Raw genomic sequence first — 126,983 nt, 5'->3', positions numbered from 1 at the left:
CTGCAAGCCTTCCAGGCCCTTCCCAAGCAGCTAGCGGTCTCATCAACAGCACAAATCAAAATGGCTCTCCCAGGAAATAGAACGCCTCGCTCCTGCTGTGAGCCCAATGTCCCTTTCTTTCCAGCACATCCTTCCCAGTAGGGTGCCTTTCTTTGCGGGAAAACGTATCTAGGCTATTTTCAAGCACCTGACAAATGAAGATCATAATGAGAGCCAGTCGACCACAGAGCTATTTAAGTGGTTAAAGATAGAAAGCGGTATTGGTGAAAACTCAGTCTTTCCAGAGCTTAGTGACTATTCTGTCATGACCTATTCTGAACGGAGTGCAATCATTGTATAATACTGGTGTTGAGGGAAGGAGGCTGAGGATCCCATGTACAATCATTTGTTCTATCTCATAGACTATGACTTAACCCCTGATGTATGAATGTGACGGAAACCCACTTCATCGTGGATTCTCAGAGCTTGGCTAGGAGATGAGCTGGCAACACGAGATCAGTCAGGGACTTAAACTTTTGTAATTCCCCACCGGACTTGTGGAAAGGTGGTTGTTTGATTGAGTACCTCTGAGAGACTCTTTACCCGGTGGAATAAGGGCATTAGAACATTTGAGAATAAAATAAGTTAATAGAATATTAATAATTATGTGCAAAATAGATCCTCTCACTTCCCAGAAGAGAAAAGCACAAGAGAAAAGAGTGGGAGTTCTAAAATTACTTTTTAAAAATATTTCAGCTTTGTTGCTGTTCAATTGACATATAAAATCTTAAGATATTGAAAGTATTCATCAGAATGATTTGATAGATGTCTACATTGTGAAGGGATTCCCCTGGTCTAGTTAACTAACACATCCATCACCTCACAAAAAAGTCAGCATGAGCTACATAGTTACCGCTTATCTTCAGCAGGAGTGGATCTAGCTCTGTGAGGGCAGTTTTCAATGGCAGCAGGAGTTTGAGCTCCAGATAGCCCCCAGACAATGCCTAAAACCCACCCATTTCCACTACAAACCCTCCTTAACTTCTAACTTGAGAAAGAAGGTGAAAAAAGGAGAGAAAGATGGTGACCACATGTAAAAGAGACCATGAAGCTCTACTTTCGCCGGCTCTTCCGCCCAACTTCTGTCCCAACCTAGTCTTTACTCCAGGATAAAGCTCTAAAGGGTTGATGTATCTGAGCTGATCACATGGCTAAAGTTGTACTGGAACTTTGTGATATTCATCCCTAGCTAAGCTTATGATTCTTGGAGATCTCTTGTAATGCAGTGGGTTAAGGATCTGGAGTTGTCCCCACACCAGCTTGGGTCACTGCTGTGCTGTAGCATGGGTTTGATTCCTATCCCGGGAACTTCTACATGCCACACAGGCACAGCCCAAAAAAAAAAAAAAAAAAAAAAAAAAGCCCATCATTCTCATGAATTCGGATTCCTTCCAAATACCAGTAACACCTAGGTCTACATACACATGGCATAGACCTTTCCTCTGGGCTTCAGACACATAAATGGAGCTTCACAGCAGACACATCCAAACACATGGTTTATAGGTATGGCAAATTCAGCAAGTCCAGTTGAGCTTGGGATGTTTCCCTGACAAACCTATGCTTTTCCAGTATTTTATCACTCAGTGAACGGCACCACCATGTGCCTGGTTGCCCAAGTCTGACACCTGGGAGTCATCCAGGACACCTCCATATCAGTACTCCAACTTCCAATCAATCACCAAATCCTTTTGATTCTAGCTCCTGCAAATCTTAAGTCCATCCACGTCAGCTCAAGGTGAAGGGCACAGTCTTCCAGGTGGCCAAGTCTGCCCAAAACTTCTGACACCAGCCAGAAGCTTGGGGGATCCCTGAGCTACCCTCACTTCAGATTAGCTGGCTTCAAACACAGAGGTCCCCACAGCTCCCTGAAATATGATAATTTGGTAGAATGACTCTCAGAACTCAAGAAAGTACTGTATGTACAATTACAATTTTATTACAACAAAGAGTAAAAAATTGGAACCAGCTAAAGGAAGAGATGCATGGGGCAGAATCTGGGACTGAGAGGGCTCCAAACTCAAGCTTCCATGTCCGCATGGAAGAGAGAGGTGTTCACTCCTCTCCTGGTCTATGTACGGTAGTATTGCCAATTTAAGAAGTTCAGCTGAGTGTTTAATGAGGCTGCTTTGAGTGGGCATGCTGATTGAGTCATGGACCACACAGTGAAACTCAGTCTCCAGCCCTTTCCCCTTCCTGGAGGTCAGGTTGGTACCACGTGGCTCAAAGCCTCAACCCTCTAATCATATGATTGGTCTCTCTGGTGTGGCCAATCTTCACTTTAAGACTTTTGGTGTAGGAAGAACCCCCACACTGAGTCATCTCTTAGCATAACCTATCAGAATGCCCATCATGATTCATTTATTTGCATTAATTGTTAGAAGTGGTTTGAGGGGTCACCTTGGATAACAGCATATTCCTATTACTTGGGACATTCCAAGGGTGTAAAGGTTAACTCCCAGGAGCATGGACAAAGGCCAGACCTCTCTGTGAGTAAAGTTAATTCATCACCATACCGTATCTTAGAACTGGCAGGTTGGTGCCCAGGACAGATAGGCTACATTCTTTCCCTGTGTATGAGAAGTCAAAAGAAAAAAAGCAAATCAGGGTTTAGGAAGATTTTAGTAAATGCCATCAGCACACTTCATTTTGTCTGTAGTTGCTAAAACTTCATAGTATAGACAAAGAAGATAGTACTACCAGATATACCCCCAAACAATGACCACTATAGTAAGGCTTAGTTAAACCAAAGGTTTATATATATATATATAATATTGGTAAAATATATATACTTTTTTTTTTTACAGCTGCATATGGAAGTTCTGAAGGTAGATTTAGGGGTCAAATCAAAGCTGCTACAGCTGGACTATACCAGAGCCAGAGTGAGGCCAGATCCAAGCCACCTCTGCAACCTACACTACAGCTTGTGACAACACCTAATCCTTAACCCACTAAGCAAGGCCAAGGATCGAACACACATCTTCACAGATACTAGTTGGGTTCTTAACCTGCTGAGCCGCAACAGGAACTTCAAGGTTACAATAATTTTACCTTACCTCTTTCTGGTGATTTAAAGTTTACAAACGCCTCATATACTCTAAACTTGGGTTGTTAGTCACAGTGTAAAAATAGTTAAACATTAATGTAAAAATTGAGTGACAATTAGCAGAGCAAAAAGATTATTCAACTTAATTCATTTAAGAATTAAACTGTTCTAGAATTCATTTTTCTAACACAGTGGAAGTATCATTTACATACCAATTGATATGGTAATTTAGATTCCTCTAGGAACTTGGTTACGTGGCAATCTTTTGTTAATACGGTTCAAGATATTTTGTTAATTTGAAAGTTCAGAATTTGGAGTTCCTCTTGTAGCGCAGTGGAAACGAATCCAACTAAGAACCATGAGGTTGCGGGTTCAATCCCTGGCCTCGCTCAGTGGGTTAAAGATCTGGCATTGCTGTAAGCTGTGGTGTAGGTTGCAGACACAGCTCAGATCCCGAGTTGCCATGGCTGTTCGGTAGCTCCAACTGGACCCCTAACCTGGGAACCTCCATATGCCATGGGTGCGGTCCTAAAAAAAAAAAAGAAAAGTTCAGAATTTGACAGGCAGTGGTTTTTTGAGTTTTTTCCCCCCTCTAAAATCAAACTTATGTTAGTGTGACATGAAAGAATTAAGGTAAAGGAGATGATAAAAAATTTTTGTGGAAAGAGGCTATTTGCCATTTAAGCAGAATATTTTTCCCTTTTCGCCCAAAAACAGAGAAATTCTTTCATGTTTCTTTTTGAGAATGTGTGAAAGTTCTTTACTTCTGATACTATATCACCTTACCTATTAGTAATTTTCAGATGCAGAAGGTTATGACCTCACCCTTTTTCTTTGAATTTTCTACATTTAGACTTTTCACAAATTCATACTGATCATATGAAGGAGGCTTATTTATAACGACAATATTTTTATAAGCTTTTTAAAAAATGGTTCCAGATACCTTATTTAGAAAAAACAAGTCACTAAAGGAGCTGGTCATGATAACAGAGCTCATGCAGAAGCCTAATTCTATGCCTCCCAAGCCCTAGAAATAAGACAAAACAAATACAATAAACTGGTAAAGATATAAGTGCTTTAGAAAATAAAGGTGGCACAGTGGAAGACCGAAAACTATGAGGTTCTTCTAAAGTATGGAGAGCAGGCAGGCCCCAAACTTTAAAACCACAGCTGGAAATGCTATAAAAGTCCATTTATGAGTTGATATATTCCAGCAAATCATTTAAGGAAGTAGAGAGGCAGGATCAGTGGTAGAGATATTTACATCCCTATGTACAAATTGTTTGCCATTATTTCTTTGAAGATCCTTCTGCTTTCCCTATCCTTTTAGGACCCCAATTACACACACGTGATAGTATTTTTATAAACAATCAAGGATCTTTCATTATTTTTCCAGCCAGTTTTCTCTTCATGTTTCATTTTAGAGTTTTGTTTGCCATGTCTTCAAGTTCACTGATGTTCACTGATGTTTTCTTCTGCAGCCGTTAAGTCCATCTGGTAAACTTTTATTTCAGATTTAATATTTTTCGACACTAGACATTACTTTTATAAAGTTTCATTTCTCTCATTATAGTTATGTATTTCTTTGATTCCTTCTCATATTTTAATAGCAATTTTATTTAAAATTTTTTTCATATACAGAACAATATTGTCCAATATTGTTAGTCAAGAACTAGGTGGTTTGATAGAAATGCTATGCTTGGCCCTCAAGTCCACTGATGTGGGTTTATTATGACTCTTTTATATCCAGACACGCAGGGATGCAAGTTTCCCTGATCTTCAGATGCCTCCACACTATCTCAATGTGGGACATCCAACTTTGCCAAGAGAGGAGAATCAGTTTTATTAACTTTGTTCAATTGGGAGAGAAATGAATGCCTACGTTCTTTTTTTTTTTTTCATTTTTCAAAGTTTTGTTGAAGGATGCTTGATTTACAACGTTGTGATCATTTCTGCTGTACAACAAAGTGATTCAGTTCTACATACATACACATCCATTCTTTCTCAGATTCTCTTCTTATGTAGGTTGTTCCAGAATATCGGGTAGAGTTCCCCATGTAATAGCAATTTTATGGTCCTTTTCGACTAACATTATCACTGTCATTCTTGTTCTGTTTTTATTAACTCATTTTTTTTCCTCCTTATATGTGTCACATATTCTGCTTTTCTGCACATGTGGTAATTTTTTATTGGATGATGGATGTTGTCAATATTATGTTACTGAGTGTCTGCATTTTTTTTTTTCTTTTTGCTTTTTGCTTTTTGGGCTGCATCCTCGGTATATGGAAGTTCCCAGGCTAAGGGTCAAATCAGAGCTACAGCTGCCGGCCTACACCACAGCCATAGCAATGCAGAATCCAAGCCTCATCTGTGACCTACACCACAAGTCACAGCAATGCCAGATCCCCAATCCACTGTGCAAGGGCAGGGATCAAACCTGCACCCTCATGGATACTAGTCAGATTTGTTTCCACTGCTCCACAATGGGAACTCCTGATTTTTTTTTTTTTTTTTAACTTTAAAGAGTGTTGAATTTTGCTATGACTGGTCAGTAAATTATTGTGGATCAGTTTGATCCTTTGGATGTTTATTTATAAGCTTTGTTAGGGTAGGCCAACAGTGGCCTTTACTCTACATTACGTTAGCACTATTACTAAGGTGCAACCCTTCTGTGGTCTCGACTGAATACTCCAGCTTTTCTATATGGTTTCCCTATTGTAGTTAGTTAGAAAATAAAACATCTCCTAGCCCCATGTGAGTTCTGGGAATTTTCCAGCTTATAGCTCCTTTGCAAAGCCTTATGGAGTCTTACACTGAATACATGTAGCTTAGTATTCAGCTAAAATCTCAATAGACCCTTGTGCAGATCTGCAGGGTTTTCGAGCTCTAACTGCACAGTTCCCTTTCTTCCAATATTTTGCCTTGTAAACTCCATTCACTGTGGCATTCCCAAACTCCATTCCCTATCTCTTCAGCTCAGTTCATCTGCCTGCTGCCCTCTTACTGTGCTAGAATATGAGAAGCACCTCTGGGCAGAAACCAACAGTGATCATCACTTTCACCTTATTTGTTCCATTTTTTCAAATGTCACAGTCCTGACTGGTTTCCAATTTCTAAACACTGTTGTTTCAGATGTTTTGTCCATTTTTCTAGTTGTTAATGGCTAGTTCAGTTCCAGGTGTTCTGTCAAGGCTGAAAGAAAAAACTTCTACATTTTCTCTTGGTTGTATTGCTGAGCCAATGAATCACATGAAAAATGACCTACGTTTGTACTTTTTAGATATGTGAACCCATAAATTTCCTTTTTTATTTTAGGAGAGTAATGGTTGGATTTTTCTGTGGCATACAACCAAAATTTGTATCCTGAGTGATATGCTGTATGAAGACTTGGATTCACAGCTAAGAATTAAAATACTGAATTAGTATTTTATTCTTTCTCCCACATTTTCCCCAGAATGATCTCTAGCAATGCAAGCATTGTTCTAATTCAGTTCAGTTGCCTTCTATACACATTTATGGAAATATATCTACATACATTAACCTAAATAAAATTTGATAATATGCTAGACACCAAGAGTATAAAGACAGTTACTAAACTCACAAAGCTAAGAGTCTACTAAGGGAAGTTTACACATGAGAAAATAAGGGCAGTACGGTGTTGTGGATTGAACTGTGTCCCCTAAAGTGATCTGTAGAAGTCCTAACCTCTGATACCTGTGAATGTGAATTGAAGAATTTGGAAAAAGAGTCTTTGCAGAGGTAATCAAGTTAAGATGAGGTCATACTGAATTAGAGGACACCTTAATCCAATGAGTGCTTATCCTTATAAACAGGAGGAAATTTGGACACAGACACAGAAAGGAGAGAACCACAAGAAGACAGAGATGCAGAGACACCAGGGCAGAAGCCCACATAAGGACAGGGGCAGCTGGAGCAATATGGCTACAAGCCGAGGAATGCTAGGGATTGCCTGCAACCACCAGAAACTAGAATGTGGCAAAGGAATGAGTGTCTTCCAGAGCCTTCTGGGAGAACACGGCCCTGTCTACATCTTGATTTTGGATTTCTAGCTTTCAGAATTGTTACAGAATAAATTTCTCTTGTTTTAAGCCCACTCAGTTTGTGATACTTTGTTATGGTAGCTCAAGGAGACTGATAGGGTTTTACGCATACACTGATGGAAGCACAGGGCAAAGAAGTAGCACAGAGGAAGGAATGAAGCTTCTCTAGAACTCACATGTGCTGTGATGCATCTACTAGTAGTGAGTAAAAGGACCAGTTACTAGGCACCAATCCAAGTACTTTCCATCAGTCAGGAGAAGCCAGAAGGGAAGGGGAGGCAGAAAAATATTTCAAGAAATTATGGCCCGAATTTTTCCAACATTGAGGAAAATCTGGAACCCACACATCCAAGAGTCTTAAACCTTGGGGGCTAAAAACAACAAAGATTTATGATGCACACCGAGCTCGTCATGGGAGAGCGGGGAGACTCTGTACCTGTCATCTAGGTGATGACCCTCGAGGTTCTGCCCCAGCTTTCCAGCCAACATCACACCGCCCTCAGATGGTAATGCTCCTCCTTGTTGGTAATGAGCACAGCAGTATATCAAGGGTCTAGTCATTTTTATGCCATGCAGGAGTCCTCTGAAGGGCAATCTTTGCTCCAGAGTCCTGTCTTTCCCTGTCCGCCCTGTGGTCTGACGGCTCCCCCTGCCCAATCCTGCTTCCTCCTGCTTTCCCCTGAAACTTCTACTTCACAATAAAACATTTATACTTCTGACTCCATCATCACAACTGCTTTCAAGAGAAACCAACCCGTGATCCTCTTCTCAACCTTCCACCCCACCATCAAGGGAGGAGTTAGGAAATCAAAGCAAAACAAACTGAGAAAGGTGGAGTTCCCGTGGCTCAGCAGTAATGAACTTGGCTAGCATCCATGGGGACACAGGTTCAATCTCTGGCCTCACTCAGTGGGTTAAGTGTCTGGTGTTGCCATGAGCTGTAGTGTAAGTCACAGACATGGCTTGGATTCTGCATTGCTGTGGCTGTGGCACAGGCCAGCAGCTGCAGTTCTGATTCAACCCCTAGCCTGGGAACTTCCATGTACCACACATGTGGCCCCGAAAAAAGAAAAAAACAAAACAAAACAAAAAACAACCAACCCCGAACTCAAACCCAAAAAACAAATTGAGAAAGGTAATTTTCCTAGTTTGATTCACAAAGGATACTTCCTGATAAACTGAAAGCACATTTTAATGAACACAGATTGAGGTAGAAGTAATTTTTTTAAAGCATAATAAGAGGTATTATTGTGTAAGATACATGGCCTACATCACAGTAAGAGGAAGAATAGGCTCTCTGTGGTCTCAGAAGAATACTAATTCCTGGTTGAGTCAGTGGAAGTGAGCTGCCATCTATCACTGGGAGGAGAGGCCAAATTGTTTCACCCTGTACCCAGGAGCCAGAGCCCCTTTTCCTCTTTCAGAGCCAGGCCACAACTGCGCCAAGGAAAACCCATCCACACCCAAGTGAGGTCTCGGATGGCAGATTCTGCAAGCTCTCCAACACAGCTGGAGATGACGCTCCTTCTCTCGTGGGAGTACCAACCTTCTCAAACTAGTGATATAAAGGGACCCTAGGCAGCAAAACCCCGGCCAGCGGGGCAGTGGTGCTCTGCTGCTCAAGAATGCTTACAGGACCACTTAGTGATAATCTTTTTAAGTTTTTGCACAGGTTGCTTTCATCTCCATCCCAGGTTAGTGTGGTTTAACCAGGGAAGTGAGGAATGGCAAAGTTTAGGCAGAGGTGGTTTCTGTTTCCAGTCATTTGGTAGGTCACTGTCTGAGCCAACCTTGATTTCTTTTAACGGTCCCTCCCTCTTAGAGAGTTTTGAGGGACATCCCGATGGAAGGAGAAACTGTCCCCATTGTGCTGGTGAAATGATGATCTGTGTGGCATTTCCTGGGTGCAAACTGGTTTACTTGAATTTTATGAACCTCTGTAGTTAGCTTATTTTATAAAGTGGTTTCCTAAAATGTACAAGGTAAAATCCAAAATGCTTTGCATAAACTTCTTGGGCATATGGTCCCTTCCTGTTTCCCAACACTGCTTCCTGTCCCTTCTCACAGGCTCTGTCAGTGCATGTCACCGGGAACTTTCCTGTCCTCTGCAAAACATATTTAGTTCATATCATTTCCTCTATCGGCATGAGATCCACTCATTGTCTCTCTTGCTAAAACATAACCATTTCTAACAATTCAGCTTGTATCACCCACTCCTTGGAGCCTGCTTGTGCCCAACTTCTTTCTCTCCTGAACCTGGCAGTGTCCTGTCCTATTGCTCTTCTCGGATCTTTTTATATCTAATCATTGACACAGAACTGTGAGTTACTGATGGAGTTTATATAAAAGACTAAGATTTTGTGGCCGCTACCTCTTCTTGGTACATTTATTTCTAAACCTGTTCATATCATTCAGATGAACTGAAGTAGAAAACATGTGTGAAACAACTACAATTTTTAAATATAATACGTAACTAAAATAAAGCACTAGTATAAATATCCTAATTGCTCTATTCGTCAGTATATGTTCCTGGAAAGGGGGGCTTATGTGAAATATATGGTGGGCCAAAATCTCAGCAGAGGAGTGAGGTAGAAATTTAAGTAATCAAAAGAGTTTTCCAATAGACATTTCTTGGCAAAATTGCTTCTGAGACTATTGGTCGAATTAAGGACTAAACTTCTACCTCCAGGGATGGGGTATGGTTAAGACACCAGTCAATTTTATTGTCTCCTCCCATCTCCTGAGACACAGAAGGGTAAAAACAAGAATGGTCTTCACTAATGTAGGGAGTTCAGCGTCAGAGGTTTTTTTTTTTTAATCGTTTCTGATGGTAAGAGGGTAAGTGCCCACTGTTACGTGACATGGAGGGACAGATTTATGTCTTCTTTTTTTGTCCACCTCACAGTATATGGAGTTCCTGGGCCAGGGATCAGATCCAAGCCAGAGCTGTGACCCACCCTGCAGCTGCAGCAACGTCGGATACTTTAACCCACTGTGCGGGGCTGGGGATCAAACCTGTGTCCTGGAGCTGTAGAGACGCCCCCTACCCCCTTGTGCCACAGCTGGAACATCAGATTCGTTTTGAAATGCCTACGTTTCTAAGAAGCCAGATTCTTCTGCCACTGGTTAGAGCAGGAGAACATTGGCATTGGGGGTCTCCGCAGTAGTGGAATGGGCTGGCTTTGTGTCCTGTCACCTCAGACTGTCCTCTAGGTGAGGATCATTAATAACTCAGGATACACTCATGGTTTTGCAAAGCCTGACAGGTCATTCCAGGTATGAGCTGCCCAGACATATAACCTGTTATTCTTTTCTTTCTTTCTTTTTGCTTTAATTTTCCATTTATACATTCTTATCTTTAAATGGGTAATATCATCACATGTTACACAGAATGTATTAAATGTTACACCACGAAGACTAAGTCACCTTCCTACCTTTGCTCTCTAGCCATCCAGGTCTCCCCCAGATGCAACAACTGTTATCGCCTGCTGGTGTGTCTTCCAGAGTGTTTTCTCCACAAATGATGGCATAATATTCACACTGATATTCATGCCCTGCTTTTCTTACTTTAATATTTTTTTACTTTAGCATAATATTCACACCTCCTTTTTTACTTTTAATGTCTTTTTGATTTGATTATTTCAAATCAATACATATATGCCATTCTCTTTTTTAAAGACTAGGCATTGGATCATTTACTGACGGATCAGTACATGAATTTCATACCCTTGCAATTGACAAATGCTAGAATGAATATTCTCTCTTTCAGCTTTATTGTGATATGATTGACAAAAAAAACCTAAAACGTTAAAACTGTACAATGTGGAGTTCCCGTCGTGGTGCAGCAGAAATGTATCTGACTAGGAACCATGAGGTTGCAGGTTCGATTCCTGGCCTTGCTCAGTGGGTTAAGGATCTGGTGTTACCATGAGCTGTGGTGTAGGTTGCAGATGTGGCTCAGATCTGGCATGGCTGTGGCTGGCAGCTACAGCTCTGATTAGACCCCTAGGCTGGTAACCTCTATATGCCATGGGTGTGGCCCTAAAAAGACAAAAAACAAACAAAAAAGTGTACAATGTGATGCTTTGATATGTGCATACCTTAAAAGTTAATTAAACATTCATAACTTCTCACATTTACCTTTCCTTTTCTTTTGATAAGAATGCTTAAGTTCTACTCTCTTAGCAAATTTGAATTATACAGGATGGTGTTATCAACTATAGTTGCCATGTCACGCATTACCTCATTAGTCTGAGGACTTCTTCATCTTATAGCTGAAAATTTGTAATTTTTATCAACTTCCCCCTATTGCCCCCATCCCCAGGCCCTTGGAAACCAGTTTTCTACTCTCTTTATAGGCATCTGACTTAAAAAAAAAAAGTTATTCCACATATAAGTGATGTCATGCAGTGTTTGTCTTTCTCTGCGTAGCTTATGTCACTTGCCATAATGTCCTTAGGATTCATTTATGATGCGGTAAATGGAAAGATCTCCTTCGTTTTTAAGGTTGCATAATATTTTATCATATAGATACCACATCTTCTTTATCCTTTTATCTGTCAAAGGATGCTTAGGGTGTTTCCATACCTTGGCTATTGTGAATAATGCTGCAATGAATGTGGGAGTACAGGTCACTCTTTGAGATAATGATTTTGTTTCCTTTGGATATATACCCAGGAATGAGGTTGCTAGATTATATATTAGATCTATTTTAAATTTCTTGAGGAATCTCCATACTGTTTTTTCTACAGTAGCTGTACCAGTTTACATGCCCACCAACAGTATATAAGTGTTCCCATTTCTTCATATTCTTACCAGCATTTACCTCTTATTTTATTGATAACAGACATCCAAACAGATGTGATGTGATATCTCAGTGTGGTTTAGATTTGCAGTTCCCTAATTTTTAGAGATTTTGAGCACCTTTTCATATACTTGCTAACCATATGTATGTCTTCTTTGGAAAATGTCTACTCAGATTTTTTTTTGCTATTAGGTTGTATGAACTCATATATTTTGGATATTAACTCCTCAATGGGTATGTGGTTTAGCAATATTTTCTCCCATTCCATAGGTTGCTTTTTCATTTGTTGATGGTTTCCTTTGATGTACAGAAGCTTTTTGGTTTGATATAGTTTCACTTATTTATTTTTGCTTCTGGAGTTCCGTCATGGCTCAGTGGTTAACGAATCCAACCAGGAACCATGAGGTTGTGGGTTCGATGCCTGGCCTTGCTCAGTGGGTTAAGGATCTGGCATTGCTGGGAGCTGTGGTGTAGGTTGCAGATGCGGCTCGGATCCCACATTGCTGTGGCTCTGGCATAGGCCGGCGGCTGCAGCTCTGATTAGACCCCTAGCCTGGGAACCTCCATATGCTGTAGGCACAGCCCTAGAAGAGACAAAAAAAAAAAAAATTTTTTTTGCTTCTGTTGCCTTTGCTTTTGCTGCCAAATCCAAACAATTGTTTTCCACGACCAATGTCAAGGAGCTTACCACCTATGTTTTCTTCTGGGGGTTACAGGTCACACATTCAAGTCATTAGTCCATTTGGAGTTAATTTTTGTGTATGGTGTATGGTATATACAGTTTTCCCAATACGATTTATTGAAGAGACTATTCATTCCTCATCGTATGTTTTTGGCACTTTTGTTAGAAATTAATTGACTGAATATGCAGTATTTATTTTGGGGCTCTCTATTCTGTTTCGTTGATCTATTTGTCTTTTTTAATGCCAATACCACATATTGTTTTGATTATTCTAATTTAGTAATATAGTTTGATGTGGGGAAATATTTTGCCTCTAGCTTTGTTCTTTTTTCTCAAGGTTGCTTTGGCTATTTGGATCTTTTGTGGTTCCACAATAATTTCAGAATTATATTTTTCTATTTATGTGAAAAACACAATTGGAATTTTGATTGGGTTTGCATTGAATCTGTAGATCGATTTGGGTAGTATGGGCATTTTAATAATGCTAATTTTTCCAATTCATGAAATGTCTTTCCATTTATTTGCATCTTCTTCAATTTCTTTCATCAGTGTTTTATAGTTTTCAGTGTACAGAGCTTTCATATCCTTGGTTAAATTTATTCCTTAGTATTTATTCTTTTGGATGCTATCATAAATGGATTTTTTTCTTAATTTCTCTTTCCAAGTCTTTACTGCTAGTGTAGAGAAACACAACTGATTTTTGTATATTTATTTTGTAATGTGCAACTTTACTGAATTTATTTGTTCTAACAGTTTTTTTAGTGGAATCTTTAGAGTTTTCTGCATATAACATCATGCCATTTGCAAAAGAGAGTTTTACTTCTTCCTTTCTGATTTGGATACTTTAGATTTCTTTTTTTCTTCTTTTTCTTTTCTTTCTTTTTCAAAAAATTCCTAATTTCTCTATCTACTAATATAAAACGGTGCTCTATAAAGTACTCTGGCCATCAAACAACTTTCTCAATAGTCATAATACTGGCAAATCCACATTCCTACTTAAATATATATATAAATATCTGCATCAGTTACATACCCCTAACCTCCAAACACTAGAAGCTCTACTTGAGTCATGGGTCAAAATGGTCATGGAAATAGAATCCAGTGGCCTTGCTTTTAAGGCCAGAGTTATTCATGGCAGCTGATTATTTTGGCAGATATAGATCATTTCCTTGATTTTGGCCCTTAAGATGAGTTTTATCTTGATTGAAGCCACTTGGAGAACCATCTTAGAACCTTCAAATCATAAACTGGAGTACTCAGAACTAAGGGATAATAGAATTTCCTGTATGATCTGTTACTGTCCACTCTGGTGAATCAGCTAAAAAAATTTTTTCTATAGTTAGAGAATAGAAACTGCAGATATTTCTAATGAACAAAACTGTAATATCCTTTAGGAACATTATTTTGAATAAGAATATCTACTATTTGAATTAATTAGTCTTCAGTGCTCAGTTAGTAATGCCAAGCTTAGGATGATAGTTTTGACTTGGATAATGTCCTCTGAGATGCCCCAAAATGTGATGAACATAATCCGAAATTGCAAGGACCACATGTAATAGATATGTATGGCCAACATTAATGGATTCAAAGAAAACAAGTCACTAGTGTATAATTACTGTCACAATTTGAATGCTAAATAGCAAGACCAGTAGAGTAACTTTGGTTAATGCTAACTTTATCAAGTAGTTTGCTATGACTACAATGAAAACAAACTACTTAATAAGTGGAGGATAAACAGAACTACACTTTGTTTTCTGCAGAGGTAGGAATATGTTTACAAGAAATAGAGACTAAATTTGAAGTGAAGAACTCATCCTATTTTGAGTACAGGAAAGCTAAATCTCTCCGTTTAGGTACTGTTTTCTTTTTGGACTTTTCTTTCATTTGAATATATCAGGTCGATGGTGAAAAATTAGAGAAAATTATTTGCATTTAAGAATTTCTGCTGTTACGTAGTCTTGGTGTGAACTTGGTCTCAGTCTGCCATCAAATAAAGATTTCAGAATATTTCATCTCTCTTTAATTTTTTGATTATTACAGAGGAGTCAGAGTTAAATTAAACTCTATACCTCCTGCAGTCGACTGTTCAAAAATTATTAACTCCTTCAAGGTGCACTGAAGTTTGAGGTCTAGTCAAAATTAAAGATAGACTTTGGTGACTGACTTCATCTGATTTAAAATTTTCATCAATTCATGTAATTGCATTTATTAATATCATATATCATACTCTACTTGAAATTTAAAATTGTTTCTTTAAATATTTAATAATTAAGATTTTCACTAGTAGACATAGCCATCCATTATAATTAAAAAATTACATGGGGATCTTTCTATATAGTTATTCAAAAACTAACTACAGTTGACTATTATGTACTTTCTTTTGCTTATTTTTTCCTTCTTTTAAAAAAATTTTATTGGAATATAGTTGACTTACAATGTTGTGTTAGTTTCAGGTGTACAGCAACGTGCATGAGCTATACATATAAATATATCCATTCTTTTTTTCCTATGTAGGTTATTAGAGACAATTGAGTAGATTTTCCTGTGCTATACAGCAGATTCTTGTTAATCATCTATTTAAACAGTAGTGTGTATGTGTTATTCCCACCCTCCAATTCCTCCCTCCTCCCTTGCTTATCTCTATTGTACAAGTACCTGGGTTGGATTTTAAGTATTTCCATTCGGGTTTGTTTGTTTGTTTTTTCTTTTTAGGGCTGCACCTATGGCATATGGAAGTTCCCAGGCTAGGGGTTGAATCCAAGCTGCAGCTGATGGATGGCCTACACCACAGCGACAGCAACACTGGATCCAAGCCGCATCAGCAAACTACACCACAGTTCACAGCAACGCCGGATCCTTTCACCCACTGAGCAAGGCCAGGGATCAAAGCTGTATCCTCATGGATACTAGCTGGATTCTTAACCCACTGAGGCACAACAGCAACTCCCCCCATTTGTTTTTTAAACTTGTTTTATTTGGCATTTCTTGAAATAAGGGTTGGAAAATGTAGTAACTTTGAAATAGAAGTCTGATGATTCTGCCCAAAATTAAACACAAAACCCCACCAACCTGTGGAAACTAAACCTACTGCACATGAAATGATGCTGCCTTGGAACCTGATCCATGCAGGGTGACCCAGCTCCGCAGAGAAAGAGGGCCTTCCAAATTCAGACCAAAGAACCCTCCTTGGGTCAGGATTATAGCCACCATCTGCCAGTGGAAAAGCTTAGCTCAGATCTCCTTTTCTGAAATCATGCATCAGTCAGAAGCCAGCTAAAATCTCTGGCCCAATTTGGTTAAGAAAACCAGGGAGAGATCAGACCCAGCCCCTGGCCTCAACAGTTCACCCCGTGCTATTGAACCACCTTACAACTCACCATAACAGGCCAAGATGGAGCTCAGAGAACCACTTCCTCGCCTGCTAATGCACTGGCTTTCTTGGGGTTGCCCAAACCACGGTATATTCAATAGCATTGATTTTAGTGAGTCTGACCTGGATTGTATTTTAGATCAGTCCACTTATTCCCAGTTCAAAGGATCCTTCCTTAAACAGACACAACTATTCAGCCTCTTAAAAAAAAAAAGTTGAATGCCAGAAGCTGACATGGGGAAACGTCGCCATGTCCAGGGGTTGCGCTGACAGCAGTTCCTGCTGTTTATCTACCAGCGTAGGTGACACATTCCGCGCACGGGGCTGGTCGGTGGTGGAAGCCGTCATCCTGGGGCATTCCTCACAGAAGGAGACATTACCTCTAAGGGATAAGCGGTGTCAGATTTTAAGTGGGCTGCACCCTATTTTTTCTCTTAAACCTCTAACCTCTGGCAAACAAGCAGATAGCTCCATAGCGCTAATTACTGAAACTGAGTTCAGAGAGCAAAGAATGTCAAAGCAGACTAAGCACTAAATGACCACTATATATGGACCCCGTCCACTACGTTAAGCTGATTTTAAAGGCCTGGAGTCAAGTACACAATGAGCAATGTTTACTTTGAAACTCTATCTTTTGGGCTTTTCAATGATCTTTTTTATAGTGTGGCTGCCTTCCGTGCGAGGGGATCTTATTTTTCACAGTGGGTGCTTAGTAGCATTACCCTTTTGAATGGCCAACACGGCCCCCCACTGTTTCACGACCATTGGCAGAACAGTGCTGGTCTCTGCGGCCCTTCATTTTTTTCTCCCCTGGTACAACAAGACAAATGCGCTGAAATTGTGCCAAGATTTCGCTTCAACCCTAGCATGAGATAAAGAGGATTTACAGGCAAAGAACTCCCTTGAACAGCAGCCAAAAAAGCAGATAACTTTTAAATAACACAATGTGGTGGGAGAAACTGCCTTGTGGCAGAGTCTGCTGTGGAGAAAAACAGCAACTATTTACTGTACATGTTGGCAAACTATCTTATGTTTAAGCTCTAGGAAAGGTGAAGGGTTAACATGCTGTTTATGGGTTTCCTTACACTGCTACCGCCCGAGCTGAATGTCACATGCCGAAGTCTTACATTTTATTGTTTATCTTTAACCAAGTTCAACTGATTTACAACAATCAACTACCCGACTAATTCAATTTGAATGGAAATGAATCCAAAGAATACAGTAAAAGGAACACATCATGATGAATTACCTAATATTATTCAGATGTACCCCTCACTTTAAGCAAATTTAGATTTATAAAGTAGATAAATAGTAAGTAATTACTTTCTCTTACTGAAGGGCTCTTTTCTTTTTCTATACTAAGTGATTCACCCTTAGATTTCTCTAAAGAGTGAATTCTCAGTGTTCCTCAAGTATAATTAGATTTCAAAACTTCTTGTCAAAAACATAGTTTCTGGAACACGTCTATTGAATCAAATGAACTTTGTTGTGCTAAGACTCTCAAGTTGTTAACATGGGAGAATCAATGGTGTTATGAGGTCTAATTAGTTTCCAAAACCACAGTGCTTGAGGGCGGAGCATGACGGTGATAATACCTAACGATACTGACTGATTGTTATTTACTTATTTATTTATTGGCCACACTCACAACATGTGGAAATTCCTAGGCCAAGGATTGAACCTGCACCACAGCAGAGACCCAAGCTGTTACAGTGACAACGCCGTGGATCCTTCACCCACTATGCCACAAGGGAATTCCAAGGCATTGATTTTTAAACCTATATAACGTGAGGAGACAAAATGATTTGTAGTCCTAGAAATAGCTGTGTAGACTGTAACAGAGCTCAGGGGAGAAAGATCCTGAGACTTAAGATCAGTAGTAACCCAGTTGCAAAAGAATTCTTGTCTGTGATAGGGTAGGAAAATCCATCAAGACTTCTCACCTCCCCAATCCAAGTTTCTATTCACCCACAATGTTCTGATAGTTAATTTGAGGCTCAGGTACCTTCATACCAGGAAAGAACAGTGCACTGACATAGGGGAGGTGGGACTAGCTCTCCTAGATCATCATTTGATGCTCTCTCCATGTACGGATAAGGTCAAGTTACTGGACCAGGACTGTTGGGGACAAAGTCCTGTAGATCCAACATTGGGCTGGTCAGTACAACTTTAGATCGGTGGTTCTCAAATTTTTCCACAACACAGCACATTCAGAAAAGTGGCAATATTTGTAAGTCACACTGAGATGAACTGGAATGGACTTTGAAGAGTCAATATGTGGCTTGGTGGAAAAAATTATTAAATTTCCTTTATACTGCGTATTTATGATAAGGAAAATAAAAATTAGCAGAAAAGTTGAGTGTGTTTCTGTGAATATTTTACACACACACACACACACACACAATCATACATATTGGAGCTTGAAACTGCTGTGTATAATTTCTGACCAAAACCTTTCATATCCTTCAGTTACCATGGTCAGAAATTATGTTTACACAAGTACAGGCAGCAAATAACAGATTGTAACTTTTTCCTTAATCCATGAAAACTGCTTTCTCACAGATAATTTGATATTTATCAGATAATTTGATCTTTAATGCTGTAAAAGTTTACTTCAGACGTTTATAATTTTTTAAACATAAAAACTCTTACCTTTCTTTGACAAATGCAACATTGAAACATTTTGTGATAATGAATACTAAATCCTTCAAAATGTTTTCAAATGAAGTATTTTAAAATTTTAATGAAGTTTTTTCTTCCAGCATAAAGTTATTGCTCTACAAGTCTTACTAATTTTTTAGGATTCTATTTTTTTTTTTTTTTTTCTGTACCCACATGTGGTAGTTCCCAGGACCAGAGACTGAATCTGCAGTATGGCAGTGACCCAAGCCATGGCACTGACAACACCAGACAGAATTCTAATTCTAACACTCAGTAAACATCGGTGGTCATTTTTCCTTTGAATTCATTAATGTTGGCAGAGCACGTTATTGTACTTCCGGCGGTCCTTCCAATCTTGGACCATGTTCACTAAGATGCTCAAAATATCAGTACATTTTTTAAGCTGACAAACCAACCTTTGTATCTGCAAAGTAAGAATTATTTACATCCACACTTACATCTCAAATTTCAATTCCTTTAGCTCAGAAACTCTTGAGAAATTTTTCCGTGGTCATCCTCTTTAGCATGAACTGGCTGTTTTTTTTAATCTTAATTTTTGTATAAAGTTGTAAACAGGTATGACTTTCATGGCTTAGATTCACCATTTTGAGGCCACCATTTAATGTATAATACCAATCCATGGAAAATCTTTACATTAACATTTTTCTGTTAGAACATGAAGTTCTCTCACTGATAGGGTTTTGAGAATAAACTATTGATGTAAATAATTTAACACAATTAAAGCATCAATACACACATTTAAGCAGTGTTCATAATACATCTTATTTATTTCAACATGTTCATTTAGCACTTAAGGTGTTTGCTTTGGTCTCTCTCTGCAGTAAAATAATGTTTCTTGGATGAATTTCTCCTTAGGTAGTGTGATTAGATCTATTAACTGGGCACATTTATTGTCTGTGGATTCAACAGTCATTTTTTGACTGAACTATTTTCTAGGTTAGTGTTATCTCTACAGCACCTCACATGCCACAACTGCATTTACTTACAGTGCTATTCAAAAAACGACATATTGGAGTTCCCGTCGGGGTGCAGGGGAAACGAATCTGACTAGGAATCACAAGGTTGTCGGTTTAATCCCTGGCCTTGCTCAGTGGCTTAAGGATCCGACATTGTTGTGAGCTGTGGTGTAGGTCGCATATGCGGCTTGGATCCTGCATTGCTGTAGCTGTGTCATAGCTGCTATAGCTCTGATTCGACATGTAGCCTGGGAACCTCCATATGCTGGGAGTTTGGGCCCAAAAAATCAAAATAAATAAATAAATAAATAAATGAAATGACATCTTTTCCTTGCCTTTGCTTTGCTGGCCCCAGACACAGACAATTTTCACAGAGGCTATTAACCTGAATGATTCCACAATTTGTGTGTGTGTGTGTGTGTGTGTGTGTGTGTGTGTGTGTGTGTGTTTGTAAGAGAGAGAGAGAGAGAGACACTTGGCTTTAGGTATGAAATTGAGCTTAATTTCATACAGGTATAACTATTTTCATAAAAGAATTTCATTTTTAGTGTTGAGCTTATAGATGCTTTAAGAAGTTCAAATCTTCCTCTCTTTAAGATCTAAGTTGTGTAGAGTGGAGCTAGCCTGATTGGTTAAGCACTATCACTTCATTCGATAACTTTTACATCACACACACACACACGGAACAGGAAAAGAATTGATGGAGAACATAAATACTAATTTGAGATAATTCTCATTGTTCCGTTTTTTTTTTTTTTTAAGGGCCACACTGGCAGCATATGGAAGTTCCCAGGCTATGGGCTGAATCAGAGCTACCACAGCCATAGCAACGCAGGATCCAAGCTGCGTCTTCGAACTACACCACAGTTCATGGCAATGCCAGATCCTTATCACACTGACTGAGGCCAGGGATCGAACCCTCAACCTCATAGTTCCTAGTCGGATTCAATTCTGCTGTGCCACAATGGGAACTCTTCATTGTTCTGTTTGAAAGTGATTTAAGCTTCCTAATTCCTTGTCTTTCCTGTTTGCCCACTTCTGCAGTATTTCCCCCCAGTTTTATTGAGATATAGTTGAGATATAACACTGTATAAGTTTAAGGTGTACACTGTGATGATTTGATACATGTAGTTGCTATAAAATGATTACCACAATAAAGTTAGTTGATATATCCTTCACATCACATAATTAGCATTTTGTTGTTGTTGCTGTTATGGTTAAGAATATTAAAGCTCGAGTTCCTGTTGTGGCTCAGCAGAAATGAATCTGACTAGCATCCATGAGGACGCAGGTTCAATCCCTGGCCTCGTTCAGTGGTTAAGGATCTGGCGTTTCTGTGAGCTGTGGTGTAGTTTGAAAACGTGGCCTGGATCTGGCATTGCTATGTCTATGGCACAGGCCAGCAGTTACAGCTCTGATTCAGCCCCTAGCCTGAGAACCTCCATATGCTGCAGGTGTGGCCCTAAAAAGACAACAACAAAAGAATATTAAAGCTCTACTCTTACAACAACTTTGAAGTCTATAATACCATATTATTATAGAATCACTGTGGTGTACATTACATCCCTGGTATTTACTCATCTTATAGCTGAAAGTTTATACCTTTTGACAAATATCGTCCCATTCTCCCAGGCCCCTCAGCCCCTGGCAAGATCATTCTATTCTGTTTCTATGAGTTTGATGCTTTGGGTTCCACATATGAGATCATACTGTATTTGTCTTTCTCTGTCAGGCTTATTTCACTTAGGATAATGGCTTCAAAGTCTATTTATGTTGTCATAAATGGCAAGAGTCCCTTCATTTTTTATGGCTGAATAATCTTCCATTGTACCTAGATACGCATTTTCTGAATCCATTTATCTCTCAGTGAATACTTAGCTTGTCCTCATGCCATGCTCTTGTAAATTATGCTCTGTAGCATTGTTTTGAAAGTCATCTCCCAAAGCTCAGCCTAGAACTTGTTTCCCTAGACTTTGCATCAATGCTATAAATTTCAAATTCCCTGCTAACCAGAATAGATTTTGTTGTCTGCAATGGAATGTCAAATGACACAGTAATTGAAACCAGAAGTGGTTATTGATCTTAGAAGCTCAAAGGTGTAAATATGGGACTGGCTGTTTGACCTGATTGAGTCTGCTTACTTTGACAGGATGTCTTATCGGGAGTCACTTGTGGTCTCCCAGAAAGAAGCTTCTATTGGAGACACTTTTGACAGACCAAATGGTTACTGCCATAGCACAGTGCGGTGGATGAAAGGACTGCAAGGGATGTAGGGTGGCTGAATTCCTTCTAATTAGTTAGTTCTGAGACAGAAAATGACAGCTTTAAGATCCCAGTAGTCATGGCTGGAGAACCAGAGGGTACCTATCACTGCTACTCAATGATATCTTATCTCTTATGAGCATAGTTTGGACCTGAAGATTTCTTTTTTTCTTTTCTTTTCTTTTTTTTTTTTTTTAAGGGCCGTACCCATGGCACATGGAAGTTTCCAGGCTAATTGGAACTGTAGCTGCACCACATACACCACAGCCACAGCAATGCCAGATCTGAGCTGCATCTGCAACCTACACCACTGCTCACAGCAATGCCCAATCCCCAACCCTCTGAGTGAGGCCAGGGATTGAACCCAAGTGCTCATGGATATTAGTCATATTTGTTACTGCTGAGCCATGCCAGAAACTCCTTGGATCTGTAGATTTCTAATATGTGCTGAATTCAGAGCTTCTCTAGGCTTTTGAGAAGGCCTAGTAGGAATGAAAAATCCAGTAGCAATGAGCGCCCCTGGTGTTTAGATTATGGTCTCTAAATTTCATTTTCCACTGTAATGAACCAGGGCAGAAAATATTTCCAAATGATGTATATGATAAATGAGCTGTATCCAAAATATATAGCAAATGCATACAACTCAATAATAAGACAAACAGCCCAGTTAAAAGTAGGAAAAATTTCTGAACAGATACTTCACAAAAGAAGATATAGAAGTGGTTAACAAATACCGAGAATCAGTTCATCATCATTAGTCATTAACGAAACGCAGATTCAAACCAGAAGAAGATACCACTACACACTCAGGGAAACGACTAAAATTAAAAGGCCTGACAATACCAAGTGTTGTAGGGCATATAAAGCAAGTGGATCTCTGGCTCATTGCTGTTGGGAATGCAAATATAGTATAGTTCCTTTGGAAAACCATTTGGCAAGTTCTTATAATATCAAATGTACACATGGCATAAGACCCAGAAATTACACTCTTGGGTATTTTCCCAAGGAAGGAGAAACATATGTTCACACAAAAACCCATGTATAACTGTTTAAAACAGATTTATTTATAACAGTCCAAAACTGGAAAGAATCCAAATGTCCTTCAACCAGCAAACGGATGCTGCACATCTACACAGTGCCACACGACTCAGCGACAGAGAGAAACAAGCAATTGATACATGTAACATCACGGACAAATCTCAAAAGCAGTATGACAAGCAAAAGAAACCCGTCAGAAAAGGCAGCATATTGCACGATTCCATGTATAAGATATTCATAAAAATGCAAAATTTAAGAGAGAGAAAACATACCAGTTGTTCCCAGGGAAGGAGGATGAAGGGAGAGGTTTGACTTGAAAGGGGCATGAAGGAAATCTGGGATGATGGAAAAGTCCAATATCCTAATTGCAGCAGTGGTCACACAACTGCAAACATTTGTCGAAACTCATCCAACTGTACAAACAAGACCTCAAAAAATAGACATGTGCAGTAAAGACTGTGTGGGGGGGAAAGACTTCATAATTCATAATTGCATGGTTCATAATAAGCTTTGAACAAATGTTAGCTATTTGAAGACTATTTAGAAACAGCTGAGATGGGGAGACACACACATAAGCAAATAAATCACAATCATCATATGAAAATAGCAGAAATAGTGCAGGTATAAGATTCAACGATGGAACAAAATGAGAAATGTTCAATTCATTTGGAGTAGCCAATTAAGGCTTTCTGGAGGAAATCACACCAAAAATTTTTTGAAAGACAGATAGTTTTCAGGCTGATTAGGAGAGTGAAGGGCATAAAATGCCTTGGTGTCTTTGAAGAACTAAGGGCAGTTTGCTAACTTTTTTTTTTTTTTTTTTTTGAGTGATTGGAGAAGGTATTGCAATAGGGAGGAGTCAGCTGGAACAAGGTCTTGAATGCCAATTTAAGAATCTTGTTGCATCTCATTGTGTATATGGTGGACTGATTGACAAACTGCAAGGTGAGAGACTAAGGGCAAAGATTACCTGGATTACCTGGGAGAAGATGAACTGAAGCCAGGAGAAAGCTAGAGGATGAGAAACCTGTCAGAAGGCTTGTTCAGTGAAATCAAGCAAAGTCTGGTGACACTCTGCACCAGGCCATGGGAATGGAAAAGTGAGAATAAATTAAAGAGACTTTTAAGGGAATCCAAATAACTTCATACAAAGGCACCTAAGTCTAGGATGACTGTCAGACTTAATGCTTGAATAACTCGGTGGGAGTTAAAAACAGAAAAACACGTTTATGTTGGATAATTGATGAATTTAAGTGGGTGGACACCTGTGGACAACCAGGGAGCTTTCTATAAAAAGGAGGCTATATGAGCCTACAACTAAGTATTGGAATCTGGTGGGGTGCGACATATATGGCATTTGAAGTCACGAAAATAAGCAAGATCACTCTGGAAAAACATAATATAAAAAGGGAGCCAGGGACAGATCCCTAGGAAATATCAACATTTAAAGCTGTACAGAAAAGACCTTAAGGGGAGTTCCTGCTGTGGTGCAGTGGGTTAAGAATCCAACTGCAGTGGCTCAGGTTGCTGTGGAGGTGCAGGTTGGATCCTGGGCCCGGTGCAGTGGGTTAAAGGTACAGCATTGCTGCAGCTGCACCATAAGTCTCATATGCGGCTTGGATTCAGTCCCTGGCCTGGGAACTTCCATATGTTACAGGTGCAGTGAATGAAAAGAAATAAAGGAAAGGAAGGGAGAGAGGAAGGAAGGAAGGAAAGGAGGAAGGGAGGGAGGGAGGAAGGGAGGGAGGCAGGAAGGCAGGCAATCAAGCTAAATAATGGCCATGAAAGCAGGAGGAAGATCAAAGGTAAGTGGTATCAAGAAGACCACAGAAGATGTTTCCAGAATGAGATGTCATCAGGAGTATTATTTGCAGCAGTGATGTCAAAAAAGATGAAGACTAAGAAACAGACAACAAGTTTGGGTACTTTTAGTGGCAGGACCAAACCGAATCACTGTGGTTTGAAAAGTGAAGGTATGTTAAAAATGCGAAAGTATCAAATGCAGGCTGCTTTTGCAGAAACTCATGGTCCAGAAGAGAAAGAGAAAAATAGAATGATACTAGAAGGAGATACAGGTTCAAAGAGATTTTGTTTTTGCTTTTTGTATGAGGCAAATGATAGAGTTCACAGTATTCATAAACTGACAGGAAGAGAGAGGCTGAAGATACAGGCATGTATTATTCAAGTTCCAATAGGAAGACAGAAATCATCTGTTATTTGACTATACAAAATCTAATACAAAGAACGTTACATTTGTATAAAGCTGTTTATCAGGTCATTCAAAAGGTATGAAGAGGACATAAAAGGATAGGAAAGAAGAAATGGTAAGAAACATCTAACACTCTTAGGACTGGGTGGGGAAGAGGGACAGGTAGGTAGGGAGTTCAAAAACCGTTAGGGGAATTCAGGAGAGGGAGAGATTTTTTTTTTTTTAGCAAAAAATCGAAGAGTATTTTTTGAAGATGGCATTTGAGCTGGACTTCATTAAGCAGAAATAATAGAATATTCCAGGAGCTGTACAAGCCACACATGACTTGGCAAATGATAGATTCTTAATATTTGAATAGCTGAAATGACAAGGAAAAGAGTGAGCAAAAATTTAGAAGAGAAAAGCATGGACAATTTGGGGAAAACAGTAAGTTTGGGGCTTGTGCTGTGGGAAAGCAGTGAGCTGCACAGGTAGAAAAGCAGTGGGGCAGATGGCTTTGAAAACCAGGCTAATGAGTTTAGACCTTATTTTAGGAAGCCACTGAAGTGGAGTAAGGGCGTGGCATGAGGAGGGCAGTAATCTCTGGAAGGTTTACCTGTGGTACCAAGACAGAACGGGAAAGAGAGAAACCGACGTCATCACTTAGAAGATCAAAAATGATGACCTGCACTGGGGTGACAGTAAAGATTTAAGAGAGGGAATAGAGAGGGGACAAAAAGTGGCTGGCCAATTAACTTCAATGCTGATTGGCGTTGGGGGTGGAGGAGGCAGCAGGAAACCTGAGGTTCTGGGCTACTGGGAGGGATGGCAGAAAGAGGAAGCAAAGATGTAAGCGGAAGGTTTTGAAGGGACATGGTACGTTCTGCGGTGACAGCAAAGTCGGCAATGCAGCTCGGCGCAAACCAGGCATAAAGTGGCGACGTGGAAGTCAACCGCACAGACTCTCGCTGAGACATGTGGCTGGGAAGACGCAGGGGCAGCGGAGAATACGTGAATCCAGAGCCAGCTCCCTGGCCAGAGCTGAGACGGTGCTGCCTCCTTCCTGATTTACCGTTGTCACTAGGGCTGGCCCTCAACAACTAGGAAGGGTAGGATTCTCACTGTCTATCCTGCCCCAAAGCCCAGGCCTCAAGAACCGAGGATGCACACGGCTCTTCAGCTACCAGCCTCTACCGGCAGCAGGACAATAGGCACCGCGGAAAGCTGGGCGCCAGCTAGGAGGAAGGAGGCGCAAGCAGGCGCGGATTGCGCAGGCGCGGCCCCCTGTTGCCTAGCAACGAGGCACAACGGTGAACTAGGACTGGGACACTGGCGGCGACAGGTGCAGTTGGCCAGGTCTCAGGAGCCAGGGCTCGGCGGGATCTCCCTGCAGGTAAAGGCAGATGGACGGCTGCACAGCTACCCCGCGTTTTGGAGAGGCCCAGGGCAGAGGTCTCAGCAAATACTTGGGGAACAAGAAGGTGCCCCGCGGGTGGGGGCGTCTGGGGCAACTGAAGGAAAAGGGTGTGAAGACCTGCGGGTTCCTGTCTTACACCTGCAGTTTTAGGCTGGGGTCCCGATGGATTTCATAAGAGTGCCCGCTGCCTCCTACTTAACAAGTGATAAAAAAGCCCAGGAATAGGATTTGAGGGTCTAAGATTCCGTCATTTGACTGATCAACTCAAAAAGTGGGTCACCAGTTGTTCTAGCCCTTCTCCTCCAAATAAATCTCTCATTAGAAAACATTTAAGATCAAATAAGCTGACAGGTCACAAAGTAGATCAATGAATTCACGAAAAAATGTGACTCCTCTCCAATAATCAAGAAGATACACAAAGCAGATTGTTTTCATGTCCAATGCCATGACTTTCATACCTTTTCACCCAGTTACTTTACTGCTAGGGATTTATCTTAAACAGCTGCAGATGTGGATGAAGATTTTATGTCTAAGGATGTTCATTTGCAGCCTTGTCCTTAATTCCAGAAAGTTGGAGACAAATGCTCAACATAGGGGACTGGCTAGATGGTAGATTTTCAAATATTATCACCAATGACATGCTAATTCGTTGCTGATGGTTGAAGCAAAAAATAGAGTCAAATTTCATGAATTTGTCCATTAGTTTAAGAATTTAGTAAGAAAGTGGTCCCAGGAAGGAAAGTCAAGAATAGGTGATAGAAATACAAGTAGGATGGTAAAATCACTACAGAAAATACACACAAAAAAAGGAACTATATCAAAATAGTGCTGATCTCCCTGAGCTTATTTCTGAGTGATTTTTTAAAAATTCCACATGCCCTTCCTTGTTTTCCAAATTCTTTGTAATGAAATGTAACACCTTTATAAGTGAATAGTAGACACAGAACTGTACATATAAAAGTGGTTAAAATGGTAAATTTTATGTGCCGTGTATTTTAACACAATAAAAAAAAAATCAGTGGAAAACAGGTTTAATTTGCTTCGAAAAGTCAGAGAGGAGTTCTCCTGTGGCTCAGTGAGTTACAGATCTGGCATTTGTCACTACTGTGGCTATTCTTACAGCTGTGGCTTGATCCCTAGCCCAGGAAGTTCTGCATATCTTAGGTGTGGCCAAAAAAAAAAGTCAAAGGGATTTATTTTCTTAATTTGACGTCTCTGTAGTTTGAAAGGAAAAGAAATCTTTAAAGAATAAAGTAAGGTAATTTAACTCTATCATGTTGATTTTAAATGAAATGTTTAATTTATAAAACTAAAAAAAAAACACTTAGGGTCATATCTGGGGGTCCTTGCCGTTGGCCTATGTCAGCTTTGTATTTTCTCCCTCATTAATGGTTATGCCCATGGTAATAAAGATGGAGATGTAATACTTCCCACCTCATAGTATTGCCAAGGACCACTTGCATCTCTATAATCCTGTATGTGTAGGTTATCCCAGCCTCTCTATTTTTCAATATGCAATTACTCAAAACCACTATCCTGAAATGGGAAAAGTAAGTTCCTGAGAGAAAATCAGTTGACTCAAGATAACTTTTCACAAGTGTAATTTAATTGCTCTTGAATGTTATTCACAAAAGGATTCTTTTGTAAATCAAAGGCTGCTATACCTTGGAGTTGGTTATAAAGAGCTATGAAATCTTTTTCCTAGAGAAATCATAGGTCAGATTTTTATCTGTCCAGAATAGTCTGTGTCTGCCCGAAACATTACAGACATGAAGTCTGACTTGTTAGATAATGGATACTTGAATCCAAGAAAATAATTACTCCCAGGGTAAACAGAGTTCATGGTTTTTATAAATGTCAAATGCCCACTATGTTCCCAACACTGTTGTAGGTGCTTGGGACAGATTAGTGCAAGAAAGGAGACCAAAAAACTCCTCCCTTTGGAGCAGAATATTCCTGCAGATCTCAAAAGTAATTTGGATTTAGCCTCCCAAGCCTTACATAAGTGAGCTCTAAGCAAGGTAAATCATTATCTGTTATGTAAGCGAAACTTACGTCATTAATGTATTCTTACCAAACTGGAAGCCAGGACTAATGCCCAACAATCTTATCAATTAATTCCTTTAAAATTGTGAATTTTGGGATGAAGGTAACATTTTTGTATATGTGCAATAATTTCTACGTATATTGCCTAGTCTCTTTTTAGATAAAAGTTAGAGAAGGAAATACATCTCATCCTAGGGACAGGGGTAACTGGGAGATTTATGCATATACAATATACAGATGATATTTTAACCATTTGTGGCATCTTTTTCCAGAATGGGTAAAAAAATAAAGAAGGAAGCAGAGCCCCCTCCCAAGGATGTGGTAAGTTTCTGATTTGAATCCTAGCAGCACGTTAATAACCAGTTTTAAAAATAAATTGTTCAAACAGTTTGGCATGCCCCAGTATATACATGAGTGCACGGTGGCAGAAGTCCAAAGTCTGACTAATGATAAGATTAGTCAGAGGAATCTAACATTATATAAACAAACATTTACAACATTGTCATTACATAATTAGCGTAATTAGAGAGTAATTATTAGCTTTTCCAGTATGTGGATGGCATGTCTATAAGCCGAGTTAATGAACAAATAGTTTTGGTTTGTTCTTTCAAATACTTTAAGTTTACATTTGCCAGCTCTCATTATTGGTCATTATCTAAGTGAATTTTTTAAAATGATGAAGTTATGCTGTAGCTATTAGATATGCATGTAAGGTTGTCTGAAGATGACCATTTGGTATTTTCCAGTTCTCTGGAGAGAAAAGTCTGTGTTCATCTTTCAAATGCTTAAATAATGCATTCCCCCCAACACAAAACCTCATCTCTCCCTTTTAAAAACAAGATTCAAAAAACTTAATGTTCAATAGGTTGACTATTTGGGACAAAGTGATTTTCGAAGATGTAAGATAATTTAAACTGATGATAGTAAATAAGCATGGGACACACAAAAAATTACTTCCATAGCAGTAGTGATTATAGGAGTAAACAATTAGAAATAACAAAAATGTTTTATAATACAAATTTAAATAAATTATTTCATTTTAATAAAATACAATGATGTCACTGAATGTTTGATAGCATGGGTACATAATACTGAATTAAAGATTACTAGAATTAAGAATTAATAGTGGGGGGAGGGATAAATTGTGAGGATGGATTAACACAGACACATGACTGTATATAAAATACATAACTCACAAGGACCTATGGTATAGCACAGGAAGGCACACTCAACGTTCCGTAATAATTTATATGGGGAAAAGGAATGGATATAGGTATATGTATTACTGATTCACTTTGCTGGAAACCTGAAGCTAATACAACATTGTAAATCAACTATACCCCCCAAATTTTTAAAGAGCTATAATAAAAATAAATAAAAGCAGGATTTAATCTTCTTTCTTTAAAGTTCATGAACTACTGAAAGTTTGTGTTAAAAACAGAAAATACCCTTGGACGATTTTCAATTTAGAAACGTATTTTGAAACAGACATTTGGTGTGGTTTTCTTCAAATAAAATGTGAGTGGGGAAAAAAATGTGTATAGTCAACAAATTCACAAGATCTTACAGTTTCAAGGAACCTGAGCTTCGTGCAGGAATCTTCCTGACAGCACTGGAACATTGCGGTTACAAATGCGAGGTCTGTCCCAGCTCTGCCTCTCATAAACTCTGTTATTTTGGTGAAGTTGCCAAATTTGGCCAAGTTATTTCAGCTCTTTTTTTTTTTTTTTTTAAATCTCTTAAGTGAGAATTGTAATGTCCAACTTATTTTGGTTGTTCTATTAATTAGAAGCACATGAAGTTCACAGAGCCTGGTACATAGTAAACACTCAGTAAATAAGATCTGTTCTCTTGGGAATTCTTCAGATTCAGCTACACACACACACACACCACTATGCAACCTCTTATGCATGATCCCTCAGTACAGCTGGAAGCAAAGGTTGCAGAAGACCTGTCTGCCCAGGTCGAGGGAGGCTTTGTAGAGATGGTCACTGTGGTTTCCTGATATATTTCATCAGTCTGGCTGCTCTCCTTTGGACATACTTCTAAACTCTCTTTATTTTTTCATTGCATCTGGTTTGCATTACCCCTCTTTTTGCTGCAAAATAGCATTACTGATGCCCAATTACCAGAAACTAGAATCATGAACACTGTACTTGACAATAAACACTTTCTGATTAAAATTAGAATTAAGGGACTATTAAACAATAGCTCTATTTGTCTGATACATTTTCCATAATATTATGATGTCTTCCTGGCATGGTCCTCTCTACTCCAGTCCTTGAGGGGCACAATCAAGGACTGGGAAACAATTCCAATCCTTGAGGTAACAAAAATTTAGCTCTTGCTTCTTTGGGTCACAGGAGCCCTGGGGGCAGCCAAAGGCATGTATAAGTTACCAATGGTCCCTGACTGTCACCATTCCCGAGGGTCTTTCCATCCTTACCCTACTCTGACTTTATGTTAATAAAGCTAAGAGACTAGTATTAAAATACCTAACCACTTTTCAGTCTTACAAATTCCAACACTTCAAAACAGAATAGCAGTTGAAAGTATCAGAACTTGGAATTTGTTCCAAGGCATACGTCTTCAAAGTCTGTGAAAGGTTTGTTGTACAAATTATAAATGGAAACCAGATTTAAAAGAGGGATATATAACTGCTTGAGAAAATAAACATTTCTGTGTCAACTCCTGGCAATTTGCTTCTTATGTATTTCCTAAAACATTGTTTTTGAAGATTTTTATTTTTATTAGTCTTTCATCTACTGGTTAAAATGGGTAATGGGGATGGGAAAAAAGGTGTTTGGCAATAAGCTTAAAACAAAAACTCCCTTTGCTTTTCTTAGTATTCTCATTGTCAAAACATGCATTAATATGTGTATTTAGGGTTTATTGTTCTCCATTCCTTCTCATAAAAGAACACTAGCTAAGAAGATGCCTCAATGTGGGAAAGATATGGCTTGAACAACCCATACAACTGTATTCTGCTTTCCCAAATCATTTCCAAGTCTGGCTGATGCTTTAATAAAAGGCAGACTTACTATGGACTGATTGCACAAAAGAATTATTAACAGAAACTACCTTAGTAGGCAACATTTGATTAAAGGCATGAAATTCAGTGACTAAGAGTGTGGGCTCCAGAGTTACATTGTCAGAGTCTGAATCCTCAGATAGTCACCAGCCATCAGTGAGCTGGGGCAAATCTAACCTCTGTGTTCCCCAGGGAAGATGTAATATTGTCCGTTTCATAGGATATCCACTTCACATCCTCCCAGCCCTGGGACAATAAAAGATGCTTAGAACAGTGCCTGGCATTACATAAGAACTTGGTAAATGTTATCATTAATGATGTCTCGAGGGCACTGTCCATCATTCTACAAAACCGTTGACACCTGCTAGAACCTCAAAGGAGGCAGGTGTATCAGTTGTGAAAGACCATCTATCCACCAAAATTCCTGGAAGCCTAGAGCATGGCCATCGTGATTCATGGTCATGTCTTCAAGCGTAAAAGCATGAACACTTTATTCTTTTTAATATTTCAGAGACAATTGAACTTTAATGGATAAACCCACAGTATCTAAACTCACAAGAGACTATGATTTGGCTCAGAATCTTAGTGATTAAGTATTAAGTTAACAGAACATTTAGGTTAGTGGGTCAATGCCTTCTCTTCTAGTTAAGTGCATATGAGGAACCAAGCATGGTGAGTGTTGAATCAGAGAAACTGGCAATAGTAGAACCTCACCCAGGAACTTAACCCAGTTCCTTGGAAGAGTGGGATGTCTCTGGGGGCTTATTTTTCCTGGACCCTCTTCCTCAGCCTCACAGCTCAACCTGTTACTCTGTCATACACTGCCAAAACTGCCATAGATTTTTTTTCTAGAAATGAAGCATCCTAGTGACTTATTTTCCCATCTTACTCCCTTATCACAAGTAAATGAAACATCATAAATTAATAAAATATCTTATAAATTCATAAATAACATGCCTATACAAAATTGGTATAAATATCAGCTTGCTCATCTTGCTCTAAAAATTTGCTCTTTTGATTCAGGTTGTCAAGCAAACTAAAAGGCCATTTTAGCTATTTTCATTTTAACCTTTACCCTTTTGTAGATTTTTAACTGCTGTCTAGAGAGCCTGTACTAAAGAGTCATGCTACAGTGGTGCAGTCTGCTTCCTTCCGTTTATCTGTCTCCCTTTTCCTGTCTCTTGGCTCCCCAGGATCCGAGACCACTGACTTGATAAATGCATTCCAATAGAAATTTAAAAAGCTTTTGGACTTCCCACATGGCATTGTCACTGCTGTGACTTGGCTGGATCTCTGGCCCAGGAACTTCTGAATTCTGTGGACATGGAAAAAAAAAAAAAGCCTTTGACTTGCATTTACCATCACCATAAAAATCGCTCATCTATCATGATTTCTCGATTTTCACTGAGTTCTGCTAGATAATTTTTATGTTCTTTTACACCTGTGCTATCTAATAGAGTAGCCACTAGCCACATGTGGTTATTTAACATAATAAAAATTAGGAGTTCACTTGTGGCATAGCGGGTTAAGAATCCACCATTGTCACTGCTGTGGCCGGGCACGTCCTCGGGCCTTGAGGATGCCCCAAAATAATAATAATTAAAATTATATTAATTAAAATCAACAATAAAAAAAACCCCTCAGTTCCTTCAGTTATACTTCAAGAACCCAAGAGCCACAGAGAGCTCATGCCCACTGTACTAGACAACAGAGACTCGGAACGCTTGCACCGCTGCGGTTCTGTTGAGCATCCTTATTCTAAACAGTCTTATTTCCTTAACAGAGGTAGGAAAGTATCTCAGCAAGACCATGGCTACTCTAATTGACTGAGCTTAAAATTCAGAGCTCAGCCAGAATGCTTCCCCTTTCTTTCATTCTGTTTCTAAATAATTTTGATTCATTTATTCTGCACAGAGCGCGAAATTATGATTTCACAACCAGCTTGTTGGTGACTGTGAGTTCCTCACGGGAAAGCAGATGGGATCTGTAATTACAGCACAGTATTATTTATTTAGTCATGTGGCATTCTGTTACAGCTCTCGTTTTATTCTCAGTGCCTTCATCTTAAAGTAAAAAATTACTATAATGCTGCAGGCTCTGTAGAAAAAACTAATGTCACGTCAAGTTCCTCCACTTGAGCCAAACATTGGGATTTCTGCACCTCTGACAGTTCTTGTGATGGAAACTCTCACCGTCTTAAACCACCCCTTAGGCTTCCCCCATCAACCTCTTCTTAAGGGTGACCAGAAGATAATGCAAAATAGTGAAGTGTGTTCTAAGCCAGTGAAGGAGGTTTAAAAGACATTTACCAGACTTTCTGTTTAAATGTATTTTCAGGTACCCTGCCCCTTGGGGAAGTGTAGCCATTCTGTGGAGATCATGACACATCTATGCTTCAACACAGTATATTCATTCACATGCTCGTAGAAACAGCTTTAAAAATATTGAAATATCAGAAGTCTCTAAAGGGGAAGTTCTAAAATGGAAGGGAAGGGAACCAGCCAGAATGCCAGGGGGCCTGTCCTAAGTGGCAGAGGTGATCTAAGGCTCCAGTTCTCAAGGGCTGGGCAGGGGGTTGGGGGTCAGGGGGCCTCATGGGGGTCGGATGGGGACTGTGGACTCGCTCCACACAGAATGCACACCCAAGGTTCTGCATACAATTTCAGGGAGACAGGCTATCCCTGGAGCCCACTGATGGCTCCGTGAGCCTCAGATTTAGAATCCTCTTTTCTGGCATTAACAGACAGTACAACGGTAAAGGCACTTCAGGACCACAAGCGTGAAAAGGAATTTTCAGAGGCACTTTTAATGCATTCCTTTATAGACATTTATTCAGTGTTTGCATATCCCAGGTGTTGTTCTAGGTCATGGAGATAGAGAAATAACGTAACCTTTGCTCAGTGGAAGTTATTCATTTATTGGACAGACACTGAGTGCACCCTATGCGATTTTTCCTCTTCCTCTTGGGCATATAGATCAGGACGCCAGGCAAGTTACATAACAGTGGGGGAACAGTCGACGAACAAATAATGTAATTCAGGTAGTGATATTATCAGTGAAATTTGACCTGAGTTTTGTTGAAAAAAAATCTAGAATTTTAAAGCCAAGTCATCATTAACTTTTTTTCTTATCATGTGTCATCATTACTTCAGAAATCCTTTCTGAAGATTTACACTGTAATTCAGACCATCATTATCATTCAGTTTAACTATCAATTTTACCATATTTATTGATCCACCACTATTGTTTTTCTATCTTGTCCTCCCCAATCTTGGCTGGAGTATTTGCCCAGTAACTTGTTTGAATGTACAGTTGATACCCTGTTGAGTTTGTGAATGCCTGAACATGTCTTCTTCGCATATGACTGATAACTGGTTATCCTCAATAGAGGTCACTGGCTGAGACCTCATCTTTTCTTATTTTTCAATAGTATTTCTGCTTCCTATTATGTGTATTCTGTTTAGTCAAGCTCCTATCTTATGCACAATAAATGCAACATTCACCCCCATTTTAAATCTTCCTGGTGTTATTTTTCTCCATTTGAATATCTTTCCTCCCTATCTCAACCTACCAGCATTGTATCCATTCTTCAGATCACATCTAAAATTTGAACACCTCCACGGACCCATCTCTATTTACCCCAATTCAAATGAAGTACCCTTTTCCCATCACAACATTTATTGTTTCTGCCATGTTTTTGTACTTCATAGAGTCCTAGACTTTTATATCTGGAAGAGATCTAAGAGATAAACTCCAACTCCCTAATTTTTCAGATTTAGAAATGCGCTGACTCCAAGTCCTCTGGCATTCTGGGGATACCCTTTTTTTTTTTTAATCACATCCACATATGCACAAGTTCCCAGGGCAGGGATGGAACCCACACCACAGCAGCAACCAGAGCCGCTGCAGTGACAATGCCAGGTCCTTAACCCACTGTTCCACAAGGGAACTCCTGGGGCTACCTTTTAATACCTAACTTTAAGGTGATTCTCAAGCCTAAATCCACAAATACATTTAGAAGTTCTTCCTTAGAATGTCTGTGGATTTCCAGGTCCTTATGCTCTCCTGGTCAGTGCTGCAGCAGCCTTGCTCTGGACTCTGCTAGAGGCCATTTTCTCTCACTGGTTCACGTCACTGGAATTCCCTAAGTGCCGAAAGCCTGGTGCACATGGCAGCCTTTTACTGAAGGTTTGTCTCCCAAAAAGAGTCGAAGAGCCTAGAGACTTTTATAACTCTTTCAGCTTCCAGTTTAGAGTTACACGTGCACAAACAATAGCTCTAATTTGGATGTTAGATAATGGTATCCTAAAATCCAACAGCCATTTTCCCTCCCAAGAGTAATTTTACCCAGACACGTCCTTTCAGGTCATTGTTCACTGCCTCTCTGTCTTTCTCATTCTTCTAATTATGTCATCTTATTCAGAGTAATCTTTCTCTCCATCCTCTACCTAAAACTGAACATTAATTTTTGTAATATCCCCAAACACATTAAGACATCCATTTAGAAAGGGTCAACACAAAGAAACAGCTAAGCTCTGAAATTCGCTTTTTATTTTTTAACATAAGCAGAACTTCCTCCTCCATGGTCTCTAGAAATGGAAGAAAAATAATGTAATAATTTGTTTTCTCCTTGACCAAAGAAAACCCACAGGGCTCATGTTTGTTATTATTTATTTCAGCTACATGAATCCTCAAGATCTCACATCAGGATACAGGTCTTCTCAGAGTCCTGTACCTTTTCTTTATATTATATGACCTTTTCTCCATTCCAGATTTTTATCTAGGTTTACATTTTGTGATATGCTGATTTCTTTTGTTTTTCAGTTATTTCGCACATGTAATTCCTGCTTTCCCAGGAAGGTTATAGTGGTTAGAAAGCAGGTACTGACCACTGAGACCGTCAGGGCATCTACAATAAACAGGTTCTCAAGGTTTCTTGTGTATTGACTAAGAATTATACTGATATGTGTTATTTAATGAGCATCTATTATGTGCTAGACAATGTGCTAAATGCTTCACATATATGGCCTCTAATCCTCTCCTTAATCTTTTGCAATAGGTATTATTATACCCATTATTCAGAGAAGGAAGCTGAAATTCTAGCAGCTTAAGTAACTTGTTTGATTCTCCTGTGGCTAAAATGAGAGACTGCCATTTTAGTCTGCCAGATTCCAAAATACTTTGCTCTTCCCTCCATCTCCCAGGAATTCCAAAGCCGCCAATGTTGACAACTGTCTATCAGTGATTTTTTTTTTTAAATAAAAATTTTATAATGCACTTTGGGGGCAGTGACCTTTTTGTAAGCTTATATTCTTTTTAAGTTTCAAGATGCTGTTCATGTTTTATGTGCTTTTTAAAGCTCATATGTGACTCTGATATTTTTCCCTTCACATTTCAGTTTGATCCATTAACAATTGAAAGCAAAAAAGCAGCAACTGTGGTGTTAATGCTTAATTCTCCAGAAGAAGAAATTCTGGCTAAAGCATGTGAAGCCATTTATAGATTTGCTTTAAAAGGTTTGGATTTTTTCCATTTATCTTTCTATTTCATTGCTTAAAATCTTTACTACGTAATGGGCACTTTCTCCCTAGTCTTTAACTTACTTCCTGTCAGATGAATTCTTTCAGACAATCAGAATATCATTTAATGCATTACCTGAAAGTAATGTATCTCCCTGTGTGCCTAACTCAAGTCTTAAGGAGCAATTTAGTCACCAGTAGAATAGTCATTTTCAAGGTTTTATAGCAGGTTTAAAACTGTAAATGTCATAGGAGCTGAAAGAGCTCCCAAGGATCAAAGCTGGAACAATTTGAGCAACAAAATAAATAAAGCGGTATTAGATTATCACCCAAAGAAGAAAGTAAATATCCATGAGTCTATATGGACAAATAAATGATTGAATAAGTAAATAAATGTGAGAGAAAAGACATGCTTCCAAAGCAGAAGAATTCCAATTTATGTAGATACTCAGCTCTCGAGGAGGTGGGATGTAACTTTCCACTCTTTAGGGCCTGGGCACAGTGACATCTTCCTAAAGAGATGGTACAGTATGGACACAGGGAGAAAAAGTAAGAAGGCAGCAAGAGGTTTCTGGACAGAGTAACAGAGAGGAAAGAGTTGCACAGAGAGAGAACTCAGGAGATCTATAAAGGATTCCACTCAGGGGTTCAGCTTGATCTGCATATATCCGTATGGGGATTACCTGAAGTCAGACAAGGCACCCAACAGGATTAGAGGTAACAGTGCCTGGTGCTCACACGGGGTCAGAAGTAGTGCCAGCTCCCATCAGCCAGACTGCAAAACCTCAACACACATGGAGAACTGTCTAAGTACACAGAAAGCTCTTGCCTCAATAGTTAGAAATATTTAGGCTTCAACTGAGTCCTGTTCTAGTACTACCTAATAAATATTTAAAAAGTAAGACCTGAAAGGATCAAACTTTCCCCAGATAACGGTACCCCAAACAAATTTCAAGAATACAACAATATCCATTGCCCAACTAGGTAAAATTCATGATGTCTGGTACCCAGTAAAAAAATTACCAGGCATGACAAAAAGCAGGAAAATATAACCCATAATGAGGCTATAAATCAATTAGTAAATCAAAAGTGACCCAATGTATGTGTAATTGGACTCTCTGAATGAAGGAGGGAGAAACAAAATAAGCATTTGAAGAAATAATGGGTAAAAATTTGTCTGGTTTGCAAGTTCTCTTGTGGTGTAATGGGTTAAGGGTCCAGTGCTATCACTGCAGTGGCTTGGGTCACTGCTGTAGTACTGGTTCGATCCCCGGCCTGGGAACTTCCACATGGTCCCAGGCACAGCCAAAAAAAAAAAAAAAAATTTCCCCAGATTGATGAAAACTCAAAGCCTCCAGATTCAAGAAGCTCAATGAAACCTAAGCACAATGAATATGAATAAAACCAACAAGGCAGGTTACAATCAAATTTCTTGAAAAGAATGATAAAGAGAAAATCTTGAAAGTAGCTAGAGGGGTGAAAATGTTACATTCCAGGGAACCAAAATAAGGATGACAACTGATTTATCATCACAAATGATGCAAGCAAGAAGTCCTGGAAGAGTATCTTTAAAGTGCTGAAAGAAAAATTAAGTTTGAACCTAGAATTCTACACCTAGCAAAAATACCTTTCAAAAACATAAGTGAAATAAGATCTTTTTCAGATATTCAAAAGCTGAAGTAGTTCACTGCAGGCAGACCCACATTCCTAATTGTGTTAAGCAGGCCCTGCAGGCAGAAGGAAAACAGCACCAGATGGAAATATGGATCTCCACAGAAGAATAAAGATAGAACACTAGAAATGGTAACAGATCAGGTTTTTTGCTTATTATTTAAGTCACTTAAAAAGCAAATTGGGGGTTTCCTGTCATGGCTCAGTGGTAATGAACCTGACTGGTATCCACGAGGATGTGGGTTCAATCCCTGGCCTTGCTCAGTGGGTTAAGGGTCTGGCGTTGCTGTGAGCTGTGGTGTAGGTTACAGACACAGCTTGGATCCCACGTTGCTGTGGCTGTGGCATAGACCGGCAGCTGCAGCTCCAATTTGACCCCAGCCTGGTAACTTTCATATGCCACAGATGCAGCCCTAAAAAGACAAAAAAAAAAAAAAAAAGCAAGGCAAATTGGTTATTTTAAACAAAAAATAATATTAATATATTGTGCAGCCTGAAACATATATAAATGTAAGGTATATGACAACAGAACCAAGTTGTAGAAAGGTGAAACATGGAAGTATCCTATTATAAGATTCTTCTACTATGCATTGTGATATATTTCCACTAGAATGAAGACTGCTAGCATGTATAGTACAGACCCTACTGCAACCATGAAAATAACAAAACAAACTATCAAAAAGCCAAAAAAGAAAAAAATAGACTCATACAAAAATTAATTAATACAAAGAAGGCAGGGAGTTCCTATTGTGGCTCAGTGGTAATGAATCCAACTAGTATTGATGAGGATGCAGGTTCGATCCCTGGCCTTGCTCAGTGGGTTAAGGATCCAATGTTGCTGTGAGCAGTGGTATAGGTTGCAGACATGGCTCAGATCTGGTGTCACTGTGGCTGCAGTGCTGGTCGGCAGCAGCAGCTCCAATTTAACCCTTAGCCTGGGAACTTCCATATGCCACAAGTGTGGCCCTAAAAAATTAAAAAAAAAAAAAAAAAAAAAAAAAAAAAGAATAAGACAGAAGTGAAGAAGAGAAAAAGAACAATGAAACATAACAAACAAGTAACAAGACGGTAGATTTAAACCTAACCATATCAATAATCAAATTAAATGTAAATCATCTGAATGCATCAATTAACCAGGGAGAGAGTATTTTATGGGATAAACACAAGACCAAACTACATGCTGCCTTCAAGAAACACACTTAGAATGTAATGACACAAATAACTTGAAAGTAAAAAGAATGAAAAAGGATACCCTTTGCTCATAGTAATCCAAAAAAAGCTGGAGTGGCTATATTAATATCACAAACATAGAGAAAAGAGTAGTATCAGAGATAAAGATGGTCATTTTATAATAATAATAATACAGCAGTTAATCAAGATGCTATGAAAAATCTTAGCAGAGTATACATTCTTTTCAAATGCATAGAGGACATTTATCAAAGTAGATTATATTCAGGGACATAAAAAAGCCTTAATATATTTAAAAGAATTCCAATCATACAAAATATATGCTATACAAAATATATGCTATTAGAATTAAGTTAAAAATCAATAACACCCAGCACTCTGGACAATCACTAAACGGTTAGAAAGTAAACAATACACTTCTAAATAACCTATAAATTAAAGCAGAAATCAAAAGGATAATCCAAATTGAAAATGAAAATACAGCATATAAAAATTTGTAGAATGCTTCTAAAAGAGTATTTAGAGGGAAATTTATTGCACCAAATGCCTGTTAGAAAAAAACGAAGTCTCTCAAATCAATGACTTCATTTTCCATTTTAAGAAAACAGAAAAACAAGATCTAATTAAACCTAGTCATTAGTAATAAGGATTTAACATATATATAAGCAAAATCAATGAAATAGAAAGCAGGCAAACAATGGACAAGAGCAATGAAGTGAAAAGCTGTTTTGTTTTGTTTTTTTTAACATCGGTAAGAATAATAAAATCTTTAGCCAGATTAATAAATAAAGAGAGAAGACAAATTACTGATATGAGAGAAGGGACATCACTACAGATCCTGCAGATATTTAAAAGGATAATCTGGATATTATGAATACCAATACATTCTACAACTTAGATGAATTGGGCAAATTCACTTTAAGACACAAACTCTCAAAGCTCACTAAAGAAAAGTAGATAGCCTGAATAGCCCCTTATCTGTTACAGAAATGGAAATTTGTAGTTAAAAACCGCAGAAAGAAAACTTCAGGTCCACATTTTTTTCACTGCTGAACTCTACTGAACACTTATGGAAGAAATAATACCAATTATATACAAATTATTTTAGAAAATTGAAAAAGATGGCATATTTCTCTACTGATTCTATGAAGCCCCCAATATCTTAAAATTTATCCTTAAATTAAAATTTATTTGACAAAATATTTTCATTTAAGAAATTAACTTTAAGAATGCCAATAAAATGCAAATATTATGGAAGATTTGAGAAGGACATTTGTAATAGCCAACAATGCATATTTCAACGTATTCTTATCAAGTGACAGATTTAACCATTTAGATACAGGGCAACTCCATGGGCTACAGGAAGATAATGTCTATGCTTTGAAAACTGTGTTAGCAGAATGAACCTGTAACATGAAGTACAAAATATTTTAATTTTATGAGAAAACTGAGGCAAAAGTTTAATTTTATGAGAAAACTGAGGCAATAGACTTTATTACACTCAATTAATTTTGATAATGAAATGTGTATTTTCACAGCCAGGAAATTGAAAAGCTGAAATTAAATAAGGACTTAAACATCATTCCAGACTTGGCAGAATGATATCCCACTTAATAGGGTGTGGATAAACTGCTTCCACAGTTAGGCTAGACTCTGGCCTTCACTGACCTGGCTCTCGGGCTTCTTGCCACAGCTGAAGTGTCCCCAGTTACCTGGTGGCTCCTTTCCATAAATGCACTTCCATGCTGGCTGCAGGCAAACCTGCTAGGTGAACAGTGAGCCCCCAATCTCTACCACACACACTTGAACTTGATGTGGGGACTATGTGTGTCAATTAATTTTCATAATTAATTATGCAACTGAGTATTATTGAGTGCTCATTACATGCCTGGCCCTGTGCTAGGCACTGAGATTATGTGAGAGTACAACTGAAAGGGTGTCTGTCTTCAGGGAAAGTTAAGGTCCAGGGAAGTAAGCAAACAATGCACAGAGCTGGTCAAGTGGTAGGAAGACGTAAAGCAGGATAAGAGCGCAGAAGGACTGGGATGTGGTGATGACATGAGGTAGGGTGGTCAGCGAAGGCCCACCCCTCAGGAGGTTCAGTGTGAGCCATGAACTGGTGGGGAAGCCATCCAGGGATGGGAGAGCAGCAAATGCCCAGGATCCCTGTGCGCTGAGGTTTATTCTGAGAGACGAATGTGTGGAAGCAGAGGAATGTGAAAGGCAAATGGCAAATAAGAAATTGGAATGACACGAGAATGTTGATGAGATTGCTCTCCATGGATGAGTTAATTTTACTTGTGATGTCAGGTGAGGAAAATAAAGCAACTCTCCTTGAACTTGGTGCTGTGGAACCTTTAACGAAGCTGCTCACCCATGAAGATAAAACTGTGAGAAGAAATGCTACTATGATATTTGGAATCCTGGCTTCTAACAGTAAGTATCCGCTGTTAAGACTAGGTCATCTCACGTGATGACTTTAAGGGATTTTAACTTTAAGGGATTTGTTTTAATTTTATTTAAACTGACTTAAATGTTAACAAAAAAGTTAAATAATACAATGTACAACTAATGTATGATTTCATATCTTAAGGGATTTTTAAAATATAAGAATATGTGTGTGTGTGTGTGTGTGTATATATATATATATATATATATATATCCATGCAGAAATTCTCAGAGTTGGTGATGTAGTATGTTCCACCCTTAAAAGTTAGGAGAGCAATTATTGTCTCTTAAAATTAAAATGGAAGTGGTGCAGTGGGTTAAGAATCTGACTGCAGCAGCTCAGGTCAATGCAGAGGTAGGGATTCAATCCTTGGCCCTGCTCAGTGGATGAAACGACCTAGGAGTTCCCACTGTGGCACATAGGAAATGAATCTGACTAGTAAACATGAGATGGCAGGTTTGATCCCTGGCCTCGCTCAGTGGGTTAAGGACCCGGCGTTGCCGTGAGCTGTGGTGTAGTTCGCAAACATGGCTTAGATCTGGCGTTGCTATGGCTGTGGTGTAGGCTAGCTCTGATTTGACCCCTAGCCTGGGAATCTTGATATGCCATGGGTGCAGCCCTAAAAAGCAAAAATAATAAAATAAAATAATAAAATAAAATAAAATAAAAGGGTCCAGCATCGAGCAGCTGCAGTGTAGGCTGCAGCTGTGGCTCAGATTCAGTCCCTGGCCTGGGAACTTCCATATGCTGCAGGTGCAGCCATAAAATTAAAAAAAATAAAATAAATTTTTTTTCTTTTCTCTTTTTATAGCCCCACCTGCAGCATATGGAAGTTCCTAGGCCAGGGGTCAAATTGGAGCTGTAGCTGGGGCCTGCACCACAGCCATGGCAACACTGGATCTGAGTGATATCTGTAACCTATGCTACAGCTTGTGACAACTCAAATCCTTAATCCACTGAGTGAGGCCAGGGATTGAACCTGCATCCTCACAGAGACGTCAGGTCCTTAACCTGATGAGCCACAATGAGAACTCCTAAAATGTTTTTTTTTTCCCCTTGAGTTGGGATAATATAATTTGTCTGTCTGTATATAAGTTACACTTTATGTGTATTTCAGAGTAAATGAAGCCCAGAGTAAAAAGTTTTGATACATTTTCGAAGCTGCAAGCTATATTTTCCCCAAAATAAATTTAGACATGACCCCTTAAATCAGACCTATTTCTTGCTTGAGCTTTTTTAATATATTTAATATGGTAGAATAATAGTATGAGTTAAAATAGCTGTTATGTCTATTAGAATATCAATTTGACCAAAACCAAATAATAAAGGCAGTCCCTGACTAGTGAACAGGGATGTTTTCCATTTGTAAGTCATTTTCATGTAGTAGTGGTAGATTTGTTTGTTTGTTTGTTTGTTTAGAGCCATGCCTGTGGCATATGGAAGTTCCCAGGCTAGGGGTTGAATTGGATGGAGTTACAGCTGTGAGCCTACACCACAGCTCACGGCAACGAGGGATTCTTAACCCAATGAGCAAGGCCAGGGGTTGAACCTGCATCCTCATGGATCCTGGTTGGTTTTATTAACTGCTGAGCCATGAAGAGAAATTCAGTGGTAGATTTTTGAGTTAGCCAACAAATGCCTTGTTATTCATAACCAAAAAATGACTTTCTTGGTGGAGGCTGAATTCTATCATTGAAACTCAGGCTGATAGGAACAAACACGTCTCTCTCTGTCATGGTACCTGGCTAAAATCATCCTCAGTTCTCCCTTTCACCACGGTCTCAGCAAAAACACAAGCACAGATCCTTCCCCAACTTCCTGCACTGCCCCAGCTCACTTACCCTGGACCCTGTGTGGGACAAAGGGGGCTCCTTACACCACGGTGTCCAGCAGGGGCTGTGGCCTTGGTGTCTTTACAGACAGTTGTGAGTGGAGGAAGAGAGGGGAGGGGGAAGGGAGCTTGGTCTGGCATCTGTGCCATCACCACCTCAGCGGCAGAGACTGCATGGACAGCACCTGCAGTGTTGGGTCGGGGTACTTCATGGGGACAGGAGCTCTAACAGTGGCTATGCAGTAAGGTGGGCCCTCTGCATTCTCAGGAATGAGACAGCAGGGTGAGGACTGCCGTGCGGGAGTGCATGTTCCTCCAACAGAGATTACAACACACCACTCAACATTTATATGGTACTCACAACGTGGCAGGCACTCTCCTACATAATAGTAATCATGTGTACTGTAGGGCCTTCATAAATCCATCTCAGGGGTCGTCTATAGACTAATCCTGCTGTATTGAATGTGCCGTATTGAATTACTTATAACCAAAAGAGGGAAAAAATCTTTCAACTTCTTACCTTTTATTCTCTTTACACAGCACAGAGTTTGAGAACCAAAAGTGCTTTGTAACACCTCTCGCGCAACTCCTTATTTTAAAAATCGGAACAATCCCTCGAAGGATTGGGTTCCTTCCCCAAAGTCATGCAGGTGGCTGGTAGCAGAACCGAGATGAGAGCTAGAATGACAGCTTTACTCTCTGCCTCACAGTTTGGTAGACTTTCTATTGACTAAATCTTTTATGATCCTTAATGTAGGTGCTAAATCAGAGTCTCCTAAATGATTTTGGGGGAGAAATGAGAGTTATAATTTTTGTTTATATTTATATTTTCTAACTCAATGTCTAGGTTTCTATGACTTTTTTCCTGTTTTTATTTGTTGTTGTTGTTCTTTTTTTTTTTTTTTTTTTTTTTTTTTTTTAGGGCCACACCCGAGGCATATGGAGGTTCCCAGGCCAGGGGAACATTTGGGCCTGTCAAATTAGACCTGTCAAACCACCCTTTGTAAGCTGGCCAGCTGGTCTGTAACTAGTGCTAGGACCAGTGCAGTCTGCACTTGAAAAGCTTAACCATGGAAAGAGTTTTGCTGCTTCAAGACCTCCATTGAGTGCTCAGGTCTCAAGTATGTTGAATGTACTTCTAAGGGCCTTCTTTTGATTCCATGAATATGGTGAAGAAAATCAAACCATTATTGGAGTTAACTTACCTGATTTTCTATTTGAACTTTCTGATGACATTGATAAACACATGGCATCCTCAACTGCTTATGAAGTTCCTTTCTTGTTAAGAGTGCCAACACATTAAGAGCTACTGTTTCACTTTTCCTACATGTCCAAGGACACTTGGAATAAAAAATGAGTAACCAGGGAGTTCCCGTCATGGCTTGGTGGTAACGAACTGGACTAGTATCCATGAGGGACTTGTGTTTGATCCCTGGCCTTGCTCAGTGGGGTTAAGGATCCAGCATTGCTGTGAGCTGTCGTATAGGTCGCAGATGTGGCTCAGATTTGGCGTGGCTGTGGCTGTGGCCCATGCTGGCAACTATAGCTCTGATTCGATCCCTAGCCTGGGATCTTCTATATGCCATGGATGTGGCCCTAAAAAGACCAAAAAAAAAAAAAAGATTAAAAAAAGAGCAACCAGTCATTTGATCTAAATGAAAAGTCATATTTCCATTATTCCATAAATAAATGCACCTCTGAAGCTACATGGTTAAATCACCATATTTGGGTAGTCTTAAAATAACTGATGCCTCTTTAGAAATTTGTACCTTCATTTGGTTTTAATATACTCAGTGATATCACTGTGCTCATAGTGGATGGACTAACAGAATGTTCCAACATTCCAGGTGCTAAAGGATTGCAATGAGAACCATCTTTCCCTTTTGCAGTTGCAAATAAATTCTTTTCTTTTTTTTTTTTTTTTTTTTTTTTTTTGCTAGAGTGATTGAGCTATGTGCCTGGGTCAACCAAGATAGGCATTTTAATTACTTTGTTTAACAACTGTTATCAAACAGGGAGCTGCTATCTTCGTTTACCTGCTGGTTTGTGTTTAGTTCCATGAGGCCATATAACAGAGACTCATTTAAAGAAGTCAGCTAAAGAGAGAGTTCATCAGGATCCTCGTAAGGAGCGGCTGCCTTGGAAGCCCAGACTTTACTGAAAGCAATCCAAAGAGCTTGCCATCTTAGGAGAAGGTGGATGTAAGAGTCTACCAGCTCAAGACTAAATTAGATGGTCAATATTATGAAGCCTAAAACTTGTGAGAAAGCAATTAAACAGAGAGCATGAAGGCGCTGCAGGAAGAAAGGCGGTTCAGAGAAGAGCTAGAATTGTAGGTGTCACACTGTTTGGCTAGAACCTGTTCATGTGGCCCCACCACAAGTTCATGTTGCTAAATCCGAAAGTGTCACTCTTGAGAAAGAAGGGGACAGAGATGAACGTTATGTTTAAAGTGACAGGAGTAGCCGCTTATCCATTATTTTTGCTGATTTAACCTCAAGAAAAGGATCATTTGAACAATCTGGTGTCAAAAAGCAGAATAACAAGTTAATCAACCATGCCACCAATTTACAAAAGCTGCCATTGACTCTGAATCATCCATTGAGCCTTAAGCACGTGGTGTAGTGATAAACATACTAGATTTGCTGTTGAACAGATCTGGGCTAAATTCATATCTGGAAGGAATTCCATGGCCCAGAGAATCCTCTAGCAAAACTTTTACCTTGTTTGTGCAGACCAAGGGGAGGGAGCACTTAGAGACGCAGCCAGGGGTTGGGGAGGGGCCCTGAGGGGGGCCCTCCCTGTAGGAGCAGATCCTCCTGCAGAGAAACATCGGGAGCAGAGAGACAGCCCACAGGGCCTGAGTCTTCCTGAGCTTGTGGTCAGTGTGGCAGCAGAAACTCTGAAAACTTAGAAGGTTACTGTGTATACTTAACAGAGAATGTACTGGGAGACCTAAGAGCCCAGAAATGCTTTTCTTCAAGCATGTAAAAATAGGAGATCTTGGTACCGCCTTCAGAAATATTGCAGGAGTTCCTGTCGTGGCGCAGCAGAAACAAATCCGACTAGGAACCATGAGGTTTCGGGTTCAATTGCTCAGTGGGTTAAGGATCCCACGTTGCCGTGAGATGTGGTGTGGGTCGCAGACGCAGCTCCAATCCTACATTGCTGTGGCTCTGGTGTAGGCCAGCGGCTACAGCTCTGATTTGACACCTAGCCTGGGAACCTCCATATGCTGTGGGTGCAGCCCTAAAAAGACAAAAGACAAAATATATATATGTATATATATATCATCACAAACAACACAGACTGGACTCGTAAGAAAGAGAAGAGAATGACAGCAAGCTTTTCCATAATGGCCCTTCTGTGTAGTTTATAGGACACTTGGAATGATCTGAGTATTATGCCAAGGCTCTTACTTCTTAACCTGTGGAGGTAATGTGTTTTTCAGACAAGTTTTGATAGTAAAATGAAGTCCCTCATGTCCCCAAAACTCAATTGTTCTTCTGTACTGAAAGCCTGTTTGTGTGCATGTTGGCAGCTGTTAAGTCCGCTAGCCCTCTTTGAGCCATTGTGAACAGAACAGAGAGAATGAAGCTTTGACAGGCTGAGTGAGGAACAGCCATACCTCTAAATCCCACAGGAAAAGGTGTCCAAGAAAAGACCAAAAAAAAAAAAAAAAAATCCAGTGGTTAATGCGGAAAAATTTATCTAGAGACCATTTGCTTCAGCTGCTGCAAAATGAACTTTCCCAAACTTATAATGCTAATGCTGGCTTACAGAAAAGACGAGAAATTGCAAAACTGAAGTAGCAGCTATGCCTTATTTCTCAGGAAAAGGGGGTTACGGTTGGCAAGAAAGAAGTAGGGGAGTAACTATCTACCTTTATTTAGGCTCCTACAAATAATATAAAAGTGAACTTTAAAAAAAACTGGTAGACTTATCTGTGAGCATTTTTGGTATTTCTGATAATCAAATGGAAAGCAAATAAGACGTAGCTATGGAAAAAGGCTGAGGGTGATTCTTATCTGCATTTTGTACTAGTTTTATTAAAGTCTAAAATTTAAAGTATCCTCCCAACAAAACAGAAACAAACAAAAAAAAGAATTACAGTTACAGAATAAGCAACTGTCGGGCACAGTAACTCAGCCTGACTGACAGGTGTTCTAGGCACTTCTTGCACATTTATAGTCATCTTTTCTCGTGTTTTGGAAGCAGTACAGTGGAGCGATCAAGGAGCATGGGCTGGAGTCTGTCTGGGGTCAGACTCGCCTGGGTGTGAAATCCATCCCCAGCACTTACTTGCTCTGTGATTTCCAGCCTCAATTTTCTTATCTCTAAACTTAGACAATAATAGAACCTATCTCATAAGGAACTATTCCACAGACATTGCCATTATTATTATTGATAAACATTAGTATTTCTTCTTTTGTAGACGATGTCAAAAAATTGCTAAGGGAGTTAGACGTCATGAATTCTGTGATTGCTCAGCTGGCTCCAGAAGGTAACATTACCACCTACATCTTTCTCAAAAATTGGGAATGGTTTATTTTTCACATCTGATTACACTACCTATTGAAAATAATTTATGAAACACCAGTTATGAATTATCATTAAAATCTCTCAAACCAATTTGGGCTCCAACCAAGGTAAGATGTGTGGAGCTTTGGTTTCCGAAGCATGTTTTAAAGTAATGGTTGAATAAGCCTTTACAGACTTGTGTTCTTTTACTTTTTTGATACACAGAAGAAGTAGTTATCCATGAGTTTGCTAGTCTTTGCCTAGCAAACATGTCTGCAGAGTATACCAGCAAAGTGCAAATATTTGAACAAGGTGGATTACAGCCTCTCATCAGACTGCTAAGCAGCCCAGACCCGGATGTGAAGAAGAATTCTATTGAGTGCATTTACAACTTGGTCCAGGTGAGATTAATTTCTAAAAGCGTGTGTTTTGACAAAAGCTGGTTATAGAATTTATTTTTCCATTTAAAAAAAGAATAAGCTTTTATAACACTCTAGTTTTACATAATCAATTTTTCTCGGTACCATTTAGCAGTTATTCAGAGAGAAAAAAAAAAAGGAAGTTTAGTGCTGATACGTTTCAGTTTTCACATTTTGTAAGTAATTGTCCTCTATGAAAGGGTAGTTTAGAAACATAGCTCAGGAGGGTTTTTTTTTTGGTTTTTTGTTTGTTTGTTTTTGGCCTTGCCTGCGGCATGCAAAAGTTCCTGCGGAGTTCCCGTCGTGGCGCAGTGGTTAACGAATCCGACTAGGAACCATGAGGTGGCGGGTTCGGTCCCTGCCCTTGCTCAGTGGGTTAACGATCCAGCATTGCCGTGAGCTATGGTGTAGGTTGCAGACGCGGCTCGGATCCCGGGTTGCTGTGGCTCTGGCGTAGGCCAGTGGCTACAGCTCTGATTCAACCCCTAGCCTGGGAACCTCCATATGCCGCAGGAGCGGCCCAAAGAAATAGCAAAAAGACAAAAAAAAAAAAAAAAAAAAAAAAAAAAAGAAAAAAAGAAGAAGTTCCTGGGCCAGGGATCAAACCCGAGCTGCAGGATTGACAACCCAAACCCTTAGCCATTAGGCGACCAGGGAACTCTCTCTCTCTCTCTCTCTTTTTTTTTGTCTTGAGCTTTTAGGGCTGCACCTGCAGCATATGGAGGTTCCCAGGCTAGGGGTCTAATTGCAGCTGTAGCTGCCGGCCTACGTCAGAGCCATAGCAATGCCAGATCCGAGCCACGTCTACGACTTACACCACAGCTCACAGCAACGCTGGACCCTTAACCCACTGAGTAAGGCCAGGGATCAAACCTGCAACCTCATGGTTCCTAGTTGGATTTGTTTCCGCTGCGCCACGACAGGAACACTCTCTTATTTTAAAAGAATAGAGTGGCTTACAAATTAAGGCAAATTATACTAGATAAAATATATTTCTTCCAAAACAGGAAATCTAGTATTAGTGTTGATCTAGTTTTGACCGAGGCAGTTACCTATTGATATAATATTGGTGATCCAATCAGCTGTACCATATGCCCTATGCAATGTACCAAGATTTGGGATTAGGCTTATTTGTTGGTAAAAACCTAGTGAGTTGAGTTTTGCTGAACGGAACTGATCGTTCCTGTTTTCAAGATGCTACATCACTGTGCTGCTTTTCCTTCATAACGGAAGAAACTGCTTACCTTCCCCTCGCCCACCTACCCCATCCTCAGGCTCCTCCCCAACCCCAACCTCCCAATCCCCAAACCAGCATGCACAGCCTCACACCCACAGCAGGGCAGGCTGAACAATTCCCACACACATTTGATAAGCTTTAGATCAACTGGAAGTAAAAGCCACCTTTTTTTTTTTTTTTTTTTTTTGCTTTTTAGGGCCACACTTGCATATGGAGGTTTCCAGGCTAGGGGTCAATTGGAGCTACAGCCACAGCCACAGCAACACAGGATCATTAACCCACTGAGCAAAGCCAGGAATCGAACTGCAACCTCATGGTTCCTAGTCAGATTTGTTTCCACTGTACCATGATGGGAAGGAACTCTGACTTTTTTTTTTTTTTTTTTTTGCCACATCCACAACATATGGACGTTCCTGGGCCAGGGATCAAACCCTTGCCACATCAGTGACCCAAGCTGCTGCGATGACAATGCTAGACCCTTAACCGGCTGCACCACAGCGGGAAGTCCAAAAGACACCATTTAAATAGCCATTGAGAGAATGTGAAAGAAGAGATATAGAAGCAAAAGTGAGCGAAGGTGTATCAAGAAGCCAAGTATCTACACAAAATACATGGAAAAAGAGGATAAATGGGTTCATGTCAAAAAGTACCCAGAGTGTGCATCCCGGGGTCATGGCATGTCCATGCCACGTGCCGTGAGGCTGGGCACTCACTGGTGTTAACAACATGCTTCCTAAAGAGGACATGCAGCTGTGTGCCTTCTTCTCTGGTTACTTCACTTCATCCTCTAGGCCTAAATTATCCCATTTGTGTGTTTTATTCCCAGATGCCTGAGTAGCTCTGTTTCTCTACTTTTTAGCAAGTGGAAATGAAAAAAGCTTCCCTCCACTATTCTTCATAACGGAAGTACTAGTTAATAATAGTGTATTCATTTCCTAGGGCTAATGTGATAAAGTACCACAAATCAGGTGGCTTAAAAACAGCAATCTATTCCCTCAATTCTGGGGCTGGATTTCTGAAATCAAGGTGTCAGCAGGGCCAGCCCCCCGCTGGGACCCTGGGTAGAACCCTTCCTGCCTCTTCCCAGCTTCTGGTGGTGGCTGTGGGTCCTTGGCAGTCGCTGGCTTGCATCTCTGCAGTCTCTCTCTGTCAGCTCTCTCTCCTCCTCTTATAAAGACACCAATCTCATAAAGACACCATTAAATAGCCACCCTTCTTCGCCATGACCTGACCTTAACTGGTTACATCTGCAACGACCCTGTTTCCAAATGTCACATTTTAGGTGCTGAGAGTTAGGGCTTCACCAGAGATTTGGGGAGGATACAATTCACCATAACAAACAGCAACCTACAATTTTTATGTCCGAAGGAAGCTGAATATTATATGTCAGTTGAAGGATGAACAGAGGAAAGCTAAGCTGGCAGTGGATTTTTTCCGCCTTTAATGCTATTGTAAATTTACCATGTTTTGGTTTAAAATGTCATGATTGAGCAGTCAGGGTTGGGGGCTTTTCACGGCTTTTTGCTTTGTTTTTTCCATTGCTCATTGCAGCAGCCCCTCCTTCCACCACTCACACACACCCAGGATTACAGACACACCGGGAGAAGTGACTTGTCTGGCCTCTAATGACCCCTTGATCTTGTGAACGTCCTAAATAAAGGGCATGTGTCAGAACTAAACCTGATGTAAAGCTGCAGGCACAGAACCTGCCGACAGCACTGCATGCAGATAAGCATTTTATAAACAATCCACTTGAATGATAATAAGGAACTGATACCATCATTTCATTTTATCAAATACTATTTGAAACAGGGTAGAGAGTGTGAAAAGAATTTCATTAGCGCAGCTTTCATTGTAATGTTGTTTACAGTAAGAGGAATTTGCTGTATAATAAAGAGACAATAGATACTGAGAAGTCATAAATCATGTCTATTTCCTATTATTGACAATTATCTTTATAGTTAAAATGGATATTTTGGTATTGTCAATTGATGGTTTGCTTATTTTTGTTTGTGAGTTAATGTGGAAGTGAATCTGAAATAAAAGACGGTAACAGTATAACTTTTAATGTTCTTTGTTAGAAAATAGAATTTCTCTATTTTTGAGACTGTATTTTGCTTCAAAAATCACTTATTGGAACATCTGTATTTCTTGGCAGGATTTTCAGTGCCGAGCTACTCTTCAAGAACTGAATGCAATCCCTTCTATATTAGATCTCTTGAAGACAGAATATCCAGTTATCCAGTTGTTGGCTCTTAAAACCTTAGGTGTTATTACAAATGATAAGGAGTCCCGGGCAATGCTAAGAGAGAACCAAGGAGTGGACCTCCTTATTAAGATCCTAGAAACTAAGGTACCTTAACATTCATTCAGCTCTCTATGAGATGTATATCTCCTAAGTGGTGTTACATAATGCAAATTATTGAATATTTTTAAATGAAATTTTATTGTATTTAAGCATGATGTTAAATATAATGGATGAACTTGCTTATTGCTACATAGTTTACCAGCATGATTAAAGCAGACTAATGCTAGAGGCCATCCCCATCTAGTTTAGAAGATTTAAGATTTTTGCAGTTCCCATTGTGGCTCAGCAGGTTAAGAACCTCACTGATCTCCATGAGGATGCAGGTTCAATCGCTGGCTTTACTCAGTGGGTTAAGCATCCGGCTTAGCTGCAAGCTACGGTGTAGGTCGAAGATGTGGCTCGGATCTGGTGTTGCTGTGGCTGTGGTATAGGCCTATAGCTATAGCTCCAACTTGACCCCTCGCCTGGGAACTTTTATATGCCACAGGTGAGGCCTAAAAAAAAAAAAAAAAAAGATTTAAGAATTTTAAATTACTGTTTATGATTTTATGTTTTCTTGAAACACCTAGCTAGAATTTGTCTTTTAACCTTTGTCTGCTTTTTTTTTTTTTTCCATGTACAGCAATCAGGTTATCCTTATGTATACTTACATTACTTTTCCTGCCATTTTTTTTAATACTGATTTTTTTTCCATTATAGCTGGTTTACAGTGTTCTATTTTCTACTGTACAGCATGCTGACCAAGTTACATAGACATGTATAGATTCTTTTTTTTCACATTATTATACTCCATCATAAGTGACTAGACATAGTTCCCAGTGCTGCACAGCAGGATCTCATTGCTAATCCATTCCAAAGGCAATAGTCTGCATCTATTAAGCCCAAGCTCCCCATCCATCCCATTCCCTCCCCCTCCTCCTTGGCAACCGCAAGTCTATTCTCCAAGTTCATGATTTTCTTTTCGGTGGAAAGGTTCATAGTTTTTCTCCAAGGTGAAGCAAGAGCCATTTACCCCACATGATGGAGGATAATCTGCTTCACTCAGTCTACGGTTTTAAACAGTAATTTCATCTAAAAAATACCTTCACAGAAACGCCTAGATATTGTTTGACTAAATATCTGTATACTGTGGTTTAAAAATTAACCTAGTCAATTTGGCACCCCTACACAGCTCCTAATCCTTAATCTCCAAATGAAGACAATAACAAGACCATACTTCCACTTAACATGGTACAGCTGTCCTGTGTACAATCAAAAACATGCTGGCCCCTTCCCCAGAGGAGGATGCAAAGTCTTGGGATGGTGCTTGTTCTTCTCCTTGACATCCTGTAACTTAAATGGTTAGGGGGAGTGATGTTACATTAACAAACAGAACTTGGGCCTCTGTCACAATAAAATTAATCACATTATGTTCTGACTGACCTGAGTCCCTCTTGTAGTAAAATTTGGAAAATATGAATTCCTTTATTACACTTTTCTCAAATTGTGTTTGCTGTTATTACTAGGAATTGAATGACCTGCATATAGAAGCACTTTCCGTGATAGCCAATTGCCTTGAAGATATGGATACTATGGTGCTGATTCAGCCGACAGGAGGTCTGAAGAAGCTCCTCTCATTTGCAGAAAACTCTACAATTCCTGATATTCAGAAGAATGCAGCAAGAGCAATTACTAAAGCTGCTTATGATCGTATGTCTCATTTTATATAAACTAAACATACACCTATTTCCTCCTGTATTCTTGATTTTGAATGGAACTAACAAATGCTAGAGTACCTGTCTGCTTTTAAGTGGTTATTTGAGCAGAGTGCTATACTTTCTATTTAAGGCCAAAATTCACCTCAGTGCCAGTAAGTAAAAGGAGAGATTGCTTTGTCCAGGATATAATAATATGATTTAATTATAACTTTTTTTTTTAAACAATTCGTTCCTCAACTAAGTTTTAAACCTTTATGGTTTTGAAATTTTATAGAATGCATGCATTGTTTGTGATTCTGAAACACTATTTCAGTAAGTTACATTTGGAATGATATCCATTCAGTAATTTTGAGTTGCAGCTGGAGTCTAGCTGTGCCATGTTATATATAATACACTCATACCATATACAAAATACAATTTTCATTTCACTGGCGAGCTATGTTGACATAAATCTGTAATATATGAGAGATTAATTATATCATAAGCACCAAAGATGGAATTATGGTTTAATTTATGTATATTTGGAGTATTTTATTTAATAAAAGATGTGATTTTATTTTCCACATTCCACATCACTCCTCTTATAAATGACAGCTTTGACTCATTTAAGTGATTTATATTCTAAACATACATACTTCTATCTGTTTATATGTCTATGTGCATATTATGGGAAACATTTTCTTTTCAACTCATACTGGATTTCCTCAAAGCAAAGTTTTAATGCAGTATGCCGAATTTCACCATGCAGTACAAACTTAATAGAGAGGGGCCTCAGGAGTTACATCATAAAGGCCAAATCTAAAGACAGCCTACAAAATTAAGGTTTTCAATTTTGGCAAAATTGCTTGATTCAGCATTCTCCTAAATGGAACTTAGACCTTATCATACCTGGTCAGTTTTTTTCTCCATCTGTCCCAGGCCTTCTTAGTTATTTGGGACCCAATGAGAGGGCAATGAAAAGAGATGGGCAATGTCAAACCTAAAATGTTTACACATCTCAACATCTCTTTGGGTCGCAGCCCTCCTGTGACAGTGAGTTTCAGGAGTTTATTACCCATCATGTGATACAGCAGTGAGAAGAGCGCTGTATGGAGCTCTGTTCTGGTTCTACCACTAATTATGCTACTGGCACTGCAATGACCTAGGGATGTGACTGGGTGAACTACAGCCTCTGGATCTGTTTATCAATTCATTTATTAATGATTTATTAAGCCCCCACTTTGAGTCAACTAACCCAGAGCAGGCAAGTAAATAGGCAATCACAATGCAGGGTTAAAATGTGCTTGATGATGGGAGGACAGGATCCCCCAGGAGGGCCACCTAACACAGACCAGCCTTCCTGGGAAAGCTGATTTACAGACCAGGAAGGTCCTAGTAGGGTGGGGGGGGCTCGACATTGCTCTGAGGAGAGGAAACCGCGCATAAAGGCCAAAGAAGGACAGAGCCTGCTAAATTCCCAGCACTGAAAGTGTTCACAACGGCCAGTGACTAGAAGGCAGCAGAAAACTGTCCATTAAGGCTGGAGAAGTAATGAAGTGCCGACTGTTAATGGGTATCATGAACCAAGTTAAGGGCTTTGGACTTTATTTTCTTGGCAACGAAGCCACTCTAGATGTTAACTCCTTATCACATATGTGACTTGCAAATATTTTCTCCCATTTTGTGGGGTGACTTTAAACTCTGTTGATTGTGTCTTTTGATGCATAGAAATTTTAAACTGTGATGTAGTTCAATTTATATTTTCTTTTTGTGTTGCCTGTGCTTTGGGTGTCATATCCAAGAAATCATTAATGAAGCCAAGGTCATGAAGCTTTTATGTATTTTTCTTTTAAGAGTTTTGAAGTTTTATAGATTTAGCTGTTACATTTAGGACTTTGATCCATTTGGGATTGTTTTTGAATATGGTGTAAGGTTAGGCTCCAACTTCATTCTTTCGCATGTGGATATCCAGTTTTCCCAGCGCCATTTGTTGAAATAGTCTTTATTTATAACCCAAAGAAATTTGACCAGATAGTCTTTAAGTCCCATCTGTCACTTAATGTTTGATGAATCTACTTCCTTACGTTATTTCTGAAAATGACTAACGTTCCAGTTGCAAATTTGGTCGCCTCACTCCTTATTTTAGAATCTAAGGACTAAATCTGAGTTTGTTTCATTTTTGCCACTTGTAGTTTTTCTCATGTTCCCTTCAACCATCACTTCTCCAGACTGAAGAATCCTTCTTTTATTTAGAATCCTTCTCCTCAAACATACTGTGGTCACTCTCTTACCTTTTCTAGACTTTTTCTTGTTCACAATTCTCTCTTTCAAGTGTGGCAATAAGTTTTATGAATAGCATTTTAAAAACATGTACCATCGTTGTATATAATATAAAGATAGGTTACTTTACGATTATTTGTGGTAAACACAGGTTCCATTTCTCAGTCAGGACCCAGAGCTCAAAGTCTTTCATTTTAACTTCTCTGACTTGTAGTTTAAAAAATGCAAATTTTAAAATTTGTAGTTTGAAAGGGCAAATTTTGTTTCAAGGATAATATTGCGTTTTTACTGAGGCCTAGTATGTAATCAGTGTATACAAGTTTCTGTGAAACCTTGAAAAGACTTACTCTGCCTATTACTTAACAAATATTTATTGTGTGCATGCTCTATGCATAGCACTATTCTAGAAGATAAGGATAAACAATGAATGAATGAACATTTGCGGAATAAACAAAATGATGTATTTCCTGTGGAATGTAGAGTTTGATATTTATCTTTTAGTTCAAATTTGTAAATTATCTTGTAAGGTTCTTTTCGTCTTTATTTTCCATCTATTTTGATCTATCACAGATGAAGACTGGTATGTTAGAAGTTTGCCGCTATGTAATTTCCATTAATTTTATCTTGTAATTTTTTACCTTAACTAACTTTGCTTTATTTAATATTGTTTTAGGAGGTTCCCATGTGGCACAGTGGGTTAAGGGTCAGAGGCTGCCACAGCTGTGGTACAAGACACAACTGCAGCAGTACAGGTGGAACATGCTGTGGGTGCAGCAATAAACAAACAAACAAATAAATAGAATTTGTAAATAAAAAATTTTTTAATTGTTTTTTATCCACTGCTGATTTTTCAAAAAAATCTCAGAGCTTTTTAGTTTTGAATTTTAATTTGATATTAAGACTGCCTTGTACTATCAAACATGGTCTTGGCAGAAAACAGCTCTGTAAACTCCACATGGTTTGCATAAAGAGACGAATGAGACTACTTTCAGAAGGACAGTTAAGGGAACAAAGGACCGTGAGGTCCACACAGACCAGCAATATTGTGAAACCTCCACTATCGCTAGATCCGGAGCCGAGGCGATGAAACATTATGAGATGTACTTTTACAACTATTGTATTTGACAGTCTTTCAGACATCATGTTTTATGTTTTCTGCTTTATATTTTTCTAGGCTGTCTCCTTTGTTTTCTTACTTGTTCCTCTATTACACAGTTTAGAAATTTTTTTAAACAGTTATTTTAATGATAAAGTCACTGGTTATTTAAGACATTAAGCACTTTTGCTTCTATAACCCTTCCCCATCCTGATGTTTGTAAATTTCATAAGGGTTGGATTCTACTCTCTCAAAATCTATACAAACCTCTCTTTTTTAAGACTCATTTTGCCATTACATTTATTCAGCCACCATTTACAGTGACACAGGTAACTGAATCTGTTTCAGTGTGCACTGTAAATTTCTCATAATAAAACATTTTACTATGTTTTAAAGATTTTATTTTTGATTCATTTCTCAGTTAATCAGAGTATGTTTTAGGAGTTAAAGAAAAAAATCATTTGGCACATTCTGAGGAACCCTTAACTGTTTGTTGACCAGGAGTAGGTTTTGTTTTGGTTTTTTGTTGGTTTTTTTTTGTTGTTGTTTTCTTTTTGTTTGTTTTTAGGGCCGTATCCTTGGCATGTGGAGGTTCCCCTGCTAGGGGTCAAATTGGAACCACAGCTGCCAGCCTATGCCACAGCCACAGCAACATGGGATCTGAGCCAAGTCTGCACACTACACCACAGCTCACAGCAACACAGGACCTTTAACCCACTGAGTGAGGCCAGGGATCGAACCCACACCTCATGGATACTAGTTGGGTTCGTTAACCGCTGAGCCACAACAGGAACTCCTGACCAGGAGTAGTTTATAGAAATTTGTTCCATTCCTCTCTTGCACCTGCCCCAAGGCCCTCTTTTCCTCCTTTTCTTCTCAATTTTCTTCACACTTCTATACTCAATTTCCATCCATAACCTACTGCATGGGACTTCTGCGCCCACCTTCTGCCAAAACGGTCCTTGTAGAATTCGACAGTGACTTCCCAGCTCCTAAATCTTACAAGATACACTTGCAGTCTTTTCGTGATCTCTGTGGCACTGCACACTGTCCACTGCCCCCTCCTCTTATGCCTTGTTTTCCATAAACACTCCTCTCACCCAATTATACCCTCGTCATCAGATTGCCCTTTGTTTTTACCAGCTTCCTCTTCTCTGCCTACCAATTTCAACATTAAACTTGCCTTCCTACCTTCTGTCTTGTTCCCTCTCTGTTTTTTTCTTCCCTGCTTTTTAGGGCCACACCCACAGTATATGGAAATTCCCATGCTAGGGGTTGAATTGGAGCAGCAGGGGCCGGTCTACCTCACAGCCACAGCAACGTGCGATCTGAGGCTTGTCTGTGGCCTACACCACAGTTCATGGCAGCACCAGATCCCCGATCCACTGAGTAAGGCCAGAGATCAAACCCACATCCTCACAGAGACAATGTCGGCTCCTTAACCCTCTGAGCCACAATGGGAACTCCCAACTCTGTATCTAATTTCGACTGACGTCTGAATTCCTGCCTGTATTTCTGATGACTCTCAGGCACATCTAACTGTATTGCCCAAACTCAACTTTTGAGGGGTCTTGAACTTCTTTGAAATTCTGATCAAAGAGCTACTCTCCCCTGATGCACATACACACACCATTCTGTGTAAATTTTCAGGAAGTTCAGGGACTGTCTGAAGCCAATCTATGCCTTCTGGATCCATGGACCCCAAGTTAATAACTATGGTCACTGGCAATCGAACTGTTCTTGCTCAGACACTCCCTATGTGTTCTCAAGCACATAACTTATGCAAGATCATGCTTTTGTACACATTTGCTCTGGTGTAGATATTTAATCTGGATTCTGATTTTGAAATCCTGTTTTGACCTATTGATATCTATGTTCTTCAAAGGGCTAGGTTTTTTCTCTCTTCAAATGAGAGAAAAATAAAAATTTCAAATTCCATTGCTTTTCATGGTTTCAACATAAAACAACTGTTTTTTTCCCTATCTTCCAGTAAGAAATTTTAAAATATACCTTTCTCAGTCTTTCACCTAGTATAGCCCACCCTGCTTTAAATACGCCATCCGTTTCCTCACATCATACCTTTTGCTTCAGCTAAGGCGATGTGACCCCACTATTTTCAATACCAAGCAAGCGGAACACAAGAGTTAACTTGCATTGTTTAGCAGAAACCCATTTATCCAGAAGAAATGAGATTTACATCTACCCAATAATATCACTTGACCACCTGCCTGACTGTGTTACAGTAGAGACCCTTCACCACTGTCCTGCAGATTCCGCCTATAACTTGTAAAAGCTTACACTTCATAATTCAGCTTCCTCCAGTGGGAACCTTCCTCTATCCTTTCTGGCATGGTCTCTCTTCCTAAATTATTTCCACTTAAGGCGACTATACAAACCCTGGAAAAAAAAAAATGCCAGATGAATCTTCAAATCCAGTGGATGCAGAGATGCTTCAAGTTTCTTATGGCCTAAGAGATACCTGCTCTGGAAGCTTGATTCTGGGAGGCTCTAGAAAGATAGATGGCCCCACAAAGATTCAAGCTTTCTCTGTAATCACATACCCCAATAAGCCCCCCGGAATGAACCCTCTCCTGATTGGAAGAACAGGGCGCAGAGATCATCCCTCCTTTCCAGGCTTATCCAGAAGCAGAATTCCCCTAAGGACTCTGAACTACCTTAACCAGAACACTGGTCGGGGGAGCTGCCCAATTCTGTCCAGAATACAACACCAGGACAGAAACAGTATCCTGCTCCCCAGCACCAGTGATAGAGGATAGATCAGCATTCTCCTCTTTTACCTGATCATTCCCTCTGTTTTTCTTGCTTTATTTACCTCCTAAAGCTGCTCACCTGGCCAGATCCACAGAAACCACCTCTTCCCGCCAGCCTCCATTCCAGACTCTGCCTTTTTTTTCAGCTCCTACCTATATTTCTTGTCTACTCCTTTTTATATCAACTGGTGGCCAGACCCAGCTAGATTAACTAGGCATGCCTTATTTTGTATGAGTAAGATGATGAACTCTAAAATCTTAATAAGGATTAACAAAATAATCTCCTCATAATTCTCTAATGAGAGCAAATAACCGTGAAGAAGTTTGTTGGGGTTTTTTGGCCTCGCCCTGAGGCATGCAATGGCAATGCTTAAATCCTTAACCCCTAGGCCACCATGGAACTCCACCAGGAAGAAGTGGTTTTTTTTTGGTTTTTTTTTTTGTCTTTTGTCTTTTGTTGTTGTTGTTGTTGTTGTTGTTGTTGCTATTTCTTGGGCCGCTCCCACGGCATATGGAGGTTCCCAGGCTAGGGGTTGAATCGGAGCTGTAGCCACCGGCCTACGCCAGAGCCACAGCAACTCGGGATCCAAGCCGCGTCTGCAACCTACACCACAGCTCACGGCAACGCCGGATCATTAACCCACTGAGCAAGGGCAGGGACCGAACCCGCAACCTCATGGTTCCTAGTCGGATTCGTTAACCACTGCGCCACGACGGGAACTCCGAGAAGTTTTAAAGTAATTTCACACAATTAGAAAACTCCATTCAGGGGTCATCTGGCTGTACAGTAGAAAATTGAAAGAACATGGTAAACCAGCTACAATGGCAAAAATAAAAATCATTATAAATAATAAAGACAAATGAAAAAAGAAAAAAAAAAGAAAACTCCATTCAGAAGTAGGTTTCAACAGAGATTGCTCCTTATATTGTTATTAAGAACAATGTAACCATCAGGATTCATTTAGAACATTCCCTTATTACTTTCCATCATCATCAAAAAAAATTTTATAGGCTAGGGAATGCATTGTCACTGCCTGTCAAAAACACAGTTGAAACAAAATCACATAATGTACACTCTTTTTGCAGGAGGCTGAGCCCTTGGCATGTGCAAGTTCCCGGGCCAGAGATCAAACCTGAGCCATAGCAGCTACCCTGGCCAGTACAGTGACTATGCCAGATCCTTAACCTGCTGCACCACAAGGGAACTCCAACTCTTTTAAGTTTTGTTTGCTGAGTAAAGTTTTATCATGCACCTCTAAATCAGTATGCCTTTGACCTGGCACCAGGAGGAGGAAAGTGTTAATTACTATGTTGCCAGGAGGTTTATGAACTGGCATTAACATCTCAGCAGGAGCACGGGTGGCTGATAGCAACTTCTGAGAATGGGTAAAGAAAAGCATCACTGCATATAGATTTATTTTCAGATACAACACCTCAAGCTTTTCTTTTTAGTGATACTGAACAAATACTATTTTTAAAGGACATTACTCTGTTACTGTCATAATTACCTTGCCATCTTTATTATCTGTGTAATTAAAACATAAATCCTTCTCGGTGTAGCAATTCAATGACGGTGCTTGGTTAATATGTTAATTCATCTTTTAAATCTATTATAGCCACGCTGCAGTCAGCACTTTTGAGGTTTGGTGAACACAGCTGGATTTTGAGAACACTCCCAGCAGGGTTGAGAAACTAATTGCCCATGGTATTTAAATTATTTTTTAAAAAGTCATTCCAATAATTGTGGACACACCATTGGTCAATTCTCCTGATAGAATCCATGCTCAGGGTGTTCTGTTTAGGAAGGTTGGCTTAGCACCATCAGGGAAATCTTAATTATAAATCTGAGTATTTTAAGTCAGAAGTTCCGGAAAAGTTTGAGATCTTGTTTATTCATGGAAAACTAATGAAGACTACATATATTTTAAAGCATTCTAGGGGCCACATTCTTGAGATGTAAGTGTTAATCACAGCTTTTTAATGAAACAGTTATGGCCTGACTGAATTCCAATTTTAAATGAAAGGAGCAAAGGATTAAAATGATAGGATTACAGGACATGGTTCATGATTGGTTTAAGATGAATGAACAGGAGTGTTAGTGACTTAGCTGGTGCCAGTGATGGCCAGATTCCTGGGCAAACATCCCTGTATCAGAGGAACAAAGGCCAAAAGACTATTTGCAAATAGTGACATCTGACCATGATACTGCTTCTGTGAAAAAGGGTGAGTTTTAAAAACCATGGTGAAAGAAGACAGAAATCATGTGTTAACTGACAAGTGGAAACCAAGTTGCTATAATTTCTGAAGACATCTCTGGGGAAAAAGTTAATTAAAGTATATATAAGTCATGAATTAGTTTCACATGTAGATGTAATCTAAGTATTTTTCTCAGAGATCTTTGTTCTAACAGAATATTATTCTCTTAGATGTCAATATCCTTAAGAGCCTCTATCACACATTCTTCTATTTTAAGTATCTACACTGACTTCATAAAGGTGAACTGATGAGAATCAAACCTGTGACAAAGTTTTCTAAGGAACTGTAAATAAACTAGCAAGGAATTATTTGTAAGCTGTTTCTTTTCCAGCTTGTCTCTGGTTCTTATTATAGGATTAAAATTGAATTTGGTTTAATATGTATATTTTTTCTAGTACATGCTTTTAATAAGTCATAATTTATTTAGAACTATGAAACACAAAAATTTCCTAATGTTCTAATTGAATTCAATGCAATATTTGTATAGTAATGAGATTGTCACATTAAAAAATTAAACTGAATCAAGAGAAAAACATTAGGAAACAAAAAACATTAAAAATACTTGGGTTTTTTAATTTAGTGTTTTATAGTGGGGTGAATGTCATGGTATGTACTTGAAGTCATGACTTTGTCTTCAAACAAAACTGTGCTAATGTTGGTTTAGATTATGTTTATGGCAACACACCAATTAAGTAATTCTTTTAACTTTTGCTGTGATGGCATGTATTGTCACAAGATAAAAGATGACTATAAATTCTTTAAGACTTGGGATCATACTTTATTACTCATTTTGACTTTCTCCTCATCTCTGGGCTTCTCTTGAGCGTCCCGCTCACCAGTTTGTATATCTGAGGCATTCTTCAAATATTGGGTTTGGTATTTAAAATAAACAGGCTTTTGTGCTCAGTGAAAATACAGCGTGTGTGAACACAGCACCATGCCAGGCACATGTTTAGTGTTAAATAAGTTCTTGCCAAATCTGAAACTTGCCTCTCCCTTATGATGGAATTTTCTCTGCCATAGTATTGATATCATATAAGGGAATATGAAAAGAATGCAGTATCCATAATTCATTTTGTATAATCACTGTGTAGTAAAGGTTAAGTAGGTATATGTGTATTTTGCTTAGGCTGTGACTAAAGCTAACAAAATAGTATAAATTCCTATTGTATTTTGGAAGGGGAAGTCTTTATACTTGCACACTTTTACAGCAAAATTCTGATTTTTGTTTCCCCTTTGGTTTATGAAAGCTGAAAATAGAAAACTTTTTCACGAACAAGAGGTTGAAAAATGCCTTGTAACCCTTTTGGGTTCTGAAAATGATGGAACTAAAATTGCCGCTTCCCAAGCTATTTCGGCCATGTGTGAGAATTTGGGCAGCAAAGAATTTTTCAATAATCAGGGTAAGCAAACTGGAAAACAAAACAAAACAAAACAAAGCGCCTTGAATATTTGTACGTTACCATGTTCTAGTTCACATGGACATCTGTTCTATCCCCTTTTACCTTTCTTTTCCTGTAGGGATCCCGCAGTTAATTCAGTTGCTAAAAAGTGACAATGAAGAGGTGAGGGAAGCTGCAGCCCTCGCCCTGGCTAATCTGACCACTTGCCATCCTGCGAATGCAAGGTAAGTACAGAAAGGCTCATTTGGCATGGACTTGCTGCAGGATACTTAAGAGTCCAAGATGTGATGGTTGTAATATCCTCGCTTTCAAGGCAGTTTACATATTCTTTCAGATGCTTCTATCTGGATTATTCCTCAGGAACCCTTATGAAAATAAAAGTCAGCACATAGGCCCATTTTCCAAAGACATTACAAAATCTTGAGGGTTTCTGGGCTTGTTGGGAAAATATGCAGGCCATTTGATTCTGGTAATAGGCTAACCCTGGTAGAAGGTTCCAGGACAAAGAAAATTGGATAATGCTGGGCATATTAAAGACAGCACTCTATAGATATTGGGAAATCTAGAAAAAAAATTTAAAAGATCCATTTTAAAAGGACATAAACTTTGGAGAGGTGGAGAAACATATAAAAAGCCCATTGAAGACAACATATAATTATAGCCAAATACTATGGAGAGTGGCTGAAAAGGAGCGCCTTCTGTATTCTAAGCAGTGTGGCATGTGATTTATATTCATTTAAAATTTTAATTATCCAGGTAATCCATCCACTAATGAGGAAACCGAGGCTCTGCAAGTTTCCCTCATTTTCCTGGGTACACATATTCATTAAAAGAGCTGAGCTGGAAATTAAAGCCAGGTCTGTTGAACTCCAAAGCCTGTGCTATTTCCTCTACAGAAGATAAGGTTGCCTAATAAAGCAGTAAGACTATCGAGAAGGCAACTTTCATAAATAAAATTATTTGATAATATAAAATAAAAAATAATTTGGCAAGAACATAGATGGGCCTTAAAGATATTATGCTCCGGGAAATAAGTCAGATGGCGAAAGACAAATACTGTATGATTTCTCTCATATGTGGACCATCAAAAACAAACAAAATAAATGAACAAGCCAAACCAAACAAAAACGAATGCATAGATACAAAGAACAGACCAGTGGTTAGCTGAAGGGAAGGGGGGTTAGGATGGGATGGGTGAAGGGAATCAACTGTACAGCAACGATGGAAAATTTGGAGTGGTGAGCACGCTGTAGGGTATACAGAAGTAAAATATAATGTTCACATGAAATTTATATAGAGCTACAAACCAAGATTGCCTCAGTAAAATTAATTCTAATGGAAGAAATAAGTAAAAAAAAATTATTTACACTCCTTAAATATGGCATGAGTGTTAAGACTCTCAAGAGAACCAGAACCATAGGAGGTAGATATGGGATATATTACAGAGATTGGCTTATAACACCAAGGAATCCCAGGAGCTACCATCTGCGACCTGGAGAACCAGGAAAGATACTGGTGAAATTCAGTCCCAGTCTGAGTACCAGGCACACTGCTATCCAAGGACAGGAGAAGATGGTCATCCCGTCAACAGACTGGATGCTGCCCATTCACATTGATAAGAGGGATCTTTATTCAGTCGACTGATTGGAATGCTGACCTTTTCCAAAAACACCCTCACAGACACACTCAGAAGTGATGTTTCACCAGCTATCTGGGTATCCCTCGGCCCAGTCAAGTTGACACACAAAATTAACCATCACAGTATGTTAGGCTTTTTTTTTGGTTTTTTTTTTTTTGTTTTTTTTTTCCTTTTTTGTGTCCATACCTGTGGCATATGGAGGTTCCCAAGCTAGGGGCCGAACCAGAGCTGTAGCTGCCAGTCTACACCACAGCCACTGCAACACGGGATCCGAGCCACGTCTGCGACCTACACCACGGCTCACAGCAATGCCGGATCCTTAACCCACTGAGCAAGGCCAGGAATCAAACCTGCATCCTCATGGATACTAGTCAGGTTCATTAACTACTGAGCCATGATGGGAACTCCAGTATGTTAGTTTTTAATTTTCATATATTATGGTTCTGTGGCATTGTGGCTAAAATTACCCTTTTCTAACAGGAAATAAATCCTTCACCCCCATCATATACTTTATCTCTCATCCTTTCTTGCTTTTAGTTTACTCCCACCCAAATACATTATAAGACCTTAAAGGAATGACTAAAAAATCTAGCAATACTCAATAAAAAAACACAACCAAAAATCCATAAACATCAAAGCAAAATTGTGTTCCTTTAATAGCTACAATCTTTGACACAATAATTTTCTAACTCAGAGTCATCATCATTGTATCAAAGCACATATATTTCTAGAATATTGGGTCATAGTAAGTGGCAATTTGAAAATAGCATATTCAGTGATTTTTCCAGTATAGTTATACCAGTGCAAAAACTTTGTCAGTGACACAAAAACACTTCTCTCTTCCCTGCCTTAAATTTATACATTATCTAGAATAATCTAATAGGCCTCCAGAGTGTATAGCTGTCTTGATTTGATATGAGTTTGCCTGGCTTATAGCATTTCACAGTTTTATATAAAATCATAGAAAATGAGGATGGTAAGTTTTAAAGAGGTTGCCTTCAGATTCTCTCTATTATCTCCTTATCAGACTCTTTATCATCTGCCAGTTTTTTCAAACTAGGAAGGTCCATTAGGACTAAATGATGCCTAAGTTTTCCCCTATGACAATAAACTTTATTTTTGTAGCTTAATTTTATTATTTATAAATTTTAGTTTCTGTTATTTCTTAAACCTACTCTATACTGTAAATTCTGATTTCTTTTTCCCAATTTGTATTAGGCAAAGAAAACAGGACATGCATGAAAGTGGTTTTATGGATTTTTTTAGGGTGTATATAGCTTTTACTTTAGACTTTCTGACCTAAGAGGTATTGAAAATTTATGGTTTTGAGGAGGAAATAGAGTCAGATTTGACCTATTTGTGCCAAATGCTGAGAAAGAATCTATAGTCAATCAAAAGGAAGGAAAACAAGTAAGTCTGGCTGTCAATCCTTGTAGTAAGGCTCACAGAGTTAACTAACTAATCACAGCAGGGGACAACCGAAATGACTGGTTATTTGTAATAAAAGTGTTTTCCACTCAGATCATTTTTTAAAAATTTATTAAAGTATAGTTGATTTACAGAGTTGTGTTAATTTCTGCTGTACAGCAAAGGGATTCAGTAATACACACACACACACACACACACATTCTTTTTCATATTCTTCTCTATCATGGTTTATCACAGAATAGTGAATCTAATTCCCTGTGCTATACAGGAGGACTTTGTAGTTTATCCATTCTTCATGTAACTCCCATCCCTCCCTCCCCTACCTCCCTTCCCCCTTGGTAACCACAAGTCTGTTACCTATGTCCGTTTCTGTTTCATAGATAGGTTCATTTGTGTTATATTTTATTTTTATTTTTGTCTTTTTTTTTTTTTTTTATGGCCGCAACTGCGGCATAATGGAGGTTCCCAGGCCAGGGGTCAAATAGGAGCTGTGGCTGCTGGCCTACACCACAGCCAGAGCAATGCAGGATCCAAGCCGCGCCTCTGTGACCTACACCATAGTTCACGGCAATACCAGGTCCTTCCTTAACCCACTGAGCAAGGCCAGGGATCAAACTCATGTTCTCATGGATACTAATCAGATTTGTTACCGCTGAGTCACAGTGGGAACTCCTGTATCATATTTTAGATTCCTCTCTACTCAGATCATCCTTATTTATTTATTTAATTATTTATTTATTTTTGTCTTTTTAGGGCTGCACCTGTGGCATACAGAAGTCCCCAGGCCAGGGGTCAAATAGGAGCTCTAGCTGATGGCCTATGTCACAGCCACAGCAGTGCCAGATCCAAGCTTCGACTGCAACCTACACCACAGCTCATGGCAACACTGGATCCTTAACCCACTGATTGAGGCCAGGGATCGAACCTGCCTCCTCATGGATACTGGCCAGATTCGTTTCTGCTGAGCCACAGTGGGAACTCTCAGATGATCTTTAAAAAATTATCTTAGGGAGTTCTCTTGTGGTGCAGCCGGTTAAGGATCTGGCATTGTCATTGCAGTGTCTTGGGTTGCTACTGTGGGTAGATCACTGGCCTAGGAATGTCCACATGCCTCGGACACAGCACCCTCACCCCCCAAAAATTATCTTAAACTCAGCTTTGATTAGTGTTTCTGGCATAGGTTTTGTTTTTGTTTTTTTTAGGGCCGCACATGCAGCACATGGAAGTTCCCAGGCTAGGGATCAAATTGGAGCTGCAGCTGCTGGCCTACACCACAGCCACAGCAATGCAGGATGGGAACTGCGTCCCACACCACAGCTTACCAGATCCAAGCCACATCTGTGACCTACACCACAGCTCATGGCAAAGCCAGAAACTTAACCTACTGAGCAAGGCCAGGGATCAGACCCGCATCCTCATGGATACTAGTCAGGCTTGCTATCGCTGAGCCACAATGGGAACTCCCATTGGCATCACTTTTTAGAAGCAGGCCATTTTATCCCTTTCCTAGCAAAGTGCTACAGGACCAAGGCTGAGTCCGAGCCTTTGCAGCTGGGTCGCTGGAAATAGAAAGTTGCTTTTCCTCTACATCTAAGTAATACCGGAAGAAGGCAAAAACTGAGCGCTAATATCTTCCAGGTGCATTTGGTAGCTGCTTAGATACCTGATAATCGCTAGCCTAATTTTTTTTTTAAATGCAGTTAAGCCCTGAGAATTCTGTTTGTTAAAATGTAACCCCTTCCCTTGCACTCAATGCGCCTAAAATAGATTCCTAATTCTTAAACTCAGTGTACCTTCTGGAGCTGGAGAGTCATTTCATAAATTGAGTAGCACTGCTGTGTTATGACAACATATAATGCTGGTATAATTTCTTTTGTATAACTGATTTTTGCCTGGAAAGTTGTGGGAAAATCAAAATTTTCTAAAAGTAAAGAAAAAAAACCAACTGGTGAAAAGAGGAACATAATCTGCAGTGACTCTTTTTGCAAAACTGACAGATGGTTTTTTAAAATCAAAGTTTTATACTCTAAAAACATAATTTTATAATATACATAAAATAACATAATCTAAAAATACCTGAATTCAGATTTGCAGGTCTTGCTTTCTCACAAAAAAAAAAAAAAAAAAAAAAAAAAACACCACACTCGAATGTAATAAAAGAGTATGGTGATAAGAAATTTGGTAGCAATGATAAATAAATAACCAGACCATCCATACCCCTTTGGGGCAGATTTTCAACTTTAATTACAAGTATCACTTTAATTGGTACCAAAAGATCTTGCCTAATTGCTATTCTCTGTAAATAAGGCTTCCTAGATAAAGTTTTCTGGAAATTTAAAAACTTATGTCTGCAATCAACAAAGCTTTGTAAAATATGCATTAGGTTTGAATCGAACTCTTCTAAAATTCTTCCCTCCCAATTTTATGATCCTACTGCTGTTCAGCTTGGGCATGGGAGGAGGGCTGTGGTTATCATTTTGAGTAAGTGGCTGTCCTGCGCTCCACAGTGGTGTAGTCAGGACCCCTTAGGAAAGGGGGGAGTGCTAGCCCCCTCTCTGAGGATAGACTCCAGGCAGCTCCAAGGAGGTAGATACATTTTATTGACTCCTTATTGGGAGACTGGCAGTGTTACTGTTCACCACTGTCTGTAGATCTGATGGCAGAGCCAAGCCTGCCAAGGTTCACTCCAAATCCCTTTCCATCAGTGAAAAGCTTAGATCCAGCTAACCAAGCTTTATCAAACTTTATATGAACACCATACAGGAGGGCTGGAAGCCACTTCTCTAAGTGGTATTTTGGTCCTCAGAGGGTTTTTTGGTTTTTTTCTTTTCCTGATAGTTCTTATGTGTATTCTGGATAGCTAAAGTCTCCAGGTGTTTGAGTTATGTATAAGAGAAACTGCAGTTTAAAAAAATAATATGGAGTTCCCGTCATGGTGCAGTGGAAACGAATCCGACTAGGAACCATGAGGTTGTGGGTTCGATCCCTGGCCTTGCTCAGTGGGTTAAGGATCCAGTGTTGCTGTGAGCTGTGGTGTAGGTCAGACGTGGCTCGGATCTGGTGCTGCTGTGGCTCTGGCATAGGCTGGCAGCAACAGCTCTGATTAGACCCCTAGCCTGGGAACCTCCATAGGCCGAGGGTATGGCTCTAAAAAGACAGAAGACAAAAAAAATAATAATAAAAAAAATAATTTAACACAGATCCCTGTACTTACAGACAAGCCAGTGTTGGGGAACACAGTGAAGAGTAAGATAGATAATAAAAGCTATTCTGAAGCACACCAGGGGTATTTTGCTTAGGCCTTTTATATGACCATCCTCTCTAGGTGGAACAGTCTTTGGCCCAGGATGCCCATGGCTCATACTCTTGCCCCTTCAGGTCTGCACAAACGTCACTCTCATAGAGGCCCACCCGTGACCACAGAGTTGACAACTGCACCACCTAGCACGTACCTGCACATCTGCACACACCCACTACACACCATCCTCCCTCCCTGCCGCCCTTTCCTCACAGCACTCGTTGTTTTTTCACATACCATACACCTTTCTCATTATGTTTGCTATTTATTTTCTGTCCCCTGCCCTCTGACCAGCACCCAGAACCATTGTCTGTTTAATTCACCAATACACACCAAGCCTCTGGACTACTGCCCATCCCACAGCAGGCATTCAGAGGGAAGTGGGCTTACACCAAACATACAACCAAAAAGAAAAGGACAGTGAAAAATAGAGGGTCTCCTTGACATCAACCAATGCCCATAATTTAGAAAGTGATCAGCTGTATTGTTTTGTTTGTTTTCACATAATTTGGATCCCAGAAGCCAAGTGGAAAACAACTTAGCTCTAAGAGTCTTCTAGCCATACTTTTCATTCTTTATTATCTGCAGAATAAAGGTTATTCAAAGTGGATAAAAACATGAAAAGGCAATAAGTAAAAATAAAAATAACTATTTGAGGGTATAAGAAGAGAAGACAAAGATAGCCAGATTCACTTACTTAAAGTGATGGGGGGGGAGTAAAATCATTTTAAAGTGAATAAATAAAAAGTGAGATTAAAATAACCCCCATTGAAAGAAAGAGATGAAAGTGGAAACTCAGAAGCAATAATGAATTTTATATAAAAATGTGATCTACTTAGTTAATTTGAACACCATTACCCTTTTTTGGTTCACTGTTACTCTTTTTGACAATTCTCAATTTATAATAGTTTTTGGAAAGGGAAAAGTTGTTCGTTTTTGACATAGGAAGTACTATTTTGGCTAAATTTCATGTTATATTTACCTTGTATTCTTTTACCCAATTAGTCATTTCAAAGTTTTACATTATTTATGCAAGTACTGAGAGAATTTATTCTTGGGTGACATTTTCTGAGGGGAAGAGATTACCTATTATAAGAATATTTTAAGCTATTAATTTATAACATCACTGCCATCTGTTGGATCTGATCAGAATTAGAGTTTTTAAGCTATTCCAAGAATGAAAAGGGTTCAATGCTTTTCATTTCCCAATGCCAGCACTAATTAAATTTTGGCTTTTGGTAAACAATGAAAAGATCAGCAAATAATATAATTGCTAACTAGATATTCTGGCAAAGATACAATTATTTTAGGAAACAAAACACAATGAATAAAATTAAACTATTAAAAGTAATAACTGTAACTATTCTAATACCTATAGAGAAGTGAGTCAAAACTGGTTTTTGTTTTGTTTTGTTTTGTTTTTTCGTCTTTTTAGGGCCGCACCTGCGACATATGGAGGTTCCCAAGCTAGGGGTCGAACCAGAGCTGTAGCTGCCAGTCTACACCACAGCCACAGCCACGCCAGATCCAAGCCCCAGCTGTGACCTACACCATGGCTCACAGCAACGTCAGATCCTTAACCCACTGAGTGAGGCTAGGGATTGAACCCTCATCCTCATGGATACTAGTCAGGTTCGTTAACTGCTGAGCCATGATGGGAACTCCTAAAAAAATTTTTTTTGATTGATTACTGGGACACTGCTGGCTTCCACAATACCAGACAAAAAACTCTTCTCTAGGGACTGTCCTGCCATCATATCACCTGTGGTCAGGACCACAACAAAGGAAATGAGGAACTGAGTAAGGAATACACCCCAAAGGGATGCCAGAAAGAGAGAATGCCCCCCAATTATAGGGACGTGCATTTTGGTTGCTTTCTGAACCTTTCAATGTGCTCATTATATATGGGATGAACTCTCATTCTGTATTATTGGTATTAATATTTCTCTTCATGAACACAGAAATAAAGCATTGACTTAATTATTCATGGGGTATTGTGCCTAAGAAAACCATGTGATACGTAAAGAAAAGAAAATTTTTTTTGGCCTGTGGTATGTGGAAGTTCCTGAACCAGGGATCAAATGCGTGCCACAGCAGTGACCTGAGCTGTTGCAGTGACAACATCAAATCCTCAACCTGCTGTGCCACAAGGGAACTCCAAGAAAATTCTTAAAATATATACCACATACAGAACTTCAAGAAAAGACAGCACTTCATTTTTTTCACAGTGACACAACTCCTTCCCACCCCATTAAACAGAGTTAGTGGAAGGTAATATACTTGTATATTTATTTTTACAAATATTTCTTTTAGTTTATTCTGTAGACTCAGGTATAGACTAAGAATTGCCTATATTTTTTTTTTTTGTCTTTTTAGGGCCGCACCTGTGGCAAATGGAGGTTCCCAGGCTAGGGGTCCAATCAGAGCTGTAGCCGCTGGCCTACAACACAGCCACAGCAACGCCAGCTCTCAAGTGAATGATGACAGTCATTTTGAAGGAGAAAAAAAACACGTCTCTTAAAGTTGGCAAAACACGGAAAAAGTCAGTTCTCCATCTCGGTTCCTCTAGAGGAAGGGATGGGATATATGCCTTGGAGGTTGCTAGAGATGTGAACCATCACCCTTTGCAAATAGACTAACGTCTGTTCTAGATCATATGTTTTGGCCAATGTGCACAGATTCACTTAGAATAAGTAATCTTGTCACTTACAATACTTTTTTCTTTATTAAAGAAACATTGACCATAGAAATAACCCACTGTAGATTTTCAACATTAAAATGCAGTCTTACAGAAAATTCCAATTCACAGTTATAGACATGATGTATGTGTTGGACTTGATAATGCTATAGTTGTGTGGTTATTGCCTTTGTTAGGGTTTTTACGGGGAAAATGTTTTGAGTTCCATTTTCCGTCGTCTAGTGGAGGAACTGTGTCTTCATACTGACCCCTAGTGGCAGATTAGAAAGAAGTTGGGGGAGGGGCAAAAAAGATAATGGATGGTTTGCTGTGTATTTTAGTGAAAATGCACATTAATTTGAAATACTCTTCAATGTGCCTAAATAATATTTTAAAACATTATTGAAAGATTGTGATCTGGAAAGCATTCCATTGCGGTTCTTTTAAAGGGATAATATTCTACTGCTAACTGTGTGTTAATAGACACTTGTCTTTGTTTCTTTTTAAGGTGAAATCATTTCAAAATATTTTGACACATTCATTGTCCCCGTGGCTGAATATCTGCTGTGCTATGTAACCATATAGTATAAATATCATACCCTTAAACGTCATAAACTAATCTTGTTAACGTACTTACCCTAGAGTTTCTGCTCTAGACTTTGTGTAATAGAAAAGATTATTTTGCTTAAAATTCTTACTTGTATCACTTTGTTGTCATATGCCTTGAACTAGAATGCTTGCAATATTAGAATCCTGCAAGACAACTTGAATTAATTTTATAACCTTTTAGAAAGTTCAGTTTTGTATTAAGGATGTTTCAAACATTTGTATGCAAGATGATACCTCAAAGAGCTCATTTAAAGTGTTCTTCACTATTTTAAAAGGCTCTGAAATTATTAGATAGAATAGATAGGAAGTATCTTCATGGTAAACCTAAATATTATTCTTGTCTTTTTTTTTCCCCCACTGTATTTATTTATTTATTTATTGGTATAGTGCTTTTTTATGATTTTTATTTTTTTATTATAGTTGATTTACCATGTTCTGTCAGTTTCTACTGTACAGCAAAGTGACCCAGTCACACATATACATATTCTTTTTTCTCACATTTTCCTCCATCGTGTTCCATCACAAGTGACCAGATATGGTTCCCTGCGCTATACAGCAGGATCTTACTGTATTCTTGTCTTATTTCCATCCAAGCTTACTTAGTGGATTCTTTCTATGTCTACCCCTTAGCACCTAGATTCCTTCTTTCCTAACTATGCTGGGAGATGCCTCTGATCCGAAGGAATATGTAGAATGAAAAGCTGGATTTTGCAATAAAACAAGTTGATTCCATATCCCCGTTTTGTGACGGCTGATGCCTAGTTCACCTTCACAAATGGTTTGAATTTTATTAGAGCTGCCAGCTTTGTGAGGCTCGGTGAATCCCATGAAATGTTCAGTTACAAAGTTATCTATGCTGCTTTTATATACCTAAAGAGCAGAGACTGACATTTGTATAACTTTATTTCCTGGTACCTCTTTCAGGTTTAATTTGCAACGTTACTGATTTTAAAAGATGAAATTATCAGACAGTGTGGCTATCTTTATATGTGATTTTTCTCTCTCTTTCGAAGTGAGGCAGTACTTAAAACTGACATAAATTCCACGAATACTCCTCCTTGACTTTTTATATTTACCCTTTGCCATGATTTTTCTTCCACCTGAAAATGGTCTTTATTGCTCAATGATTACCTAAACAAAGAAACTCGGGTGTGATTCTTAAGGAAACTGCTTCAGCTCTAGCCATGTAGGGGTTGGCGATTTGACCACCTAGCTGAAAGATTACCTGAGAATGAAAATTTTATACACATATGTAAATTTACAAACAGGATCCTCTTTTCCCCTGATCCAAGAAATGGAGACGGGATACAGGAAAATCTCTGCCCTTGCGGCTCACTGAGTGTGCAGGATGATAATGGGAAGATGGTGATGACAGTGATGATGATGATATAGTGGTGACGGTAGTGATGCTGATGGCGATGGCGGTAACAGCTAAGTGCTTCAAGTGGAAGGTATCATTAAATCCTTGAAGCAGCCCTCTGGGGTCTGGCGTATTATCGACATGGGCATTCTGCAGATGAGGAAACAGAGGCACAGTCCCTGCTGACGGTCACGGTGGCGGGATGGACACTTCGCACCCAGGCAGTCCGCCATGCATATCCAGAGGGGTGCCCAGGGTTTTACACTCTCTGCCTCCTGCTCACTATCTTCCTGACTTTGAACTTCCAATCTTCCCACTAAAATGTTTCCCTTTGCTTTGTGGTCTCTGGATTCCTCCAGACTGGAATGACCAGGGAGCCTTGAGCTCCAATAGGCACCTTTGGAGGAGTTTCCATCCCTTCCTTTCCTTCCTCCCTCCTTCCACCTTTCTCCCAGGTTCCTTTCCTTGTTTTCCCTCCTCTTCCCCCTCCTCCTATAAAGAGAATAAGAAATCGAGGGGGGGAAATGTATCCAACCGTTAGTAAGAATGTCTCACTGTGCTATATGTCTAAATAATCTGCCTCATTTCTCATTCCCTGAGGAATGATGAAGTGAACCAAATAGATGCTGGCTTTTTTTTTTTTTTTCCTAAAAAATGCTGTTCTTTTTAAAGCTTAAGAGATTGATCATTGTAAAAAAGATAGTGGACTAAAAGATCACCATGATTTTAATCCTGTGTCTGCTATTGACTCGCTTTGTGAGCAGGTTTTACGCTAAGTTTTATCTTTCTTCACTATAAAACGAAAAATAAGTGAATCTAGATAATCACGTTTTGTGTGTGTGTCTAAGATTACCCTCCATCCAGTATCAGAGGGAGTCTGAAACACAGCTTCCACTTTACCATTTTTATCATTTTATCCCAAAGACTAAGGAAGTTATGAGCTATGAATTCCGGTTTCCTTTGTAATTATTTCACCATTACTTGGGTGTTCTTTATGAGCTAGGCACTGTTCTAGACTCTAGGGATATTGTAGGGAACATGACAATGGTTCCAAGAAACCATTTTCATGAAACTTACAGTTTAGACAGAGATGGACAATTCACAGAGTAATTTTATGAAGGTGATTTCAGAAGCAGTAACATAAAGATTACATAAAATAGCGCAATATCATAGAGAGGGGCATGCATGACACCAGGGCTGTGAAAAGGGCCGTAGGAATGACACAGAGCTCATCAAAGAAGGTCTCTCTGAAGAAGCGACATTAGAGCTGATGAGACAAGGCACCAGGAGGAGGAAGGACCAGGAGGGGGTTTATGCACCATCCCACTAGAGATTGCAGCGTCCTTCTTATTTAGTTAAGAAAATCAACAACATGGTAGCTCTAATTACTTTGGGATTGTGGCCCTTGTCATATCCAGATATGTAAATAGACTGATTTCCACGCTAAACAGAAACATTTGGTAACTGCTGAAGCCATTTATTATGAATGTTCTAACACCTTGACCATTATTCCTATTTTATCAGGAGACAAGTCAGCCATGTAAAATTGAAGACAGTTGTTCTTCCCTGATGGCAGCTAGTTAATTATTGGCAGGCACTCCAGCTTTCTGAAACAGAAGGTGGCATGTATGGAAGTGAAGTATCGTGACTGAACAGATAGGTCAATAAGGATTCCATGTCACTTGTAAGAAAATTACATTTGATTTCCCTGCACTTTGATTGACTGCCTCGTAATTGGTAACAAAAACCTGCACGCTCTCTGTGGAGGCGAAGGGCTGGCATGTACTCATCTCTGAACAACTAGCAGTTTTCTCTTGAAAAATCATGATGTCACAGCAACTGTAGCATAAAAGCACATCCTAAAAGTCCCCCAATCCTACCTGCTAGGGTACATTGATATGATGGAAACAATTCAGTTTCACATACTTTAAGAAGTTTTTTTGAATTTTTTTCTTATTTTGCTATAGGGTGCAAAACTCGCTACATTTGTATCTGTGGCTGGATTTCACCTTAATTATAACGTTGCTTTACACTCCCCATTTAAAGTTTTTTGCCTGTAGTTAATTGTGATTCTCTCCCTTACTGTGGATAAGCTTCTTTAACATTTCTTCCAAAGGCGACAATGCTCTTGGCTACTTTTGTCAACCCTTGGGTTCAGCCAGAGTTGGCAGGGGCACATTTATTAGTCTTCTGCAGCTGTGGGGCTGCTGTGGGGTGATAGTCATTTGGGGCTCAGAAACTGATCAATTTAACCCACACCCTCAACTTCTCGGATCATTACCTTTGTTGAAAAAACCGTCTGGGATGAGAGGCAGGAATCCTGTTCACAGTATTCCAAATCTGGCTGTGATAACCCGAAGACCTGTTTATCATCACGGCTGGCATCCACTCCCCCTCACACCTGCATAAGCTTGCTGGGAGTCCGTGAGGCTTAAACGTGCCAGCTCCAAGTCACTGAGGCACATGCTCCTCTCCTCGCCACTCCCAGCGTGTCTGTCACCAGTATGTCTTCCTTGGTGTGACAAACCTCCCGGAGACATATGAAAAGTCGTGCTGGTGGGAATGGTTGTAATCACTGTTAACAAACAAGGTTCTGATTGCCAATATTACCATCTGTTCCATCGGGTTCCACATATTACTCTGTATGTGGGCTCTGTTAAACAGATTTTCTGGACGGCCCAAGGTCACCCTTGATTCACGTAACCAGCCTTTGCAGATGGGTTAAATGTGAGCCTCCAAACAGCAGCAAGGATCAAAACCTGAGAGGGACCAAATCATGTCCTCTGATGACACACCCCAAATGAACAGCCAGTGGTGTCTACAAAGACAGGGTATGCACATCCCCCCAATACATGAAAGGAGTGGACCCCCTAAGATTTCATCTAAAGTGCAAGATTTCATCTATTAAACTTCATATAAAAATGACTTCACTGTGTCATGAGAAGCATGAGGGTGAGGAGGGGCTAAGCTGATTCAAGAGCAGCTGCAAGTGATATCAACAGAGAGCCCAGTTTTGTTGGGTCCTATCCTTTCTTGCAAAACTGAGATTTTTAAAACTCTCGGTTTTGCAAGAAGAGATAGGACCCTTCTTGCAAAGCTGAGCTGAGTACTTTTCCCTCTCCCCTTCTCGACACCAGCAGAGGTTTTCATCACTCTCCTGGAGCTGATTCAAGTCAATTAAAATATATTGATCTTCTCAGCACCAGGGATATAAAGAAGACTCACAGGCTGCCTCTGAGAAGGAGGTACCAAACATAGACATAGCAGAGAGTAGGGAATGGTTACTAAGGAAGAGGCAGTGGTGACTCCATGGAAAAAGGGATGGGTGAGCTGGTTTTGCAGGGTGAGCTCGAGAGTTCCTCAGGGAAGGGTGTTTGGGGGCAAAGGGAGCATGAGTGCAAAGGCGCATGGACATGAAGTAGCGTGGTATCTTCAGGGAGGCAGAAGCAGACATGATTCCACAGTTGCATTTTTCTTTCACAATGTTCTTAGTACCCACACTTAAGTGCTTTTACACTGTGGGCATTGGGGACTTAATATGAAAGACTTTGTGCTGATTTCCTTTCCATAACAGGTGCTGTAAAGTAATATTTCAAGATTGTTATCATTCTCTTGACTGTGAACATTTGTGCCAAAACCTCATGTTTTAAAACAAAAAGAAATGTACATATTTAGCAAGTGAATGCTCTGAGCTCATGTGAAAAAGAAACCTAACCTAGTTTAGGGGTCAAGAAATGCTTCCTTGAGGAAGAGACATTTGTGCCAAACTTGGCAAAACGAATGGGAATTATCGGGGGGATGAGACCTCAGGGAGTGGGGCCGGCATATGGGACCACCCTGAGGTGAGACGGAGCCTGGACTATGGCAGGTTGCCAGAAGGGCCTAGAATACAGCCAGCAATGGGAAGAGGTTGCATGGGCGGGTGAGGGAGGCCGGGTCAGCTCACGCTCAGCCTCAGAGGCCATGTGAGAAATGGGGGCTTTACCCTGAGCAATGGGAAACCTCGGAAGCTTTAAGTAGGGGAAACACAGGATTATGTTTATTGTTTTAAAAAAAATCACTCTAGCTGTAAGATGGAGAAAGGACTGGAGGGGCGGAGGGTACACCTGTTAGGAGAGTACTTCTATCAATCCATGAGAGAGGGCGTTGGATTGGATTCAGTGGGAGAAATGGAGAAAAGGGAGAGATGTGAGAAATGGGGAGGAGGGAAAGGGGACTGGGTAATAGACTGGCTACACACGACATGTCAAACTTCGCTTCTGTTTACATATATCGAATGATATAAACAGATGTTTGTAGACATTCCCATACTTGGTTTTTGGTTTGGTTAGTTGTTTTTTGTTGTTTTTTTTTTTTTTCCAATTTACATTTTTAGCTCTTAACTTGATTAAACTCCAATCAGATAGAGACTAATGACAGTAAATATCAGAAAATAGCTTCAGACTGTTGTGATGACATATGGCCCTGTCATTCTGGATTTTGTAACAATGCAGTCTGACTTCTGTCCTACTCATTTGGATGATGCTGTACCATCTAGGAGACTAAAATGTGGCTTTAAAAAATGACAGGTTTCATTCAGCTCACGTACATGTTAGACACAGGGAAAAATAAGACAGCATATCTTGGGTTTGAAAGACACAAAATTAATTTTTTTTAAAGTAAAAATTCTGCACTCTATTTCTGTAACTGAAATTATGTGTTTTTAAGTAAACGGAATAGCTTCTTGATATTTCACATCCTAGTTTAATCTGCTATGCTTTTTACACTTAGGGCCACACATAGCAAATTATGGGCAGATATGTATATATAACATTCGTTGCTCTCCCAGCTGTGCACATATTATTTGTCTTTCAGTGCCTTCAGTTATGCTCAATTTATTTAAAGGTACATTCCACTGTGTACTAGGATCTTTGTTTTTTTTTGTTTTTCAAACAGCTAAGTTTTTATGTACTTCCCTTTACTGCCTCCATAAAGAGCAAAGAAAAAGCAAAAGGTAGTGTAAAAATGAACCAGGGCCAGACATGCCTTCATCCAGGAGAAAGGAGGAGGCAAAATCCAAGCAGAAAGGCTGTGACCAGAGGTATGTCTCATGAAAATTCTTGTGTCACAAGGAACCAGGTTGATTTTATTTTTTTTTTACATAAACTAGAAAAACTAAAATGAGAGTATCATCCTATGTACTTACTTAAGTTTTCCCTAAACTCCCTGATAACAAACAAAAGACAAAGCCTTTGAGAATTTACTGGTAGGCATTCATTTATCTAAAACACTCTGGCTTCTATCACAGATGCCACTGAAATACCTCCATGGTTGCTCTTTCTTTGCTCTCCAAGTTGTTGTTGTTGTTGTTTTACTTTTTAGGGCCACACCTGTGGCATATGGAAGTTCCCAGGCTAGGGGTCAAATTGGAGCTGCAGCTGCCAGCCTATGCCACTGCGACAGCCACACCAGATCCAAGCTGCATCCACGAGCTATGCCACAGCTTGTGGCAATGCCAGATCGGACCCTTAACCCACCGAGTGGGGCCAGGGATCGAATCCACGTCCTCATGGATACTAGTCGGGTTTGTTACCACTAAGCCACAGTGGGAACTCCCAAGGTATATTTATAATGATTAAAAATCACAGAGTAGAATGGTTGGGTGTATATGTGTAACTGAATCACTTTGTTGTACAGCAGAAATAATCACGACATCGTAAATCAAATCTACCTCAATAAAACTTTAAAAAGTAAAAAAAAAATCAGGGAGTTCTGGTCATGGCCCAGCAGAAATGAATCCGACCAGGAACCATGAGGTTTCGGGTTCCATCCCTGGCCTCGCTCAGTGGGTTAAGGATCTGGCATTGCTGTGAGCTGTGATGTAGGTCGCAGACGTTGCTCAGTTCTGGCGTTGCTGTGGCTGTGGTGTAAGCCAGTAGCTGTAGCTCTGATTAGACCCCTAGCCTGGGAACTTCCATATGCTGAGGGTGTGGCCCTAAAAAGGACAAAAAGACCAAAAAAATTTTTTTAAATCAGAGTATTTGATTTAAGGAACTGATTGCATTAAGTGCATGAAAAATAAGTCAAAGAAAAAAATTTTGAGACGGTCTAAGCCTGTATTAGTTAATTAGAATATATGCATATTTTAAAATCCTTGCTGGCAGTTTTTTTTTTTTTAATGATTTTTATTTTTTCCATCATAGCTGGTTTACAAGTGTTCTGTCAGTTTTCTACTACACAGCAAGGTCACACATGCATGTATACGTTCTTTTTCTCATATTATCATGCTCCATCATAAGTGACTAGATATAATTCCCAGTGCTATACAGCAGGATCTCATTGCTTATCCATTCCAAAGGCAATAGTTTGTATCAACCCCAAATTTCCAGTCCATCCCACTCCTTCCTCCTCCTCCTCCCCTTTGGCAACCACAAGTCTGTTCTCCAGCTGGCAGTTTTTTTAATTTCAATGTTTCAACTATAAGTTGAATAGGAGAAGTTTCTGATTCACTAATATTATTAGAGCCCCCAAATTTTCCCTTATTCATAAAATCAAAGGACCACCATGTCAATTAATAATAGGAAAGAGATGTAAATGTGAAATTGCCTTAAGAGTGTTTATTTTATCCTCTGGGAAAGGAAATTATATGCTGTCCTTCGGACTGTCATAGTGAGATGCAGAGATCCTTCTCAATATTTTTCTTGGACTTCCTGCCAAAGTTTGGTCACATATCATCTAACCAAATTTTAGCCTTAAAGGAGTTCCCATTGTGGCTCAGTGGTTTACAAACCTTACTAGGATTCTTGAGGATGTGTGTTCGATCCTTGGCCTTGCTCAAGCGGGTCAAGGGTCCGGCATTGCCATGAGCTGTGGTGTAGGTTGCAGACTCGGCTCAGATCCCACATTGCTGTGGCTGTGATGTAGGCCGGCAGCTGTAGCTCCAGTTCAACCCCTAGCCTGGGAACTTCCATATGCCTCAGGTGTGGCCCTAAAAAGCCAAAAAAAAAAGATGTAGTTTTACGGGATGCCTTCCCAGAGAGCTTCCCAAGAGCTAGTGGAAGGGAAACACAAACTGAGCACTGACTTGACTTTGGTGTATCAGGATGGTGTGTTTTCTGGATCCATTTATATAAACCAGGGAGGCACCTTCAAGGTCAATACCAAGGAACCCTTCATTCTCCAGAGCTGCTGCCTCTAGTCATTCCTTCCTGACCAATCCCTGCTGTTCAGTCTCCTTCCTGATCAATCCCTGCTGTTCAGTCTTTCACCTGGAGCTGCATTCTAGCGCCTGCATTTGTATTCTGCTCTCTGATGAACAGTGGTGATAACCTCTGTTCTTGACATTGTCAGTTCTCCTTCACAACCAACACATTTAAGTGACAGAACCAAATTCAACTGAACTCATCAGAATACAGGGTGATGGGAAAAACCATAGAGCCTCACTTTTTTTTTTTCACTTTTGCTTATTGATATGATCCTAAACGAAGAAAAAAATGTGGAAAAGAGATGTTATTGGAGTCACAAGTGTATTTTTACTATCTTGATTACCTCTGTACCCCTGATGACTTAAATGGATTTTGGGGGAGTTCCTGTCGTGGCACAGCAGAGACAAATCTGACTAGGAACCATGAGGTTTCGGGTTCAGTCCCTGGCCTCGCTCAGAGGGTTAAGGATCTGGTATTGCCATGAACTATGGTGTAGGTCGCAGACGCAGCTTGGATCTGGGATTGCTGTGGCTGTGGGTAGGCTGGAAGCTACAGCTTCAATTCGACCCCAAGCCTGGGAACTTCCATGTGCTGTAGGTGTGGCCCTAAAAAGACGAAAGACAAAAAAAAATTAAAATAAAAAATAAATGAATTTTTAACATAATTTGGGGTCTTCCTTTAAAACCAGGATGCTCTATATATCTTATTGCTTTGGAATATCTCTCATTTAAAGGATTTCCAAACATTAAAGAAAATAATTAAATCATTTTCCTCTCATTAAATGATCTCTCTCTCTCTCTTTTTTTTTTTTTTTTGGCCACACCCACAGCATACAGAAGTTCCCAGGCCAGGGCTCAATACAGTAGCCACCCGAGCTGAAGCAGTGACAACACCAGGTCCTTAACCCACCAAGCCACAGAGGAACTCTGAATCTCTTTTTTTATTTTTACTATTTTATGAGGTTTTTTTATTACAAAGCAAGTAATAACTATAGAAGCAAGCACTATAGAAAGTATGGTGTTTTCAAAGGAGGTTTAGGATTTCTAATTGTGAGAATATGTTAACCAAATTCAACTGAACTGAACTGTTAATGGATGACTGTAGTCTTTTTATACCAGAAATAGGAATTTTAACAACTGAATATGCCTGCATTGCTAAAATTATTTTTGTCAATATCATGACTTTGATCTTTGATGTTTAATTTGTAAAAGCAGTATTCACCTCCAAAATGATTTGCTGCCTTCAAATATGTTAACATCTGCCTATCATTAATAGCCTCATTTAAAAAGGAAGACAAGCTAAAGAAGTTTAACTTAAATTCCCATGCTTACTCATTCCTCCTTCCTATTAAGGCTTCCTATCTATAGCCTTGTTTTTCTATTGGTTAGGACTGTTTTAATAGACCTTCTTTGAATAAATTTCCCCAGTCTTATAAGCATCATTGAGGTAAAAAATGAACAGCTGTCATAGGCTTTCTAAGAGGCAGTCATGCATTTTTCTATAACCAAATGCTACAGACATAGGAAAAGGATTATTTAAATTCATTCATACCTGACATTTTCCCCCAGACTCCATTTAAATCCCTAGTGCCTCTATTCTGGGTTCATCACCTGGATAAATTAATTTATTTCTAAAATTGTACTTATGCACTCGTTTGTTTTATAAGCTTAGTTGTACACTCCACAGATCATTTCTTGAACCGGGGTGAAGGGCATTCAATTCTCCTTGGTTGACCCAGTGCCGCTGCAGAAGGTGATGGCATCGATGCCTTAATCAACACCCTGTCCAGCAAACGAGACGGCGCGATTGCCAACGCAGCCACGGTGTTGACCAACATGGCAGTGCAGGAGCCTCTGCGTCTAAACATCCAGAGCCACAACATCATGCACGCCCTGCTCAGCCCGCTACATTCTTCCAACACACTCGTGCAAAGCAAAGCTGCGCTCACTGTGGCTGCGACCGCCTGCGATGTGGAGGCCCGGATGGAGGTGAGAGTTTTCATTACATCCCCTCTCCTTTTCTTCTGTCGGTGCATTAATTTGAAACATTTTGAAGTGTTTGAAACCACCCATCATTTAAGTCCCTCAAAATTGGTGCAACATATTGGAAAACAAATTGGCATCATCCAGCAAAGAAGATGAGCATATCCTCTAGGCCGGCAGTTCTGTTCCCAGGTATGTACCTCTGTGCACCAGGAAGCATTGTTTATAATATCTTAATGGCTGGAAACAAACCTATTGTCCAGTGGTTAAGACAATGGATTCATAAATGGGTGATATATTTATAAAATAGATTTTGCATCAGTGAAATGAATGCACTACAGCTATGGACACTAACAGCAATCTCAACCAGCATAATGCTAAGCAAAGTCAAGTTCACAAGAAAACAGATGTATGGTTCTATTTATGAAACATTCAAAAATAATCAAAGCTAAGCAATATGCTGAGCATGTATACATATAAGTTAAAACTATAAAGATAATTAAGAGAATGATGACCCTGAATTCAAGACAGTGGTTGTCTCTTGGGGGATCAAGGGGTTTATGTGATTGAAGAGAGGAATACAGGGGTTCATGGTGATTGAAATATGCCATTTCTTAAGCTGAGTGGACAAACAGGTGTGCCTTTTCCTATGATGCTTGAAATTACACACATGAGTTACACAGACTCTTCTGTTTCTCTTATATTTCAAATATTTAAAACATGGAATTGCATTTTTTATAAGTCCTTTATATAAAAATGTATTTGGTCCTATTCATAAAGAATATAAACCTATATATGTTCCTTTTTCTCCTTCTGTGGCTGTGGCATAGGCCACAATTTGATGCCTAGCCTGGGAACCGCCATATGCCACAGGTACAGCCCTAAAAAAAAGACACACGCACACAAAGAATATAAACCTACAAATGTACCTTTTCCTCTTGCTTTTTTTCCTGTTTGGTTGTCATTTGTCATTCATTCGAACAGCCTAGGACTCTGTTCCTCTCTCTCATAACAATAGTGAGCACTTACTATGCACCAGCCACTGTGCTAAGCACTTTACATGCATTTAAGCTTCACTTGAAATAGGTATGTTTGTCACCAATTCAAAAAGATACATGCACCTCAATGTTCATACCATCATAATTTACAATAACCAAGATATGGACCTCAATGCCTATCAATGGATGAATGGATAAAGAAGATGAAAGGAGATACATATATACATATATATCCATATGATATATATATCCATATATATATCACAATGAAGTACTACCCAGCCATAAAAAGAATGAATTTCTGCCATTTGCAACAATGTGGTTGGACCTAGAGGATGTTATGCTTAGTGAAATCAGTCAGACAGAGAAAGACAAATACTGTTATCATTTATAGGTGGAATTTAAAAAATAAAACAAATGGATGACTATAACAAAACAGAAATAGTCACGGATATAAAGAACAAACAGGGAGTTCCCGTCGTGGCGCAGTGGTTAACCAATCCGACTAGGAACCTTGAGGTTGCAGGTTCGGTCCCTGCCCTTGCTCAGTGGGTTAACGATCCGGCGTGCCGTGAGCTGTGGTGTAGGTTGCAGACGCGGCTCGGATCCTGTGTTGCTGTGGCTGTGGTATAGGCCGGTGGCTACAGCTCCGATTCAACCCCTGGCCTGGGAACCTCCATATGCCGTGGGCGCGGCCCAAGAAATAGCAACAACAACAACAACAAAAGACAAAAAAAAAAAAAAAACAAAAAAAAGAACAAACAAACTCCCAGTGGGGAGAGGGAAGAAGGGAGGGGCAGTAAGAGGTACAGACCACTATGCATAAAGTAGCAACAAGGATATACTGTACTGCATAGGGAAATAATAGCCATTATTTTGTAATAACTTTAGAGTATGATCTATAAAAATATTGAATCACTATGTTGCACACCTGAAACTCATGGAATTAAACCAATGCCATGTAATATTTAAGCCAATTATACTTCAATTAAAAAAAAAGAAACAGGTATAATTGTAATCCCCATTTTAAAGATGAGGAAAATGAGGCTTAAGGAAATAACCTGCTCAAAGCACAGTTGGTAGGTTGGGTAATCAGGGCTGTGAGAACACACCTTTCTGAGGCCAGAGTCCATGCTTTCACACTGTGCTGTCTGCTCAGACAACTAACAAATCTCATCTTCTCTCAGCCATCTTTTACATCCCCCTTCTTTGCTGCCATTGATTTGGTTCATTTGTATTCATCCATTAAGGTAGTAAGATAGTCACCAAGTATTTGCTTACCATCTACCATGTGCCAGGCACTATATTAGGCAGCAGCAACACAGGGAGGAACAACAGTGTCTTGGTCGTGCCTCCCTGTGGCTTTCCGAGTAATCCTTCTGCTTCCCGGAATACTGCAGCTGGCTCTCCAGGTCTCCCTCCCCCCCCACCCCCTCCTACTCCCCGGACTGCCTCCAGACCAGTTTTTCAAATACATGACCCTCATCACATCATTGCAGGTCCCCGGGGGTGCGCCACTGCCCCACGGGAAATGCTAAGCTGCTTAGTGTGTGACGCGGGGCTTGCAGTGACGCTCCCGTACTGCTTAAGTCTGCCCTCTCTTCCCAGGCGTACTCCACACTCCAGAAATACCCTACGATGTGTAGTTCCGTCAGCATGCTCTGTCCTCTTGTTTATGCCTCCTTGATGTCTCTGTTCGGAAAGCTAGTCTCACTCTGGTCTGCCCAATAAACGCCTGATTCTCCTTCAAAACCCAGCGCAGCCATCCCATCCTCCATGAGGCCTCTCTTCAGTCCTCAAACATGGACTCAAACACCCTCTTCTGTGCTCCCACCACCCACTCCACGGGCCTCCCTTGTCCTCTGCCTTGCATTAGTTTCTGTATGAAAGACCCCAAGCTCCTTGAGCTGTAGAGAAGGGAACTGAGGTTCTTTGTCCCTGCATCCATGTCATTGGTATACACTTGGCACACAGCATATGCTTAATAAACAGTTGTTGAGTCAATGAGGGAACGAATGCATGGGGGAGTGAGTGAGGAAATGAATAAATAATTTAGATCTTTGCCAAAAGAACACACGGAGTCAGACTACTATAGTATATTATCCTCAGAAAACGTCCTTATTATCCTTATATTATTCTCAGAAATAAGGATGTTCAGGAAAACATCCTTCAAGTAAACTTTCAAAGCTGCCCAAGATATGTGTGCTAACATACGATCCCTGTCCGAGACCCCCTGTTTGAGAAGAAAATGACTAGAAGTGGATTGTGTCCCCCAAGGCCTCCTGTCTTGAGATACAACACAGAGAGACCGGCAGAGTATTCTTTTTTCCTCTAGGCTCGGATTATACGTATTACATTTCAGACAGAGAGACAAGAGTGCTGTCAAATCCCTTTTTTTCCCCTTGACTGCAATAATTTTATACATGAGTAATTTCTTCTAATAATGTAATTAATGTAGTTGTGCCTGATTCTCTTCTTGTTCTTGTTCTTTTCTTTTTCAGTCCTTGCAGACATGTGCAGTGAGAGCAAAAGGGGTCTCTTTCTAGGGAATTGCCTCAGCATCGCTTTGGCCACACTGCTGACTTGGCAGCAGTGTCCGGTGACATGGGTGGCCCTTGGCTGCACTGGTTCCTCCTGGCCCACCTTGGAGACTGTGTCAGTTTCCTACTGCTGCCCAGACAAATTACCACAACCCAGTGGTTGTAGTAAAGCTGTACAAATGTACTCATCTCGCAGTTTGGGAGGGCAGAAGTCTGAAAATGGGTCTTATGGGTTAAAGTCTGGATAGCAAAAGAGCTGTGATCCTTCTGGAGACTTGAGGGGAACACCTGTTTCCTGGCTCTTTCTCGCTTTCACTGTCAGCCTGCTTTTCCTTGGTTGTGACTCCTTCTGCCACCTTCACAGCAGATTCCTCCAACCTCTGTTTCCACAAGTCTTTCTCTTATCTCCCTCTTATAAGAACCCCTGTAATTAAATTGGACTCCCCTGATCATCCAGGACACTCTCCCCATCCCCAAGTTCTTAACCACATCAGACAAATTCCTCCCAGGGACAAGGGTGTATCTGGGGGATCTTTGTTCTGTCCACCACAGGGCCAAATGGACATGCAGTGTTGAGGAGCAGAGTGGATGAACCTGGACGTCCCACCTGCAAGTGGAGTAAGAACAGGCTCTTTGCCCCTTTCCTGTCCGGTGTAAAATTGCAGGGTCCTGTCTTAATTACTTTATTGTGGCCTCTTTTTTAAAAAATTATTTTATTGAAGTACAGTTAATTTTACAGGTTTTTTTGGCCGCCCTGAGGCATCTGGAGTTCCCATGCCAGGGATCAGATCAGAGCCACAGTTGCAACTCATGCCACAGTTGTGGCAATGCCAGATCCTTTAACCTGCTGCATCAGGATAGGGACACCACTGATCCATTGTGCCACAGTGGAAACTCCTACAACGTTGTTTTGATTTCTGCTCTATAGCTGAGTGATTCAGTTAGACATATATGTCCATTCTTTTTCACATTCTTTTCCATTATGGTTTATCACAGGATATTAAAATATAGTTCCCTGTGCTATACAGTAGGAGCTTGTTGTTTATCCATCTATATACAATAGTTTGCATCTGTTAATCCCAAAGTCCCAATACATCCCTCCCCCTCTCCCCTCCCTTTTGGCAATCACAAGTCTGTCCTCTGTCTGTGAGTCTGTTTCATAGATATATTGATTTCTGTTATATTTCAGATTCCACATATAAGTGATATCATATGGCTTTTGTCCTTCTCTTTCTACCTTGTTTCACTGAATATGAGAATCTCTAGCTGCATACATGTTGCTGCAAATGGCATTAATTTTTTTATGGCTGAGTAATATTCCACTGTATATATGTACCACATCCTCCTTATGCATTCCTCTGTTTATGGACCTTAAGGTTGTGTCCATGTCCTGGCTACTGCAAACAGTGCTGCTGTGAACACTGGGGTGCAGCTATCTTTTTGAATTATAGTTTTTTCCAGATATATGCCCATAGTTGGACTGCTGGATCATATGGCAACTCTTTTTTTAGTTTTTTGATGAACCTTGATACTGTTTTCCATAATGGGTGCACCAATTCACATTCCCATCAACAGTATAGGAGTGTTTCCTCTTCTCCACACCCTCTCTAGCATTTGTTATTTCTAGCCTTATTAATGATAGCCCTTCTGACCCGTGTGAGGTGGTACCTCATTGTACTTTTGATTTGCATTTCTCTAATAATCAGCAATGCGGAGCATCTTTTCATGTCCCTCTTGGCCATCGGTATGCCATCTTTGGAAAAACATCTATATAAGCCTTCTGCCCATTTTTTGATTGGGTTGGTTTTTATTTGTTATTAAGTTGTATGAACTATTTGTATATTCTGTAAATTAAGCCTTTGTTGGTTGCATCATTTGCAAATATTTTCTCCTTGTCTATCTGTTGTCTTTTCATTTTGTATATGCTTTTCTTTGCTGTGCAAAAGCTTTTAAGTTTGATTAGGTCCCATTTGTTTATTCTTACTTTTATTTCTGTTGCCTTGGGCACTGACCTAAGAAAACACTGGTACAATTTAGGTCCAAGAATGTTTTGCCTGTGCGCTCTTCTGGAGGTTTTATGCTGTCATGTCTTACATTTAAGTCTTTAAGCACTGTGGCCTCTTGACTTTGAACAGAAAACTGGGCTCTGGTCTGTAAGGTTTTTGCAATTGATTCTTTTCCCCTGAATTTAATACACCTAAACATGGACACATCCTAAAATATTTTTACATAGTCAAAACTTTCCAACGGTCAAATAGTGAAATTTCTTTTTTGGCATAAATGTTTATGTTCTGTAGTTTTAATGTGTAAAACTTTGGTTTTTCCTTCTAGTTGAGAAACTCAGGCGGACTGGAGCCGCTGGTAGAGCTCCTGCGTTCCAAGAACGATGAGGTCAGAAGGCACGCAAGCTGGGCCATGATGGTCTGTGCAGGTGACGAGCCCATGGCCACTGAGTTATGCAGGCTTGGGTGAGTGGAGTGGTCTCAGGTATCTGGCCCAGATGGAGAAAAAGAAGCACACTCATGCTCTTCAGGCCTGTGGAAGCTCAAGTAGAGTGTACACACCTACTCTGAAGCTGCAGAGTGTTCAGAAGCTCTGTAGGTCGCAGCTGAGGCCTTTCTCTTGAAGGGACAGCCTGGGGAAGCGGGCCCCTCCCCTCTGCCTCCCACTGGAGAGCTCCTTCACCGTTTGGGGCAAACCATCTTCAGCATTTCCTTTTCCACTTTTCCACCTTGATAAATTCTTCTCACACTTTCCTCTGCTTTCTTTGCTAATAATCACAAGCCTGCCTGTCTCTCGGTGTTCAGCGCTAAAATAAAATGGGCAAGCCATGACTACCGTCTCTGTTTTTCTCCCCCTACAAACATTTCCACTAGAAATATGCACTTAACCAACCCCACCAAATTGGTTCTCCTTACCAACAGCCTATGAGTCAGCTGCCTTTAGCATATCAGCCAGTAGGGATTCCAGTTCCACAAACAGGTTTTCCCTATTTCTAACCATTTTTATTCTTTGTACATGTCACCTGGTTAGCTGAAAAAACTGGAGTCCAATCCTAATTTTGCTTTATATAAGGATGTTTTCTTCTCAAAGTGACCTTTCCAACTGTTTGAATATGAATTACTACATGGCATATATGTTCTCACAAAAGGACTGATTTGTCATCATAATTCTGTCAGGAATGGTTTATCTAAAAGGGTGGGATGGTTTTGAACTTTCTCTCAATTCTTCATTCAGGATCTTAGTGAGGGATGTAGATGAGAACTTAATGTTGGATTATTTCTATGAGGCAAATAATGTTTTCGCTTTTATTGACAGGGCTTTAGATATCCTTGAAGAAATTAATCTATCAGTAAGCCGAAAAAATAAATTCAGTGAGGCAGCTTATAACAAATTGCTCAACAACCACCTGTCTCTGAAATATAGCCAGACCGGCTATTTGTCATCAAGTAACATAATTAGCGATGGATTCTATGATTATGGTCGGGTAAGTGGCAGCACTAATTTGTGTTTTAGTATGTGTGATCATTTCTTCTTTAACCATGATACCATTACACTGCAGTTTTATAACCACCTAACTTAACCTATATTTTTATAGACAGAAATTAGGAATCAGAACTTTAACCTTCAACTTTGTTGGGCTATAATATTTTGCATTTATGTACAGTTTTAACTAGAAGGTGATAACTTATACTTAAATTAGCTTGCTGATGCTAGTCTCAAGCTTCAGAGAAGATATAAAAGAAGCAGCTTCTTTTATGGTACTTCTAGTGTTCAGTGTTATCGACAAGGATAGAAATACAAAGGTTTCACTGTATTAATTATAATCTAATGGAAATTACCGAAATTGTAATAAAGAATATTTTACTTAGCTGCATTTATTATTATGATTTTTAAAACAACTTACAGTGTAACTCAGAGTTAATGTCAAGAAAAATGAGAAGCTATACATTAGAAGCTTGAGGACTTTTTGACATTCCTAAGTCAGCATTTTCTGCTTCTTCTGGAAACCAAAGGCAATAAGGAGAATGGGGACATTTTTAAAGAACCTACAAGTCCCTTTTAGACAAAGTAGGAAATGGGTACGTTCTGCAGACCTCAAAACCAGTTAAAAGTCCCTGGGATCAGGCAGAAGCTACACAGGGGCAAGACTGATGAGGGGGACAGAGCACGGACAGGGAAAGCACCATCAGAAACATGCACTTCCAGAGGCGATGGAGAACTCAGAAGTGCAAAAGCTGTATGTTTGGTTTGCCCGGAGTAGGTGGGCAGGACCTCGGAAACTGGGGTGGAGAGGGCTGTCAGCAGAAACCCTCTGGGACCAATGCGGTTCAAAGAAGCAGAGGAAACAGGGTCATAAAAGAATCACAGCTAAGCCATATTTGCAGGACACACTGTATCATGGTAACAGAATAAGAGACATTCTGAATAATCAAAACAGCTAGTTTACGGAATGCCTGTTGTGGGGCAATGGAAACAAATCTGGCTAGCATTCTCGAGGATGCAGGTTCAATCCCTGGCCTCACTCAGTGGGTTAAGGCTCTCACGTTGCCATGAGCTGTGGTGTAGGTCGCCGATGAGGCTCAGGTCCCATGTTGCTGTGGCTGTGGCAGGCAGCTGTAGCTCCAATTCGACCCCAGGCCTGGGAACTTCCATATGCTACAGGTGCAGCCCTAAAAAGCAAACAAAACAAAACAAAACAAAAACCAGCTAGCCTAAAACTTTATCTCTTCCTTCTGCTTCTCCTGGCCTCCACAACCACCATGCCCACCATAACACACACAGAAACCACCGAGAAACTAATGCTCTTGTTCAATGATGTGTAATTTTAAAAGAATTGATACAACATTCTTAGTACAAAGATGCTTTAAGTAAAAGAGGAAGGAGTTCCCGTTGTGGCTCAGCAGGTTAAAACCTGACTAGTATCCATGAGGATGCTAGTCAATGCCTGGCCTCACTCAGTGGGTTAAGGATCTGGTGTTGCCGTGAGCTGCAGTGTAGGTTGTAGATGCGGCTCGGATCTGGCATTGCTGTGGTTGTGGTGTAGGCCGGCAGCTGCAGCTCTGATTCAACCCCTGGCCTGGGAACCTCCATATGCCACAGGTGCGGCTGTAAACAGGAAAATAAACAAAGGGCTCCCTTGTACTGGGTCAGGTAGCCTCACTGAAAGGGGTGCAAAAATTTGAAGGAGGAGAGGGACTTAGCCATGGGGCTAGCAAGGGAAGAGCTTTCTAGGAGGCAGAAATCGAGTGGAAGCCATAAGGAGTAAACGTGGCTGCCACATGGAAGCAACAGCAAAGTCAGTGTGGCTTAGAGCTGAGCGAACCAGGGACAGAAGAGCAGAGATGAAATTAGAGAGGCCAAAAGCAAGCAGGCCATGTAAGTCTTGTAAACCACTAGAAGAATTTGGGTCTTTACTCTGGATGGAGTGAGAAGACATGCCAGGACTCTGGGCAGAAGAATGATGTGCTCTGACTTTAAAAGAATCATGAAACATATCTTTGAGGTGGGAGAGAGGGATCTATTACTTGATTGGAAAAAGCCCTCACCAGGTGATCTGGTCTAACCCTCTTCACCAGGTTGAAAAATTACTAGCACAGGGCTTTGTCTTGCTTGTTTTTAGTAATTCTCACAGCATGTTTAGTGACCTGTTTAGTAATCAGTTACTCTTATAGACAGTAAGTTCTGCCTTATGTATACAGATGCATTTTCAAACTCAGTTCCAGGGGGCCAAGCTGCTAATGATGATGTGAAACAACTGAGTAAAAAGCTTCAGCGCCTGTGAGGGAATTAGAAGGGGCATCTTGCCCAGACGCAAGATGTCCCCAAGCCTCAGGTTCCAATTTCTAAGTGTGTCTCTGCTTGTGTGTGTGTGTGAAATTAGACACCTCAAACAGCTGAGAACCTACTCTATCAGTATTCACTTAACAATACATAATCTATGCAGATACTACTTTTCAGTTCTTAAATTATCTACAGATAAATCCTGGAACCAAACTTTTGCCTTTGAAGGATCTCTGCTTACAAGAACCAAGTGACCAACGTGCCATACTCTTGGTTAACAGTAAATCTTCTGAAGTGTGAGTCTTTGAGGGGAGAAGGGATGCAGGGATTTTATGTTCGTCCATCACCATGTGAATACATAAAGTTTCCCAGGAGGTATCTTTTCTTCCTCCCTGTATCCAGCACCACCATGAAGGTAAACACAGGTCCATACACTCAGAGCCTGGCATATACGCCTGGCATATTCACGGGATATTCACCACCATGGTTTCCCTCTGACTCACGTTAGCCGTCAATTCCTGGTGTATTTCTGCCGTCAGGGCTTCTCACCTTTCTGTTAACACGAAGTAACTGAAGGAAGTATCAGTAGATAGGAGCAGACCAAAATGAATTATGTTTGCAAGTCTCTAGCACTATATGCAGGAGAACCACGGCTGCCCAATTTTTTTTTTCATTAAATAAAACATAAATGGTAGAGCTAAAAAATGAAAACTTCAACAGACTTTAAAATGGTCTTGTATTCCTCTATATGACACATTTTCATGAGATGTATCTTATAAAAATATTTCCAGTTCTAGCTCATGAAAAGCTTTGTAATAATCATTTTGTCTTAAATTTGCCTTTATGCTTTTAAAATGTCACTACCAAAGGTCAGCTCCAAATATGATTTTTCAGGGAAAAAAAATCTATTTTGTAGGACAGAGTCAATAGTGACAAATTACTTTAACTTGTGTATAATTTCAAATATGTAAAATTTTAGTTCTCCACCTCCATCTACAGAAGATAAGTCATCAGACGTTGGTTATGGACGGAGTCTTTCTTCTTCATCTTCTTTAAGAAGAGCAAGTAAAGAAAAGACCAAGTAAGAAAATCATGTTTTATCTACACTCAGGTAATTATCTCCCTTAATTTGGGAATGAAAAAAAATTCAGATTTTAGGTGTTTTGGCAACTTAATTTTTATTTTTCTCACGGTCACATCATTTCAGGATGAAAGCCAGGAAACCTGGTTTGACGTTCTGCCTCCTGTGAACCTAGAGTGAGATCTTGAGCCCCAGACTCAGTGTCCATGACCAGGCTTCGTTTTCTTTCAGCAGGTGGAATGATGCCTGGTACCTTGCTGCTTCTCCATTAATGGAGTCAAAATATATATACTGGAAATGAAAATGCCTTATAGATTGTAAAATGCATTGCAAATGTAGTGTATTGTTATTTTCCATATGATTGAAATTGGTTGTGGTTTCTTTTCAAATGACAAGAGAAAACAGTTATCATTTTAGTGCTGGACTTGGATCTCCCACCGAAGAGAAATCAGAACCTACCTCGGGACGAAACACTGCTCTTAGCAAAAGCGCCGCTAAAGAGAAAGGATCAAGGTAGAGAATGCATTACTGTATTCTTATCCTAATTGTAATGCCGTCAAGTTTTAATTACCCACAGCGCTGGTGAGCGGGAGGGGCTGGCTTTTAACTAGAAAGCTCTGCTAACCGAGTCAGATGTAGAACTAATCGGGACTTGTGAAGTGTCAACTTTGTGTCTCTTGCAGTCTCTTTAAAACTTACCCAGAGGGAATTTCTCCTCCCACGCCCCCCCCCCAACCCTGGCACTCTACTAATTAAAGGCTAGAGACACTCTAATTCAGAAATGACAATGGGAACAGCAGTCTCCAGTCAGTTGAGAGTCCAGCAGCATGTAGGAATCAAGTTAAAATGAACCTTTCTCTGCTCCCCTAGTGGCTGCCTTTGCAGGTGTGAGCCCTGCACAGGAGTATAAGCCTTCCCTCCCTGATGCCTCATGCCTTAAGGCCTCCTCCCCACCTTCCCATGGAAACCTCTGACCCTTCAGGAAGCAATGAGGAGGAAAAGGAAACAGGACCACGTTCTTGACTTAGTTGGAACCATCATAATGCAGTTCACCCTTTTCAGGCCTGGCATATTTTAAAATATGGTCCATGTGTTTACATATTTTAAACATATTCTTTCTCTTGTGAGCACTGTCCTGGATTCTTCAAAAAGCCCCTTGGACCTCCTGCCCACTCCATGTCTCTTTAATCACTGTTGACATGAGCCCATGAGGTCCACTGGGGTCCTGGAGGCTGCTCGGCTCACACATATATAATTGAGCATCCACTTTCTAAACCCAGACGGGCCCCTAAGGTCTCCTGAGGACCTCAGAGCTGTGTGTTTTCCATTTCTGACTTTTTTTTCTATTGCAGTCTCTCTTGCTCACTATTCTGATCTCTGCTTCTGATCTGCTCCCGCTGTTCCAGCCCTCAAACTTTCTGCCTCCCCCCGCCCCCCGCCCGCTCCCCACCTCTTCCCTTCCTCTCCTCACTTGGCTTCTGCTTCTCCCCCACTGGACTGAGAGCACCTTGAAGACAAGAATCATTGCCTGACTCGAGTCATTTCTCTTTTCATCCCCCGTATTTAGCACCATGCTTGGTTGGCATATATAAGGCATTTGTGTTTATTCAAGAAAACAGAAATCTGAACTTTTGCAGGAAAAGGTTATTTTCAACAAGGCCCCTCTTATAAACTGTATTGAGAAATAAATTATCTTCTCTTTGCCTAAATTCCTTCATCAGTAGAATGGAAAAAAAGAAAAAGAAAAAAAAACAAAAAAAACAAAAAACAATAGTCTGTTCATCAGATATTGAGAAGATTAAATAAGTTAATAAATGTAAGGGGCTTAGATCAGTGCCTGGCCTAAAGTAAATACTCAACAAATGTTAGTACTGTTGTATGAAAGAGTTGTAAGGAGCCCAAACCCACTCCAGCCTTTCAGGGATGCGAGGGATCTCAAGAATCTAGCACACGGCAGGCGCTGGGAATAAAGGCAATAACCCTAAGGTCTGTCCATCTCTCTCCCTGTCTCTCTTTTCTCTCTCCACCTGCAAGGTATCTGTTTACAATTGCTATGTTATCTTCCTTGACTTTCTTCTGATTACCACCTCACCCATAACTGTAGCTTAAATGTGGCTCTGATTTGCCATGGGACCGAATGTGGCCCCAATTCTAAGGCAATCTTTCAATCCTAAAGCCCAGCAACGACCAAGTATAATCTCCCTCTCTTGTGCATATTCGTGAGGGAGACCATCTAATCTTCACATTCTTGGCAGGACCTGGGCCGACTCTTAAGGCATGTGTCTCCCCTTGTCCACCCAGCTGTGGTCCTGGGAGAATCTGCCTCCTGATCCACTGATAGAGGAAGAGTGGGCCCTGTGACTGCTGAGGGACCAACGCAGCCCTGTGGTCCGTATCACCTATCAGTCCAAGTGTGCCTTTCCCTCCAGTGTCCCTGATGCCACATCAGCTGTCGCCTTTGGTAGTTCTGCCATCCTCAGCTCTTTTCCATCATTTTACTTTTCTTACAATTCAGTTTGGCTCTTGATCCCAAACTTTTGGGAGAGAAACTTTCAACCTTCTGGGTTGAAAGTTATTTTGTGTATTTGTGAATATCAAAATGCCAATCTTCCAACAGCTGTGCTCTTTATTGTACTCAGTAAACATTTGGTATTAATATTTTTCTGTGACATTTTGAAGCATTCACGTATTCATCTCATTTGATCCAAGTCACTTTGTTCTGTAAGTTCCTTCTTTTCTGGCCCTTGTTGCTGTCTCCCCATCCTCTAGAAATACCTTAAATACTGGTATTTTCCCGGATTCCTCATCTACTCCTTTACTCACTCTCTACAGTTTAGCTGTCACTCACATGTATATGCCAGCTTATACCCCTCTCAGTCCAGACTTGTGTGTCTACTTGCCTGTTGGTCTTCTCTATCCCATTATCCTGTAAACACCTCAAGTTTGGTGTGCTCCAAACTGAACTCATTGTTCTCCCCGATTCCCACGCCGCCGCCTCCTCTTCTATTCCCTATGCTGGTGAGTGTTCCCATCTTCCAGACCACTGCCCAAGTATAGGAGGCATCTTCAGGTCCTTCTCCCTTATTCCCAAAGCTGAATGAATCTCTTACTCCTGTCCACTCTGTCTTACTTATCTCTTAAATCATTCTTCCTTTTCATTCCCACCTCACTTCCCTAGTTATATCTAGTATATCTCAGCCACACTGACCTCCTTATTGTAAGATCCTCCTGCCTTTTGTATAGTCCACCCATCCTCCATCCTACCCCTCGGTGTTCTATTTTTGCAGTGAAAGTCTGATCATATTATTCTGCCTAAAATAGTGACTGTTATCTTCCAGATGAAGTCCAGACTCCAACCACGGCATAGTGTGTAATAACAGCTTCCTGACTTGCATACATGGCAATGCCTAGTCTGCATTCTCTTTACATTTTTGCTTTTGTGAGGCCTTCCCTGATTACCCCAGGCAAAATCTTCCCTTTGGGACCAATACTTTGTGAATTTGATCTATGACTAATATATAACCCAAACTGATTAATGCTGATTTGTTTATTTGTCCTTCTTAGTAAGGGATCAGGCCTTTTTCATTGAACCTAGAATAACATCAGGCACATCAAGAGCAGTAGAGGAATATTTACTGTATAAATAGTCACAAATTATTTCAAATATTGAATGCTGGTTATTGAAAGGAATAGATGTTTGACTCCCTTACAGTATGTCCCGGGAAAATAATTATTAAAAATGAGGATAATTATTTCTTCTTCACACCTTCTGCTCCTTGTCTCTGCATATTCTTGCATCTCACTCCCCTTTTGAAGATAAACCCTTCATGTGCTCCCAACAATTAAGAGCACTGTTGGCTTGTAAAGGAAAACACACAGATTTTGGGATTCCGATAAAACCGGCCCTTGGTTTTCATATCATATTGTCAACTGGCAATGATGGTTCCTACCTCATAAATCTGCTGTCAGAGTAAGTGAGATGATATACGTAAAGTTCCTAAACCACTGTTTGGCTTATTGACGTGATCGGCTCTTTCCTCTTCTTGGCCACTGGAAGACAGACTGGTCAGAATTCTATTGTTCCGTTGTTTATTTTTTGGTCAACATTCCTCCTCTTGTGACTGTTAAAACTGTGGACCCCTAGACATAGAGTGTAAAGCTCTACTTATCTGATAACGTCATGGAGAATGTTTAATGTTGACAAAAAGATACCAAGTGATACTGACAAAGAATGATGAGACATCTCGAACCACAAAGTGGCTGAATTTTTGAAAAGGAGGAAAGAAGAGATGAAGGTGCCCTAATACAGTCAAGGAAAGTGAAAGCGTGGATTTCTGTCTTTTTCCTGATGCATATGATTACCGTTTACCATGTAAACTCAAACCTTTAAGCAGGAGGCACTCATTAGGTGACCAGACACCATTTTATTTCTGGTTTTGAAGGTTTTAGTGGCACACTCTTATGGCACAACACTCGTAGGAGAGATTTATTTTGTGTTGATCCAGGCACCTTCCTGATACTGCCCTAGGCTTCCCTGCAACCAGCACGTCTTAGGCCCTCTAAAGCTTCTCCTTGTAAAGACCATCCTACTTCCAACCAACATTTACTATCCCCGTTCATGAAATGAATTATAAGTTCTATCTATACTATATTTTACACTCAGTCTAGTTTTCATAAATATGTAAGTTGATTACACATGAGTTTAATCACACACACTTAAAAGTTTATTGTTTTCTGTATCCTATTTCATATCCTTCTAGTCAGCTCACCTTTGGAGACTTTCAGATCTTTACAACGTATACTTTAAAATTCCTGCTATTTAAATCATCTTGATCGCCTCACAACGACTTCCTAAAACATTTTTGTTTTTAAAATAATTTCCCTCAGAAAACTGGACAGCCACATGCATAAAATGAGGCTAGACCACTATTTTATACTATAAACAAAAGTTAACTCAAAATGTAAGATCTGAAGCCGTAAAACACCTAGAAGAAAACTTAGGCGATAAGCTATTGACTTTGGTCTTGGTAATAAATTTTTGAATCTGACTCCAAAAGCAAAAGCAGCAAAAGCGAAAATAAACAACTGGGACTATAGCAAACTAAAAAGCATCTGGAAAGGAAACCATCAACAAAGTTAAAAGACAACCTCTTAATGTGAGAAAATATTTGCAAATCATATATCCAATAGAAGGTTAATATCCAAAATGTAAAAAGAATTCATAAAACTCAGTAGCAAAAAAAAAAAAAAGCAATCTGGTTTTTAAATGTCAGAGGATCTGAATAAAAATTTTTTTCAAAAAAAAAGACATACAGAAGGCCAACATGAACATGAAAAGATGCTAAATATCACTAATCATCAGGGAAATGCAAATCAAAACCACAATGAGGTATCACCTCACACCTGGTAGACTGGCCATCAGGAAGACAGGAGATAACTGGTGTTGGCCAGGAAGTAAAAAAAAAGGAACCCCCTGTACACTATTGATAGGAATGTAAATTGGTGCAGGCACTATGGAAAACAGTATGGAGTTTCCTCAAAAAATTAAAAATCAAAATGATCCGGCAATTCCACTTCTAGGTATTTATGCAAAGAAAGAAAAAACACTAATTTGAAAAGATTTATAAACTCCCATGTTCACTGCAGCATTATTTAAAAAAGCCAAGGTATGGAAACAACCTGAGTCCATCAATGGGTGAACGGAGAGAAGAAGGAGAAGGAGGAGGGGAAGAAGGAAAAGTATGGTATATGTATATGGTAGAATACTACCAACCATGAAAAAAGAATGAAATATTGCCATTTGAGACAACATGGATGGATCCCAAAGGAATTATGCTAAGCAAAATGGCAGATGAGAAAGACAAATATTATACAACTTCACTTATATGTGGAGTCTAAAAAACAAAACAAATAAACAAGCAAAAAAAAAAAAAATCACAGATAAAGAGAACAGAATGGTGGTTCCCAGAGAGAAGCAGGGGGAGTAGGTGGAGGGGTCAAGAGGTACCAACTTTCAGTTATAAAATAGACAAGTCACGGGGATGTAATATACAGTATGGTGACTCCAGTCAATATCGTAGAGCATACTTGAATGTTGCCAAGAGAGTGAATCCTAAAATTTAACTTTGTGTAGTGATGGATTAGTAGCTAGACTTACTCTATTGATCATTTCTCGATGTATACAAATATCAAATCATTATGCTGATCACCTGAAACCAATATAATGTTACATATAGATTATACCTCAATAAAATTTTTTAATTAAAAATTTTTAAAATAAAATACTTTCCCTCAAACCCTCTTTTATCTATACCTTAGCTGTTTTTTACCCCTCCTCCAAATTTTAACCAACTTCAAAAGTGTTCCAAAAATGTATTGTCTCTTGGTGACAATTAAATACCTTCTGACCTTCTTTTCCTGAACTGATTTATTCATTCAGTAAATACTTACTGAGCACTTACTAGATGTCAGGAATTTTTCCAGTATTGGAGGAAGTGCTGTGAACAAATACCTCTGCCTTGACAGAACTTACATCCTAGTGGGGATACAGACAACCAACAAAATAAACCACACACACACATACACAATGTATCTTCTTAAGCCCCAAATAAATCCTGTCTCTACCTTGTGTAATACTCCTTTCTTACTCTTTTGAAAGAGACTGGGTAGAATAGGATACCCAAGTGGAATAGGTTTCTTTTAACATTGAACTGCTTGAGTTTCTAATTTTTATTCCTTGTGGAATTTATTGAATGCTACCTGGTATTGTGATTATTTTTCACATGCCGAAATCTTCCCACCTAAATTGAAACCGCAAGTGGGCTGGATTCATGACTTGCATTCCTTCCACCAACCTTGCTCTGTAATATATATTCAAACAGTTGGTGGTATCAAAGGGAGCAAGTGTTTAAACTTTGGTGGTATCAAAGGGAGCAAGTGATTAAACTTTGGTAATGTCAGTACATGATTTTGAGCCAGACAATTATCTTCCTCTCTATCTACCTGCTCATCTACCTGTGAACGTATAAAAATATCCTTACTCTTTTAGGTTCCCACAGCAAGTCTCTGAGATAGTTTTGCTAAGGCCTCTGCAAGAAAGGTAAAAGTTCTAATAACTTTCATCATAAATTGATACTCTTTCTGATGAGTAACATTATAGGAGCTAATTTTATAATTTCCAAGCTCTTGTTTCCATATTTATTCAGAAATGAAAGTACAGAAGCCCTTACTACGACCACTTGGCAGTCTTCATGGAAAAGAAGTCCAAGTGAAAGATTTCTATTTATAGCAGCAGAAAACTAAAGTTCAGGAGTTCCCGTAAATTATCTCTTCTTTAATCACTCAGTCAGATTCCCCTCCCAGATGCACTTAGCCCCGTGTCCTGGATATTACTGTCTACGTGCCAAATGATTCTTCCTACTCCAGGCAGCACACTCAGTGAGAAAAATGCCTGTTTTGTTTTATAGGTGACTCTGAGTAATCACAGAGTCCAGCTCTCTAATCTTATAAAGCTACCCTGTAATCTTAGGAAACAGGTAAACTTATTTATACTTTGCGCCATTCTAACTGACCTTCCCACTACTGGTTCTTAATTTACTAAAATCTTACTATGTATGTTAAGATGTTCAGCTTGCTTATCTTACAAAAAAGGGAAGCGGTTAAGATCGTATAGCTGAAAAATACTATTTTTTGCTTACAGATTTTATCACAATATATGGCTAGTGCAATTAACGCATGAGTAGACTCTACTTAGCTGTAGTAAATGGAATATTGAATTAGAAAATATAAAACTTTTTAGTATTTGCTATGATTATATAGTTTTGTGTCATTCTCCAATGGCAGCTGAAAGGATTATTTTTGTACTTTTTCCCTCTTAATTAAAGAGAAAACTCAAATGGACTTTAGTTTATCCCCTTCCCGCCCCATGTTTTAATTAACACTTAAAGATAATTCCCATCCCTAATTTACTTCTAGTGGAACAGAATGCTCTATACTTTTGATTATATAGTTTAGGAGATTTCCCTGCCTACACTGGCCTGGTTCAATTTTGAGGCTTATATATATTTATGACTAAGATTTATTATAGCAAAAGATAAAATACAAGATCACCGGGAAAAATATAGACATATGCAAAGGCTGAAAGAAGTCACCCACAGGTCTCCTCGTCCTCGTCTCTCCATGAGCATAGCATAAGATGCAATTTTCTCATGTGAGTTAGCTCCACCCAAGGACGTGCACCTGAGTCATGGGATCCAGACTTCATAAAGGTGCAGATTCCAATTACCTATAGGGACATACCAATTTGAATGACAGTACATTTCTCTCAAGCCAGAAGGAAATGGCACAATATGTTTCAAGAGCTAAAAGAATCAACCATGTGTTTTATGAGATCACCAATATGTGGAATCTAATTTAAAAAAATTATACAAAAGAACTTATTCACAAAACAGAAACAGACTCAAAGACTTTAAGACCAAACTTATGATTCCAAAGGGGAAATGTTGGGGGGAGGGATAAAATGGGAGGCTGGGATTGACATGTACACACTACTATGCATGAAATGGATGAGTAACAAGAACATACTGTACAGCACAGGGACATCACTCAAACTCTGTAGTGACCCGTATGGGAAAAGAATCTGAAAAGGAATAGACATGTGTATACATATAACTGATTCACTTTGCTGTACACCTGAAACTAACACAACATTATAAGTCAACTATACGCCAATAAAATTTTAAAAAGAACCAATGATGTATTCTCTAGCTGGTGAAACTATCTTTCAGCAATAAAGAGGGGGAAATAAAGACAGACAAAGAAAAGTTTGTTACTAGCTGGCCTACCCTTACAGGTTGGCTAGGTAAAGGAAGTTCTTCTAATGAAAAGAAAATGTAGAAAGAATTTGGAAGGATCAGAAAGAAAGTAAGTAACAAGAAGAGCTGAAATATAGGTATATACAATAGACTATCTGCTTGTGAATTTTATGCATATTTGATAATTGAAACAATCTTTTTTGTCTTGTTAGGGCCGCACCTGAGGTACATGGAGGTTCCCAGGCTAGGGGTCCAATCAGAGCTGTAGCTGCTGGCCTAAGCCATAGCAACATGGGATCCGAGCTGCATCTGCGACCTATACCACAGCTCATGGCAACACCAGATCCTTAACCCAATGAGTGAGGCCAGGGATCGAACCTGCATCCTCATGCATGATAGTCGGGTTTGTTAACCTCTGAGCCATGACAAGAACTCCTGAAACAAGTATCATAACAACATCTGATACCCAAGACAATGATATTTAAAAGTGGAGAAGGTAAAAGTGGTAAAATGTGGATAGCAGCAGACTGTAATAAGCCATGTATGTATTTTTAATACCCATAGTAACCTATAAAATACCTACAAATGAATACAAAGAGCTACACTCAGAAACAGTATACATAAATCAAGATGGATAACTAAAAAATGTTTCAGTAACCCACAGGAAGGCAACAAAAGAAAAAAAAGAAGAAAAAGAACCAATCGAAAGCCAAAAATCATTGGAGTGAAATAAAATGTTATGATTCAATTATTTGCTGCTTTAAAAACTCACTTCAAATTTGTTGTTATAGGTGAGTTGAAAGTGAAAGGATGGGAAAATATACCATGGAAATACTTATTTTTTAAAAAGCAGGAATGGCTTTTAAAATATGTAATAAAGTAGACTTCCAAGCAAAGAAAAATTTTAGAGACAAGGCTATTACATATGATAAAATCGATCAATCCATGAAGAAGCATAATGGTCTAATGCATAGGCACCAAACCACAGAGCTTCAAAATACATAAGGCAAAAACTGATAGAGCAGAAAGGAGGACTAGATAAATCCAAAAGTATAGCTGAGGACTTCAACATGTCCCTCTGAGCAAGTGACAGAACAGCTTGACCTAAAATCAGCAAAGATAAAAGATTTGAACAACATACCATGGAACATTCCATCACCAACAACAGAATGCATATTTTCTCAACTGCATTTGGAATAGTCACAATACCCTGGGTCATAAAACAAGGCTCAGAAAATTTAAAATAATTAAAATCACACAATATGTTTTCTCATCATGACAGAATCAAACTAGAAATTAATGACAGACAAGAAAATCTTTAAACATGTAAAAAATGAATGATATACTTCTAAATAATCGCTGGGACAAGAGGAAGTCTCAAAGGAATTTAAACATAAAAAGAACTAAATGAAAATATAAATTCAAAATTTGTGAGATACAGCCAAGGCAGCATTGAGAGGTAAATTTATTTCACTAGGTAAAGATGTCTTAAATCAGTCATCTAAACTCTTATTTCAAGAATCTAGAAAAAGAAGAGCAAAATATACCCAATATAATTAGAAGGAATAAAATAAGGAGCAGAAATCAATGAAATTTAAAACAGGAAAACATCAAAGAAAGTCAATGAAATCAAAAGCCATTTCTTTAAAAATGTCAATAATATTGATAAACTTCTAGCAAGACTGACAAAGAGTAAAAGAGAAAAGACATAAATTGTCAATATCAGAATTGAAAGAGGGAACTGACATTATAAACCCTACACAAATTAAAGGATAATACTATGAAAACCTTAAATTTAGCAACTTAGACAAAATGGCCCAATTCAGCCAAAATTGTGAACTCTCAAAACTCATCAAAGATGAAATATATGACCCAAAAAATCCTGTAATTATCAAAGAAGTAGATTTCATAAACTCCTTCCAAAAAAGAAATCTCTTGACCCAGATGGTTTCATTAGTGAATTCTGCCAAACATTTCAAGAATTAACACCACTCTAAACAGTCTTTTCCAGAAAATAGTGTTTCCCAATGTGTTATGATACTAGCATTATCCTAATGCCAATACCAGACAAAGACATTATAAGAAAATTATAGGTTGTAATCCACCATTAGCAAAATTCTTTCTGAAATATTAGCAATTAAAGTAATAGTTAATCGAATCAAAGAGAATAATTCATCTGAGAGAAGTTTATCCCAGGAATGCAAGGCTGATTCAGTATTTGAAAATCAATCAATGTAATCCACCATATCAACAGTATAAAGAAGAAAAAGCACATGATCATATTAATTGCAGAAAAATTATTTGGCAAAATTCAACATCTGTTCATGTTAAAAAATAAAGCCATCAGCAAAACAGGGAGATAAGGGGACTTCCTCAACCTGATGAAAGGCATCCAAAGAATTACATCATACTTAATGGTGAGAGACTAGATGCCTTCCTGCAAAGATCATGAACAAAACAGGGATAGCCATTCTTATTACTCCCATTCAATATTATTTTGGAAGTCCTAGACATTGCAATTAGGCAATTTAAAAATATATACAGACTGGAAAATATATATACAGATTGGAAAGCGAGGGCAGAAAAGATGTTCCTGTTTGCAAACAACATGATTGTCTAAATAGAAAATCCTTAAGGAATCCATTTTCTAAAAAACTCCTAAAACTAATAGGTGAGTTTAGCAACATGTCAGGATATAAGGTCAACACAGAAAAATCAATCATATTTTTATATACCAGCAATGAAAAATTGAAAACCAAAAATTTTAATAACATTTCAATAGTTCTGAAAAATGAAATATGGAAATGAAAATGAAACAAAAAAATGTATAGAACTTGTATATCAAAAACTATAAAACACAACAGAAATCAAAGAATCACTAAAGTGAAGAGATACACCATGTTCACGTGTTGGAAAACTCAACATAGTGAAAACGGCAGTTTTCCCTGAGTTGATCTACGGATTTAATACAATTCTATCAAAATCCCAGTAGGAATTTTTGTAGATAGAGAAATGCCAATACTAAAATTTTTACGAAAAGGTAAATAAACTATAATAGCCAAAACCATTTTGAAAAAGAATAACATTGAATCACCTGATTTTTATGGCTTACTATAAAGCTACAGTAACAAAGATAGTTTGTAATTGATGAAGGGGTAAACCAAGGCATGAATAAAGAGAACAGTATAACAGATGACACAGACATGGCCAATCGATTTTTTAATTGAAAATTTTATGATATAAATGAAAATTCACATGCTATTCTAAGAAATAATACAGAATGATCCTATGTACCATTTATCCAATTTCTTCCAATGATAACATTTTCAAAATTATAGTACAATATCAGAACCAAGATATTGATGAATACAATCCAACAAATTTATTTAGGTTCCCCCAGTTTTACTCCTGTGTATCAACTTTTATGCACTTTTATCACACATATAGCTTCATGTATCTATGACTACATTTAAAATAATCAACAGTTCTATCACCACAAGGATCCTTCATGTTTAATTTCTTGGCACCATTTGTTGAAAAGTCTGTACTTCTTCCACTGAATTGTTTCTGTGCCTTTTGAGCACATCTGTGTGGGTCTGAGGCCTCTGTTCTGTAACGTCACTCTGTGTCTGTCCCTCCACCAATATCACTCTAGTTGATCGCTGAAGCTACACAGTAAGACTTGATAACAAGTAAAGTGAATCTACCCGTTTTCCTGTCTTTGTCAAAATGGATTTAGCTGTTCAAGGACCTGTGCCTTTCCATATAAATCTCAGAATAAAATTTTTTATTCTACAGAAACTTTGTTTAGATTTTGATAGGAATTACATTAAACCTGGAGATCATTTGGGGGAGAATTTCATCTTTAATATGTCGTATCTTTAAATCTAGGGACACAGTAGGTCTTCTTTGATTGCTTTCAACCTGGAGGTTCCCAGGCTAGGGGTTTAATCAGAGCTGTTACCGCTGCCCTACCCCACAGCCACAGCAATGCGGGATCTGAGCCACATCTGCGACCTACACCATGGCTCACAACAATGCAGGATCTTTAACCCACTGAGCAAGGCCGGGGATTGAACCCGCATTTTCATGGACACTAGTCGACTTCATTAACTATTGAGCCACGAAGGGAACTCCTTCTTCTGAGTCTTTGATCACACCTTAGGTCTTTTACATTGTACCACAAGTCCCTGAGACTCTCTCAGTTGCTTTTTCAATCTTTTGTTCTCTGTATTGTCCATATTAGATAATTTTTATTCATTTATCTTTAAGTTCACAGATTATTCCTTCTGTTATCTCCAGTCTGTTATTGAATCTCTTCAGGGAGTTATGTTCTGTAAGTTTTAGTTATTCTATTTTTTAGCTCCAAATTCTATCTTTGTATCTTCTATTTCTTTCAGACTCTCTCACTCCCTAGTCACTTCAAGAATGTTTGACCCTACTTGTTGGAACATTTTACACCTGCGGCATCTCAGCACTGGTGTGTATTGATTATCTTTTCCCATATGAGTTGAGATTTTCCTGGTTCTTCATATGTTGGGTAATTAGATTGTAATATTATATTATGAGTCCTACAGTTCTTCTTTATGGGTCTTAAATACATTCTAAGAAGAATGCTTCGTGTGTGTGTGTGTGTGTTTTAGTAGTCAATTGTTCCAGTTGCTTTCATAATTTCAAATTCAAACCAGTGTCCTGTGGGTTGTCATTCCACTGTTCGCCTCATTTTCAAAGGCTTTGGAGTGCTACTTGGATCAGCCCTGTATGTGTGCCAACTAGTGTCCAATTTGGGACATGGGCAGTGGTCTATACTGTAGTTCCATCTGTGTATGTGCTGTTTAGGGTCAGACCTATGTACATACAGCTTAGAAGTAAGCCTAGGAATTCATAAACAATCTCATAGGGTTACTTACTTCATCATCCCCCCTTCCAAGACCTCTCTTGTCTTTCCTGGTTCCTGAGAACTTCTCTTTTGGCCAAAAAACTTAATTCACCCTGCCCTGCTAGCTACACTCTTGCTGTGACTGAATCCATAACCACAGCCAAACAGCAGGAGGACTGGGCCAAGTAGAAGGCAGTTTTAGACTCTTAGGGACCTCAATGTCATGACTGCTACCATTGTCACCAGGCTCCTTGAGCACTGGGGCACAAGAGTATGGATAAAAAATAAGAAAAATAAAAAATAAAAAAACAGGGCTTTCCTCCACTTTCTCTCTTTCCTGTTTCTCCTTGAGCTTCCTCTGTGCTGATGCTCACTTCCAGCTTCGGGGCCAGTTCAGCTCGGAGAATAGTGGAGGGAGATCAAAAGATAAACTCACCATCAGTTCAGTAGTAATTCGATTTCGTCTTCTCTGATCTTTCTGCTACAAATTACCTTTCAGAATTTTCAAAGAGCTAATGCATGCACCCTGTCCAGGTTTATGACTGTGCCCAGTAGGAGAGACAGTGAAGCATGCTTACTCCCTGTTACCTGAATGAGAACCCATGTCATTGTTTTGCTCAACTTATTAATAGTGAGAGAATTAGTAAGATGTTAATACTGGTTCAAAGATCATTTGATAAAATAAGTATTTCTATCCAATTTAATTAAGGGATGTTAGAAAAAGATTTCTGAGTTACACTTAAAAAAAAAAAATCCTGTAGAATGACTAACATCTTACAGGACAATAAATTGCAACTTTTGGAATATATTTTCCATTGAATAGAAATAATTTGTATATCTACTAAACAAAAATATATATGTTAACTAATAATGTCTCTAAATCTAGAAATTTTAATTAAGAGTGTCTTTTAATTAAACAGTATCTTTATTTTTTATCAAGTACATTCCATTTTTCCCTAAGTACCAAACTAATTATATTTCCCTAGTTAAACTTTGGATGAGTCTTTGTCCCTGCATGACACAGAAACTCCCTGCCATCTTTATTTTGTTTTTGCCTTTTTTCTTGTTTTGGATAATTATTCTTTAATATAGTGATCCAGATCCTTCTTGCAGAGGTCTCAAGTGAAGCAAGAGATGCTGTAAGACTGGCATAGACTCCCTGAGGAAGCAAACTATTTTTTCTAATTCAATAAATATCTATTACATACCTACAATATACCAGATATCTTGCTAAGCAGTTGAACAGAAAACCAGTATAAGGTTTTCATAATATATATCAATCATTAGCAGTAGCAATATTCTCTTGAAAATTAATTTCTCCTGCAAAATGTAGAGCCTATAAAATTCTACCATTGTTATGGAAAATTTGAAAACTATATGTGATATGTTTGTTGAGGCAGATATAAAGTACTAGGTTTTTGCCATGCTCTTCAGATTTACTCAGGGCAGAGTTAGTGTTTGTTCACTTTGTGACTCTGATTGCTGTTGTTTACTCTTTAAGGAAAGGCAGAGGGAAAAAAGAAGAGGAGAAAGTGAAAGAGGAGGAAGAGGCTACAGCAGCAGTACCAAAACTGATGGGAGAAGGAAGCCCTGATAAAGAATGGTACCCTCCCTCTGATCCCGACTTCTGTGTTTACGTGTATGAAGTGACCACATCCATACTTCCCATTACCAATATAAAGGAACAGATTGAGGTGCTTGCGAAGTAAGTTGTCTATATATACATTTACATTTTTAATTTCTAGAAAATGTTTTTTGACATTAACGGTTTACATTTTTTAGCCAATTTTCAGACAACGACACCACAGTAAAACTGAACTTTACAGAGCCCTGCCTCTGACTCTGAAGCAAAAACACAATGATGAATTGGAAAAAAAAAAAATTCTCCATATTTCTGCCAAGAATCAGAGCTAGGAGTTGGTAACTGCTTAAAGAAAAATGCCTGTGTCATTTTCTCCAGCTAAACCATGGAAAGTATCTTTCCGCACAATCATGAAAAAGTTATGAATGAAGGAATCCTATTGTAAATTATTTGTAGACTCACGAGCTATTTCCTAATGCAAATAGCCACTGCCTATTTTTATAGGTCTGATATTTTGCTTTTCACATTGCTCTAAAGTGGGATTGTGGGTATTCTAGGAGATGGCTTAGCGCTCTGTATTAGCCAGTGAGGTCGCCTCCTAAATTACAGCATTTAATCTGATTCCACTCAAAGAAAGCTGAGAGCGTGAGCTGCTAGCTGTCTGGGATTAGGAATCACTAAAAATGGAGGATCGCCTTCATGACTGACACCAGCCAGTCGTGAGCTCCTGGCTTGTGCAACAGCTGCAGTCTCCACAGGCGCTTGTACTTCCTCCAAATAGAAGTGAGTTGCAAACATCAAACCTGGATGTGACAACTGCAAGAAACGCAGCCGCCAGATCACTGACTTCTTGTCAGCCAGGACTGGAAGAGAGCATTTTTGGCGACCAAAGTTTTCCTGGTGTCCTTGAGAAGTGATGACTCAAGCAGAACTCTGAATTAGCTTGTTTTAACATTTGTCAAATTTCCTCATGCTTTGTTCCTATCAGAAATTCTCTTTATCATTCCCAAATAATTGGTTTTGTAACCTGAGCCCACAGCAAGATGGCAATACAGAGGTTTGCCCCCAGGCCTTTGGATCCTAGCAGCCACTACAGGGCACATGGCTGGCACTGCCAGTCAGTTTTGCAGGTGTCTGCCCAACCCTTTCTCTTGGTTTTCACCATTGTTCTTCTTCACTTGGTCCCACACACAGCAAGGGGAAATTCTTCCTTTAAAATGTGCAATTCTGCCTTTACTCCAAGATTAGTAGCCTTAGGTGACAAAGTGATTACCAACATCTTCAGGGAGAGCCTAATTTTAGGAAAAATCCACAGGCAAAGTACACCCTCATCTCACATCCTCTTCTGTTACTTATTTTTCCTTGTTGCCTCTTTCCTGTCACTTCAGTTTTATGTAAATGCCATGACTTTCTCGAAATTAAAAAAATTAAAAGATGATAAAACTTGAAAATATTTGTGAACCTAATGGGAAAATTTCCTATGTGTTTGTCTTTGTCTCTGAGTTTAAAGTCCTTAAAAGAAGGACCACATGGCATGATGGAGGATAATGTGAGAAAAAGAATGTGTGTGTGTGTGTGTGTGTGTGTGCGCGCGCGCACGCGCGCGTGTGTGAGAGACTGGGTCACTTTGCTGTATAGTAGAAAATTGACAGAACACTGTAAACCAACTATAATAGCAAGGATAAAAATCATTATAAAAAAAGAAAAAAAAAGGATCACGTGTTAGGACAACGCCTTTGGTTTCAGACTGAACATTTGAAAATACTTTCCAAGAGTAAGATTAAAACCGTGTTGATACCTATTTAGTGTGATATTTATTTCTATCTTGCTATAAATATTAGGAAATTAGCATTCATTTCTTTCTGCTGAATGAAATTATTACAATTTCAGTTTATATATGAAAATTTGAATACAGTAAGCATAATGTCAATTATGGTAAGTACATTTTTGTTTGTTTTGTCTTTTTAGGGCTGCACCTGTGACATATGGAAGTTCCCAGGCTAGGGGTCGAATGGGAGCTGCAGCTGCTGGCCTACACCACAGCCACAGCAATGCAAGATCTGAGCCATGTCTGTGACCTAAACCACAGCTCATGGCAACACCATATCCTTAATCCACTGAGCGAGGCCACAGATGGAACCCGCATCTTCATAGCTACTAATTGGGTTCATTAGTGCGAGCCACAACAGGAACTCCAGTATATTTTTAAAAGTAAAGCAAAACTCTTAGGGAAAATATTTTTTATACATATAATTACACAGTTACACTCAAAGCATCCAAAGACAGATATTAAACTTGACCGATTCAATTTCATTGTAATTGACACAGGTATGTGGCAGAAAAAATGGGCGGTAAAATTCCGAAAGAGAAACTACATGATTTCAGCTGGGAACTTCATATAAGTGAACTAAAATTTCAACTTAAATCCAATGTTGTACCAATTGGACAGATCAAAAAAGGAATCTTCTACCATCGAGCTTTGCTTTTCAAGGTATTTAAGATGTTTTTGCCTCATTTCCCATTAGGTAAAAATGTTTTGTCTTTATCATTGTGGAGTGAGCCAAGTGCTAATGATCGGCTGATGATATGAATCCTATCATTTAGATGTACTTATATTCGACATGGCTATGTATGTGTACACGCACACACACACACATGTATTCACCAGACTACTGGAAGCAAATTCATTCAACATTTATCACAAACCTACTATAGGCAGGGCCCCTTCCAGGGTCTGGGAATATAGAGATGCTAAAGTGACAGTCCCAGCGTGGAAGGGGAACCTAAGCCAGACCTGTGGGTTCTCAGGTGACAACAGGGAAAGTCTCAGTGGGGGTGGGGTGGGGGTGGGGGATTAATATGTGGCTTCCATGTTTTAGGCTACCTAGGGATTTCAGCAGGTAAAGAGGAAGACAAGAGTGTTCTGAATAATGCAAACATTTTATTCAAGACAATAGGTATGAGAGTCAGTGGTCCATTTGAGGGATGTAGTGTGGTTTGTCTGGATGCAGAAAAGAGAGGATGGGTTGGATGAGGCTAAAGGGCCAGATGATAAAGCATCACGTGAGTTTGCACTTGATCCTAGAATCTATGAGTAGCCACTGAAAGTTAAGGGGAAAATGGTAATATCATGATTGGAAAAACCATTCAGGCAACAGATTGGGAAAGGAATTAGAATGGGGGCAAGACTGGAAACAGGAAGACCAGTCAGAAGGTCACTGGAGCAAGAAGTACCACAATAGGTCACCGCTTATTGTGAACTTGGGAAAATGCAGTGACCTCAGTTTTACTCTCTAGAGGATGGGCACTACAACAGTTTTTATTTCACAGGGGTCTTGTGATGATTTAAAGTGCCTTGACATGGAGTAAGAGACCAATACATTTTATTTTGGAAAATATATGTTTATTTTTGTGTCACTGCCCCCCTGTGAGTGTAAAATGATTCTAGGACCAATTTCAAGGGAATAAGGCGGTGTGTTCCACACATCCAAGCAATTCTTTGGCACCAGCTGGGTGTCCTACAATTCAACTCAATTCTGACACTATCTACCTGGAAATAGCGTCATTAAGGACTCAGTTTTAAAAGACTGCTCCCTTCACCCACCTCAACCCACTCCTTTTTTTTTTTTTTTGTCTTTTTGTCTTTTTGTCTTATTGTCTTTTCGAGGGTCGCACCCACGGCATATGGAGGTTCCCAGGTTAGGGGTCTAATCGGAGCTGTAGCTGCCAGCCTATGCCAGAATCACAGCAACGCGCAATCTGAGCCGCATCTGCAACCTACCCCACAGCTCATGACAATGTCGGATCCTTAAGCCACTGAGCGAGGCTGGGGATCAAACCCACAACCTCATCGTTCGTAATCGGAATCGTTAACCACTGAGCCATGATGGGAACTCCTCAGCCCACTTCTTACACCAGGCACAAGCCCAAGTTGTCACCTGTGCATATGACTGACCAGGCTATAGATTGGAGGTTCCAACAACCTCCTCCTTGGATTCCATTAATTTTCTGAAGTGGCTCACAAAACCCAGAGAAATGTATCATGTACTAGATTAGTGGTTTGCTATAAAAGACTGTAAGATAGGAACAGCCAGGTAGGAGGGACGCATAGGAATGAGGTGTGGGGAATGGGCACAAGAGTTTCCATGCTCTCCCTAAATGTCTGCCTGTTCATCAACCCAGCAGCTCTCCAAATCCTGTCCTTTTGGGTATTTATGGATGCTTCATTGCATAAACATGATTAATTAAATCCTTGGCTATTGATTCAACCTCCAGCCCTCCTCCCCTCCCTAGGGGGTCAGAAGGTGGGAGTGAAAGTTCCAGCCCTCTGATCACAAGGTTAGGTCTCCTGGAAACCAGCCCCCATCCTTAGATATGGCCCCAAAGTCACCTCATTCCTATAACAAAAGACACCTTTATTGCTCTCATCACTTAGGAAATTCCAAGGGTTTTAGGAGCTCTGTGCTGGGAACTGGACAAAGACCAAATATGTGTTTCTTATTATACATTACAGCATGCCATACATCCAGATATCATTGTGTTGTAGTTGATCACTGACCAGGCCAGATAGAGTGTAAGACCCTAAAAGTGGTAACCATGTCTTAATCATCCTGGTCCACCCAAGACTACCTGGTAGCAGTCATTATGTAGTAAGCAATCAGTAAATTACATTATAACTATAGGGATGCTCGAAACAGCACAAGTGTCACCTTCTCGTACTAGAAACGCCTATCGAGCACTTACTCTGTGCCAACAACCATGGCATGAATTCAGTTCATCTTTACACGAAGAGGAAGGTGGTTATACTGCTGTTATCCTCATTTCACAGATGAAGATGAAGCACAGAGAGGTTGAGTCATCTGCTTGAGGAGACAACAGCTAGTCAGTGGCTGAGCCGAAATTCACAACCAGCCAGCTCTCTTTCTTATCCACTATGATGTGGCTAAGAAGTCTCCAGATTATTTTAAAAGGTACTTTTAAATCAGGACAAATTGAAAAGACAACTTCCAAGGAACATAAGCAACCTCATGCAGCCCAAGAGGGACCAATGGCTCGCACTTCTGCCCCTCTGGCTCCATAACACCTGTCTACACCACTCAGAACAAATGGGCTAGAAACAAGTCCCCACCAATTTGATACTTGCATTCAATCCCACTGCACATCACACCCAAGGAGCAGCCCAGAAGCATGGAAAGATTGATAGATGCACTAGTGCTGAAAGCCCGTGGAACAGCTTTGCTCCAATTACATTATCAATCTTGTGCTGATACAATGCAGCGTAACTGCCTGAAAAATGTCACTTCACAGCAGGACCTACACAGAGATTTTTGAGTCCACAGGATCTTGAGGAACAAGGGAACTTATCACATTTTAACCAGCTCCTATCGTAACACTTCACATTTTTCCAGCCTTTCTAAGCACTTTCTTTTGCAGAAGTTGTGTATTTCACCTTCAAGCAAGGTGGGTCTTTCAAACACTTATTTTTCCTCTTCCCCCTCCCTCTCCTCACTCTTGGTTGATCTCATGTTTTCTCCCACAGGCTCTGGCTGATAAAATTGGCATCGGTTGCTCTCTGGTTCGCGGGGAGTATGGCAGAGCCTGGAATGAAGTTAAGCTGATGAATGAATCCCGTAAAGGGGTGATTGGGGCTGTCCCTCTCCCTGAAACGTACATAGTTGACCTCATGTTCCATCCAGGGGCACTGATAAAGTTACGAAGTCGAGAGGCAGATCTTTACAGATTTTTCTAAACTTCCAAATGAACACAACAGAGGTTCAAACAAGAAATTCATTACATACCCTTTCTATGACGTTCACCAGTAGAAGAATAAAAATTTCTTTAAATAAAAGTATTAGAAATGTCTTCCCCACGTGGAAATGAGGTCACTAGGATTGGACCTGGTCGTGCTTCTGATTTCAGGCTTCTGGCAAGCATCGAGTCTGATAAGATCATATCATGCTCACAGTCTCTCATTATTCTCAAAAATTAATCCACCCCACTGTTTCCTAAGGAGCATCTCTTTCCTTTGGTAATCACATGTAAAAGTACCCAGCTACTGTTCCCAGGACAATGCCTTGTGACTGTCATTCTTTATGTCCAGAATGAACTGATTAAATAAAATCAATGGGTTTTTCTTGGTTTTGTTTTGTTTTTGCTGTGCCTGAGGCATACAAAAGTTCTGGGGCCAGGGATCGACCCAGTGCCACAGCAGTGACAATGCCAGATCCTTAACCTGCTGAACCACCAGGGAACTCCCAAAGTCAATGTTTTTTAACATCTTCAGTTGCCTTATCTTGCTCCCATAAAGTAAGATGATGTTTTGAATATTTATAGATTTCAGTATTATAAATTCCTTCCTAAAATTTTTCGTTCATATTTTCCTAAACTTATCATGAGGAACACTGCCTGATACAAATCACTGAACTAAAACCTTTCTAAAAACTATTCCTGTACACTGTACTTGTCTATGTTGACTTGGAAATTTGCTTTTACACATTTTAATACAAAAATATGACTTCAAATTTATATAACTTTAAAATTCTTTTCTGGAAAAATTTGAAATATAAGAATAGAGTAAATAGGAGTTCCCATCATGGTGCAGCAGAAATGAATCTGACTAGGAACCATGAGGTTGGGGATTTGATCCCTGGCCTCACTCAGTGGGTTAAGGATCCAGCGCTGCCGTGAGCTGTGGTGTAAGGCGCAGATGTAGCTCGAATACTGCATTGCTGTGGCAAAAAAAAAAAAAAAGAGAGAGAGAGAGAGAGTAAATCTTTGTTGAGGAATTGTGTTTTCAGTATTGAGCACAAAATGGGGGGCAAGCACCCATTTTTCTTTCTCTCTTTCTTTCTTTCTTTTGTTTGTTCGTTCGTTCGTTCGTCATTTTAGGGCTGCACTTGCAGCATATGGAAGTTCCCAGGCTAGGGGTTGTATCAGAGCTGTAGCTGCCAGCCTATACCACAGGCACAGCAATGCCAAATCTGACCAGCATCTGCAACCCGCACCACAGCCCACAGCAACACCAGATCCTTAACCCACTGAGGGAGGCCAGGGATCAAACCCGAGTCCTCATGATACTAGTTAGATTTGTTTCCTCTGAGCTATGACAGGAACTCCAAGGCACCCATTTCAAATGGTAAGAGACAATGAACCTCATGAAGAATTTTCCTAGTCAGGCTTTGAGTCCAAGGTTTACCCGCTAAATCATTTTGCTATGTTTTTACAAGTGTGTTTGATTTTAGAAATTAAGGCCAAGACTATTTTGTATGAACTGATGTATAATTTCAAAGAATGTATAAGTATTTCAAAAACAAGGTCTTTATATGAAATGGTGTGGTCATTATATTTATCATGCAATTTCATGAACCAGAGCATAGATTGTAGCTTCCATACCCGTCTAAGCATTTCTAAGTCTCCCTCCATCCAGAAAGCATTGAAAGTGGATTAAAGATGTATTAGATATAACAAGATTTAAAAAAATGAAAAACAGGCATAACTGTAGGAAAGTTTGACAAAGGCCAGGAATAAGCGTAGAACTCAAAACACAAACCATGAAGATCCTGCATATTTGTTAGAGGTGAGTGAAAATTTGACTGTAAGCTCTCCAGCAGCCAGTCCGGGGGGAGCGCTCTTACTAACATGATTGATAACTGGGTCCACTAGGTAAAAGTACAAAGCAGCTTCTCAAGAGGAACAAAGACCAGGGCAAGTCTTCTCTCAGATCTTCATATAGATAACAAATGTAACACGGAAAATTTTTTTTCTGTCTTTTTAGGGCCCACCCACGGCATATGGGGGTTCCCAGGCTAGAAGCTGAATCAGAGCTGTAGAAGCCGGCCTACTCCACAGCCACCGCAATGCCAGATCCGAGCTGCATCTGCAACCTACACCACAGCTCATGGCAACGCTGCATCCTTACTTAACCCATTTAGCGAGGCCAGGGATCGAACCGGTGTCTTCATGGATGCTAGTCAAATTCGTTTCCTCTGAGCCACAACGGGAACTCCTAGAAAATATCTTTGAAAAACAACCTCCTAGTAAATCCTGGAAATAGTTTTCATAGGCTGATGGCCAAACATCAAAATGGAATGAGGGGAGTTCCCATCGTGGCTTAGTGGTTAATGAATCCAACTAGGAACCATGAGGTTGCAGGTTCGATCCCTGCCCTTGCTCAGTGGGTTAAGGATCCGGTGCTGCTGTGAGCTGTGGTGTAGGTCACAGACTCGGCTCGGATCCTGTGTTGCTGTGGCTGTGGTATAGGCCGGTGGCTACAGCTCCGTTAGACCCCTAGCCTGGGAACCTCCATATGCTGCAGAAGCGGCCCTAGAAATGGCAAAAAGACCAAAAAAAAAAAAAAAAAAATGGGATGAGGGAAAAGTTCAATCGAGCCACTCCAATGGAGTCCAGGAAGACACCACATTTTTTAGTCTGGTGCAGACCAAAGACATACTTTTGTTCATCTTAAGAGATGATTTTGCATACTGTCTCTCTCACCTAGGTTCTAAGCAGTAATTGAACAGGAATGATTTTAAAATTATATTCTAAGACAGGTCTTTGAAGTTTATCTATTCTGCATTTCCAGTTGTATAGAGCCATAAAATTTAATAATAAGCAAATCTATGGCAACAAACATTATAAAATACCTCGCTGTAAATTTTACAAGAAATATGAAAGAAAAATGATTTTCATGAGATCTGAATAAATGAAGGTACACACCATTTTCCTGGATGGAAAGCTCAGTGATATCAAGATTTGAGGGCTCCTCATACTGACATTCAGTATAATTTCAATCAGAATCCCAACACATTTTTTTTTCCTGGAATAGTCAAATTTACCTGGACTGAATGCATATGAATACTACTAATATTTTGAAAGAGGAAGATAAACATCTCAAATTTCTTGTTTTCCTTACCTCTAAAATGGGGGTGGGGTAATAGTAATGACTTCCATAAGGTTGCTCTGAGGAGTAGATGAGACCATGAATGCATACGCTCGGGTACAGGGCTCAACATAGCAAGCGTCTAACAACTGCTAGCTCTTAGGCTTTAATCTCTCCCAATGAGATAGAAAGCGCTTCCAAGTCTGGCATCCACTTCCTGGCAGAGTGACTTACTAGCACAGGGACAACTTGAACAATATTTGTTGACTGTCTGTGCCTTAAACTAACTGACCTTAAAGACTACTATGGGATTTTCATTTTCATGTGGATCCTTTTGAAAGTAGTTTTGTGGGAAAGGAAATCACTCTCATCTCTGATATCCTTTTGCCTTTCAACGCAGAGGATACAGTGATCACACAACTACTTTTGAACTTGCTGTACAGGAAGTGAAAATGCAAAAATAGTCACTGTCTTTGGAGCTCATGTCCCAAATTATTCCCTTTTATGTCCCTCTTTTCTTTTGATTCCATGATCTTTTCTTTGAGAACTTTGAAAAGCCCAGATGAATGCATTTAAAACTGTACTATCAAGTCGTTTATCTGCTAAATCATTGATAGTTGTGACCTTGCACACACGATTTTCCAGTTGTGAAATCATGCCCACCATCACCAACACCTTGCCTGTCCCCAGGGTGTGACTGGTGTGCAGCCGCTTCACCGGGAAAGGACATAGCATTACTTCCATGGCTTGAGAGTTTTACTTGGCCAAGCTTGTCTATGATTTCCAAAGACTTGTCTTGCAGATTTACCTCTGAAAGTATGGTCAGTCTGTGTGGTTAAGACTAGTTAGGTTCTTTTTTACTTGCTAATGATGCATAAGGTTCCCTATTGGCTCAGACCTTTCTACCAAGCAGAACTTACACAGGGCAGGCCCTGCATTTCACAAGTCCCCAGAAAGAAGCATCTGCTTTAGGAATATATTTCAGTCACGAGCCTCTGGGTCTGACCTCATCACAATGAGCTAAGAGCCATCCATTTCCTTTTCTAACTCCCTTCCTAACTTGTAGGTATCAGCCCCCAAACCCTACAGACAGCTGACTTGGATTATCTTGAGAAAGTCCAAGTTTGTTCTACACAAGAACAGCTGGCATACAAATGGAATAAAGGCGCTTTTAAATAGTCGTTAATCATACTGATGAGAACAGCTGAAACAAACATTGTTCTCTAAGTACTTACATATCTGACACACAAATCAAGTGATAGTCCAATTAGTTTATTTATAGGTTCCTTCCTTCAAAAAATCTGAGTTAGTGTCTACCTTCTCTTTTGATTCCATAGTCTTTACTCTGAGAAAAACTTTGAAAAACCCTGAGGAATGTATTTATATCTGTGTTATCAAGTCATTTATCTGCTAGATCACTGACAGTCATTTTTCTGCATACACAATTTTCTAGCTGCATGATTTCATTTATTTGACTTTTTGGGAAAAAAATTTAATTTCTTTTTATTAATACAAATAAGAGGGAAACAGATAAATAATGCTGGTTCCTTATACTCTTACAGAATAGAAACCTTAGCTTGTATCCTTTGCATGCAATTATTTACTCCTTTGAGAATTAGGATGAAAGAAAAAAATCAACTGCTGAGTGAGATGAGATTTTCCTTGTGCAGCTTCAATTTTCCCTAGTAAAATAAGACAATAAAAAATAAATAAAAAGGGAGCTAAGAATTGCAGGAATGGACTTGAGTACCCCACACAGAAGTAATAATATGGAACCCATCTCAGCTGGCTTTAGAGACCAGAAAGCCCTCTCCATTCCCAGGATCCATGATTGCTACATAAACATCATTGGTGAGTTTAAAACATTTACAGGATAATTCAAATGCTCCCTTCTTATGCGTGTTCTTTACGAAATGAGTGCCCTGATAGTCAGGATTGCTGAGTCTGATGCTACAACACCATCACATTCAGAGGATATGCTCACAAATATGAAATCCCACAGGCAGAAATGAAGAACTGAGGAAGGCCTTGGGAAATCTCAAATACCAACCATCTGCTTCCTTTTAGGCTTAGTTTCAGGTTCACCACCGAGTTACTGGCATAGTCCTAAAGGCGTGGGCTGGGCAAAGGGATGGTGTCTGTCTGGGAACCTAGTCCAGAGCCTTAATGTAAATCACTCCAGGAGAGAAAGCAAATCTCATTTCAGCCTGTCTCTGGCCAAACTTCAGAGCCCACAGAGTTAGAGGTCTGGGAGAGGATGCTTGGAAAGTGGTTCCTCCAAGGACACATCCTGTTATCAGTTTCCATGCACAGTTGGCATCACTGTTGAAGATGCCATGTAGGAAGGATGCAAACATGCCATGTTCAGCTATAAACTAGTAACTTCCACAGAGAAGGTCAGAGCCAGTCTTTGGTGAGTGCTCCAAAATGTTCCTTCAGCTCAGATTTCTACATCCAAGGTTAAGTGTGACTATGAAGACATTAATTCATCCTGGGCATCTATCTATCCAGAGAAAACGTGTTTCAAAAAGATACAGGTACTCCAATGTTCACTGCAGCACTATATACAATAGCCAAGACATGGAAGCAACCTAAATGTCCATCAACAGAGGAGTGGATAAAGATGATGTGGTACATATACATGATGGAATATTACTCAGCCGTAAAAAGGAATGAAATAATGGCATTTGTAGCAACATGGACAGACCTAGAAATTATCATGCTAAGTGAGACACCAACGTCATATGTTATCACATATATGTGGAATCTAAAGGATACAATGAACTTGTTTGCAGAACAGATACTGACTCACAAACTTTGAAAAACTTACAGTTTCCAAAGGAGACAGGCTGGGGGGTGGGAGGGACAGGCTGGGGGTTTGGGATGAAAATGCTATAAAACTGGGTTGTGATGATTATTGCACAACTATAAATGCAATAAAATTCATTGAGGTTAAAAAAAAACCAGACATTAATCCCAGCACAAATTTGCAAGTAATTGTTCCCCAAAATTAAAAACAAAAACAAATTACAACCAAAATTTTTTAATGATTGTATTAATTTCATAAAGACAATTGAAAAATACATGAAATAAATTGTCTAGAAATTTTCAGATCTGCATAGCATTGACTGTCTTGGTTGCAAAGGCCATCACCTTTAAAGTTTTCTTATTTCACCTTTGTTGTCTGCTGACGGCAGGGCTGAGAAGAACACACTACTCCAAAGTATGGCAACTTGACAAATTGAGTAGTTTTAGCTGAAAGAATCTGAGAAACGGCAGGTGCAGGCGGGTCTCTCTGGAGCAGGTCCTGAGACCTCACCGTGCCCTCCTTCTACCAGGAGGAAAGGAGTGTCCTTGTCTCCAAAGACCAGGGGACTCTGAGAGAAATCTGAACACACAGGCCTTGCTAACTTTTCCACAGTTTCCTCCAATTAGCTCATATCCTTTTGTCCTATCACGTTTTTTCCAAAACTTCCCACATTTCATCTAACCCTCAGGTTTCACCTTGTCTTGGGGGTCATTTCCTTATAACGGCTCCTGCGTCATATAAAGCTTATAGGAAATAAATACATATGTTCTTTTTGTCAATCTCAAGTTTCTCAGTCTAATTTACAGGGCCCCAGCCAGAGAACCAAAGAGGGTAGTGAAAAAAACCTCCCCTCCTCCCCCACCCCACCCCACCCCACACTGAAGCGGCTGACTTGCACTGGTTGGCCCACCGCCTTGTCTTTATAGATTCATGCCATCGGGATATTTAATTACTAAAATCCTTGGACCTTGAAAATATTTAGACGAGGGGCTTCCACTGGGCACCAGAATTCGTTGGTATGCTGTTTTTATCCTTGGGATTTGGGTATACGGTTTCCACGGGGAGTAATATTTGTACCCTCCCCTTCAAGCAACAGAATCACTCACTCCCCAGTCTCCTAATTACAGATGTAAATTGTTAGCACATTATAATTAGCATAATGCCTGGGAAGGTATTCCATTATAATTATTTTTAAGACTTGGACGTGGAGATGTAAGCAAAATTTGAAATGACCATCTGCAGACCCCACAGTGGGAGACGATGTGCGTTGTGGTTTTAACTGAAGGCCATCACGGAACATCCAGGTCGGGAGGTAGCCTGGCTCTGCTTCTCAACCCCTGAGTGGTCCCAGACAAGTGACTCCCTGGCCCCCAGTTTCTTTGCCTGGAAAATGGCAGTGACAATGGCTCCCTTTTCATTGGGTTGCAGAGGGAATGAAATGGATGAATAAACATGAAACAGTAAAAACGGCGCCGGGCACAGCAGAAGCACCCGATGCCTGTTTGCTCTCCTTGGCTCATTCGTGCCCTGGGATCCGGGTTTTCAGACGTGATCAGCATAAAGGGCAATCTGAGAAAGGAAACAATTCACAGGCTCCTTTCATTCAGGGAGGGCTGCCCGGAGATATAACCAGAACCCTGGATCACACCACCTCCCTGACCAACCGGAAATCCTCCCTCTCCTCGCTGAGGTTTGTAAAGGGGGGCGGGGGAGAGACAGGCATGCCTCCCGCTTTTGCATCTGAAAACAAGACTAGGAAAATCTGCCCAAATGGTTTCTGACTGCCTCAGGAGAATGATAAAAGGCTTCTTTTTTCTTAAAAGAAAAATCACGTTTCATCACTGGGTGTCAGGAGCTGGGACTCTGTTGTCAAACATCTGGAGACTCTAGCTTCCTTTTCTTACCCCTCGTGGGGTGAGGACGGGAGGGGGCAAGGGTCTCCACAGAACCCTTGAATCTCAAGGGCAAGGGAGTGGTCCCAAAGTCTAGCGTTTCCTGATGTCTTGGGATCCACACAACAGCTGGGCTTTCCAGGAATTCAGGGCAGCAAAGGGGGAGGGGCTTCACATTTGTATTTGGAGTCCAGGGTGCACCCCTGGAAAACCCCGCTGTGGGCAAAGCTGGTCTCCCAACCCATCGTCCACTCTTTTCTCCTAACCCCCAACCCCACCCCACCCCCGCCCCTCACCCCTCACCCCTCGTCAGAGCCTGCGCTCAGGGGCCATCAATTCTAAAGCCTTCTTTCTAGGAGCGTGAACTCTTCAGCCAGGCTGTAAAAGATACTTTCTAAGGGAATCTTCCTTTTAAAAGCATAAAAACTTAAAGCCGAATAAATGACTCTTTAATTGTGGAATTTCAAGTATCGGTGAATATATACAAAATGTATTACATTGCTTTTTAGAGATATGCCCTCATAATAGTGTGGGAAATAGTGCAAAGAAGGCACTTTTTTCTATCAACCAGAGTATTTTTGTTTTGGCATATTTCTTTCCAGTCTATTAATCTGGACTTTAAAAAACGTAATGGCCTGCAGAATATGCAGATTTTTGTTTCCATCCCTCCCTCAACATGAAATACATTTTTTTTTAGGAAGGATACTGAAGAGAAGGGCAGGGACAAGTATCCAGAAGTCAAGCTCCAAAGTGCAGCTCCCTGCCCTGGATGCAGAGTCCCTCCCCCTGTTTAAGGGAGGGCTGAGCAGTAAGAAGCAAAGTGGGGAGAAAAGATCTTGAAAGTTGTTACATTTCCTACGTCCTCTTGCTGTGCTTTGAGTCACTGGCTCTTTCTCAAAGGCCTTGACTTTATGGAATAGCAGCCACAACCCGTGACAAGCTGGGTGATAAATAGGATATTGATGGGCAATTACCTGACACCAAATAGCTCCATAAATCAACGTGCTAGAAGCTGGTACCATAGTCAAGGGCAGCTCTCAGCAAATGCAGGTCCCACAGCCCTGCAAGGTGAGGCTGGGGAGCAGAGGTGGCCTTCCCAGCGCCTTGCAGAAAATGGGAGATTTCCTTTGTGGGGGACAGACAGCCTCGCCTACCATGCTGCAGCTGCCACCAGGGCCAGGGCTGGGGGAGTCATGGGTACTCTTGCAGCCCAAACTACCTCCTGACCTCCTCCAGGATGGGGAGCTTTAAAAATAACTACTGGACAAATGGAATGTGGGAGAAATATGCTCAATTTAAAATATACTTGGAGTTTCGGTCATGGCACAGCAGAAACAAATCCGACTAGGAACCTTGAGGTTCCATCCCTGGCCTCGCTTAGTGGGTCAGGGATCCGGCGTTGCCGTGAGCTGTGAGCTGTGGTGTAGGTCGCAGACGCGGCTCGGATCCAGCACTGCCATGGCTGTGGCGGAGGCCGGGAGCTGTAGCTCTGATTCAACCCCCAGCCTGGGAACCTCCATATGCCGTGGGCGTGGCTGTAAAAAGACAATAAATAAATAAATAAAAATAATCATCATCATACATACATAAAAATTAAAAAATAAAATGTAGTTTATTGGTTATAACTAGAAAGGGGTTCATATCACTTCGGTCACTTATATACAGTACTGACTTTACATTATTGAGGTTGTGATGACGTAGTATTCACTGACAGCACTCTCTTATAAATAAGATTTACGGAGGAGCTAAAACTAATTTTCATGAAGATAAAATCGGGAGGTAATTTTTAAATACTTTTATCATGGTGGGGCTAATCTGCTTGTTTTCCAGGTTCTGGTTTAACCACTGCTCTAGTTCAGGTGCTGTTATAAAGTTTTATTGGAACACTGAAATTGTTTTATTGGAAAACTGAAATTGTTTGTTATTTCGCCCTTACAGAAAAGGCTGACCAATCCATGGTCCAGCATAGCATAGACTGAGCTGATAATTGCTCCCACATCCCATTTGTCCATTGTGTCCAAATTCGTTCCTGCCTTCTTTTCCCCTTCAACACACTTCAAGTCAAATGTTTCTGCACTTCTTCGGTGGGATCCGGTCTGCTTAGCCATTGACTTCAGTCTATTTTGACTTCATATGAGCCTTTTTTGGTAATCGTTTCAACCTCTCAGAATAGGACTTGTATATTCTAAGGCTATTATTTAACCCAGTTTGTAAAAATGTGGAAGATTCAACAGCATACCTAGCTAATGAATACTATCTGTAATTCAATTAAAATTTGACTTCCAAGTTTTCTCCATCTTATATGCCTTGAAGAGTTAGAGGAACGAAAAAGAGTAACTAAAACCCACTAACTTAAAATTGAATTGGGGCTATTGCTTATTTTGCAATCAGTTGAAAATTTACCTGTATGGTTACTTGAAACTTGTATGACGAATTTAGTGTTAATATTTCTATGAAAGCCTAACCCGAATCAATTAGAAAAAGGCAAGCATTCCATTACAAAAGTGGGAAAGTAGATAACTGAGAAATTGGATTGTGAATGGCCAGGAACACATAAAAGTATACTCAGCCTTATCAATCTCTGTAATTCAATAAGCATGTATTAAATCATCAATTGTTATAAATATATAATATAAATTAAATATGTGTGTGTTTAAAAACAGGTACGTTTGTTAACAAAGTGTGGAGCATTTCATACTCCTTCTGCATTAAAATCTTTCCAACACACAGTACAAAATATGTTATTAGGTGGAAATTAGCACATTTTGACCAACATTTTTTTCCTAGAGATTTATCTATAGGATGTAATAGGGAGTTCTCAAAAGTGTATGTAAACTCTAGGATATTCGTTACAGCCTTAGTTATACTTGTAAAATTATATGTAATCTTTTCATGAAGTCGTAATGCTAGGGAAATTAGCGACGATACATTTATACAGTTGAATTTTTTTTCAGTTATATATGGTAATAATGTATGTTGAAGTTAATTGATATGAAAATCTATGTTTTTCAAACGTTCATTTTTCCATGTTATTGAGTATCAACTATGTTTCAGGCATTAATATTGTATTTAATTCACATAAAATGATATATGTATGTGCTTGTTTGGTTATGGTCAATAAACCAATTTTATAGGAAGAATGCTCAAAAGAAAAATAATTACCGTTTTAGGATTCTGAAAGTAATACATTCTCATTGTAGAGAGTTTTTAAAATGTAGACAAATATATAAAGAAGCAACTGTCAGCCACAGTCCCACGACCAGAGTAACTCACCACTGTTAACATGTTGTCCCTTTGTATGCTCTT

At 39.6% G+C, this 126,983-nt stretch overlaps 1 protein-coding gene across 4 annotated transcripts; it reads left to right on the top strand.

Moving 5' to 3' along the window:
- On the top strand, positions 25,764 to 116,264 carry ARMC3 (armadillo repeat containing 3). Of its 4 annotated transcripts, none has more exons than XM_013980262.2 (19): positions 25,768 to 26,518; positions 28,861 to 28,909; positions 37,018 to 37,135; positions 42,308 to 42,433; positions 48,713 to 48,781; positions 49,024 to 49,199; positions 52,613 to 52,807; positions 54,268 to 54,451; positions 64,092 to 64,244; positions 64,363 to 64,468; positions 84,178 to 84,427; positions 90,291 to 90,427; positions 91,278 to 91,446; positions 93,939 to 94,039; positions 94,723 to 94,824; positions 95,230 to 95,337; positions 110,018 to 110,221; positions 112,427 to 112,589; positions 115,638 to 116,264. In XM_013980262.2, the coding sequence occupies exons 2-19, from the start codon at positions 28,862 to 28,864 to the stop codon at positions 115,845 to 115,847; spliced, it is 2,619 nt and encodes an 872-aa protein (XP_013835716.1). In that variant the 5' UTR covers positions 25,768 to 26,518; position 28,861; the 3' UTR covers positions 115,848 to 116,264. The 4 variants fall into 4 exon arrangements, with proteins under 4 accessions (XP_020920578.1, XP_013835716.1, XP_013835715.1 ...); XM_013980261.2 differs by having other exon boundaries at positions 25,769 to 26,518; positions 95,221 to 95,337; positions 115,638 to 116,263; XM_005668154.2 differs by having other exon boundaries at positions 25,769 to 26,518; positions 95,242 to 95,337; positions 115,638 to 116,262.

This window comes from Sus scrofa, chromosome 10, assembly GCF_000003025.6.
Source record: "Sus scrofa isolate TJ Tabasco breed Duroc chromosome 10, Sscrofa11.1, whole genome shotgun sequence".
NCBI classification, from domain to species: Eukaryota; Metazoa; Chordata; class Mammalia; order Artiodactyla; family Suidae; genus Sus; species Sus scrofa.
Note: the sequence above shows the minus strand (reverse complement) of the source record. Positions and strands in the feature narration are given on the sequence as shown.

What these genes read in the sequence shown, in the direction of transcription:
- ARMC3 (XM_013980261.2), top strand. Translation starts at nt 28,862, where the DNA reads ATGGGTAAAAAAATAAAGAAGGAAGCAGAGCCCCCTCCCAAGGATGTG. An exon ending in ACTGAGTTATGCAGGCTTGG is followed by an intron (nt 90,428 to 91,277) that starts GTGAGTGGAGTG and finishes TTTTATTGACAG; the next exon opens with GGCTTTAGATATCCTTGAAG. An exon ending in AACAGTAAATCTTCTGAAGT is followed by an intron (nt 94,040 to 94,722) that starts GTGAGTCTTTGA and finishes GTAAAATTTTAG; the next exon opens with TTCTCCACCTCCATCTACAG.